The 144,179-nt window shown below is 36.5% G+C and overlaps 3 protein-coding genes and 1 non-coding gene across 4 annotated transcripts; 1 reads left to right on the forward strand and 3 right to left on the reverse strand.

Moving 5' to 3' along the window:
- Positions 1-8,756: 8,756 nt before the first annotated feature.
- On the forward strand, positions 8,757-8,829 carry TRNAM-CAU (transfer RNA methionine (anticodon CAU)). The gene has a single exon. It is a non-coding gene; the product is annotated as a tRNA-Met (tRNA).
- Positions 8,830-17,969: 9,140 nt separating this feature from the next.
- Positions 17,970-64,826, reverse strand: LOC114357641 (uncharacterized). The gene is made up of 3 exons (XM_028311358.1): positions 64,654-64,826; positions 22,637-22,702; positions 17,970-19,048 (listed from the first exon to the last, which is right to left on the reverse strand). Exons 2-3 carry the CDS (start codon positions 22,692-22,694, stop codon positions 18,885-18,887), a joined length of 222 nt encoding a protein of 73 aa, XP_028167159.1. The 5' UTR covers positions 22,695-22,702; positions 64,654-64,826; the 3' UTR covers positions 17,970-18,884.
- A 976-nt stretch (positions 64,827-65,802) lies between these two features.
- Positions 65,803-69,874, reverse strand: LOC114357639 (uncharacterized). Its single transcript, XM_028311355.1, has 3 exons — positions 69,728-69,874; positions 66,909-67,097; positions 65,803-66,354 (listed from the first exon to the last, which is right to left on the reverse strand). The coding sequence occupies exons 1-3, from the start codon at positions 69,768-69,770 to the stop codon at positions 66,224-66,226; spliced, it is 363 nt and encodes a 120-aa protein (XP_028167156.1). The 5' UTR covers positions 69,771-69,874; the 3' UTR covers positions 65,803-66,223.
- Positions 69,875-80,710: 10,836 nt separating this feature from the next.
- LOC114357640 (uncharacterized) lies at positions 80,711-87,552 on the reverse strand. Its single transcript, XM_028311356.1, has 3 exons — positions 87,412-87,552; positions 83,490-83,663; positions 80,711-82,571 (listed from the first exon to the last, which is right to left on the reverse strand). Exons 1-3 carry the CDS (start codon positions 87,488-87,490, stop codon positions 82,414-82,416), a joined length of 411 nt encoding a protein of 136 aa, XP_028167157.1. The 5' UTR covers positions 87,491-87,552; the 3' UTR covers positions 80,711-82,413.
- Positions 87,553-144,179: the final 56,627 nt, after the last annotated feature.

Raw genomic sequence — 144,179 nt, forward strand, 5'->3', positions numbered from 1 at the left:
ATCATTGAATCGTATTGGAAGCTATTTTAGGTAAACTGTTTCGAAATTCAAATAAGTTTTTGAAAGTTGTTACACGTTTACCTTTGTCATAGACTAAAATTGGATCCGATCTAACGATATGACTACGTGCCAGAGGTCCCGGGATCGATTGCCATTAGGTGCAATCTGCTTGGTTTGGTTGGTGGCGGGATTCGTTCTAAGTCTGCTACTANGCCTGGCTAGCTACTACAATCTTACCTAAGTCTGTCATCATAATGTTAAGATGTTTGTTGTGTTCCGGCATTTGAACTCTGACACCAGAGTGGTGAATACAGACAGCTGTTTAGAAAAGGGACATAATTTATCGTCTGAGTCGTAGTCGTAGTGGTCGGGACAAACTTGACCTGGTTGGGTTTATATCGGCGGTCAAGCTTTGATCCTGGCTACACAGGAGTTGCAGCGGTGGGAACGAGAGGTGGGAATAATCCTGTAAAGTCGTAGCGATTCGATGGTAGGACCCCATCGTTTAAATCTCGCTCGAGAACACCGAATTTACTCTTTTTGGTATCGCCATCTTTCGCACTCCGTCCCAGACTCACTACATACATACGAGTACATAAACACTCGTTCATACATACATATAAACATCCATAATCCAAGTTGTTTGCTAATAAAATTGCATCTTAGTGGGATACATAAATATAAGGGTGAAAATATGATATTTTTGATACGGGTACATTAATTGAAAAATAAAATATCAGTATCTGCGCAATTCATACCTAATTTTCAAGACATCAATTAATTATTAATAATTAACATTTGATTTATACCTAATATCCAGGGTTCATCTTCTGGGTCGAAGGTTTTATTTCTGATGTCTAACTGCATTAATTTAAAACATTGTACGCGTTTTGCCTGAATTAATATAAATATAATAAACGTTAAAATTTTCTTTCACCGTAAAAATCCAACGTGTAGGCGTAATATAAAATACTAGCGGCCGCCCGCAACTTCGTACGCGTGGATCCCGTTTTACCCCCTTAGGGGTGAAGTTTCGTAAAATCCTTTCTTAGCGAATGCCTACGTCATAACATCTACCTGCATGCCAAACAGCCCGATCCGTCCAGTGGTTATAGCTGCGCGTTGATATTATATCAGTCAGTCAGTCAGTCACCTTTGAGTTATAATATTTAATTTTAGACTTACGTAGTACCGCACTTCCCGTAAAATTTATAAAATACATACTAAGTAGAACCAGAGTAAATCTACATAATGAACGCTACAGGCCCCGTGAAATAAGACCACATCGATAAAAGTATGTCTGAAATAGATGTAGCAGCATTAAGGAGTTAGCCTCCGGCACTGCTTCTTTTTAAATGAGGAGGAAAATTTTAATTTCCTATCGCGTACCGGGGTAGGGATGGAATGAGCTGTGAGGGTGTCGATATCGATATTTTTGGTGGTTAAAATAAAAATTAGTAGTGTTTATTTTAGGTCTTCTTTTTGAGCATTAAAAATCTACTCCAGTACGACCCAAAATGGAATGGTTTTTATGTAGGACACACTTTTTAATTCAAGTTGTATTAGCTTTTTTTACCTATATACCTACTTAATTTTTTGCTTGATAATGACACTCGAATCATAATTATGTTACCGAGTTCTCATAAAATCATATATCATTTAGTTAGGTCCCTTGACTTACTATTTACCTATATCAATACTTTTTACATTTTTTTTATGCATGACAAGGCAGGTATTTGCACCTGATGTTAAGTGGGATGCAGTCTAGGATGGTACATAAATATCTGCCCTGTAAGTGCCTATTTACTCTCGCCTTGAAAAGGCCCGGATTATAGTGTTCAGAAAAGACAGCAGCGGGCAGCAAATTCCAGTCTAATACCTAAAGTACTAGTTTAACCAATATACTTGTGAGTCGATTCCTATCAATAGCAGCCCAAAGTAAATTCTTCAATTTTTATGAAAAGACAACTCACTTCCAATAATATTGGTTCTAAATTTTGTAAAACACCTGCTGATCGCTTAAAATAATTGTATTGTTAGATAGCCAATATAAAAGTATGCAAAATGCCATGCAACCATTATCATACTGATACCACCAGACTACGTGCAAGTCTTGTGAGTAAACATCAATTTGCCATCAATATAATTGAATAATGACAATGTGGAGCAAGTTTACTGACCAATCAAGAGATGATGTCATAGGCACACTGTCCACTTGGATTGATAGTCTAATAATATAGCTATCAGCTAGCTAGCTTCAGTCACTAGCTGTTGACGAATTTACCAAAATTTCTGCAGGTAGTTGTAAAACATTAGTTTATTCAGTAACGATTGAGGCAAAGCTTTTTTAATTTTGTTTAATTAAAATTAATTATGGCTAGGTGTACCTTAAATACTTTTCAACTCCTATTAAGTAATGCTACAGAGATTACTTTGTAACATTATTTTTCGTTACAATATTGAAATGGACACATAACGATGAAAATACTTACTATAATAATATTTTATTGGTTGCAACCTTGGCTAAGATTTTTCTAGCGTTCGCTCATTTTAGAAAAGATATTTTGAAAAAGTTTGTACTATTTTTCTTTGAGTATCTTTCCACGCCAGCAGAACCAATTTGGAACTCATATAGCCAACAATAGCTTAGCTAGTAAACACCATACCTAAAGAATCACGCCGTCGAACTCATAGATTGGAATCAAATTGATTGAACTGTATTGTGCACTTCAATTTGTGCATACATAAATTATTGTCGCATTTTTGTACTGTTGAATCATCGTCCATTGGGTTCCTTACATCACCCGCCAATTCGCAGTCATTGATGACATGTCACTATTTGGTTATTGGTGTAATAGTATCGGCTGTCGTTGGCCCCAATTTTCGGGGTTATTTTCATTCATGAAGCATCTTTCATATTTGTGAATTCTCTATTTTCATTGCTTATTCATCATCAATGTGGGTAGTCAACAATATATTGGTAATTAGAGGGTATAATTCAAAGTGCTGATGTGACCTATGCCCGTTTTCACCATCAATCACTAATTTTTAAGTGACCCTTTTGAAAACAAAATTCCTGTTGTGTTATATTTTTCTTTTATTTACGGTGAAAGTGAATACAATAAATTGTAAGAAGCAATATCGATATGTTATTTTAATTCTCACAATTACCTATTTGATACTTTCTTCTCTTGTTCACTTTCAGTATTTTATTCAAATATTTTTTGTTGTATTTTTTCATAGTATTTTAAAAACTATCGATAAAATCCAGTCACATCCCTACCTAACCTCCGTCGTTAAAAATATTGCTGTTTGAACGGCGAGTTCGCTTAGCGCTCTAATAAATTTGGAAAATTAAAGATTCATATCTGATTCACTTCACTAGCTGATACCCCGGCCTCCCTTGATAATTTTATGCGAAGAGACAAAGTTTAATATGCACCCAGATTGCAGATAACATTTAGGTATTTTTTATTTGGGCAAAAAATTACAGTTAATCAGTTAGAGACTTTGTGTCAACATAAGTACTTTTTTTTTATCCACAACGAGGAAGCTCTTTGCCTGTATCTCACTGTAAGTGACTTTAGGACTCCGATTAAGGATCTTATTATGGATTGCAATGTAATTTTTGACATAGGTAATGTCATTATGTCAGAGTTAAAGAGCCGCCATAGAATTTGGCCAACAGCTTAACGTGCCCTATGCAACACGGAAAACGCAGCGTGGGACATCCATCCATAAGATGGACCAAATACCTCATAAAGGTAGCAAGAAGGCGCTGGATGCAGGTCGCACCAATAATGCGATGTGGAAGTCATTGGGGGAGGCCTATGTTCAGCAGTGGACGTCGTGTGGCTGAAATGATGATGATGATGATTTAGTTCACCTGTAACTCCCCCGGGGCTGTGGGTGTCTATGAGTGGTAATCACTTACCATCAGGTGATCCGTTTGCAACCATAAAAAGAATCATTATGCATAATAAATATTTTATGTATTATATTGTGTACATACATTTTTGTAGCTTTTTAGCACCGCCGCCTACTCATTATCTCTGTTTTGCTCAAAGTCAGCTGGTAGAGAATGACTTAATGGCATTAAGCTCGCCTTTTTGTATGGAACATTGTTATGAGTGTGCAATAAAGTCTTTAAATAAAAATAAATAAATACTAGCTGTGCCCGCGACTTCGTACGCGTGAAAATAGTTTGAATAACATTTCCCGTTTTTGCAACATTTTACTTTACTGCTCTGCCCCTATTGGCTAGGGTGATGCCTTTCTAGATAAATGGGCTATCTAACAAAATATATATTTTCAAGTCTGATCAGTAGTTCAGCTTCAGCTATAATATTAGTATAGATTTATTATCCAATCAAACATAATAATTTACTGCTCATCCAAAAGCATCCCCGATAAAAATGGCCGCCGAATATAAAATTATCCGAACGAAAGAAAAATGCGCAACAATATAAATCATCAGCAAGATAAGCGAGAAAAATAATTATCCCTCTTGCTTTTTTGCTAATTAAAAATAAATATCGAATGAACCGGCGGGTTCGATTCCCGACTTGGGGGGAATTATCTTAAGGCGATGTTTTAAGCGATTTTTCATTGAGTTAACAAAGTTACAAGGGGACATTGGGATATAGAAGTAGGAATATAAGTAGCATCTACAGGGTGGAAACGTTAAGTGATCTCATTCGATTATTTCTAATCTATACAAGATATTGAAAAACTGGTTACTGATCCTGAAAGTGCTTCATGAGCTCTATCAAATGGCATTAAAAATAGGTTACAGAATAAACTGGATATTTTGCACGCCGCGACGTGCTTTTTTGATTTCCTGTAACTTTAAAAATTCAAATTTAAATTTAAATTTATTGTGAAACACAGGCACATAGGTTGTCAAATTATAAATGGGTGTAGATCAGCTGCGTTCCTTACCTTGAATGCATATGTTCAGGGTATATTTTATGAATAAAAACTATGTCTTTATAGAGACTTCTAAAATTGTCACCCAGTTATCTTGTCTTTTTGACGCCCGTATCACAAACAATACTATGAGGTCTCACAGTGCGCGTGGACGCACAGGTTGTCCAATCAGAGCTCTATTCGACGCTGTGCGTTCGATTTGCTGCTTCACTTAAGAAAGCTTCGTTTGGAATACGGGCGTACCTAATACCTTTAGGTAGATTTATAAATCAAAAGAAATACGTTGTACCTACTTATTTATAAAACATATGTTTCTATTTACTTACCTACAAAAAACACTCCACCCTTCCGCAACATTCACAAATCACGCTCTATTTCAAAAAATGTCCACACCTAGATTCGAACTATGCACTTGTCACATCACCAAAATTGGCACAACGTCACGCCGCTAATAGTCGCCGGCAGGGGGCGCTGTAATTAAAACGACAAAACAAAATGGCGGTCACTTCAGTAACAGTCAACATTCACACTATCCCAATGTGAGAATTAATTAAACTGTACCCTGCGATAGAGAGATATGGGTACTGGATGTGACAAACAAAATGATTATTCACTATGTATGTATAATATTCGTTCGTTCGTTCGTTTCAGCCAAATGACGTCACTTTCTGGACAAAGGCCCCCAAGGATTTCATCAACGACCGGTCTTGCGCTGCCTGCATCTAGCTTTCCGCGAAGTTCACCAGGTCATCGGTCCACCTGGCATGGGAGGCCTGCCCACATTATGTTTTCCGACCCGTGGTCACTATTCGATAACTTTTATGCCTAAGCTTATTTGCGACGAAGTGTATTATAAGCCCTCTGGACACGTGGTCCGACTGCTTTGTCCGATCAATCGGACCACGTGAACTTTTTTTTCCTGTTGGTTCGATTAATCGGACTACAAGGAATCGCAATTCCACTTCGTCCGACTAATCGGACTTGAAATAAATTAAGGGTGGTATGCAACAAAATCGATCCATGGAAACTATTTCTCGTGTCAATTTCATATTAACTACCAATGCGATGCTCTTTGGTCATAATAATAACAAGAGCTTCCTCGTGAACGGCTTGACATGGAAAGGTTCACTATTAAATGAATTTATAATAATCAATTTAAATCAATATTGATTTGAATAAATTAATACAAATATGTAAAGGTATAAATATTTTTAATTAAAGATTGTTTCATTCAATGTAAAACGACCTCCTTTTAGTTCAATTCAAAGTTCAACTGAATTGAACTTTCAGGAAAAAAAACCGTAAAGTCAACTTTCTTAAGTAATCTTTCAAGGAGGTTGAATTGAAATACACGGATTTTTTTTATAAACATTTCCTAAATGTTTATATTATTATAGATAAGTAGGTTATGTAGGTAGGTATTCATTTGTTTTCCAAATTTTCAATAGGGATGTTTCTTGGGTAAAAAGCAAGAGTTTTAGTTAGTCCGTCAGTTAGCTTATCAAATAATACTCGACACCTATTTTTCACTTTTTAAAACTAATGAAAATGTAAAGAGATAAAGCGTGCCAAAGTTCTAAAGAAAAGGCCCGTGACGTCAGTGAGTGCGTAAAAGTGCTGTACTTTGTGACGTCACGAGGAACTTCAACGCACTATAACTTTGAAATTATTTGTTTGATTGGCAATTAAATAATTCAAGTCCAATTTTTTTTTATAATAAAATTGACGGACGAAAAAATTTTTTTTTTGAAACTAGCCTAAAAATATTCAATAGATTTATTATAGTTGAATTTTTAGGAAAATATATTCCGTTTATTTCAAATTTCTAGAAAAATTATTGAAACTGGATTTTTTTTCCTGAAAGTTCAACTCAGTTAAACTTTGGTTTGAACTAAAAGGAATAGGTCTGTTATAGTTTTTCAATTAAGAAAATGCAATTAAATAGTGTTGAGTTAATGAAATAATAAATGTATCTTTCTTTCTTTCTTTCAAATAGGTTGGGCGGTTAAATGTCGGACCATGTAACCTTAAGAACAGAAAGTCTTGATAGTCCGACTCCTTAATCGAACCAACAGGAAAAAAAGTTCACGTGGTCCGATTAGTCGGACAAAGCAGTCGGACCACGTGTCCAGAGGGATTATAAGCGCCCTATCGGGCTAGGATACGGTAGGACTCTCCGGCTTCGAGGGAACCCTCTGTCCCCAGTTGTTTTTTATAGAGGTTTTCTCCTCGCGGCTGGTACGACAGGACCCCCGGCCCGCCGTAGCGGGTTACGGTCTGCTCTATGCCGCTGCTCAGTCAGCTCTGCTGATCAGAAAAGTACCGAGAGCGGCCCTCCAACGAATGGGCCCGGGCAAACGCCCCGCCAGCCCCCACCTGTGGGGGTTTTTAAAGATGTCCTTGAGGTAGTGAACGTCATTTGACTCCAACTGGCCACTTCCAGGGCAGCTAAACCCTCGGCCCGCGGCCGGTAGACACTGCGGGCCATAAATTGAGCTGCCCTGTCAATTGCACCGGCCGCCAATAGTTGCGGTCGGGGCAGACGCGCTTTTTGTTGCAACCGGCTTTTTCTGACGCCCGTGTGTTTGGTTAAACAAAATTGTATATTGAATTTATTTTACATGATTTTATTTTCTAAATCAGTATTATAATAGTTTTGTTGAAATTAATAGTTTTAACCTTTAACTATGGACGTGAAAAAATAATCACACTCCCATGGACGTCGGGTCTCACAGACCCCTATTTAAAATTCTTCTTATTTTCATATCTGAATTAATTTGAATTTATTAAAGAGTTGATATATATCTAATAACTATTAATAAAGGATTTAGTGGTAAATGTAATCAAATTTTAACCATCATTTAATTATTTTTTTGCTAATTTAAAAAAACTTAAACATTTTTCAGTGTTAATTGACTTGCCATCACATAAAGGCTCCTTGATTACAGTCGATTATTAATAAATGAAAGTAATATTTTTTTCCTTACTAATTAATAACCATGTAACATAAAAACATGAACAAAATTTCTGAAGGACATAAATTAAAAATTTTGACAAGGGTTAAAGTTACTAAAATTATACACAGTGGCCTAGAACACTAAAAACAAATTATCTCTACAGGCATGTGTTATCTTTCTTTGAGAGCTTTGATAGACAAAATGTACACCATTTAGAATCGGAATCTGCAGCAATGGTGAATTCTAAGACATCTAAACTCAAAAGAAGAATCTTCTACAAGTAATACCTTACTCCTGAAATGTTCTTTAGATAGTTGGGCTAATAATATAGCTGATGTACTCAGATACTTTCTGCCATTAAGTATTCTTAAACTAGAGCAATTTACTTAAGATTATAATAATATAATATTTAAAAAAAATAGTTGACAAGTCACATCCATACAAGTTTGTTTGTATGGAAATTATAGTCATCGGGTCTCCCAGGCCCGGACAAAATTTTGGATGGTTATTACTCACGTAATAAGTGCCGGAAAACGCGATTTTATGCCTCCTCGGTCCAAACACAGCTAAAACTGAAGCTACTGAGATGGTCGAGACCAGCACGTGGCGGGAAGGTGTTTAAACCGAGAAATCGGAAAGGGGGGTGGGCCTCTGAGACCCGACGTCCATAGTTAAAGGTTAATACTGGGTAGTACTATTTTAAGTGTCTGCGTAGAAAGCTATTTCAATTTCTATTAATATGAGTAATAAATAGGCACAGAAAAATATTCTCTCTTTTGTATTTTTATTTTTGCCACTGAAAATTTCCTGAATAATAGTTCAGGCAGTAGCAGAATTGTAGGAATTGGTAATTTCGGCTGGTTTCGCAACGCCTCGGTAGCGCAGTAGGCAGCGCGTAAGTCTCATAATCTTAAGGTCGTGAGTTCGATCCTCACCCGGGGCAAATTTTTTGCATTTCATTTTATTATTTAACTAGCTGACCCGGCGAACTTTGTTCCGCCTTAATGCCAATAAATAAGCAGACTTTTTTTTAATTTCGAACGGGATAAAAAGTATCCTATGTCCTTCTCCTGGCTCTAAACTACCTCCCTGACAATTTTCAGCTAAATCGGTTCAGCCGTTCTTGAGTTATAAGCGAAGTAACTAACACGACTTTCTTTTATATATATAGATTTTAATCTAACTTGATAATGTAATATTCTAAAGACACTGTTAACACTGAGGTTTAGCGTTGTGAAGCTTTTTTGTAAAACAAGAAAATTGTGTAACTAATTCGCTGTCAGTTTTAGTCGATTTTGTTTGTTTTATTTTAATTTTTAGTTGTGCATTAACTAAAAAAAATATAATTATCCCATGATGTAGGTAGATAGGTGGGTACTTCCTTTGTAAACTTTAGATTATGCTTATGCACATTTTTTGTCATAGGTGCTATTTGCACCTGTCACAACTACGGGACTATTCTCTCCGCTGCAACTCCTGTGTAGCCAGGATCTACAGCTTGACCGCCAATAACCCAACCAGTGAAGGTCAAGTTTGTCCTGGGGGAAAGTTAAACTGTCATTGGACCCGCAACGAAATTAAGCCTGTCACAACTGCCAACGATTGTGTTAACAGTGTTTACGTTTATACAACAACACAGACAAACAATCTAATATCTTTTTGCATGCATCCTTGAACCATCAAAACGTTCCCATAGTAGTGAGCGCCGAAATTGTTCTCAATCGAATTATTTTGCTCCAAATCAATTGATGACTCACTGTGCATGTCATGTTAATGGGTGTGAGAAAGAAACTAGATGTCGTGGCCTAGTTTTAGACTTTTTAACGATCAATAAATATTTTCTTCCTCAATTAATTTTAAAGTTTCGCGTTGCATTAGGTATTTGAAAAAGACAGAAACGGGAATTAGTTTTTGTCATTTGAGTGGTTTTTCAGACAAAATTGAAAGTACGTTCAAATAAAAGATGGAAATCACATAAAGCTAGATAGACATCAGTTATGGGTTTGTCCCTCGGTGGGGTCAGTGCATGATCATAAAATTTTTATCAACTAGCTTTGTTTCTTCAAAATCAGTCCAGTAATTTTTGCGTGAAAGAGTATTTTAACAAAGAGTAACAAACATGTTAACATCCAGACATTATTAGAAAGATGATCATTTCAGCCTAAGTTCACTGCTGGACATAAACTTCTTCCACAGAACGCCAAAATGCACGATTTTCCGCTTTATTCATCTATCGTCTACTTGGGGTTATCGGTTCAACAAGCCGATGGGTGTCCTACTACTACGTTTTCAGAGTCGTAGACCTGTTAACTATATTTCGTCGAGTCTCCAACATATTTGACGTTAAATAGTAATTCACCTTGTTCATACTATAAGTCGCCATTTTTTACCCGACTGCGCCTGAAGGAGGGTTTTCATAGAAAATGCTTGTTTTTCTATGAAATTAAAATTAATTTAACTAAGTAAGTACAGTAGAAAAAGTGCATGGCGGAAAATAGGAGCATATTCAGCTCACTTATCTACTGAAACATTTCCTAGTTCCATCAAAAATATGTTTCTCTATTGTAGAATCACAATTTTCAAGTTGCTTCAAATTCTCATTTTTGCCAAGCTTTACTACCATTGACCTAAAAGGTGACTGAACTGTCACCATCCACTTTGTTACACTTAAAACGACCGAACTGCATGACTTCATCCAATAACATATTGATACATTTAACCCACGCATCGATTCATTGAGAAAGCGTTCTATAGTATTGTCATCGCTAATATTAGACTGTCATAACTCGAGCAATGGGCTGCAATCAAACGGCTAATAATAGAAAATGCATGCGGTTGAAACGTGATTTCTTATTGATAGTATTGTTAAGGGACAACGGCCAGTGTGGCTTGAAAACGCTCGAGTATGGATCAGTCGAGATTCAAGAAAAATAATTGACACGTAGCGGTCAAGGGCCTGCGGCTGGTGAGGTCTGAAAACGCGCAGAATAGTTTCAAAACGCTTGAGCAAGGATCAATTCAGTTTCAATATTTAAAGAATGCATGCGGTTGAAACGTAATGTCTTATTGATAGTATTGTTAAGGGGCAGCGGCCAGTGCGGCTTGAAAACGCTTAAACATTTTTTTTTTTTGCATAGCTAGCTGTAGCTTGATAAAAAACAAGCTAGAGAACGTTCTTTCTGGTGTTTTCTTTTCTCTTAAGGATACTTCCGTCCAAAAGTCGTCCGTCAGGATAGGTTGAAATAATGATGATGAGTTTTGTTAGAGGAGGAACTTGTTAATCAAATTTTGTCAGGTTTTGTTTGATTTAGTAGTAGGTACATAAAATTTTGTAATTATTTCAATACTTGCAAAGTCTCATCATCATTATCTCAGCCATAGGACGTCCACTGCTGAACATAGGACTCCTCCAATGCTTTCCATGTTGCCCGGTTGGTAGCGACCTACGTCCAGCGCCTTCCTGCTACCTTTATGATGTCGTCGGTCCACCTTGTGGGTAGACGTCCCACGCTGCGTTTTCCGGCACGCGGCATCCACTCCAGAACCTTGCTGCCCTATCGGCCGTCAACTAGGTATGTGCCCTGCCCATTGCCGCTTCAGCTTGCAAAGTCGCAGTAAAAAATACTTATTATTTATTAATCAATAAAGTTACTTTGATACTTTTAAGATATGTAAACCTTGTCCCTTTTTCCGCTTCATAAAGTGTACCACTTTGATTTCCAATTTTTTCACTCTACGGCTAAACATGGAGTTTTGTCCTCTCAGTATACGCCGAGCAGTAAAGCAGTTAGTGCCTCATCTTGATTATCCAGGTTCTGATTTAGAACTGACTCCTGCCCTACTTTTAGTATTATTATACTTACTGTCATACTACTGCATATTATTGCCTAGAACTAATTCATTAACAAACTAATAAATGCACAAGTAAGTATACAAGGTGAGTTTGCAATCAGTGTCCAAAATAGGAGTAACCTGGATATCATTTATTACGTAATCAATTTAAAAGTAAGTAGGTATACAGGGTGAATTTGCAATCAGTGTCCAAATTTTTATCAGCGACTCAGAATCAGTAACTTTATCGATTTACGTAAAGAAAACAATTTTTTATCATTTTTAATTATTTTCAAGTTCGTATTCTTATAGTAATTAGAACTGTTCTAATATTAATTGAAGCAAAAAGAGTAGGTACTATCTCCTCAATTAACATAAATATTTTAAAGCGCCCCAACTCCAAAATTTATGACTATCTGAATTCTATCTACGGTCAATACTTTACCGTTATTGTCCAAGTTAGGTGGAGATAGCATTTTAATTTAAAATATCTTAAAAGTTATGGATTTATGATCGTCGGCAATTTTAATTACGAACTTTCGTGTTTTGAGAACGCAAAGTTTTTCAATGTTTATCGGAATTTATGTATTGCAATGATATTTATTGAGGAAAGAGGGGAGGTTTGGGAAGCAGATATAAAGTGCTGTTTTCTTGAGGATACCTTAGGTCGAAACAGATATACGTCTTTTAAATTGTTTGTTGTTTATAATGATCTCATGCCTGTTTTCACCATCAATCCCAAATTTTTAAGTGACCCCTATGAAAACAAAATTCCTGTTATGTGTTACCATAAGGGTCACTTAAAAATTAGGGTTTGATGGTGAAAATGGGCACAAATCCCGTAAAATTGTGACTACAAAATATCTAGTGACTACAGTGCATCAAAAAGTAAAATTTTTAGTTGCAGTTAAGTTTAAGATGTTCTGTTAACAATAGGTATTTAACTTGATGCATTGGCGTAAAAATATAGTTCAATAAGTAAATAAGGTCGAGCTAACTTGAAAGGCCCCTTAAGTTTTTGATTATTTTGAGGAAAATGTTTCAAGATTTATAATTTACCTTCCTGTACCTATGTTTAATGGTTCGAAGGCAATAAATGCATTATTTATTTATTCCACTGAATCTTTTATCAGCACCACATTACAAAAAATCGACTAAATTCAATTAGGTTTCTTAGTTTTCAGTCAATCAAAGAACGAATATATGAACTGACATACATTAAAAAATTAATGTGCTGGCGAACATAGAACTCCTTAGAAGAAGTAGGTCAAAAATAGTATTGTTTAATGATACTCATCGACTTTACAACCAAAAACATTATCGTTCAAACAAATGTTCTAAACAAGCCACTGACAAAAATCACCACGAAACTGCAAATTGGAAAGCCAATGTCAAAAGAGTCGGCCATTTTTTCCCTCTTAATTTCCTACTTCTAATTAATAAAAAAGGAAGCTCATCGCATTGAAAGATAACGGGAACCGAACCTACGACCCGGCTGAATAATTCCTTTATCGCCAGTTATAAATTAGGGAAAAAGTACGAGATGAGTTTGAAATTTTAAAAATTAATGATGGAGTGTGGAGATGATCTTTGTTTCCTTACAATTTTGTTAGAGCTTTAAGTGAAAAATCTTTCATATCAACTGATAAGCTAGTAAACAACTTATTTAAACTATGTAGGTACCTACTCATTTTCAAAACCAACATTTCCAAAAAGTATCAGTAGGTAGTCACATTTTTACAGATATCGTCATCTTTCATTAATTCATTACTTGAATAGACTTATAAAATTGATCTCAGTAAATACCTCGTATAATTAAATAATATGACAATTATATGCAAACCGCACGAATCCATTTTTTTTTAATTTGATTTGGGGCTTTTATCAACATAATATGTCAGCTCCATTTTGAATCCTTAATCCATAAAGTGTTTGCCATTAATTTATCATTTTCTTTAAAATTTTGATTACATTTCGGTAATTAATAAAATAATTGTCTTAAATCCCTTGAAATAATTAAGTAATTATATAAAAATATTTCGAAAGCGCCATCTATCGTTGTATTTATAGAATTTGAATAAAAAATCAATGATCTATAGCATAGTCAATAGCACGGATCATTTTAGTTCGTCACATTTCAAGTAGATGGCGCCATACTACGAGCAGTGACACCTAGTGGGTTTTGGAGGAACTACAATCCCAAATCAATAATTATTGTCATAACTGCACACAAGATGTCACTGCCTGCCATTAAGGAATACGTTTAATAGGTAGAAAAACTAAAAATTAGAAGATTTTCGATACAAACGAACTGCATACATACGAGAATACAACATAATATGAAATCTACGAAAATAGCAATCCTCAAATCTATGAGGTATGCTGTAGGCTGACAAAGTATATATGTATAAATTCCATCACAAAATTAAATTAGGATTTTTACAACTACTTATAGTGCAAAAATCAAGGACAAATAATCGAAATTATGTCATCTAGCCTATTCTATTAATAAAAGCTAGGTATTTAGAATGTCTTCAAATCATAATAGAATTTTTTCCAAAATTTTCTAGTCTTTTTGTACCTAATCTTACTTAATATTATAAATGCGAAAGTTTGTATGTCTGGATGTCATGATGTCTGGATGTTTGTTACTCTTTCACGCAAAAACTACTGAATGGATTTTGTTGAAACTTTACAGTATTATTTTTTGTAACCCAGACTATAATTTATGCCGATCTGTTTGTTTATAGCCCAGAATAACATATAGGCTATAATTTATGCCGATCTGTGACACTATTTTCACGCGGGCGAAGCCGTGGGCTGAAAGCTATTCTTTCATAAAATTACTCTACATAATCAATGCAATTTTGATAATAATATGACTCTCCGAAAGATAACAATAAGCCTATGGGGCTATCAAAGCTACTTAATCATGTAAATATAAGTAAGTAACCGTCTTGCTATCAACAGAATATCTACAAAAATTTTGCTATCAATAAATCATTATTCTTTCCTTATTGCTTACATCCTTTCAATATTTGGGCTATAGTATTAAACTCTTTAATTTGAACTGTATTATCAGACTTCCTAAATAAAACTCAATAACCAATGTAATATGACCATTTTACAGCGCTCTTCCATTCTTATCGCTTTGTGCCTTCATCATCATCATCATCATTTCAGCCACAGGACGGACTACTGAACTTAGGCCTCCCCCAATGACCTCCACATCGCACGGTTGGCAGCGGCCTGCATCCATCGCCTTCCTGCTACTTTTATCAGGTCGTCGTCGGTCCACCTTCTGGGTGGACGTCCCACGCTGCGTTTTTCGGTCCTTTGTGCCTTTCCTACTACTAATGCAAGTAAGAAAGATATCAAGTAGGTATACCTACTTACCTACACTATATCCATAAATTCCATAATACGCTACCACACAGTTTTTTTTATCATAATTACACCGTTTACGAACACAAATAGATAGATAGTACGATGTTACGTTTAACATGATGTAATAGATGGCAGCACTGTCGCACGAATGTTGAGTGTCAGAAAATATCGCCCGTATTCACAAACATTACTATGAGATCTCACAGTGCGCGTGGACGCACAGGGTGACACGCGAACCAATCACAGAGCTCTATTCAACGCTGTGCGCTCGATTTGCTGCTTCACTTAAGCAAGCATCGTTTGTGAATACGGGTATTTGTATGTCTATCCGTACTCTGATTTTAAAAAATCTAACACGTAAGCCCCAGAACAGACGGTTAAACGCAACTGCAACTTTGTGATGATTCTGATGAATGAAACTGAAACTGAAAGTTTCAAACTGGTCGCGTCATGTGTGGTCTCTCAACGGACGCTATGGCAGAAACTTAGATGCAACTCAAAAGTAACTAGCAGTTGCAGTTTCGTTGCAGTTGCGTTTCACCGTCTGTTCCGGACCTAAGGTGGTATGAAATTTGACACCAGAATTAGAATAAAGAATAAAATACCACATAATGTCTTCAATGATTTTATTCCTCTAAATAAATATAATACAAACAAATACATAAGACTATATATGTCACTAAAACGTGACATTACACAATATTCAGGCAGGTTTTCTTCTCACATAATAACTAGCCGATTTCATAATAATTTTACATAACGAAGGCCTGCATTATACCAGTAACAATGTCATTCCTTCAGTAATACTCCTAAATAACATTATAAATCAGGTTAGGATTCTTGGATGGCTCAATCATGGGGTGCAAGTGCGGTTTTGTTACTCAGTCGAAGAAGCACGTGATGTTGTGCCCTGCGTGCCCAAACAACTGCACGCAGGAAAATTATGAAAGCTGCTGACAACGCCACTCTTGTAGCGGAGTTTTGGGCTGACACTGTGTAGGTTTGTCGACAGGTCAAAAAGAAGAAGAATCTTCCCACATACAAATAGCCGTCATTACTTCATTCCATCCACCACACTGTCAGTACTCAGTACCCATTTAAATGACATTTCCCTAATATAGTCTGGTGCAAAAAAAAATGGACAACAAAGACATGACGTATTCCACTTTGAGCACCCGCTCAAATAGCACCTGCGTGAATAGCACCTGGTCTATTCCATTTAGAGCACCTATCGATATTTTGGGCTCCAAATGAATTAAATTTATCGAAGCGATTACGAAAGCTTTGTCCAATCAGCTCTATTCGTAAGCCTTCGTGGCTAAGATCGCGCCTTTTTTCGGCAATTACGTCACGACATAAATAAATTGTGATAACGATAATCTTATACTCGCGTCAGTGCCAAGCCCTCGGCGGTGCCTACGTCATAACGAACCATACTACGGCGATAAGAAGATCCGGATACGATACGTCTACGTGCAGTTTCAGTTTTGCGTATTCAACCTTCAGGCTAGTTTCCTACAAAAAAACTTTTAGTCCGTCAATTAGGTATTTATCAAAAAATATTCGACACGTAGGTATATTTTTATTTCGTCAATCAAACTAGTAATTACGAAGCTGTGTGGTGTGTCAAAGTTCCACGTGACGTCAACAAGTGCTATACATAAGGGTCTCTTCTTTTGAACTTAGCGCGCTTTATATTTCATTTTTATTAGTTTGAAAAATTGAAAAATACGTCTCTAGTATTTTTTGATAAGTTAACTGACGGACTAATTCAAACTTGCTTTTTACCCAGGAAACATCCCTAATCCCAGCCTTCAACTTCCAAAAGTTTCAAGTTCATAAGTGATGATAGTGTGAGAAAAAAACCATGCCATTTAAAATTATTATTATAATACTATTATTCTAATAATATTGTAATGAGAGAAGAGATGGTACAGATGACGACACAAGTACACATCAAGCTGCGATATCTGGCACCATTATTGTTGCATTATTATCGACTAGGTTTTTTTTTTATTTTAGCTTATTATTATAGTCTAGTCAAATCAGAGGGTTAGTAGTAGTTTCGCACGAAATTCGAAACATCCCCTTTTTAAATTCAATAATAATATTTTTTTATCATACTACTAGTTCTCGAAAGAGAACTATTATTCAATACATCCGGGTGGAACGCCTATTAAGAAAATATTATTTTTGAAAGGGGACGTTTCGCACGCTCGTGCGAAACTACTACTAACCCAAATCAGAAATGATAGAGCAGTTTTTTTTAGATTTTTTTGCGAAAAAAACGTGCTACATACGGCTGAACACTGTAGTACAGTCAAGTGAATGGTTAGTGTCACCCAAATTAGCCAAAAAGTTTGCAATACGTCTTTGTTAAAATTGGAATAAGGTTTTTTGGCCACTTCGGGTGTCACGTACTATTTGACGCTGACTGTACTTTATGTAATTAAATTAATAAATATTATTGGACATTTTTACACGAAGCCGCTAGTCCCAAACTTCCAAAGCTTGTACTATGGGTACTAGACAACGTATGTAACAGGTTCTATTTTTTTTAAATACTTCGGTATCGATCGTCTTATGTACTGTCGACTGCACTTTAAAATAATGATTCATTAAACTACTTTATTATTATAAATCACTCTAAGTTATTGTACTTACAAACTATAAATGAGTATTAACCTAAAATACACTTGATATAATGTATTATTATTACAATAATGTATTATTAGTAATTTAATTCAACTTTTATTACAGCCAGCATTTTCCAAGTCAATACTGTGTACAAAATTAATAAAATTATTGACATAAATAGGAAAAAAAGGAATTAAATTTATAAATGGTAACTTTTTTTGAAAATTTTACAAATATTATTTTACCTAAAATATTCGGATTTTCGAAACATGTACAACATGTAAGTTATTAAACTTTTAATACATTATTTTATTAGTTTATCAATGCGAAAGAAAACAAATAAAATTGAAAATACTACTGGAGCAAACTTATAATTTTTAAAATGAAAGAAAGATCTATTCTCCAAAAATTTCACAAGCAATTAGGTACGATGACGTGTAACTACATTTTATCTTATCAATATCATTGACATGCGGTCTGGAAAAAGGACAAACATGTATTATTAATAATCGATAAAAGAGGAATGCCTAATTTACTAAACAGTGTGGTTAATAAATTGCGTAGTACAAGAACCTTGAGCAGTCCAAACACAATAACAATGTCATGGAAAATAGGTACATGAAACCCATTTCACTTATAGATAACGTGTTTAGTTTATTTACTACACTTAAAATATTGCATCTTATTGGTGCAATAAATAAAATGATGAAAAAAAGTAGAGATGGACTGTTTTCGGGAACTTTACCCTAGATTGGGTCATTCCCGCATAGTGCCAGCCAATATTCCCAGCCCTTCTGAAAATATTGACAATACCTACTGCTCATCTATACAAAAGAGACTACATAGTTTAAAATCGAAACGGATTTCGTTCAATAGAGTAGGTAGTTTAGAGTCAAGACCGAATTTTAAAGATAAAATACCTACCTACCAACATTATCAATTTATCAATGGAATAATGTTGATGTAAATTACATTTTATCGACAATCACTAATTTAAAATTGAGTCGCCTAATAAATGTCATGTGCATAATGTAAATAGTATTTTTTGTTCAAAATAATTTCAGCAGGAACCCGTGTCAACGTCACCACGCAATCGTCGGCCATTTTGTTTTCCACCATCTTGCGTTTATATCCGCCATCTTGTCATGAGTATTTCCCGCCGTTTTGGCTGTTCTGCCGGCCCCAGGTGCTGGTGGAAGACTTGCCCGTAGGAAACGAGGGTGCTAGACCCGTAGGGGATACTGGTGGGGTCGGTGGCATGAGGTTTGTGGCGTGGTGGTATACTTTAGCTGACATGCTGGTGTCATCTGGAATAGAACAAAGATGCTCATTAAAATAGTGTTTAGACAAATCTATTTCAAGAAACCCACGACCTTTCGCTTGTCGGAGGACTGCTCTTCCATCTAAGCTACTTAGACACTGGATGAACCCGTCGAAATGTTCAAGTGTACAGTAGAATCCCGAATATCCGGATCAATTAAAACCAGGGGTATTCCGGATAATCGAAAATCCGGATAATCGATTTCAAAGTAAAATCGGACAATAATTAACTTTTTACTTCTAGAAAATGGTTCATTTACATCATTTAGACCATTGGGTGAACCAATTTCTATTAACAATGAACCAAGACGACGTCTGTACCGTGTTCGGTGGCAGCGCCGAGCCGTATCACAGGCGGCGCTGTGCCGCGATGCCGTATTGATGGTTCTAGACCCTAAATCGTTAATTAGAGCCATCAAGATTGAGTCCGGATAATCGGATATCGGGATAATCGAAGTCCGGATAATCGAGATTCTACTGTAATACGCTGTTACGCCTTAGTTTGTTTCATTAATGTTGGGTACAGGATATTGACCATCTCATGCGAGACTGCCCAATATTTAGCAGACTCCGACATGAGCACGAGATGGCATGTAACAATTTACGGATTGACCCTTATAAACCTCAAGAACCAAATCCCAACCAATAGTCACATTCATAGCCCTCATTAACTCAATAGTCCATCGACTCAAGGGGATCAACAAAACATAGTATGCAATTGTATTGTTTGATCTCTCGCATTTCACGTTTCGTAGCAGACTGTATCCATCAGCAGACTGCAATCAAACGCCCTTTGCGCTCAGATCTTCCAAAGTTCAATCAACAGTGAGCACATTATTAGGTAATTTAACCAAAAACGCAAAAAGTGCCAAAGACTACCTACCCTTAAACATCTAACAGAAATATTGTTGCAAATATTTGACTTGGGTTCATCCAGTGTCAAAGTAGCATTCTGATTGTGATTTGTTTGTTGTTTGATTTCCAATTTCATTAACCCCCTTACTAATAAAAAGTTACACAGTTGTTGATAACTGTTTTAAAATGACATTTCTATACTAAACGTCATTTTAAAACACTGATCAACAAGCGTGTAAGTTTTATTAGTAAGGGGGTAAATATCCTACATATTGTAATCTTTTATATTACCAAAGGTTGAACAGAAGAAGAAGTAAATACTATTATTGCATAGAGTTCATCACTACCTTTTGTGATGTAGTGGGCAACAAAGTTTTAAAAATAAATATCATGAGAATTCATCAAAAATCAATCAAGAGTAAATAATTTTGGAAACAGTCTTATTATAAACTAAACGACAAACATAGTAAGTTACAAATGTAACTTAAGATCTATATGTAACTACATACCACATCGTACGATTCAGTGGCACCATTGATAAAACTCCGAAGTACTTCTGATTATAATAATCACATGTGAAACTTAAATTACACGAAGCAAGCGACAATAATATTGACAGTACTGTAACTCTACATAAATAAAAAATAAAAAAACTCTACATTTTTGTTGTAAAAACACCTATAGTAAAAATAAATAATAATTAAATATCCTTGGACATTTTACACTACACGCCGCTAGCCCCAAACTAAGCAAAGCTTGTACTATGGGTACTATATAGGCAACGGATATAAACATACTGAAATACTTTTTTGTAAATACATACATATTATACATAAAAAACACCCAGACCCGTCACAGAAATTAATATTCATCATTTCAATTTCTGCTCGGCCGGGAATCGAACATCATAACATCAAATTCTCTGTTTTGTTCAAGGTCAGCTGGTAGATAATGACTTATGGCATTAAGCTCGCCTTTTTGTACGTAATCTAAAGATTTTCCAGTAAATCCTAAAATTTGACAAAATCAATGGTAAAAGTCAAAACTGTTCTACGATCTTCGTTATTTTCGAACTTTTACCATCATAGACTCAGTAAATCTTAGGCTGGGTTGCACCATCTTACTTTAACTTTGACAAACGTCAAAAATCTGTCAAAATCCATACAAAAAGCATCGGTTATCGTCAAAGTTACGGTCAAAGTTAGGTGGTGCAACTCAGCCTTAGAATACCTCACTGTAAATGTTAAAAATACGCGTGTCTTTACATGACAGTCCAGTTTACAGTCCTACATTTACTGGATTGCTATGGGAACAAGCCCTAAGATGCCACAGTGTTTATCTTGTACATGTCTATACTTGTCGAACGACACAGTTCTTTCAACCAATTACAATCAGCCAACAACTTAATGTGACGTTACAGACGACATTGGAATAAAGATACCAAAGTACTAAGCTTTATCGATGATACACCCACTGCATCATACGATATGGTCTGCGGTTGTTTTGATGCAGGGAAATTGCATAATGAACAAAAAACGGGCTGGAAGACGTAGCGTGGGCAGGCCTCCTACTAGGTGGACCGACGATCTGACGAGTTGCGGGCAGCGGCGCAGGACCGTGCATTGGCAATGCAATTTTCATTTGGCNTTTTCCCATAAATGAATTACCAATCTTATGCAATCCGAAGTACTTCTGATTATAATAATCACATGTGAAACTTAAATTACACGAAGCAAGCGACAATAATATTGACAGTACTGTAACTCTACATTTTTGTTGTAAAAAAACACCTATAGCAAACATCATAACATCAAATTCTTCGTTTTGCTCAAGATCAGCTTGTAGAGAATGACTTATGGCATTAAGCTCGCCTTTTTGTACGTAACATTCTTATGTGTGTGCAATAAAGTATTTAAATAAATAAATAACATTCTATAGTGTTAAACTTGAAATGATAAATCCGTTTAGGTGTTACTATAAAAGCCCATGCACCGGTCGATCTAAAAATTTTCCAGTAAATCCTAAGATTTACCAAATTCAATCGTAAAAGTCAAAATTGTTCTACGATCTTCGTTCATTTCTTACTTTTACCATCATAGACTCAGAAAATCTTAGGCTGGGTTGCACCATCTTACTTTAACTTTGACAAACGTCAAAAATCTGTCAAAATCCAAACAAAAAGCATCGCTTATCGTCAAAGTTAGGTGGTGCAACTCAGCCTTAGAATACCTCACTGCAAATGTTAAAAATACGCGTGCCTTTACATGACAGTCCAGTTTACAGTCCTACATTTACTGGATTGCCATGGAACAAGCCCTAAGATGCCACAGTGTTTATCTTGTACATGTATATACTTGTCGCACGACACAGTTCTTTCAACCAATTACAATCAGCCAACAACTTAATGTGACGTTACAGACGACATTGGAATAAAGATACCAAAGTACTAAGCTTTATCGATGATACACCCACTGCATCATACGATATGGTTTGCGGTTGTTTTGGTGCAGGAATATTGCATAATGAACAAAAGATGTACCTTGGTCTTAGGGCCTTATAAGGGCTAGACCTATAATCTAATCATCATCATCATCATCATTTCAGCCATAGGACGTCCACTGCTGAACATAGGCCTCCTACAATGATTTCCATGTTGATCGAATGGTAGCGGCATGCGTTCAGTATCATACCAAAAGAAAAATTAAGTTAAAAATACTAACTGTTAGAGAAAGAACGAGCGAAGTGATTTTTGCTGTTATAATCCTTATTGGACGGCATGGTGCTATCTGAAACAAACAAACACACAATATTAATTATGAATCGAACAAAATTGATTAATTAATAATATTAGGTTTTTTCCTTAAGGATTTCCTCATTTCTGACTCGATCACGCAGGGAATCTCTGAGCATAGCACGCTCCATTGCCCTTTGGGTGACCTTGAGCCTTCTTATGAGGCCCATAGTAAGCGACCACGTATCTATAATTATCATTACTGGCAACACACAGGTCAAAGACTTTTGTCTTGAGACACTGCGGTTTTTCGGACGTGAGTATGTCGCGAAGCTTCCCGAACACTGCCCAGTCGAGTTGGATTCGACGATTGACCTCTTTCTCGAAGTTGGACCTACCTAATTGGACCGAACGAACACCAAAGTGACCGACATACCCCACAGATTGACTAAAATTAAGTGGCAGTGGGTGGGACTCATAGCTCGTAGAGCTGATGGCCGCTGGGGCAGAAAAGTTCTAGAGTGGCGACCACGCGCCGAAAGACGTAGCGTGGGCAGGTCCCCACTAGGTGGACCGACGATCTGGTAAAGGTCGTGGGAAGTTCCTGGATAATAATATAGAAGGAATTGCCTTATTTCAGTCACCATAACCACAAAATACATAAGTACAGAGCTTAACTTAATTCCAAGCGTCCAAGCTCTTGTTTACTATGAAACTGCTTGTCAAAACGTGTCAAGTGACAAGCCCCGCCCGTCAACTTGACAGAAAAATCAAGTTATAGTTCCAAAATACTGAACTGTCCTATCCATGACATTGACAGCGGGGCGCCACCGTCAATACCGGATCGCTGGTTCCGATTTTTGCCATGTTGGAAACCATATAGTTGAACGATGGTAGCGCCCCCCTGTCTTTGAGTTTGGTGGGACAGTTCAGCGTGGGTCATCTAGAAAACTTAGTTACCTACTTATCTACTTAATACGTGTAAATCAGCCTTTAGTGCTACCACGCGTCGCTTAGTCATACAAATATTACGGGTACATCACACGTCGCTAAGTGATAACATAATTCTAAATTACATTATTGTCGGTCGACTTATTTTGAATACTACTTAATTAATGATTTTAGCTTGAGCTTGCTCATATTCTACTTTTTTTTTATGCATGACAAGGCAGGTATTTGACCACAATCGCACCTGATGTTAAGTGGGATGCAGTCTAGGATGGTACATATCTNGACAATAGACCTGAGTATTTCATGTGAATTTCAGCTTGATATGTTCACGCGTTCTTGAGATAAAGGGTCTTGACAGACGGACGGACAGACGGACAACAAAGTGATCCTATAAGGGTTCCGTTTTTCCTTTTGAGGTACGGAACCCTAAAAAGAAGCAACCGGGGGTTACATTGGTATTAAAGAATTAACTGAGTAACTGGTTTTGGGTTGAGTTCAGAATTACTTATGTAATTTTTAAGTTACTAAATTGTGTTTTGTAATCATACTCATACAGTGACAAGACTCAATCCAAAGCACGTGTGCATGTACAAGTTCATGTATATTTAACTGTATATTTTACTATATCGTTTAAACATAATGCCTTCCATTAAAAAGGCAGGGATTTACACAAGCACCGGTCCTTCACCAGATCGTCGCTCTACCATGGGAGTTTTGTTTTTATTTACAAAACTATAACATCATAGTATGTTTGCGATGTGGTAATCATTGGGGGAGGCCTATGTTCACGTCACGTCATGTGGCTGAAATGATGATTTACAAAACAAGTTCGGTATATTTTTTGAAGTAACCAGTCTGGCCAGCTTGGGAAGTGTATGACAAATCCTTAATTTGTTGGTTAGAAAGGGTGGGTCTCTTGCAGTGGAGATTTAATGCCTGAATGATGATGATGATTTTTAAGTATTTTTAAATCCGTTGTCTGGTCCCATAGTACAAGCTTTGCTTAGTTTGGGACTAGATGGTGCAGTATCAAAAAGTCCCTCATTGAATGAAGTCATATTTGGATTCGTGTGTCACACCTAGGAACTATTCGTATCTTGATATTCCATTACCATATATGGTGCTTCCGTTTTGTCGAGTGCATTATCGGGCTATCTCCACATTCTTCCCAAACCAATAGGATATTAATATTTTACGATAGCAAAGTCTCTAGCACTTGACTTTCGTTTATCATCAGAGAATCGACCTTGGGTGTTTACGAACTGCCGATAATACTGCGTTGTTTAGCACGCTTTGTTTTTCTATTGTAATTTTATTTAGGTTATCGTAAGATCCGGCAGATAACGGGACTATTCCCACCTCTCGTTCCCATAACTGCAACTCCTGTGTAGCCAGGATATACAGCTTGACCGCCATAGAAACCCAACCAATGAAGGTCAAGTTTGTCCCGGGGGAAAGTACATTAATTATAGTATCCGGCAGACAAGCAATCTCATTGGTAACGGGACTATTCCCACCTCTCGTTCACACCGCTGCAACTCATGTGTAGCCAGGATCTACACCATTTTATGGCGGTCAATCCCATAGGGAGTCTACTGACACAATAGACGTGTCGACACATCCAATTAGTGATGTGCTTTTTAAAACTGTCAAAACGAGACTCTCCCACAGATTTTGTATGGCAATACAAGTAAGTGACGTCACAATTTTTTCAACTCAATCTACTTGTTTCAATTACAATGCAACCAAAAATCTTAATTTACAGGCAAATTAAAATTAATTAAGTTTTTAAAACCATGTCTTATTAAAAAATCTTTGATTTCGAATTATTGGGGAATGGTCTCAAATAGTCTTTTTTGCCTTAAAATTGGTGTTCGGTGACATTAATTCATAGAACAATAAGGCTGGGTTGCACCACCTAACTTTGACCGTAACTATAACGACAACCGGTGTGTTTTGTATGGAATTTGACAGATTTCTGACTTTTGTCAAAGTTAAAGTAAGATGGTGTAACCCAGTCTGCGTGAGTTATTGTCCTAATGAATTTTGCAAACCTTTGCAAATCGACAGATACATATGAAAATAAATGAAACTAGACCTATTTTTATCGACAAAAAAGAGGTCAATTTTTTTTTGAGATTTTTTTTAAATTTTTTATAGATTTTTTTTTCTTCCAATAACTTATTGTAAAGAAAAGGTAATAACTTTTGAACTAAGCGGTATATCCTGATTTTAAAAGTTAAAAGTTTAAAAGTTATAACGTTTTCTTTATAATAAGTAATTGGAAGAAAAAAAAATTCTATATTTTTTTTTTTAAAAATCTCAAAAAATTTTTGACCTCTTTTTTGTCGATAAAAATAGGTTTAGTTTCATCTATTTTCATATGTATACTTTAACGTGACTCACACTGTATAAAACAATAAGTAGAAGTGTTTTCTTCGAAGATTACCATTGGAGCAGGCATTTACATGCCTATGCTATTTTATTTATTATCTTAAGTAATTGCAATAGGTGCGAATTTGTAACAAAAGTGTTATAGTCTGATATATTTTATCTTCGCATACATTAGGTATTTATACAGGGTGATTTTGTAATCAGTGTCCAAATTTTTAGGGTCGACTCAGAATCAGTAACTTGATCGAAGAGTACGTAAAGAAAACATTTTTATTTATTTTTACCTACAATTTTTCCCGTATCGTGCGGTTTATAAATGGACACACTTGGATAATTTGCTTGGTTCATAGAAAAATACGTACACACAGATAACTGCAAAGCTTGATAGACAAAATGGTGCGCGACAATAAGCCTATCTTAAAAAAAACTACGATATGAGCACCTGCGAATTAGATTTTCAGTTTTATTTTGCGAAAAATACCACGATTAAAAACAGAAAATAATAAAAAATTAAAAAAAGAAAAGAAAAAATTGCAAAGTCACCCTGTATGTATAAAATTATGATTTCACATTACTTACTAATATTCTTATATCGACTGCGGTGAGATCAGTGTTTTATCATAATATTGTCATCATCAATTATTATCAGAAAAATATCAGTGGTAGCTGTACAAAATGCAAAATAACAGTGATTAACTGGCTATAAAAGGATTAAATGATACGATACGAACTTTAAACAACTAAATAGGTCTAGCTCATAGGGATTGCAAAGTTATTTGGTCTAGTATTTAGTGATTTTTAGTTTTGATAATAGTACATAAAAAGAAAAATAAAATGGGTGCGTGACAGTTTATATAAGTTTATATGATATAAATTCATTTCAATAACGTTCATATTGTATAATAAACGTATGTTATAATAACACTTGATATAATTTTTTAACATATAATGTTTACTTCATATAATAAATCATTTCTAATAATGTCATTTCAGATACCAATCATAACGTATAAAGACATTTGGTATAAACCTTACTTAATCTAAGACTCATTTGATGTAATTTTGTTTAATATAAATAATATTTCATATATCCATTACATAAAATAAATATTATTTGTTATAACGACTATTTGGTATACTCTTTAATTGATATAATTTCTGATAGATATAACTTTTAGTGTTCTTCTTTAGCTTGACTTATAAATGACTTTAGTGACAAAAACGAATCGCCGTGAAACCGACTCCACGTAGTCTTGTCTGCCCTACCCCTAGAGTGTAATTTAGAAGCGCGTAGGCACGGAGGGGCGAGGCGGCCCGCGGGCTGAGGAGCAGGTGGCTGGAAGCGAGGCGCCGCGCCTGAGGCTGGCCGGCGAAGCCGGCCAGCAAGCCGAAGACGCGGTGTCGAGCGAAAGCCATCTGCGACGATTAGCACGCGAGGGACCGCCAGAGCCCCGCAGTGCCGGAGCCGTGACAGAAGTCTCAAGTTTTTAGTCAAATTTGCATGCTGCATGCCTGCATGCCTGCTTGCTTGCTTGCTTGCCTGCTTGCTTGCTTGCTTGCTTGCTTGCTTGCTTGCTTGCTTGCTTGCTTGCTAGGTTGCTTGCTTGCTCGCTTGCTTGCTTGCTCGTTTGCTAGCTTGCTTGTTTGCTTGCTTGCTTGCTGCATGCAATGCTTATTATAACAATTGAACTTTATATAAAATTATTGTTATATGATTTAAGTTTTATAGGAAAAGAATTTTATCTCATTTGATTGTTCGACATTTTATTTTTATATGATTTGAATGTTATTTGTTTTAAATAATATACATTGTAAGTTTTATAGAAAACATTCATTATATCAAACCATTTTATATCAGTTGTTAGTTATTTGTCTTAAAATTATTCGTTTTAAAATTATATTATTCGTTTATTATAGTAAATGATTATTATATTAAATGATTTTATATAATTTGATGTTATATCCTCTAAGTATTATATGATATGTAGTTATATCATACATTACACACCCAAATAAAATACGTATTTATGGAAAATAAAGTCACTTTTATTTATATTTTTCGGTATTAATTGTAATTTTTGGTAAGTACGTACTATTTGTACTAATAAAATTATGAAAATTTTAAATAATAAAGTTAGTAATCAGTCTGACTCTCACTTATCTAAGTATCTGAAAGTACTTAAGTAATAATACTATTAAACTCTTATTAATAATTTACACAGACTTAAATCAACAAAACAGTCTTTTAAATTTGTACTTATAAATTCAACTTCAGTTCTTTTTAAGAAATAATCTGACTCCTAAGAAACAATAAAACAAAAAGCATTTATTTTTTGCAGAGGAAAATGCAATGTAGTGTCGGGCACGTCTAGCGATCTGGCAAATGCGCGCGCGCTCGACTTTCCCAGTTCACGTTCGCGTATTTTCTGCTTTACCGGATCCGCCACCGGATCCGGCGCCGACTCACCGGATCCGGTAGGTCCAAAAACACACCGGATCCGCCGGATTACCGGATCCGCCGGATTACCGGATCCGCCGGACCGGATTGCAATCCCTACTAGCGCATAACTGAGTCAGTGCCTGAGGTATGGGAGCGGCACGGGAGGGTGTTTTTGAGACGGTCCAACGTCAGTGAGACTTGTATGCTTCATCTTCGTTCGTTCGTTCGTTTCAGCCAAATGACGTCCACTGCTGGACAAAGTCCTCCTCCAAGGTTTTCCACAATGAACGGTCCTGCGCTGCCCGCATCCAGGCTCTTCCCGCGACCTTTACCAGGTCGTCGGTCCACCTAGTAGGAGGCCTGCCCACGCTACGTCTTCCAGCCCGTCTATGCTCTATCTACCACGTCAAAATAAATGTCAATGTCATCCCTCGAATTTTTATGTGTAACTAGCGGCCGCCCGCTACTTCGTACGCGTGGATCCCGTTTTACCCCCCTTAGGGGTGGAGTTTCGTAAAATCCTTTCTTAGCGGATGCCTATGTAATAACATCTACCTGCATGCCATTTCAGCCCGATCCGTCCAGTGGTTTGGGCTGTGCGTTGATAGATCACTGTCAGTCAGTTAGTCAGTCACCTTTGAGTTTTGTATATTTAGATATTAGTAGGACATAGTTCCATAACATAAATTACTACCTATGTTTCTAGGAAGCTATACGTTATATAATGATACTAGCTTTCCGCCCGCGGCTTCGCCCGCGTGGAATTTTGTCTGTCACAGAAAAACTTTATCGCGCGCGTGCCTGTTTCAAAAACCGGGATAAAAACTATCCTATGTTCTTTCCCGGGACTCAAACTATCTCTATGCCAAATTTCATCAAAATCGGTTGCGAGGTTTAAGCGGGAAAGCGTAACAGACAGACAGACAGACAGACAGACAGACAGAGTTACTTTCGCATTTATAATATTAGTTGGGATTAGTTGGGATAGTACAAATCACTCATTACACATTTTAATTGTAATAAGTAGTACTTAATACAGATGAATAAGAGCCCACAGTGTTTACTTTAGTGTCATCTGTATTATAAAAGTGTTGTGATACTAAAGACAGTAATATCTGACATAAAACTCCCTCTTTGATAGGAAGTCAGCCATTAATAATATAGGAACACCATAGGCCATCATCACTACTGGCCATACCACAGTGTAAGCGTGTCAGTATGTATGCTTGAGCCAAATAACGTCCACTGCTGGACAAAGGCCTCCCCCAACAATTTCCATAAAATGTTAATTTGCTGACACTGGAAACTCTTGATAATTTTATTTATAATATAAATAAAATAATCAGTGAGTAACTTTAGTCATATGGCTACACTAACGCCCGGTATTCACAAACGATGCTTGCTTAAGTGAAGCAGCAAATCGAACGCACAGCGTTGAATAGAGCTCTGTGATTGGTTCGTGTGTCACCCTGTGCGTCCACGCGCGTGAGACTTCATAGTAATATTTGTAAATACGGGCGTGAATCTTCATATTTTATTCAATAAAATAATGTGTACGTATGCAGTCATTCTGCGTGGTTAGCAAGCAAATATCTACAGAATTTTCATTTAATTCTTCCATAATGAATATTGTTATTATGGCAAAATTGAAAACACTTTATAACCATACTGTATACGTATCAACTCGAGGTGGTCTTTGGTATGAAACCCCATACTGCAACGCACACTTATCCGCACCGTAACGTAAACGTTTCGCATCGCGGTTGACAGCGCGCGAAAGGCGATGACAGCTCGCGAAAGACGATACCTACGATGTTGATCCCTTTCAGAGTTGATAAGTCACTAAGATCGAAAAAATCAATAATATTTATTCAGTTTAGACCACAAGTGGCACTTATGAAGGGCAAAAAATGCACTAAGGGTATAAGTTATCCTAACTAAAAACTTATAAAACTCATTTATTTATGCAAGTAGGCTTTTAAAAAGCACTTTTACACGTACCAGTATGAACCCTACCACTGCTTCAGGACAATAAATGGGCCAGTGCTGAGAAGAAGCAGCGCAAGAAACTTTTTTTTATCCACAACGAGGAAGCTCTTGGCCTGTATCTCACCTGATGGTAAGTGACGATCAGGCCGAAGGTGGAAGCGAGCTTCACCCGGAATCCTCAACCACGGAGGAACTGGCTATCTTACCTCTAACTGCCGGAACACAACAATGCTGTTAACACAGTCACTATTGTCAGTTACACTGTGGCTTCCCCTGATCACCCCATTATAGAGATTCCAGATACTGTGGCTGATGTTATGTCAATAAAGTAGAGTTATTTGTCTTCATAATAGTGATAGCCTTATCGATTGAGTGTACTGTATAAGATTGCGAGGGTTCGTCTCTAGTTCACTGGTAGATAATGCCCTTTGATTAGAAAAGAATGGTTAAAGGAAAATAGTTAATCGGTAAAGTTTTTCGTATTATACAGGGTGGAATTTTGAAATGCCACCTGGAGCACGGTAATACTATCATACAGTATTGTAACTTCATATAAACGGACAAAACGTGAGCTTTCCTTCGAAATTCAAATCTCGGTATGCGCTCGACATGCAAATGTCGGGGGTGTCGCGAATGTGCCACAACACGGACTATGTGTTGTTTTTGAAACAGTAATCGCTCTTTTTTTAATAAAAATAATTACAAGTACCTATTTATACAGGGTGTTAGGTATTTACCTAACACCCTGTTAACATGGGCTAGTGTCGGCTTATAAACCTAAATAGGTAACATATTATGCATATAAATGATAATGGTGAAGTCAGTGATATCATCATTTTATTTTTCTTAATTTTCATACAAAATAAAATTAAAAATCAGATTTGTATGAAAATTAAAATTATTAAAAAGGATGATATCAATTTTCTGACTTACTATACCATTTATATGCACGTCATTTTAACATGGGCTAGTGTCGGCTTATAAACCCATTTACCTAACACCCTATACATAATCAAGCATTTTGTACGCCTCAGTCGAGGCGCATACATTTTACGGTCGCAAATTTATAAGATTTGTTACTAAATCTTAACACAAATACATTTTTTTAATTAAATCTGCTAATCACAAAACAACATGCATTTTATCCTATTTCATTCACAAAGTTATTTTGTTTGTCAAAATAAAAAAAAATTACAATCACAAAATACATTCACAAAACTAGATAGAAATTCTAAGTAGGCAGATGTAATGAAAATAGGGTCTGATGGTGGGCAGCCCTATCGCATGTTGTCATACCGTGACGTACCGCGCGGCTGTTGACATTTATTTCAAAAATATGGCCGAGTTGGAATACTGTATAGATAGTATTACCGTGCCTGGAGGGAAAGTACTCTTAATACTGTAGATAGAAAATTTTACTGAATGAAAACATTCCTTTATTTTTGAAAAGAAAGAGGGCTGCATTCAAAGATTTTCGAAATTTTTTCGAAAATAACTCCAAACCATACAATCTTCTTAATCTTCTCATGGTTTTCCTTTCATTTGATTTATCAAGTTTGTTAGAGAGATTTCAGATCGATGCAATAAAAATACAGGGTGTAATTTTTTACAAATTTTAGTTAGTTCGATTCCCGGGTGTGGCAAGCAAATTTTTAGAAATCTTTGAATGCAGTTCTATTACTTTTTCTAAATTAAGGAATGTTTCCTTTGAGTAAAATTTTCTATCTACCGTATTAGAAGGGCAAAAAATGCACTAAGGGTATAAGTTATCCTAACTAAAAACTTATAAAACTCATTTATTTATGCAAGTAGGCTTTTAAAAAGCACTTTTACACGTACCAGTATTAACCCTACCACTGCTTCAGGACAATAAATGGGCCAGTGCTGAGAAGAAGCAGCGCAAGAAACTTTTTTTTATCCACAACGAGGAAGCTCTTGGCCTGTATCTCACCTGATGGTAAGTGACGATCAGGCCGAAGGTGGAAGCGAGCTTCACCCGGAATCCTCAACCACGGAGGAACTGGCTATCTTACCTCTAACTGCCGGAACACAACAATGCTGTTAACACAGTCACTATTGTCAGTTACACTGTGGCTTCCCCTGATCACCCCATTATAGAGATTCCAGATACTGTGGCTGATGTTATGTCAATAAAGTAGAGTTATTTGTCTTCATAATAGTGATAGCCTTATCGATTGAGTGTACTGTATAAGATTGCGAGGGTTCGTCTCTAGTTCACTGGTAGATAATGCCCTTTGATTAGAAAAGAATGGTTAAAGGAAAATAGTTAATCGGTAAAGTTTTTCGTATTATACAGGGTGGAATTTTGAAATGCCACCTGGAGCACGGTAATACTATCATACAGTATTGTAACTTCATATAAACGGACAAAACGTGAGCTTTCCTTCGAAATTCAAATCTCGGTATGCGCTCGACATGCAAATGTCGGGGGTGTCGCGAATGTGCCACAACACGGACTATGTGTTGTTTTTGAAACAGTAATCGCTCTTTTTTTAATAAAAATAATTACAAGTACCTATTTATACAGGGTGTTAGGTATTTACCTAACACCCTGTTAACATGGGCTAGTGTCGGCTTATAAACCTAAATAGGTAACATATTATGCATATAAATGATAATGGTGAAGTCAGTGATATCATCATTTTATTTTTCTTAATTTTCATACAAAATAAAATTAAAAATCAGATTTGTATGAAAATTAAAATTATTAAAAAGGATGATATCAATTTTCTGACTTACTATACCATTTATATGCACGTCATTTTAACATGGGCTAGTGTCGGCTTATAAACCCATTTACCTAACACCCTATACATAATCAAGCATTTTGTACGCCTCAGTCGAGGCGCATACATTTTACGGTCGCAAATTTATAAGATTTGTTACTAAATCTTAACACAAATACATTTTTTTAATTAAATCTGCTAATCACAAAACAACATGCATTTTATCCTATTTCATTCACAAAGTTATTTTGTTTGTCAAAATAAAAAAAAATTACAATCACAAAATACATTCACAAAACTAGATAGAAATTCTAAGTAGGCAGATGTAATGAAAATAGGGTCTGATGGTGGGCAGCCCTATCGCATGTTGTCATACCGTGACGTACCGCGCGGCTGTTGACATTTATTTCAAAAATATGGCCGAGTTGGAATACTGTATAGATAGTATTACCGTGCCTGGAGGGAAAGTACTCTTAATACTGTAGATAGAAAATTTTACTGAATGAAAACATTCCTTTATTTTTGAAAAGAAAGAGGGCTGCATTCAAAGATTTTCGAAATTTTTTCGAAAATAACTCCAAACCATACAATCTTCTTAATCTTCTCATGGTTTTCCTTTCATTTGATTTATCAAGTTTGTTAGAGAGATTTCAGATCGATGCAATAAAAATACAGGGTGTAATTTTTTACAAATTTTAGTTAGTTCGATTCCCGGGTGTGGCAAGCAAATTTTTAGAAATCTTTGAATGCAGTTCTATTACTTTTTCTAAATTAAGGAATGTTTCCTTTGAGTAAAATTTTCTATCTACCGTATTAGGAATACTTTCCCTCCAGGTGGCATTACAAAATTCCACCCTGTATGTATATTATTAATTGTTTATCTCCAAAATGGCTGAAGTTTTTAAGTAAACTCTTGTGTCAAATATGATACTCCACGGAGTTGAATTTAAAATTTTCATGATACGGTAGCAAAGAAAACGTGTCTTGTATCGTGAAAGCGTCACCTTGAAGTCAGATTAGACACATTTTATTAAATCCGTAATATTTATAAATACAAAAGTAATCCTGTCTGTCCTTTCACGCTAAAAACTACTGAACCGATTTTGATGACCTTGATATTGACTTTGAAAAAGGACAAACCTAGGCCTAATTTCTATTGCAAATAAAGAAAAAGTAGAGGATGAAATAAAAGATGGAATTTGTATCAATCAATATTGGCAACGAAGACAGGTATAAGTATTATTATAATACTTTTGGTATTCACAAATAGAGACTTTCCGTGAAAGAATAACAACGACGCGAGCGAAGCCGAGTTGAATAGCTAGTTCAATTACACTGAAATAACTAAACCGGTAAATCCCCGATATTACCAGATAAGATATTTGAAAGCACACTACATCAGTTTCATTAATTTCTACAGGTTGGATCGATGTATATTTTAAAACATCCTACTAATTTTATAAATGCGAAAGTTTGGATGTCGGGATGGATGTTTGTTACTCTTTCACGCAAAAACTACTGAACGGATTTTAATGAAACTTCACAGTATTATTATTTATAACCCAGAATAACATAGGCATTTTTTTTGGCACTGTTCTTATTACTGTCCCTTAATATCATAGGCTATAATTTAACAGAAGCCGCAGGCAAAAGCTAGTATTTAAATAAACAACCGACTGCCTTACTTTATTCGTGGTATCAATATTAGTAAAGATGTAATTAATTAATTATATTTCTTATATGCGAAAATGGCACCGTCCATTTGATTGATTGCGGTTTTACGAACATCCCGTGAGTAGCGTCCAGCAAAAAACCGATCCATTCGAATTTGTAATTCGAATATTGTGGGATCCTGCATTACTAGATTGCGTACTGGAAAACGCAGCATGAGATGTCCACCCGCAAGGTGGACCGACGACATCATAAAGGCGGCCAACCGTCCCGCATTCTGCGGGACCGTCCCGTAATGACAGTTGCAATTCCGAATTGCAATATTTAATAAAATAGTCCCGCAAATCGTCCGAGGCGTCCCGTATGTCCCGCATTCCTCGTTTCCCATCGTTTTGCTCGCATAAAAGTGTTCCACATCAAAATACAAATGAGACGCGGCGCGCCGTTGCTGCCGCAGTATATGATCAAGCGTGTGTGTGTGTACGGCTGTTATTAAATGTTAATTCGGTAGTAGTGTTGTTTGTTTCTAATTTAAGTACACCATTAACAANCCGCAAGAAACTTTTTTTTATCCACAACGAGGAAGCTCTTGGCCTGTATCTCACCTGATGGTAAGTGACGATCAGGCCAAAGGAGGAAGTGAGCTTCACCCGGAATCCTCAACCACGGAGGAACTGGCTATCTTACCTCTAACTGCCGGAACACAACAATGCTGTTAACTCAGTCACTATTGTCAGTTACACTGTGGCTTCCCCTGAATACCCCTATTATAGAGATTCCAGATACTGTGGCTGATGTTATGTCAATAAAGTAGAGTTATTTGTCTTCATAATAGTGATAGCCTTATAGATTGAGTGTACTGTATAAGATTGCGAGGGTTCGTCTATAGTTCACTGGTAGATAATGCCCTTTGATTAGAAAAGAATAAATAAAGAAAAATAATGAATCGGTAAAGTTTTTCGTATTATACAGGGTGGAATTTTGTAATGCCACCTGGAGGGAAAGTACTCTTAATACCTACTGTAGATAGAAAATTTTACTGAATGAATACATTCCTTTTTGAAAAGAAAGAGAGCTGCATTCAAAGATTTTCTAAAATTTTTCAAAAATTCACCAATTAAAATAATTTGAGATATCATGGTTTTCCTTTCATTTGATTTATCAAGTTTGTTAAAGAGATTTCAGATCGATGCAATAAAAATACAGGGTGTAATTTTTAACAAATTTTAGTTAGTTCGATTCCCGGGTGTGGCAAGCAAATTTTTGCACATCTTTGAATGCAGTTCTCTTTCTGTTAAAAAATAAAGGAATGTTTTCTTTGAGTAAAATTTTCTATCTACAATATTAAGAGTATAATCCCTCCAGGTGGCATTACAAAATTCCACCCTGTAGATTGTTTATCTCCAAAATGCCTGAAGTTTTTAAGTAAACTCTTGTGTCAAATATGATACTCCAATTTTCATGATACCTACGTTAATAAGCAAACCTCGTGTCTTGTATCGTGAAAGCGTCACCTTGAAGTCTGATTAAGCACAATTTATTAAATCCGTAATATTTATAAGTACAAAAGTAGTCCTGTCTGTCTGTTTCCTTTTCACGCTAAAAACTACTGCATCGATTTCAATGACTTAATACTGACTTTGATACTGACAGACTAATTTCTATTGCGAAATAAAATTTTTAAAGGGAAAATAGAGGATGAAATATATGATGTAATTTGAAATTGTATCAATAAATATTGGCAACGAAGACTTATTATAATACTTTTGGTATTCACAAATAGAGACTTTCCGTGAAAGAATTACAACGACGCGAGCGAAGCCGAGTTGAATAGCTAGTTCAATTACACTGAAATAACTAAATCGGTAAATCCCCGATATTACCAGATAAGATATTTGAAACCACACTACATCAGTTTCATTAATTTCTACAGGTTGGAACGATGTATATTTTAAAACATCTACTAATTTTATAAATGCGAAAGTTTGGATGTCTGGATGGATGTTTGTTACTCTTTCACGCAATAACTACTGAACGGATTTTAATTAAACTTTACAGTATTATTCTTTGTAACCCAGTAGGCCTAAGATGCGCGCTGTGATAACTTTTATCGACGTCAATTTATATGGGCAAAATCGATAAAATGGCGTGATAACCGCCTATCACGGCGCGCATCTTAGGCCTACAGAATAACATAGGCATTTTTTGGGATTGTTCTTATTACTGTCCCTTAATATCATAGGCTATAATTTATGACGATCTGCGACAAACTAAATTACACACGGGTGAAGCCGCAGGCAAAAACCTGTAGTATTTAAATAAAACAACCGACTGCGACTACTTTATTCGTGGTATCAATATTAGTAAAAAACCGATCCATTCGAATTTGTAATTCGAATATTGTGGGATCCTGCATTACTGGATTGCGTAGTGGAAAACGCAGCAACATGAGACGTCCACCCACAAGGTGGACCGACGACATCATAAAGGTAGCAGGAACGCGCTGGACGCAGGCCGCTACCAATCGATCAAGATGTGGGGGAGGCCTATGTTCGGCAGTGGACGTCCTATGGCTGAAATGTTATTGATGATTAACTGGATTGCTGTGGGAATGAGCCCTGAGTCCTAAACTCTATACCAGCTTAAACAGTTGTAGTAAGCGACATTATACTACAAAAGTTTTGTGCTGTATACAGGTTATTTACTTCCCTTGTAAAATTAAGCATTCTTTCGGCTGAACCGTTACATTATGGCGATACACAGATATGTTGTATTGATGGCTGTGCCCGAACTTGTTAAAATTAAGCCTTAAAATGTAGACGACAAGACTCAAATTCGAGTGAGACAAATAGTAATAAAGTTGGCTTCGATATCATCACAGAGTGTTATCATATTTTGGCGTATCCCTACAAAATGCTACAACGGCATTATTGTCTCATAGAAGAACGAATCTTATTCCAACGGTGAAGGGTAGGTTTTGGCTCGATCTTAATTGAGGGTTGCCACGTTAAATATTTCTACTGAGTTGAGTCAGAACAGATTTATTTCATCGCAAAAGAAAAAGGCAAAGGGGGTTATTTGTAGAATTGATTACCGCTTTTGATGCCTTTAGTCGGTGACTGAAAGCATAGATCAATTACTCGCATAGACGTTACAAAAATAAAGTGAGTTGAAAACACGTCGTTGGACATTTACACTGCGTCTCTGGTCTAAACTAAGCAAAGCTTGTACTATGGTCAACCTTGAGGCACAAATTGAATTCCTTGACTGTCCTTAGGTAAGTACCTCATAAAGGTAGCAGGAAGGCGCTGGACATAGGCCGCTACCAACCGCGCGATGTGGAAATCATTGGGGGAGGCCTATTTTCAGTGAACGACCTGTAGCTGAAATGCTGATGATGATGACTTAGGTAAATTACTCTCTTTACAATAAATGCGCCATTTGGCGTTGTGATCAGCCGGGCTAGGATGCGTGCCGTGATAAAATCTTATCGATGATTTTAGACGACAAATGTATGGGCTTATCGATTTTGCTGATAAAATAGCATGAAAAACTAGGCCTACTTGTGATTGTCGCTGGAAGAACCTGGATGCAGGCAACGCAGGACCGGTCGTTATGAAAATCTTTTAGAAAGGCCGGAAAACGCAGCGTGAGACGTCCACCTACTAGGTGGACCGACGACATCGTAAAGGTAGCAGGCAAGCGCTGGACACAGGCCGCTACCAATCGATCAACGTGGAAAACATTAGGGGAGGCCTATCTTCAGCAGTGGACGTTCTATGGCTGAAATGATGATGATGATGAACGAATGAATGCGCCTTTCGGCTTCTATAATTTTAAAGTGGTCTGCGTCTCGAAAGGCTCAGCGATCGGTCATAATTGAATTTCCAAGGGATGACTATGCTTTGATTTTTCGTTTGAAGGATTAGTGGCTGTACACAAAGGGATAACAGGTGATGTACTTGGAGCTAATCGATTTCGGAGAATAAAAATGGGTGGATTTTTACGATGTTTGTGGGTGGTATTATCAGTTTAAGTCTCTCATTGCCGAAGTTAAGAGGAAACATCAAGGAGCAGAGAAATGAAAAATAGGTAGGATGTATTTACTACTTTTCTTAAAAAATAAAAAAGGACTTGAGCTGTGTTTCTATGTTTTCATTTTTTATATAATCTAGTCAAATTTTGTTTTATGGATGTTTGAATTCTGCGGAAAATCCAGCCAATTTTTATTTTTTTTTAACGTTTATATCTTTTTTAAAGCCAAAGACACGATGACCCAAACTTCATGATACACCAATATTCTAACCTAGCATATGACAAACTTTCAGATTTTATAAAATGACTTAGGTCTGGGGTTCACTAGCTCTTAATCTAATTGATGACTCGATTGGTCACGCCATTGACGCGTGATTTTGATAAGAACAGAAAGTATCTTATCATTACCGTGGGGATTAGTCTTTGTCCTTAGACCCATTGGGGTTATGTGGACTCCTTTTCATTGCCTCTTTAGAGTTTTTATTTAAATTAAAATGGACTCACACTCTTCCCAGGATTATAGTAAAAGGAGATAGAAATAAAAATAATAAAATCTATAATAAGTATTAATTGCATGTCAATATATTTATACAGGTTATTTATTATTAGTAATACTCAATGAACATCAGGCCTCCCTAAATCAGTTTGTCCAGCATGAGGGGAGTCCTCAATTTGAGTCTTCCTTCCTTTCTTGGTGTCATTGACTTGACCCACTTCTAGCTTGATGCACGCCAGGTCGCTGGATTGAACTATTTTTTTTATTCCAGCCCAATCTCAAATTCTAGAGTTGATTATAATATCATTAAAGGTGCGTCCAGTTAAAGGAAAAAAAATATTTAAAAAATAATCCACTTGGCCCGTGGACCAAGCTAAATATGGACCAAGTAACTGGAACTCCTCAATTTGCCTCTTGTATTTGCACTGGAGACTACGAGTAAATGACTACAATTATTTCTTACTGTAGTTTGAAAAAATACAAAATACCTATTTTAAATTAAAAACATCAGGTTTTTTAACCGATTTCAACAAAAGGAGGAGGCTCTCATTAATATTATACAAAAGAAAATAAAATGACTCGATTGGAACCCTTGCAAGGACGTTTGTTTACTTCGATACAACCAACACAACCAACGCCGTGACGTCATATCGCGCACGGGCACTAAGCGTGTAGAGTGGACCGCAACAGGCAACCGTTTCTGTTGAAAAATAACATATATGCTTATACTCGTATTATAATGAGGAAAATTTTGATTGTTTGAAACTACAGGACCGATTTGTAAAATTCTTTCAATATTTGAATCCAAAGTAATTTCTGCAGAATATAGGCCTTAAAATATTAAAAGTCAGTCAAAAAGCTTCGTACTGTTTATTAAATGAATTACGTATTTCCTCCGCCATTTTCCGCAGTTTGTAATATCTATCATTTCTCAAAATAAAAAAACAAATTACTATCACCCTAATTTTCATTTAACTATGACAATACATTAATGACAATACCTTGAAGCCAAAAGCATTATTAACATTGGTTAAGCAAAGAAACGGGACTATTCTCACGTCTCGTTCCCACCGCTGCAACTCCTGTGTAGCCAGGATCTACAGCTTGACCGCCAATAAAAACCCAACCAGTGAAGGTCAAGTTTGTCCCAGGGGAAAGCATACTGTCATTGGCCCGCAATGAAATTAATCAGAAAACATAAATATACAGGATGTCCCAAAAACAATGGATAAACCCTGTAACCAACCATCGATAGGCCTCGCCATAGTCTCCCTAACGTCCAATTTTGACCCCAGTAAAAATATCACCGTTTTCAAGATTTTTAAGTTTTTGTGCATTTTTAGAAAATTGCCAGAAAATAGCAGGGTTCAAGTGGAGGCTACGTACCGGAAAGCGCATTGTAGGACGTCCACCTACAAAGTGGACCGACGACCTCATAGAGGTAAGCAGGGGGTACCTACAGGCCTAATTATGTTCAGCAGTGGACGTCCTAAGGCCGAAATGATGATGATGATGATGATAAAATGTTGCTTTATTTAAATTCCTATGGTAAAAATTATCCATTTGTATTTAATGCCACTATGCAGTCCTAGTTTAACTATTACGAGAAAAACTCATTTTTGCAGTTTTCATACTAGTTGCTATTCAAGGCCATAACATAAAAATAATACAGAATACATAGGCTTGTGATACCTTTTTATAATCTCAATTAACCAAGGAGGTTTTTAAGGTAATGGGCACGATGGTCTTCCTACATTTTTTTTACACGATGGCTGATCAAAAGTGCAAGACAATGAATACATTTTTCCTACTTTTCTGCAATTTCTTAAAATTTTCATACTTTTTAACTAGTTTGTTGAACTCTTTTCTTTTGATAGCCCAACTATCCCTTGTGATAAGGAAAAAAACTATATTGAAAAGTATCCTCATTTGTAGAAATGGCATGAGAAAAAGTAATAGCAGGAGGCAATTTTCTAAAAATGCACAAAAACTTAAAAATCTCGAAAACGGTGACATTTTTATTGGCGTCAAAATTTGACGTTAGGAAGACCATGGCGAGGCCTATCGATGGTTACAGGATTATCNCGCTCACCAGTTGGTGCCACTGTCTTCGCTACTAGCAAGTGACAGAACCTTACTCTACAGTGGCGCTAACTGGTGAGCGCTAAAACAATAGCCCTCATTGTAATAAGGTTGTTGGTTAAACTTTTTGGCCACTTTGGGTGTCTCGAACTATTATTTTGACGCTGGCTGTACAAACTGTACATAGTTGACACATCTAGGTATTTGAATTGAGCAGTTCACAGCAAAACTCAAACCATCTTACTTTAACTTTAACAAACGACAAAAGTCTGACAAATTCCACACAAAAAGCACCGGTTATGATTATAGTCAAGGTTAAAATAAGGTGTAACTTAGCCTTATATCAGAATATGACATTGATTGATGTGATTGTTTTATGTCAACAGAGTTGTCAAATTCGTCAAAATTGGAAGAGTCGATTTTGACAGCTTTTTTAATACATAGGGCACGTAGAGTCATGAAGCCTGTTGAATTTGTCAGAGGCTCGTTTTTTAAATTTTTAATAGCAAAGTATCTCAGTATTGATACAAATATGCGAGTTGGAGGTCAAATGGTTACAAAAAAGTCTCCTGATTTGAATATTAATGCAGGTTTTACAACGTTTTTGATATGAAGTTTAAAGCGATTTTCCTTAAGCTTTGATCGTCCCAAATAAAGTCAAACAACTGCATCCTGGCATTTTAATAACATTTGTTCGTTTGACCGGTTTGCAGGATCTATTATGTTTTGATAAATACAAGGTATAATAAAAGTCTAGACAGTTTGAGGTAAGTTGTTTTTAAATTTTTTCTTGGATTTTTTTTATCGTTTAGGTATTTAATTATTTAAAACTTATACGTACTAAAAATAGAGTATTAAGACACTAAAGCCTATAACGGACAAAACAAACTCAAGTTTTTCATTGTTTTTGGACCTTAAGTTCAAAATATGGTGGGAACTATATTCCACTGCCATATAAAGGGTTAACTTGTTCCGAGTTATTTTTTATTCCTTTACTAGCTAAGTATATTTATACCGATCTTATAGATTCTTTTTTAATTGATAATTTCAATGTCAGTTCAAAAACTATCTTTTAACCCTTCAGGCGCTGGTATGCTTCGAGACCCAATAGAAATCCATAATTACCAAGGTCTCATGTGACTGCTTAGGGTTCCACGAGATACCAAGAAGAAAAAAACGCATTAAGAACTTCCTCTATTTTATCAAAGTCGGTTAATAACGCTGTAGTTCGTGCAAAGAGAATGATAACGATTACACATGACGTCACACGATACATCGCTGTCTGTAGTGTACAAAATTAGGTATACTAATAGATTAAGTGCTTGACTCAGTCCGTGCCTGAGGTGTGAGAGCGGTATGGGAGGGTGTTTTTGAGACGTCAAATGTCAGTCAGGATTAGCAAGCTGAATTGGCAATGTGCAGGGCATATAGTACGCAGAACTGACGGCCGATGGGGCAGCAAGGTTCTGGAGTGGAGGCCACGTAACGGAAAACGCAGTGTGCGACGTCCACCCACAAGGTAGACCGACGACCTGATAAAGGTAACAGGAAGGCGCTGGATGCAGGCCGCTACCAATCGTGCGATGTGGAAGTCACTGGGGGAGGCCTATGTTCAGCAGTGGACGTCCTGTGGCTGAAATGATGATGATGATGAAACGTCAGTGAGACTTCAGATTACGCTTCAGATTTGTATGTTCTGTCACGTTATAATTATGTCAATCTCACCCCTCCCGTGTCGCTCACCTCAGTACGGCTAGCACGAAAAACTTTCGAGTTCGAATCGTTTGCGTATTCGAATCGCCATCAAAAGATTTAGTACGAAAACTACAACAGCGCTCTTGTGAACGTGTCGTAAAGTGAACTTAGTATGAGAAATAGTTGCACAAAACTTATTTATATTTTGAGAATCAAAATTGTCACATTATCGTTTAATTCGAAGGTTGAGTATAGAATTTTGTCGAATACGCAAACGATTCGAAGACGAAAGTTGTTCATGCTAGAGGTACAGGCACGGACTGTGTTAAGCACAGAACTATAGTTAACTTTCTGATGTTTTATTTTTCATTGCTGTCATTACACAATAATTCAAAAGGAAATAGTAAGTTTTCAGTAAAAAATCTACTTTTCTAGTACCATAGACGACAAAAAATAAACAACTAGCGGACGTGGATCCCGTTTTACTCCCTTAGGGATAAAATTTTGCAAAATGCTTTCTTAGAGAGCACTTACGTTCTAAAAGGAACCCCCATGCAAAATTTGAGACTCCTAGCACTTCTAGTTTCTGCGATTTCGTGATGAGTGAGTCAGTCAATCAGTGACGTTTTGCTTTTATAGATATTTTTTACTGAAATAAAATATTCTTATTCTTATTCTTATATATCTAATTGAACTAAAAAAAAGTAAACAGCAGAAAACAAACTACTAACGAGTCTTCTTGACAGTCAATTACTTATTTATACCTCCAAATGAGTTTGCCAACAAACTGTCGAATCTTGACGGTGGCATAACATTGATAACGTTATCAGTGAGATAACGCGGCACGCTGCGGCCTAGCAAACCTTGAGTCGGTTCGATAGTAAATAAATATTACTATCTACTTTACTTGTTTATAGTACAGCAACATTATTGTTACTAAATAGTTTCCAATAGCTTGCTATCATCTGTATGAACAAGCTACATTCTGGCACCTTTGACAACACTGAAATGTTCCAGATTTGACATTGACAGCAGGGCGCTACTATCAATACTCGGTTATTACTAAACTATTAGCCGCCCGTGACTTCGTACGCGTGAATCCCGTTTTACCCCCTTAGTGGTGGAGTTTCGTAAAATCCTTTCTTAGCGGATGCCTGTGTATAACATCTACCTGCATGCCAATTTAATTTCAGCCCGATCCGTCCAGTGGTTTGGGCTGTGCGTTGATAGAACACTATGTCAGTCAGTCACCTTTGAGTTATACAATATTTAGATAAGTTCAGATTTTTGCCATGTTGAACAATACTGAATTGTCCCATATGACCTTTTACAAAAGGGCGCTATGTATTTACTGGGATATACTCGTAAGTTCAAATTTTTGTCACTCGACGTTTCAGAAACTTTAGGCTTGATTTCCTTTTAGGCTGACATCGGTGACCGACGTCAGCGGCGCGCACGACTACACACTAGTTCTATGTAATCATCTGCCGCTGACGACGGCGTTGCAGTGCGGTGCTTCATAGAACATTGTGTTTATTCGTACGCTCTACCGATGTACGTGACCGACGTCAGCGTAGGAGGAAATCAAGCCTTAAACTTTATTAGTTGCGGTTTTAAAACAAAAGACAGGCTTTCTTTTTATGTGCTACCTATACCTACCCAAATCGATCTAACTGCGATCCTCGCTGGAATGCGACTCTCACTCGCAATCAGCTCTTCAAATCATGACATTACAGGGCAGATATGTACCATCCTAGACTGCATCCCACTTAACACCAGGTGCGATTGTGGTCAAATACCTGCCGTGTTATGCATAAAAAAACATTGCTGAATGGACCAACCACAATCAACCATGAGGAACTGGCTATTTTACCTTCAACTCCAGGAACACAAAAATCTTAACATTTTTGTTACTGGTGGTAGCTAACCTCACAGACTTACTTGACCGTAACTATAACGATAACCGGTGTTTTTTTGTATGGAGTTTGACAGATTTTTGACGTTTGTCAAAGTTTTAATAAGATGGTGATGGCCTTAGAACAGGCCTTACCACTAACCGAGCAGAAAATGTTGCTTCCACTGGGAATCGAACCCAAGACCTCTGAAGCAGGTTGTCTTACCACCAACCAAATAGGCATTTGCATTAAACTTTGCACAGAGTTATGTAATCTATGACCTGGAATCGAACGGAACGAAACCCAAAGAAACGAACGGTAAAATAGTGAGTCAACAAGAGAAAGTGTTGCACGTCATTGGAATTCCAGCTAAAATTCTTGATTCGAATGTTGTACAGTCAGAGTCCAATAGTTCGAATCGTGACACCCGAAGTACTAGCCAAAAGTTCGCAACACGTCTTTGTTATGGATTGTGTTGTCAACGTTTAGGCTGAGTTACACTATCTTGTTATAACTGTGACTATAACGGATGTTTTTGTACGGAGTTTGACAGACTTTTGACGTTAGTTAATGTTAAAGTAAGATGGTGCAACCCCGCCTTAGGGTGACACGAAGTATTTGACGCTGTACAGGCGATGGCATGTCTGTGAAAAAATGTATATTTTTCAACTGCCTTTTAATTGCTGTACTACTATATTGAAACAGAAGAAGATCGTATTATGTTTTTCTTTTTGGTTAGGATCAGATGATTCGAAACACAAATTGCTGTTAAAAAAACAATTGCGAAACGTTTTTATCTTGATTGTTCATTTAATTACATAGCATTTGTTTTTATTAATCGACTTCAACAAAAGGGGTTCTTAATTCGATTGAACTTTTTTTACTTTTCTTTTTATGCCAAATACCTACTTACTTGAATGTTGTAATAGTAAAGTTTGACGTATTTTTAGGATCTGCCAAAGCTATATGATGCAAGAGTAGATTAATATATGCGCTTCGTCTACACTGAGACAAAAGTCATGTCATCTGATGTCATTNGGATTATCTACTGTTTTTGGGACACCCTGTATAGGGTGTCCCAAAAAAATAAAAATCATAAGTCCCAAAAAATAATAAGTTAAAATAAAAATCTAGCCAAGTGGCTAGATTTTTATTTTAACTTAAAAATACAAGTCTACAGACGTTGAAATTCTAAATTCAAATTCTTTATTGTTTCATTCATTCGTTCATCATTGCAATAGTGCCAAAATTTAGTTTTCTAAACCGCCGTTGATGCATCAAACTTTACACGTTGAACATAGTTTAACGTAATCATACATCAACGGCACAGTTAGTTAGCGTTTGGTTAAGGTACAGTATCGGTGCTGCAGCGGGAAGTTAGTCTGTATACTACAGTTTAATATGGACAAGCCACTATTCTGTTAGGTTCAGATGGTCTAAACAAAATGCACATTATAATCGCAAACCAGTCGAAAAGTGGTCTAAAAGCCGTTTTTTGTATGGAGTTTGGATTCGATTTTCGATTCAATCAAAAAGTGCATTTGTCTAGGGAGGCTGCTGGTACACTTGCGCGAAAGTCACTAGCGCGAGAGAGATTTGCGCTTGTGTATTCGCGCAAATGTCTTTCGCGCTAATATCTTTCACGCTTCTGTCTTTTCGCGCTAACGTCCGTTCGCGTTCAAGTCTTTTCGCGCTTGATGTCTTCGCGCTAGTGTCTTTTGAGTCTAGTGTCACTGAGCGGGTGCCTTTTTGTCAGAGGGGCACAAGCAGTTAATTGTCCACTTGTATATTTCTCTCTGTTTGTATCTATGTCTTGCCTGCTTGTATACCTACCTTTCTTTCAAATAAAAACTTTTTTCTTTTCTATTCTTTCGCGCAAGTTTCCCGATACATTTTTTTAGCCACAACAGAGAAGCTTCTGGCCTCTCACCTGATGGAAAGTGATGACCAGGCCGAAGGTGGAAGCGAGCTTCTCCCGGAATTCTCAACCACAGAGGAACTGGCTATCTTACTTCCAACTAAAAACACACCAATATCTTATTCTTAATATTTGTGTTATGGAGACAGACTTAGGTAAGATGGTAGTAACTGGTCAGGTCCAAAGCAAGTAGAACATTTTAACCCCACATTATTTTTATTTCTTCATTTGGGCATCAAAATCCCAGATAGATTTTATGATACATGGTAAAAACTATCGTTTGTTTTTCTCTGGGCTCCAAACAATCTTCATGCAAAATTTCATCTAAATAAGTTCAGTAATTTTTTAAGCGTGAAAATGCAACGGACAGAATTCTCAAATATTTTTTGAGTTTTTCTTTGTCTAGTTTGTATTTACTAGCCTCCTGTAAAATTGTGTTTTGCAAGATAACTCGTTATTGTAGAAAAAGGCGGTATTACTAATAATGACTCAATTTATTTAGTTTTGACGTAATTTTATAACCAGTTTTATTTGGATTCATAATCAGATACTAAATGAAACCAGTAAAGTGGAAAGAATCCAAAATACTTAGTAAGCAATCAAAATAATTATGTCTATTATTGTTTATACAGGGTGAGTGGTACCAAGCAATTTTTTCAGAATATCTTACTGTGTATTAGTCTGTTTGTTTTTTGAGAGAGTAGGTACTTATACATATAGGCCAGCTACATAGTTTTTTCTCTCGCTCTCGTAAAATGGAACAACATGCCCGGAAATGGAGAGCTGGAATTGTGGCTGATAGTGCCTAAGTTATAAAATTTACAGTCTGAGTTTAAATTACTGTGCAGGAGACTGGTACCGGCTGAAAACCAGCGCTGCATGGACCTAGTGCCGTACAGCTTACGCTGAGCCGGATGCCCTTGTCACCTTATTTTTAATAGTTAAGCTGTGTTAAAGTTGTATTTTTTTTTGTTATGGTGACAATAAAGGTTTATTTATTTATATTTATTTATTTAAAAAAAATCTGAAATTATCATTAGAAAATAAACAGAACTAAAAAAAATATGTACGTCTGATTTGACCACCATGTATGTATATTATCAACTTTATCTATAATAGAATTATCCAAAATAATGATAACTTATTAGTAGTATTATCATTTTAAGTAGGTAGTACCTAATAATATTGCTGTGCCTTATTATAAATGTCTCGGGAACCAAACTTTAGTTTTTAGGGATCTAGTTAATGCAAGAAGTCGTATGAACACACGTGTGTTTGAAATTCGAATTACGAATTCGTCACTGCAAACGGGATGTTCTTGTGAACTTTAATACATAATAAGCGGCCGCCAGCGACTCCGTACGCGTGGACCCCGTCTTAGTGAACACCTACGTTCTAAAAGGACCCCCATGCAAAATTTGAGACTCCTAGTACTTGTAGTTTCTGATATTTCGTGATGAGTGAGTGAGTCAGTCAGTGACAGTGACCTTTCGATTTTATAGATATTAATATGTAGATTAAAACACTTTATATTACTTACTAAACTTGATCCTGTGCAAAACAGTTCCTGTAAAAAACGGGAACAACTAAAATAGATAGACACTTGGCGTTTCGGTTTAGTTGAAATGGAACGCGAAAGTTTAAAATCTTATAAAACGGGAACAAGTCAATTTTAGGGTGGCATATCCACATTACGTCCCTCGTCTATTGTTCGCTGCACGCGCATCTATTTATTTATGTATTTACTTCTCATCGGCTAGCGCCATTTTGCTTATCGCAACGTGTATGAGATGAAATGTGTTTGTTTGTTGTGTGAATGGAGCTGTGTTCAGATATTGTGTGAGTGACTTAGTTTTTAGGACATAGTCATAGCTATCTCATCATAGCTATCTCTAAGCTATTGTGTAGTGACACACATTTGATATCATAAGGCCCATTTTGGATTAACTATGATCTTTGGTAACATAAACGTGACATAATGCTTTATTCATCTATTTCTGCAATTTATTACACCGATTTTGTCGCGACAAGGAAAAATTTCCGTACCTACTTTTAAGCGACTTGCTGAAAAATTATTGGCAGGTAGCTCATAGTCTATGATAGGTCCTATTGTCCGTGGTGTATTTATCTTTTCTAGGTTATTAAATGTTTGTTTGTCATCTGTCATCCGCTTTGCACTGGGGGGATGTCGAACCTTAACTTCGAACTCCTCCTATGTTCTTCTGATTAATTTCTTTGCGGATCCAATGACAGTTTAACTTTCCCCGGGACAAACTTGACCTTCACTGGTTGGGTTTTTATTAGCGGTCAAGCTGTAAATCCTGGCTACACAGGAGTTGCAGCGGTGGGAACGAGAGGTGGGAATAGTCACTACAAGGAGGTTTTAAGTTATTATTTTGCTCTTGTTTTTCGTGTCACTAAATAAAAAAAATCTTTCTTTTATTATCTATATAAATAAAAATGAATTGATGTTCGTTAGTCTGATTAAAATTTGAGAACGGTTGGGCCGATTGAGCTGATTTTGGTTTTAAAATGTTTGTCGTAGTCCAGGGTAGGTCTAAACGGTGAGCAAATAAGGAAAAATTGCGATGGCTTATTTATTGCCGTAACGAAAAACGAAATGTAATTTTTGAGTTACCAAAACTTGCTTAATCTAAGAATAAAGTATCGCGGTCCAATAAGGATAAATTATATTAATTTGATAACACCAACCTATATTCCATTTTTATCGCAGACATAAGTTATGACGTCACTAGTTCACGAACTCTATACATACTTATAATATCTATGTAGCTGTTTATTGATTTCAAATAGATATTATCATAGAATTTTAAAGAAAATTAAAAATAAACCAGGTTTTTTGAGCTACAATAAAATATTTTTTAAGGAATGCATGTTTTGGAATAAAGGTCATAGCACACTACTCGGAAGGGGCATCACCGCCTTTACGTTACGGTGCGGATAAGTGTGCCTTGCGGTACGGAGTTTCATACAAAAAATACTGACCGCCTCGAGTTGATGCGGTTACGATCCGTTTCCGAGTTGATAACTGTGCTTCGCTTCGTCTTTTATTAGTTGATGGTGTCGATTCAACCTCTTATTTTCTCCAGAAATAAATCTCCAAAATCAAAAATCTAAATCAAAATTATCTTTATTTGTGCAGACTAATTAAGTTAGTACTTACAAAGCGTCAAATTCTCTTAAGGAGCCTATACATGTGAATTCTTTTTTTCCCTACCAGCGCTTCGAGACAAACATTTGGCAAGTGCTGAAAAGAAACGCCGCAAGCCGCAACAAGCTCAGTCACCAATTCTATAATGCCGTACGATTTATTTAAAAAGCGTATTTATCCCAACATTTGTCCCATTCAGAATTCTTAATCTAATGCTATAACTAAAAGAGGATTGTTAAGATGCTTAATCCCTCCATTTTCGTCCCCTTCATTAGGCTGGCGAAAAAAATAATTTAATTTACCGATTGGCCCGGCCCCAGGACAATCGCTAATTACCCCCCAATTCAACCCCCTGATGTAAGCCATACAAATTATCAAGAATGTTTTCTAATTTGCTAGAGGAGGCGAAAAAAATTCACCAAATGAACTTATTTAGAGCTCTTTGGATTTAATAAAGATTTTTCACTGGTTCCAGCGTTCGACTCTAAGATTTTTAGGGTTCGGTCGGTGTTGACGATAAACGACTAAATACTCATTTTCAATACAAACTTAAGTGACTGCCCATAGAATCAAACATTTGTCTCAGTAAATTCAATTTTATTCTTCTTAGTCGCTAAACTCTTGCCAGAGTGGTCGTCACACCCGGTCCTATGGCAAGCCTCACGATCCGACGCCATTCCTCCCGCACTGCACTAATCAGAAAATCCATAAAAAATCGATTCCAAACCAAATTCAATCAGTTAATTCATAAAAATTGAATTTCAATTATTTTATTTTTATTTTAAACCTTTTTTAGGACACTTAAATACGTCCCCCAATATAGCTTGCCCTACCACCACTTTGGGACAACATAGGTATCGGCTAGTGCTGAGAAGTGGCGAAAGTATATTTAATTTATATTTGTTGTTGTTCATAGATAGGTTAAAACTTAAACCACGTTCAAGATAAAACAACAACCCATGCAATTTAAAACTGTACTAATAATAAAAAACTGAAGAATTAAAACGCGCTAGAATCTCAGGAACTACTGGACTGATTTAAAAAAATCTTTTACTGTTGAATATATACGTGATCCTTGAGTGCTATAGGCTATAATGTACCACAGGCGAAGCCGGGGCGGACCGTTAGCGTTAAATATACCGATCGATTTGAACAATAATAACTAAATTCTAATTATTACTAGACATGCGTGCACATACGAGTAAATTGGCGATGAATCACCATGTTTGAAGAGCAAATTATTATTTGTTATGATGCCTACTAATCTATTTCATTTTTCCTTAAAGACCAATTTCAGCTTAACTTGATAAGGTCGGGTTGTTAAACAGGATTAAAACTTTTATATGTACCTACTAGCTTTTATATGTACCTTATCTTCTATACTTATAATAAATCTGTAGAGAGGTCAATTCTGTACATGAAATATATTTTCAAAATAACTATCAGGGGGTGATTAGTGATCGATACTGATGCCAAAAATGCAATCAGTAAAATTTTTGTCTGTCTGTCTGTCTGTCTGTCTGTCTGTTGTGTTCCTTATAGAAACAAAAACTACTTGACGGATTTTTACGAAACTTGGTAGAATTATTCTTCATACTCTTGGGCAGGTTATAGTATACTTAGGAATTCCCACGGGAACGGGAATTAGCGGGAAAAACCTTTTGTATGAAAAATCTAAACCGCTTAAGTTAGACGCTTGAAATTTGGCATGCAGGTATCTTAGAAAACTTAAAGCTTAGTTACAACAGGATATTGCAAAATTCCCCCGGGAACGGGAGTTAGCGGGAAAAACATTTGTATGAAAAAATCTAAACCGCGTAAGATAGATGAAGGGGGTAAAACGGGATCTACGCGTACGAAGTCGCAGGCGGCCGCTAGTAAACAATAATACTGTAGTTTCATCAAATTCCGTTCACTAGTATTTGCGTGAAAGAGTAACAAACATCCAGACATCCAAACTTTCGCATTTATAATATTAGTATATTAGTAGGATATGTAGAGTCGTCTAGCTAAGCATGTCAGTCCAATAACGACACCAACGGGCTGTTGTAACTTTTTAGCCAGATTTTTAAAGATTTCCTCAAGGTACGGAACCCTTCCTTCGTATAATGCTCGCTCTTGCCCCATGTTTCTTATTTAGAGCCCCGTTTTTTCCTCAGCGACTAATCCGCGCGATATTTTGCCCTGGATTGAATTAGCGACAAACGTACCTCGTTGTAGATCTAAATAAGCATTTTATGTTTAAGATATACAGGGTGGAAACGATAAGTAATCTCATTAAATTATGTCTAAACTATACTAGATATCCAAAAACTAGTTATTGATCCTGAAAGTGCTTCACGAGCTCTATCAAACGATATCAACAATATGTTACAGAATAAATTGGATCTATCCTAAATGTCTGGGACCTGGAAAGAAATAATGATCATTAAGAAAATAAATAGTAATAGTAATACGTAATAGTTTCTTCAGTTACTCCGTGACCATGGCGCTTGCAACAGTGCCGAAATATCGGAAACTCAAAATTAAGGTACATGGTAGCAATCCCGTCAGTAATAATAACTATAGTAATACGTATGTATAACAGTACAATTTTTTCTTAGTTCGTCACTAAATAGTAGTATAATGTCAAAGAAAAAGAAGTAAATTATTTATCCATCCATTCAAATTTCGAGTACGTGCAAAACGATTTTCCGTTTTATTGCCATTATAGGTTTTGAATAAAATCTGCGTTTCATTGATAAAACGTGATTTTCAAGCAAAATAACTTCCAACCAGTAATTAGAAGGTGACACGTTCAAACGTGTTGGTATTCGCAATAATTCTCTATTATTCACTTCCACTTAGTTTTAGTAAGCAATTTTTGAAACGAAATACTTTTTCATACTTTCACGACATTTACGTCCGTATTTACAAACATTATTATGAGGTCACACAGAGCGCGTGGACGCACAGGGTGAGACATGAACCTATCACAGAGCTCTATTCAACGCTGTGCATTCGATTTGCTGCTTCACTCAAGCAATCATTGTTTGTGAATACGGGCGTTATTCACGTTTTTATGTACCTGGATTTAAGCCGACAAACACAATATTGTGGTAAAGGATTTGTACACTTTTATCTAGTGCCATTTTTATCAGTTTTACCTGAAGATTTAGGCTTTCCGCACACTAGGCAGCCAGTCTAACATGACGGGGTGTACGGGAACCCGCGCACTAGGAATCCGTGTATGAACACGGCTTGGCTGCCACACCCAGGCTGACTAGTGTGCGGGGTCGCTAACTGATAAAGAATACCTTAAAGCTTGCCTTAAATTATATCAATTCCTAATGGCGTTAAAGAAAAATCTTTCGCAACACAGTATAGATTGGGGTATAAACAATAAAAAATACAATTAAACTGATACCAAGAGAACTAAATTGCCTTCATTTATACTTATCTAAGATTTAACGTTGCAAAATGCACCCTAACACAAAAACATTAATCCTGATTAACAAAAAGAAACCAAAAGAAACACAAAGGGCCAAATATTAAATTGCCCGATATTTCATACCGATACTAATTTCGCTATCTTAACCCCTTCGTCGACCGCGGCACGACAGGAAATATTACAAGAAAAAAATGGGCCCAAGAAACCCGTCCTCCTAATTGACATTCTTTACGAGCGTCAGTCTTGGCTAGGGATATTTTTTAATTAGATATATTTTATGAGTTTTTTTCGAAAGGGGAATAAAGGGTTAACATTTGTTTGAGGGGGTGGGTGGGGGGTCAATATTAGCCTGCCCGGGTAATCAGGCGGGGAAAAAATGGTCGATTAGTCCCATTTTGGACGTTAATTTAGGATCATTGGTGCAAAGGTGTGCGACAGACCCGGGGAGGGTCTCTTTGAAATTCGTAGAGGGTTTAAGATTTGGAAGGGTTGGGTACGTGAGTATTAATTATTTTTTGCATTTTATACTATCGTGTCGCGTAAAACTCGTGAAATGTAGCTTTGCTTGTACAAGTTGGTTGGAGTCTTGTATAAATATCTACCTTTGCAAAGAAAATTGATTACATTGAAATAGCTACCACCATCTTACCTAAGTCTGTCGCTATAACAACAATATTAACAGCATTGTTGTGTTCCGGCAGTTAGCAAGTTTCTCCGTGGTTGAGGATTCCGGGTGAAGCTCGCTTCCACCTTCGGTCTGATCGTCACTTACCATCAGGTGAGATACAGGCCAAGAGCTTCCTCGTTCTGGATAAAAAAAACTACTCACACAATAACTATCTAGGTTCATTAAAGGTTAAATTAAGATTGGGAGTTTGTTTATAGGAATTATTTCAATTACTGAGTTGATTATGAAAATTATTTTACAAGTAGAAACCTACATTACACTTGAGTGGTATAAGTATTAAGTATGCTCTATCTTTCTGACTGTAACTTGATGTTCATGTATGTTACAAGTCCAAATTTTTCATTTTTTAGACCATAATACAGGGTGATAAAGTTCAAAATATGGTGGGAAATATATTCCCACTGCCGTACAAAGGGTTAAAACGTTAATCACACGCAACCGAAACATCTTAATGATTAATACGGATATCCCTCGAATAATTACTGCACATTGGCAATGACCCACATAAGGGCTTAACTGATTCATCGGAATTAATTTGTTTCTTAGAATCTTGCAGTTTGCATTGTTGGTTAGATTGGATTGGACCCTTTTTGTGGTCACGCATTTTCAACGAAATCCTACCTAAAGTCTTGAAACATGCGATAAGGTGTTTTACATTACATACCTAAGTACATGAAAATTACAGGTTTTTAACTTACGTTATAAACCTGTAATTTTAATGTATTTAGATATAAATGTGTCCCAAAATTATGCACGTCACACTGACGCTAGAAGTGGGGCCCAAGACGCATCGAAAAAGCCTATAATGTCCATAGAAAAGTTTCATTAGATTTGATTGAATTGTGACCAATTTAATTGACTTTTTTAGAATGGAGCTAATGGGATTCTTGATGCGCCTTAGGCCTATTTATTTACCTCAGTTGTCAGTGTGATGTGCTAATTTTAGGACGCCCTGTATCTATTACAATTTAGTCATAGCAAAATATGTACAGTTAGTTATATTTTAGGGTAGCAAATGTCTTTGACATAATTTTTTGAATGCCCAAAACATACAATTAGATATATTTTCAGAGAGACCAGATAATTGATTGTGAATTGCAAAAAAATAATTATTGTTGTTAATCTAAATTAGGTAACATAGTTCCCACATTAGTTTTTGTCATCAAAATTTTAATTGCGTTGCATTATAACATCTATGCAACAACTTAAATAATGATTATGAACGAATTAACCGAAGGTCGTTAAGATAAATAATGAGTTAACTCGTTAGTTAAATAGGTCTGTCAATATCCTAGACCTAGCTCAATAAATAACAGATTAAATATAAAACCACACCCACTGATCAATATTAATAATTATTAAATAATAACACATATTATCGTCTACACTAATTTTAGATTTTAAACATTCCATATCAACTGAAATAGAAAGACATGGGTTTAGGAATGAGTTACATTATGTACTCACGGCTTGACGTTTACACCAATACAAAAGAGGAAAGATTTGATGTTTGGTTGTATTGAATAGCTTCCGAAACTGACGTCTTGAAAAAATATTTTTCCATTAGAATTCTAATACGAAGTTGGCAGCTAGTAATGAATAAAGTAACAGTAACGAATAATACTGTAAATTACTCACTTATCTATTATATTAATACACTCTACGTATGTACAGGAGCACATTGTACTGTATATTTTGTGGCAAATCAGCACTTGTTACCGGTGCATAAGATGAAAAAGAATTAACTTGATGCCTTTCGTATTGTATGTAAATAGATACGTACAGTCGACAGAACTTCAGACTAATCAATTTTGTTGCAAACTCAACCCTATGACCACTAAATAAGACCCAGTTAGACGTGCTGGCGTCTATACCATCATATTCGCACGGTAGTTCACAAGTAGGACATACTGATAAGCGCCCACGCTTCACAGCTGTTTTTGTTGAGCATAATGAACTTTATTCTATAGACAGTAAGGAGTATGAATGAAATCCAGTCAACGGTGACAATAGCCGTCATAGTGACATAGAAACGTGTTAGAATAACGGGTTTTTTGCGAAGTCTGATGACCTGAGTCAATAATTTTGGTTTGAGACAAAGATTTATATCATACAGCTTTTGTCTGCAACTTCACCGACTTTCATTTAGGTTTTTCACAGAAAGACTTCCAAAAAGCAGGATAAAAACTAGCCTATCTTTTTCCCTTGGTTTTAAACAAACTCTATACTAAATTTCGTCGAAATCGATCCATTGTTTTATGCGTGAAAAGGTGTGTTACGGTGCATAGAACTTTACCACACGATTCGATGTTGTGAATCAACAAATTGATTATAACTGACTGTTACTGTAAAATTAATTCCGTTATCTTTTTGCATGATAACACATGTCAACAGAGAACTCAGTTTATTCCGGTGTTTTCTACGAAGCACTGTATTGACTACAGGTAAACTTCGAAAGTCTGACTCTGACGCATGTATTGGGGCCAAAGGTATACAACCACCTGCCTAAAGTAGTGAAAGATGCGGTATCACTTCATTCTTTCAAATCTCAATTGAAAAAGTGGTTAATAGAATAGAATAGAATAGAAAACTTTTTATTTGCAAGAAAGGTATACAAGCAGGCAAGACAAAGACTGAAGACTGAAGAAAGAACTGCTTGTGCCCCTCTGACAAAAAGGCACCCGCTCAGCGTACATCAAGACCGCCAGGGCTTGTCTTGAAACTGATTTTCAGCGGGGGCCCTCTGTTGTCACGGCGTACCCCTGCTAATCCCTGTTAATCGAACAGGCTTTCTATCAAATTGACGAACTGTTTAAAATTTAGTTGACACTGAGGTATACTCACAATTTATTTCACATCAATTCTATTAATATTTTAATATATTTTATTTGACATGATCATTTGTATTTATTCTGCAATTGACTATTATTAATAATCTGTATTGACAATTTCACAATTTGACATGGTAATGACTATTATAAATAATTTTCTTATTCTTATTCTCTGTATTTACTATAATAATATTTATGTTTGTCTCGAAGCACTGGTAGGGCCCAAAAGTTAAGGAGACATGTAAAGAGCCCCTTTAAATTTTTTATTTATTGACGTTTAATTTTTGGTCAAAATTCAAAAGACTTCTATTTCTCTTTGTTATTTTTTTTGTTTTCTTTAATACATTACACTATCTGTATTACAGTTACTGAAAATGTTTACAGTAGTCTTTCAGTTCTCACCACTGTTCGTAATTTAACAATAATATGACAGTTATGAAACTCATTTATCCTTGCAAGTAGGTTTTTAAAAGGCACCTTTACATGTCCCAGTATTAACCCTACCACTGCTTCGGGACAATAAGTGCTGAGAAGAAGCAGCGCAAGAAACTCAGTCAGTATATGTCAAAATAGAATACCATCTACTTATTACATGTTTAGTATAACCTACATAATACCTTCATCATCACTATCGCTGGAATGCTTAGGAGCTTAAAAAAGTCATGAACCCATTGTGCGTCATAATTTGCTAATAACCAGCAAAAAATCGAGTTTAGTTATTCGTTTTACTTTCATAGAATTTCGAAAGGGACACGATGATCTGTCTCGGATGGCCAGTAATGGCCACTGGCCATGACTCAGTCGCTATGTCGCTTTCTACCTGGCGAGGTGAATCACCATCACCGGTCCTTTGTTTAGAATTAAGAGTACATTATGTGGTTTTACCTGAATTTGTGGTTTTTAAAAGTGTTTTACTTGTAGTGTCTTGTATGTCAAGTCTTTAATAAATCTTTTAATCCTTCAAGCTCCGCGAATCTAGACACAATAGATAATCAATTGTTATGACATTAATTAATGCCGTCTGGGACTCAATCAGTTAAAGAAAGATCAAGATAATAATCACTGATTATTAAAAAAGCCACGCATTTTGACCCAGTAATAGATATACATTTTATTTTTTATTTGAAATCTTACCTTCTCTTTCCGATTTAAAATACATGATTCGATTACTTCTTCATTGGTCTCTAATTGACCTTTTTCAAAGAATATCAGTGTCTTTTCGTTTCCAAATTGCATAAAACATTTGTTACATAACATTATGTACATTTTTTCCTGTTTTTTATATCACACCTTTGTTTTATTAAGAGACACATCACCAGTCATTGACCTACGTCAATGTACTCTCAAAATTTCGTAATATTGAGTCAATCATCAATGTTTCCTGTACTAGTAGGGAATTTAGTGCAAGAACCCCTCCACTTTGGTATAGAAGGCTTATTTTTGCAACAGTGGTTCTTTGGGTGCTCCTGAGTGGATTTCCGTCGGTAGACATCGGGAGCCCCCCCTGTGGTAGCAGGGGGAGGGGGGGCAAGTTTCCTTCCGCCACGCTTCACTTTAAGGCCCATATCTTCAAAACTATGGGTATTAGGGCAAGTGTGGTATCATTTTCGGATAATTAAAGGATGGCGAATTCATTTCTAGAACAAACTTTTTGCCTTTTCTTACAAAAAAATAGAAATATTGAGTAAAATTCACAAAAACCAAAAAGTATTTTTTTAAATAACCGTCGTTTACTTTTAAACCACTGGAGATAATCTAATAAAAAAAATATGACCTGAAAGCTACATTTATCAGGATTATAAAAATATAACATTGTATGGTACTTTTTTCGCAAAAAGTGGGTGAAAAAAATTTTTTCTTCAGGACACAGCGGTCGAATTTTGTTGCGCATNTGCTCACCAGTTGGTGCCACTGTCTTCGCTACTAGCAAGTGACAGAACCTTACTCTACAGTGGCGCTAACTGGTGAGCGCTAAAACGATAGCCCTCATTGTAATAAGGTTGTTGGTTAAACTTTTTGGCCACTTTGGGTGTCTCGAACTATTATTTTGACGCTGGCTGTACATAGATGACACATCTAGGTTGAATTGAGCAGTTCACAGCAAAACTCAAACCATCTTACTTTAACTTTAACAAACGACAAAAGTCTGTCAAATTCCACACAAAAAGCACCGGTTACGATTATAGTCAAGGTTAAAATAAGGTGCAATTTAGCCTCAGAATATGACATTGATTGATGTGATTGTTTTATGTCAACAGAGTTGTCAAATTCGTAAAAATTTGAAGCATCGATTTTGACAGCTTTTTTAATACATAGGGCACGTAGAGTCATGAAGCCTGTTGAATTTGTCAGAGGCTCGTTTTTTAAATTTTTAATAGCAAAGTATCTCAGTATTGATACAAATATGCGAGTTGGAAGTCAACAGGTTACAAAAAGGTCTCCTGATTTGAATATTAAATGCAGGTTTTACAACGTTTTTGATATGAAGTTTAAAGCGATTTTCCTTAAGCTTTGATCGTCCCAAATAAAGTCAAATAACTGCATCCTGGCATTTTAATAACATTTTAATCGTTTGACCAGTTCGCAGGATACATTATGTTTTGATAAATACAAGGTCATCTAGTATAATAAAAGTCTAGACAGTTTGAGGTAAGTTGTTTTTTAATTTTTTCTTGAATTTTTTTTATCTATTCGGCATTTAATTATTTAAAACTTATACGTACTAAAAATAGAGTATTAAGACACTTAAGCACAACTTAAGCCTGTAACGGACAAAACAAACTTAAATTTTTCATTGTTTTTGGATCTTAATTAATTTCAAAATATGGTGGGAACTATATTCCACTGCCATACAAATGGTTAACTTGCTCGCAGTTATTTTTCTTTCCTTTACTAGCTAAGTATATTTATACCGATCTTATAGATTCTTTTTTAATTGATAATTTCAATGTCATTTCAAAAACTACCTTTTAACCCTTCAGGCGCTGGTATGCTTCGAGACAATAGAAATCCATAGTTACCGCGGTCTCATGTGACTGCTTAGGGTTCCACGAGATACCAAGAAGAAAAAAACGCATTAAGAACTTCCTCTATTTTATCGAAGTCGGTTAATAACGCTGTAGTTCGTGCAAAGAGCATGATAACGATTACACATGACGTCACACGATACATCGCTGTCTGTAATGTACAAAATTAGGTACACTTATAGATTAAGTGCTTGACTCAGTCCGTGCCTGAGGTGTGAGAGCGGCATGGAGGGTGTTTTGAGACGTCAGTCAGGCTTAGCAAGCTGAATTTGCAATGTGCAGGGCATATAGTACGCAGAACTGACGGCCGATGGGGCAGCAAGTTTCTGGAGTGGAGGCCACGTAACGGAAAACGCAGTGTGCGACGTCCACCCACAAGATGGACCGCGACCTGATAAAGGTAACAGGAAGGCGCTGGATGCAAGCCGCTACCAATCGTGCGATGTGGAAGTCACTGGGGGAGGCCTATGTTCAGCAGTGGACGTCCTGTGGCTGAAATAATGATGATGATGAAACGTCAGTGAGACTTCAGAATACGCTTCAGAAAGAAAGAAAGAAAGAAAGATACATTTATTACAATGGACATCACACAAATACAGGCAATTACATAGACATGACAGTGGCACATAATAATGGAAGAAGAAAAAATAAAAACAAGAGTAAACTGAGCAGTACCCATTGACCAACAAGATGCCCACTGCAACGGGACCCCACTCAGCATATGCCGTGGCCCACGGTGACGAAGGACACGGCGCTGGTTTTCAGTGTGCCCCATATTTTGCTTTTCCATAGGGTGCTTCAGATTTGTATGTTCTGTCACGTCATAATTATGTCAATCTCACCCCTCCCGTGTGGCACACCTGAGGCACGGACTAAGTTAAGCACTAGAACTACAGTTAACTTTCTGATATTTTACTTTTTATTGCTGTCATTACACAATAATTCAAAAGGAAATAGTAAGCTTTCAGTCAAAAATCAACTTTTCTAGTACCACAGACGACAAAAAATAAACAACTAGCGGACGTGGATCCCGTTTTACTCCCTTAGGGGTAAAATTTTGCAAAATCCCGTCTTAGTGAGCACTTACGTTCTAAAAGAAACCCCATGCAAAAGAGCCTCCTAGCACTTGTAGTTTCTGAGATTTCGTTATGAGTGAGTCAGTCAATCAGTGACGTTTTGCTTTTATAGATATATCTAATTGAACTAAAAAATAAAGTAAACAGCAGAAAACAAACTACTAACGAGTCTTCTTGACAGTCAATTACTTATTTATACCTCCGAATGAGTTTGCCAACAAACTGTCGAATCTTGGCGGTGGCATAACATTGATAACGTTATCAGTGAGATAACGCGGCACGCTGCGGCCTAGCAAAGCTTGAGTCGGTTCGATAGTAAATAAATATTACTATCTACTCGACTTGTTTATAGTACAGTAGCATTGTTGTTACTAAATAGTTTCCAATAGCTTGATGCTGCCTTTCCCGAAGACTATAATCCGGGCCTTTTCAAGGCGAGAGTGAAAAGACACTTACAAGGCAGAATAATGTACCATCCTAGACTGCATCCCACTTAACATCAGGTGCGATTGTGGTCAAATACCTGCCTTGTTATGCATAAAAAAATATGTGCTATCATTTGTATGAACAAGCTACATTCTGGCACCTTTGACAACACTGACCTGTCCCATGTGACATTTTACAGGAGGGTTCCACTATCAATACTCGGTTATTACTTATTAGTTACGATTTTTGCCATGTCGGACAATACTGAATTGTCCCATATGACATTCTACAGGAGGGGCCTACTGGCGCTACTATCAATACTGGGTTATTACTTCTGTTGTCAGCTAACCCAAATCGAGTCGATCTTGAGTCTCACTCGCATTCACCTCTAGAAATCATGACTTTGCTGAATGGACCCACCACAAACAACCATGAGGAACTGGCTATTTTACCTTCAACTCCAGGAACACAAAAATCTTAACATTTTTGTTATTGGTGGTAGCTAACCTCACAGACTTAGGCTGAGTTGCACCACCTAACTTTGACCGTAACTATAACGATAACCGGTGTTTTTTGTATGGAGTTTGACAGATTTTTGACGTTTGTCAAAGTTTCAATAAGATGGTGATGGCCTTAGAACAGGCCTTACCACTAACCGAACCGAGCAGAAAATTTTGCCTGCACTGGGAATCGAACCCAAGACCTCTGAAGCAGGTTGTCTTACCATCAACCAAATAGGAATTTGCATTAAACTTTGCACAGAGTTATGTAATCTATGACCTGGAATCGAACGGAACGAAACCCAAAGAAACGAACGGTAAAATAGTGAGTCAACAAGAGAAAGTGTTGCACGTCATTGGAATTCCAGCTAAAATTCTTGATTCGAATGTTGTACAGTCATCATCCAATAGTTCGTGACACCCGAAGTACTAGCCAAAAGTTCGCAACACGTCTTTGTTATGGATTGTGTTGTCAACTTGTAGGCTGAGTTGCACCATCTTATTATAACTGTCACTATAACCGGTAAAACTCATAAAAAACTCGTGAAACTCATCGTGTTTTTGTATGGAGTTTGACAGACTTTTAACGTTAGTTAATGTTAAAGTAAGATGGTGCAACCCAGCCTTAGGGTGACATGAAGTATTTGACGCTGTACAGGCTATGGCATGTCTGTAAAAATGTACATTTTATTTTTCAACTGCCTTTTATTTAATTATTATTACTGACGGGATTGCTACCATGCATGTACCATGTAACAGAATCCCGCCAGTAATAGTAATTATGTTAGTGACCATGAAAGTTTAAAACAATATTATTGCCTTTTATTTGCTGTACTGTATTGAAACAAAAGAAGATCGTCTTATGTTTATCTTTTTGGTTAGGATCAGATGATTCGAAACACAAATTGCTGTTAAAAAAACAATTGCGAAACGTTTTTATCTTGATTGTTCATTTAATTACATAGCATTTGTTTCTATTAATCGACTTCAACAAAAGGGGTTCTTAATTCGATTGAACTTTTTTTACTTTTCTTTTTATGCCAAATCTTACTTGAATGTTGTAATAGTAAAGTTTGACGTATTTCAGGATCTACCAAAACTATATGATGCAAGATTAGAATAATACATGCGCTTCGTCTACATTGAGGCAAAAGTCATGTCATCCAATGTCATTCTTTCATACGTTTTCAATAGTGTTTGACTTTTTCAATGGGAAAAACTAACTAGCTTGAAGGCCCTTACTTGCACTTTAATATTTATCTAAGATTTATTCTAAGTATTTAAAGGGTTCAATACACTGATTTCGTGCTTCAGAGGGGGCAATAAGTCGTCGGTCCATATCAAACACTCATAGTGCTCATAAAATCTCTTGAATTTCTTCTGAGCACCAGCCCATTTTTTTATGCATAACAAGGCAGGTATTTGACCGCAATCTCACCTGTGGGATGCAGTCTAGGATGGTACATTATTGATGGTATTATTATATTTGTTCCGAAGTGGTGGTATATTTGGGACGTGTTTAACCGCCCTGGAAAGGGCCTGCTCCACTGCTGGACAAAGGCCTCCTCCAAGGTTTTCCACAATGCACGGTCCTGCGCTGCCCGCATCCAGGCTCTTCCCGCGACTTTTACCAGATCGTCGGTCCACCTAGTAGGAGGCCTGCCCACGAGGCGGGAGACATCCCATATCATGGTCCTATTCCCACTTCTCGTTCCCACCACTGCAACTCCTGTGTAGCCAGGATCTACAGCTTCTCTTCTCTGAACGATAGTCAGTTATCTATTTAATTTTATAAATGGCGGTTAACAAAATGAAGTTCATTCTTAAGTATAAACTTAGAACGCGACATAAGAAAGGTGTCCGATTTATTTATCTACTTTATCGGTCTCTACCTGTTTCTGTCACTCACACCAATGTCCAAGAGCGAGTGAAAAGGATAGATATTGAATATTATATCATTTCACATAATACAATACAATTACGATTATTTATCTTATCAATATAAGGGTATTATAGAAACGACTTATAACTGACCATTTAACAATTTTATTCAACATTTAAATTAAATTAAATAAATAATCTAGTACCTACAAAAGTGACTCTACATGAAGTAAATCCTTATGTCACATGTGTTTAGATTTTGAATTAAATGTCATAGATTTCCTATGATATTTATCTAATAAAAAATATCGTTGTTTTATCTTTTTTACGAAGATAATATGTTATCAATATCTTTCTTTATCATTGTAAATTATCTCTAATCAATTTATAAATACACATGCAAAAATCCCCTGTTTGTAATACTGAACTCATATTCGTTGTAAATTAATAGCTTTTTAATCAAATTAAAGTGAAAATTGTTTCTTACTTCAAAACAAAGGTAGAGTCATTAACAGCTGGACTGACTGACGTAGTAACAAAGGATTATAGTTTAGTGTTATTGAGTACATTTTCGTATAAATTCAGTTACCAGGTCAAATTTTAGTCTCTGGACACAGGATTGAAATCTCTCCTGCAGCGAATAAAATTAAAAATAAAACTTACAGTTATGATCCAAAGAGTACCAATCCAAATTCACTTCTGTGTAAAAACTTAATTTTCAAATCACTAACACGCACTGGCCACTAGAACGCGATTAAAAAGTTATTTATTTATTTTCAAGTTTAGAAGCGCGTGCGCAAGCGGCTGGTAACTGAAGCACTGGCCACTATCCGCCATTTGGCAAACCATTGACAGTTGCTTGCCACTATGTAGCGGTACCTGTAACCGCGGCGTTGTTATCTTCAACCTTACCGCTATGTCATTAAGGTCACACTTCCCGCTTCGAGATACCGATAGTACTTTGTCAAACTAAGTTAATGTCAATGTAATGAGGTCAGTGACGTCCTTTTTCGATGATAACTAGAAGATTGTGTGCAAGAGAGAGGTGCCTAAATTCAATTAAGACAGAGTAAGAGAGGAAATATTTAAAGAAATGCGTTGTCTGTTGTTTGGATTTTTAGGAAACAAAGCAAATGTCTGAGCGTCCCAGGTTATAGGGCTGTGGTGCAAATGTAGACTTTTGGCGGATGGCATAAGGTCGATAATATTTTCGATGTCAAAGTATTCGCGCAGTACATTCTTCTGAGAATAGTGGGGGTCTGAAAATGAAGGTCGGAGAAATTATACATATAACATTAGGTCGTAAAATAATTTGTGTTGAAATTGTTGGCAATTATTTGGTATAAGTTTAAAACCGTGATTTAAAGATATAAAATAAAAGTCAATGTTATATTAGTGATATGATAATTTTATTACCTTTAAAACATGATTAAGTAACAATGTTATAAGCATTTACATTAGCTACATTAATATTTGTATAATTTTTTTGTGATTTATCGTTAACATTTTTATTGTTTTTTTGGTTAAATAAAACTATGTAATTGACATTAAATAAAGCAAAGATATTATATTTCGGCAGATCTCACTCATCCCAACAGTGGGATGGCTTCACCACGCGGTTTCAGCGCGACTGGTAAAGTGGCCGACAAAAACTCCAATAAATTATAGTTTAATCCATATACATAGTTATAATATTTTAATTTTATTTCACTTAAACATAGTCAGTCAACCAACGCCACTCTTGTAGCAGAGTTTCGGGCGGACACTGTAGGTTTGTTGTCGACACGACAAGAAGAAGATTTTAGCCAGTTGCATAAAAATGCAAAAAAATGTTGTAAAAACTGCATGTACCTAACTATTGTATTGAATTTCTGAGTCCATTAAAAACGATTGTTTTCTTTTAGTCCACCGAATGTACTTTAATGTCTATCAGCTGTCCATTTCTTCTTTGTGATTTGTATTTTAAAATGCTTTTCATCTTTATGAAGAAATGCGACGACATTTTTTTATAAGTTAATATTATAATGTTTGTCTATTATATTTGAGAATTTTTGCTAGTTGCACTGACGACTGTACATCAGCTATTTTTCGGGTTAAATATGCTGATAGTCGTGAGCGGTTTTCTCAGCTTCACTGGGCAAAGGTGAGCATATCAGCTAAGCAATGTAGCATTTCAATATTATGTTGTAACTTTCAACTTTTCAACAAATCTTGCAACTGGCTATGTGAACATTTAGCTCAAGTGCTTGTGGAAACCAAAGCAACCTAGCATCAAATTCCTGAACACGTGTTTAAATCTAAACTTTTTTGGGGCCGCATCGCTGAAACTGGCGAAGCTGTTTTGGCTGGACTCTCGCGTGAAACCTGAAAGAAAGTGTCATCATCATCATCAGATCATATAAGGGACCAATTTGGAAAGGGATCAACACCGTATCGCCTTTTGCGCGCGGTCAACCTCGAAGCAAAAGCGTTTACGTTGCAGTGCATCCGCACTTATCCAAGTGTGCGTTGCAGTATGGAGTTTCACACAAAGAATACTGACCGCCTCGAGTTGATACGGTTACGTACGATCCCTTTCCAGGTTGATAAATGTGCTTCGTCCTTCAGTCTCCACTGCAGGAGGATGACAGTGAGAGAACGAACAATGACCTGCCATAGGGTTTTGAGTCGGTCTACGTTAAACCCGCGATAATTACCTACCTAATTTCTTTCAGTGACTGGGCCCCACCTTCAATGTTTTTATCAATAAATTAAACACCAAATCAACAAAATCTACTCTAGATTCTTGAAGTGGGCCCAGTTGCTGGAAGAAAAAATATTTAAAAATTCAGTCCAGTGACTTGGCCCGTGGACCAAGCTAAGAGTGGGCCAAGTCACTGGAAGACTTGCGATAATTACCAATGGAAGAGTGTACAGACCTGTCTCTGCTGGTTTTTTCTCCCGGGAGCGCTTTATAAAGCAAAACCCCTCGTGACCCGTCATGTGCATGGCATGGCCTGGAGGGCGGTGAGGTTGCGGTCTCACCGGCCGTCCTGGAGGCGCCGGTTCATCTCTCGGCGGTAGCAGATTGCTTGCTTCTTGATAGACGTTAGCCCAATTGACAGGACCTAAAGACAGAAGAGTTTTATCAGTTTTTTCGGAAATTATGATTATTATTTTATATTAGGTAATCACGCCAACAAAACGGTAAAATAAAATTTTGAAAAAAAAAATTTTGGGTAGCTCCCCTACATGTAAAGTGGGGATGATTTTTTTTTCATCTTCTACTCCATCATGTGGGGTATCGTTAGATAGGTCTTTATATGCTCTAAAAACTTAACTGTGGCTTGAAAAATCTGGAAAAATTCGTAATAATACTGCTTTTCATGAACTTTCAAGGAAAACTATAACGGCTAAATATGAAAAGTGACTTTAGATGAAGTAATTGCTTGCTTCTGAAATATAGTTATTGTGGTAACGACGGACAACTACGGAACCCTATACTACGCGTGGCACGACACGCACTTGGCCAATTTTTCTTTCTGATTTGAGCATTTCAAAAATAAAAAATTCGTGATCGCTCAGCGATAGAATTTTACTTTAAAATTATGAAGAATGAATTGATGATTGGTATTTTTTTATTTTGCAGTATATTAGTGTTTGGAGTCGTAAATTACAAAAAATAGATTATTCATACTGCTCAAATGATCAAACTGTATTCAAATCAAATCAAAAATAATAATATTTATTCACCAATTTGTACTATAACATAAGTAACAAATGTGTACCTTATATCAGGTAGTAGGTATCACTAAAATTAAATCATAAATTAAAATCATAAATAAAATTATTATTATGTAGTTGTAGGTTCATACCCGTAAATTATTTTGGATTGATTCATATTAACTACTAGTAAACTACTACTCATAATCTAAATACATAACTCAAAGGTGACTGACTGACTGACTGACTGACTGACATGGTGATCTATCAACGCACAGCCCAAACCACTGGACGGATCGGGCTGAAATTGGCATGCAGGTAGATGTTATGACGTAGGTATCTGCTAAGAAAGGATTTTACGAAACTCCACCCCTAAAGGGGTAAAACGGGATCCACGCGTACGAAGTCGCGGGCGGCCGCTAGTAAATCATAAATTCCATCAGGCCAATAGCTTTTTATTTTATTGATTCTGTTTTTTGAAAACTTCTATGCTTGTGTAAAACTCATCCATAAATATGCTAGCTGAGTAGTTTAGAATGAATAAAGAAAATGCAGTAAAATAAAAGCTTCTTCGTTGATGATTAAAAATGTTCACAATATTCACAGAGTAATCCTAAACTTAACGCTAACAAGAGATAGATAGATAAATAAATAAATAAATAAATAAATATCCTTGGACATTTTACACTACGCTTCTAGTCCCAAACTAAGCAAAGCTTGTACTATGGGTACCAGACAACGGATATAAACATACTTAAATACTTTTTTTTTGTAAATACATACTTATTATACATAGTAACACCCAGACCCATCACAGAAATTAAAATTTCAATATCTGCCCGGCCGGGAATCGAACCCGGGACCTCTCGGCATAGTAGATAGAATAGTTATTGACACAAAACATTTAAATAGGTACAAGAAGAGATTTAGTTTTACTTTTAGTTAACACTTCATCAACGTTTACGATAGTGGACCGTACACAATAAACTAACAGTGCAATTATTAATACATATAAAACTCTGAATAAGTTATTTATCGCAATATGATTATTATTATGTCATATCTACATATATTATATATTACACTGGACCGTAAAGATAAAGGGTTAGAAAATCTTCTATATTTTCAAAAGTAACTAACTGTATCAAACAAAGAATACTAAAAATAACTATGCACTGCATTTATTTGAAATGTATTAAAAATAAAACAATAAGAATTTTATTGAAAATAAAGGGCTTGGAGTAATTAGTCCTTATTTCACAAACCTAGATCAGGTAACTTTGACAATGTTTAAGATTTCCTAACCCACCCTTTTTCTGTGCGGTCCAGTGTACTACTGGATGGATGGATAGTAATAATAAATTGATTCGTATACTGATAATTTTATTCATTATTTAATTTCATTTAGTCATATTAGATACTCATGTTGATAACCCATTAAATAAATCTAAATCAACTGTTATTGTCACTTTAATGCACCATAACCTCAAAATGTTGACTAATTGAAACAAATTGGAACGTACCTACTAAACTAATAATAAATACACCATTATTATAATAATTCTAGACATGTAAAAATGTATGTTTCATTCATTTTCACGGTGCAAAACATAATGGAATATTGAAAATTTTCACTTATGCTCTCAACAAAGACAAATAACCTAACCTACAATTATTTGCACTATGTAAGTAATTTATGAATGTCTGCCTGTACTAACATATCATGGGGGCTTAGGACTGTCGTTCTAGCTTTTATTTTATTTTATTTATATTTGGGAAACGTACGGTAACAATATAATTTAAATTAGGTGCAGTAAAATAACATAAACCAATCAATTGGAAACACACAGTTGGGCATTCCAATTGAATTGTTGTGAAAAATATAAAGTTACATAAATTATAAGTTTTAGATCGTTTAGCTATTGATGTGATACCTAACTAAAATGGTAAAAAGTGTCGTTCCTAGAAATGACAGTCGACAATTCGAAGCCCTAACAAAAGCTCTCAAATAAATTAAAAATAAATTAAAACTCACTGCTTTCCACGTCAGGGGTCACCCCTGTTCTTCTTGCCGACATTTTCTTCTCTTCTTCCAAATTTTCTCTCCATTTAAAGAAACACACTAATCTTTTGTTATGTACGCGCGCCGTACTACTGGTGAAACAGAGTTGCGATTTAAAATGGCGAGGCTCTTATCAGCTCCGGCTCTTTATACTCTGTGTTATCATTCTATACAGGGTGTTTGTTCATTCATTCGTTCATTCGTTCGTTCAGATCCAGATCCTTCATAAGATCGACGGTCCACCTAGTCACTAGGTCCTTGTGGGAGATCTGCCCAGACATCTTGGGAGATCTGACAAGAACTTTTCTGCCCCAGCGGCCATCAGTTCTCCAAGCTGATGTACCCCGCCCACTGCCACTTGAGTTAAGGAAATAAATAATTAACACAAATTAAATGAAATATTGTCTTTGTCTTTCATCCTTCACACCCTGTATTTTGCATGATGCAATCACCATCTGCCTCTAGCTCCATAAATGGTAACAAAATCGTGACGTAGAGCGGTGCGTGCTAGCGTAAGACACACCCCTTTTTAACTTTTTAAGCAATTTTCTTTGTTTTAGATTGATCTAACTGTGGATCGAACCCTATCAATGATTTATCGCTAAATTTAAATCCTAAAGGTTACATATAGTGGGTTTTTTTTTTATTATCTCCAGCTTAGCCACAAATTTTCTTATATTTATTTGTTCTTACGAACTAATGGTACACACATTGGATTGCAGACTTGTTAGGACATGATAATATAGTGGAGAGCTCCTTAATTAATTATTTTAGTAACGTCTCAATTTTATGTAGTAGATACTGGGGTATATTCGCACAAGGACAATTTCTAAATATGAGCTATTTCTAAAAAACATTTAAATAGCCTTCGAAAACCATGTCACAAAAGTTTGATTGGAATAGATAATCTCTTTAATTTTAAAGAAACCAGTGATAATGAATAATAGACCAATTGTACGTCACAATCGCCATTGCTTGCGTGTTTTTTGTGTCATCAATTCTTTTTGTTCTTCTTCTATGGAGCTACCAATGAAGTTCATTCACACTGTAAATTTGCTCCGCCAGGTGGCGTATCATCTATCCATCCGATGCATTAATTTTGTAGATATGCTGGATTTCTAGATTTAATCCTAATCCAAATGCGTCCGTCAACTGTCAAATTTCAATATATTTTGGTCAAAATATCTACGGTTTTTAAAATGTTTTTACATTTTCATGAATTTTTAAATAATATCAAAGTGTGTGGACGCAGGCCGCTACCAACAGCATTGAGGGAGGCCTATGTTCAGCAGTAGACGTTCTATGGCTGAGATGATGATGTTGATGATGATCAAAGTGTAAATGCATCGAAAATAAAATGAAAACTGATTGAAATCAGTTGGACGGATTTGGAGTACGATTTATTAAAGAAAACCGGCAATAGTTGGACAACACTGAAGGTGTCCCCGAATCCCAGATATGACATTGTCAGGAGAGCGCTACTGTCAATACTGAGTTATTTGTTCCGATTTTCACCACGTTGGACAACACAAATGATATGAAATGATATTTACAGAAGAGCGCTACTATCAATACTGGGTGACTACTCATAGTTCCATTTTTTGCCTATTGCCTTTTCAGAATCGATTCACTTTACATTAATGTCGAACAAATTAGTTTTTCTTATTGACTTCTACCTAAATGCCACTACATTTGGGTACAGTGTTTTAATCATGGTGATCATTCCTCATATCATATCATTACAAGTGGCAATGGGCGGGGCACATAGCTCGAAGAGCGGATGGCCGCTGGGGCAGGAAAGTTCTTGAGTGGCGACCAGGAGCCGGAAGACGTAGCGTGGACCGACGATCTGGTGTGGGTCGCGGGTGGTGCCTGGATGCGAGCGGCGCAGGACCGGTCTTTGTGGAAATCCTTGGGGGAGGCCTTTGTCCAGCAGTGGACATCTTTCGGCTGAAACGAACGAACGAACGATCATTACTCGAAAATTGATTGGAGTGTCTCTGTAAGTAATTATAACTTAATATTTGTATGGTTATTCTTCTTCTTTGCTTGGCCCATATTTGGGGTTGGCCCTCCGTATCATGCATGCGTCTCCACGGGTCGGTCCTGGGTCATCTCACTGTTGACCTGGGCCTCTTTATGGTCCTTATTTACTACGGACATCCATGTGATTCGGGGTCTTCGGGTCCTCGGGGTTTAGTTTGGATGTCTAGCACTATTCTGATCATTTATATTTGTATGGTTATTATATAAATTTAATCATACAACAAACCTACTTGATGGTAGTGTCCCAGTGTAATCGTAACCACAGAATACATAATAGTAGCAACAGAAATTGCACTCCTTTGTGTAGGATCAGATGCCGACATTTTAACGGTAATAATAATAATGCAAAATATCCAACGCACATGGTGTATTCGAAATCGCACCTCACTACTACGCTCACAAGAGCGCAATTTTTTTGTGTTCAGAATTGATTTACCTCACAGCTCAAGCGTCAGGGCTGTATAAGCAAAGTAAAATAAATAAAAACTTAATTTTAAGAAGCAATTATTGTATTTACGATTGGTAAACTTTAATCTAGTGGTGTTTGTATAATCGTACCATCTCTAAAGTACCTATTAATAAACTTCAGTGTTGCGATAATTCGAAATTGGACAAACAGTTTTAAAAGGTGTAGTGTCGGAAAATAGACACGGTGAAATAATCGAACTTCCACGGGATAGGCAAGTAATATTTTCAGGTATTATAGATAATTATATCATGCATCAATATAAAGTAAGTCTAGCTGCCATTTTTCTAGGACAACAGAGAAAAAAATGTTTTCTGAAAATCATAAATTATTAAATAATTCCTAAATTACTGCAGCAATAACCATTTATTTTTACATAAAGGTAGACGTTATAGTGATAGGTAAATTTATTTACAAAATTCTGACTTAATGTAATTTTTTTAGAAAATATGCTTCTAAAACAGTTTTTTTTATAAAATCACAAAATCGAATATTTCTTCGAAACTAAACAAATACAACTACTAGTTCCTTCATCAATTGTATACATAATAGTAATATCTAACGATTGAATTAATAAAACAGGGATGTCCGCTTCTAAGGCATAATAAAAGACTGTGCGCTGTAGGTAATTATCTCGGTCGGCATAGGCGAGTGACGGAGGCCTGTCGTAACTAAAGATTGTAGTGTGTAACTGTAAGAAAGCACAGGACTTAATTGATAATATCATTGTAATAAAAACAGAAATATGTTTCATATAATTTAATAATTATTTATAACCACACCCTTACAATTTTACAAAAATGTTACTAGCTATTTTTTTCATATAGAAATTATACCTACTGTTACTTAAATAAAAACCTACTACTTAATAAATGTAAAACTTCTTACGTATAATTCGATGGCACGCAAAAGCACAAAAAGCTATGATCTGTTTGTTTATTTTGGTCCAGTCAATATCGACACAACGGCAACCATCGCAAACGTACGATTATTTTATATTTTATGTTGTTAGATTCCTTAAGAGAAGTTTGCACCCAAGTTTGCAACCCTAAAAACCATGTGATTCTACTAAGATGCGCGAAAAACTGGGAATTTTTCCCACTTTTTTCGCTTTTTGCTAACTTTGCATTTTTCCATTAAAATCAATCTTCTTCAGTGGTTTATAGTTGGGGACCACCCATAAGATTAGTAGAGCTGGACTTATTATTGAAATTTGTAATGACCGTTTTTGTGCCAAATAAATAGAAAAAGAATGTTACAATTTTAATAGATTTATTGGGGTCCTAACTCCTAAAATAACTTTGTTCAAAATTTAATTATGAGAATTGGAGCAAAAAGTGAAAATGATGCCAAAATTTCCCAGCACCATGGGAGAAATACAGGGATGTAAACTTCTCTCAAGGTGCCAACAACATTAAAAAAATATTTATACTCGTACATGCGCTTTTGCGATGATCGATGTCGATGTTGACTGGACTATTTTGTTGTCTTTAGATTATACTACAGGGTGGAATTTTGTAATACCTACCACCTGAAGGGAAAGTACTCTTGATACATAGCAAATTTTAATCAAAGAAAATACTCCTTTATTTTTTAAAAGAAATAGAACTGCATTCAAAGATTTCCAAAAATTTGCTTGCTACACCCGGGAATCGAACCCACTAAAGTATGTAAAAAATTACACACTATATTTTTATAGCATCGATCGTTAGGGTTAAGTATAAGGATGAAATCTCTCAAACAAACTTGATAAATCAAATGAAAGGAAAACCATGAAATCTTAAATTATTGTAATTATTTACAGAAAATTGTCTGGTATGGTGGTAAATTTTCGAAAATGTTTCGAAAATCTTTAAATGTAATTCTCTTTCTTTTTTAAAAAAAAGGAATGTTTTCTTTGAGTAAAATTTTCTCCCTACAGTATTAAGGGTACTTTCCCTCCAGGTGGCATTACAAAATTCCACCCTGTATAACAAAAATAGGATTTTAAAATCCTATTCTGATATTAAGATTAAGTAGTTTATACAAGTATTTTCATTTTCAGCTCGAAAGACACTAATTTGGTATTTGTAAATGTTATACGAGTAATATTCGTTTTAGTTAGATTATTTCTTAAAAAAGAAAATTTTGCACTCGCCTTACAATTATAGGCTTAATTATCACAATAAATGCTTCATATAAAAACCTATTCAGTCCGTGATTTGCATGTTACATTAATAATTTTCCAATAACTTTTTTATACATTAAAGAAAAAGCTTTTTTTACATCAATTTAAATCGTTTTAGCACCAAAAAATACCAATCGTTTATAAGATATGAATAGGTACAGTGACTAACTAAAATAAGCTCAGAAATTAAGTTAAGTATTTTATTATTACAGTCAACAACAGCACATCAGTCTATGTTACAGTCTGTTAAAATCACAATCTGTTAAAATCACATTTGACTGCAACAACAGTCAAAAATGGTTTTGACTAACGAACTTCTTTAATAAAAATACTTTAAAAATAACAACATTACACAATACAAACTAGTATTTTTCACTAATCATAATTTTGTATGAATTTCGACTGATTTTTAAAATTGTAAATAAGATGAATTCACTGTTGACTGATTTTTGCAGATTTTTGACTAACGCCTTTGGTCTAAACCACTTTTAACGGGAATATCAGTCAGAAGTGTTTTTGACCGATTTTGTGGGGTTTGACTCTGACATATACATTTTATTGTTTAATAACAAGTACAATTACATAAGATGTATAGTGTTTTCAACCGACTTCAAAAAAAGGAGGAGGTTCTCAATTCGACCCGTATGTTTTTTTTTTCTATGTTTGTTACGGATAACTCCGCCAATTATGAACCGATTTGAACAAATATTTTTTCAGCGTATAGGTAATACCTCAAGGGTGGTATACCATGATTGATACTTTTGGAGTCGGTGCAGGCAAACTTTACATGTTTTATAATCTTGGCACCGACTCCAGAAGTATTAATCATGGTATACCTACATAAATATTAATAATTCATCCTAATAAATAAGTAGGTAATTAGTAATTATTTTTCTACTTTTTAGTGTAGGTTTTTTGGAGTCGGTTTTATTTTTTTAAATGAAATTTTACTTATGCTTGGTATGCTGTCGTCTATACAATAACCACATAATTACGTTTTTACAGAATATTGGCGTGGAACTGTAGAGGTGAGTTTTTCGTCATCTCGCACGATCGTGCGACCACTGCGTGCGTTTGTAATGTATCCAGTCATAAAATCTTAAACGTTATGTAGCTGACTGTACATAGTCACCTCAGATTTTCATACTCTATGTACAGTCAGCTACATAACGTTTAAGATTTATACAGGGTGGAATTTTGTAATGCCACCTGGAGGGAAAGTACTCTTAACACTGCAGTACACGCGCCCCTTTTTTTACACGAATACACGCGCGGCCTACTCTGGTAAGCCAATTTAAAATCACTGTAACTTAGTTTATAAGCAAATTATGAATAGAATTACTATGTAAATGATAAAAGTGTTTATTATAGTTATTTTATAATCAAAGTTTCTTTATATTACTATTTGGGATCAAACATTATAAACAGATTTAAAAGTTGTAAATTTTTTGGACAAAAATTGCACTCTGAGACCAATGTTAACAAAAACAATTTGACTGAAAAAATATGATTAGTTTTTTATCTGTCATAGTATTCATGACTTTCTACTGCCTGGTACACGGTGTAAATCCATTTGTTACAAGTCTTTCATATTTTTTTTGTCGAGTGATTTCGGGCTTTTAAGTAGACCCGTAGTTTTGACGGCCAATTTTAGAAAAGTGCGCAGACTCTAGCGACCCAAGCTTTACTGGCTTACTTACAAATTTAGTAAACGAGGCTTTCCTGGAATGCCAGCTCTCTGGCGCAAGTTTTCAAAAAGTTATAGCGTAAAATGTTACCCTGGTCTACTATAGTAGTCCGCGCGTGTACTCTAGTGTTAATACTGTAGATAGAAAAATTTTCTCAAAGAAAACATTCCTTCATTTTTGAAAAGAAAGAGAACTGCTTTCAAAGATTTCCGAATTTTTTTCAACAATTCACCACCATAGCATACAATTTTCTGTAAACAATTAAAATAATTTGAGATTTCATGGTTTTCCATTCATTTAATTTATTAAGTTTGTTAGAGAGATTTCATCTTTATACTTAACCCTAACGATCGATGCAATAAAAATACAGGATGTAATTTTTAACAGATTTTTGTTGGTTCGATTCCCGGGTGTGGCAAGCATATTTTTGGAAATCTTTGAATGCAGTTCTATTTCTTTTCAAAAATAAAGGAAAGTTTTCTTTGAGTAAAATTTTCTGTCTACATTATTAAGAGTACTTTCCCTCCAGGTGGCATTTCAAAATTCCACCCTGTATATAAATAAAAATAAATTATTGATGTTCGTTAGTCTGATTAAAACTCCAGAACGGCTGGGCCGATTGAGCTGATTTTGGTTTTAAAATGTTTGTCGTAGTCCAGGGTAGGTCTAAACAGTGAGCAAATTGGGAACGTGCACGACATTAGCGCCATCTGCCAACGAAACTTTAAGGGGCATATGTCAAAAAATAAATAACAACAGCTTTCTTATTTTTATTGATTAGGGTAAATAAAATATACTTTAAAAGACAATAAGTGGTAAGTTGAATGGGATTTGATAAAAACTGTTTATGGAGAAATGGACGTCATTATAAAAACTGGTTTTGAGTGTGTAAAACACACAATAAGTTTCTAACCCCAAACTCAGCTAAAAGGGAAAAAATTGGTGCTAGCAGAGCATGTGAGGAATGTAGAAGAGCTGAGAACTAATGGCAATAGTTATTTATTGAGCCACCATCANCCCTTTTGGAAAGTGGATGTCAAGAGTTCCTTAAGGCTTTCCTCAGAGCTGGTTAGCTGGTCGTGATGTCCTTGCGTTTGTATAGAATCTTGCGTAGTAAGAGATGACGATAAACCTCCGAAACATATTTGCTCTATTTTTTATTTATTTATTTATTTAATTTTCTTTGTCTTGCACTTTCTACTTTCTTAACTAACTTTTTGTCTACACCTTAACACTCTGGATGCCTTGGTTTTATTTGTTTTTGTTAAAATATTTTATTTGTTTTTAAATCCTCCTCACCGCGGCGCTTATAAATCTTGATTTTTTTAAATAATTTTTCTTACAACCCTCCAAGCATGGTGAAGATACACAAGTTTTTTTTACACAGTTAGGCTCTGGTAGGATTTATAGCTTTTCCCAAAATATAATACACTCCCGAATGATAAGATTAGAGGTTTCAATAACATTTAATTAACTTCGCAAAATATTTTAAAAACTACTGCAAAAACTTGACGATTAACAGTAAATTTGTGCCTATTATTTGATAAATTTACGTCCCCGACTAAGAAAATACTTTTTTATTGCTTCTTAATTACACAGCCATCTTCTAAATGTCAAACAATAGGTGTTTATCACGAGATTAATTGAGAACAAATGACAAATACCGCGAATACGCACCGCTACTGCCGCGCAACATGTTTCGATGCAAGTCGGCACGGGTTATCGTACTCCAAATAAGGTAAAAATTTATTTCCGAGTGTTTTAGAGGCAAACAAACAAAACTAAGACCTATGCGTTACAAATTTAAAACTTTGAAAAATAAGGGACACCCTAATACAGGGTGTTCGTTCATTCGTTCGTTCAGATCCAGATCCAGATCCTTCATAAGATCGACGGTCCACCTAGTCACTAGGTCCTTGTGGGAGATCTGCCCAGACCTCTTGAGAGATCTGACAAGAACTTTTCTGCCATCAACTCTACAATTTGTAACCCGCCCACTGCCACTTGTGTTAAGGAAATAAATAATTAACACAAATTAAATGAAATATTGTCTTTGTCTTTCATCCTTCACACCCTGTATTTTGCATGATGCAATCACCATCTGCCTCTAGCTCCATAAATGGTAACAAAATCGTGACGTAGAGCGGTGCGTGCTAGCGTAAGACACACCCCTTTTTAACTTTTTAAGCAATTTTCTTTGTTTTAGATCGATCTAACTGTGGATCGAACCCTATCAATGATTTATCGCTAAATTTAAACTTTTCCTAAAGGATTTTAATTATGTTTATAACATATAGTGTGGAAATTAAGGGAAAACACTTGCAGACTTGTTAGGACATGACATGTAGTGGAAAGCTCCTTAATTATTTTAGTAACGTCTCAATTTTATGTAGTAGATACTGGGGTATATTCGCACAAGGACAATTTCTAAATGTGAGCTATTTCTAAAAAACATTTAAATAGCCTTCGAAAACCATGTTACAAAAGTTTGATTGGAATAGATAATCTCTTTAATTTTAAAGAAACCAGTGATAATGAATAATAGACCAATTGTACGTCACAATCGCCATTGCTTGCGTGTTTTTTTGTGTCATCAATTCTTAGTTCTTCTTCTATGGAGCTACTAATGGAGTGCATTCACACTGTAAATTTGCTCCGCCAGGTGGCGTATCATCTATCCATCCGATGCATTCATTTTGTAGATATATTTTATGCTGGATTTTTACTAATCCAAATCCGTCCGTTAACTGTCAAACAGTATGTTTTTAGTCAAAATATCTACGGTTTTTATTGTTTTAAAATTTTCATGAATTTTTAAAAATGAAATCTGATTGAAATCGGTTGGACAGATTTCGAGTAGGATTTATTAGAGAAAACCAGCAATAGTTGGACAACACCGGAATCCCAGATATGACATTGTCAGGAGGGCGCTACTATCAATACTGAGTTATTAGTTCCGATTTTTACCACGTTGGACAACACAGTACCTCTAGCATGAACAACTTTCGTCTTCGAATCGTTTGCGTATTCGACAAAATTCGATACTCAACCGAATTAAACAATAACGTGAAGACCCCGGTCTTCCTCGTCCTCGGGGTTTAGTTTTGATGTCTAGCACTGTTCTGGTCGTTTATATTTGTATGGTTACTGTACAGGGTGGAAACGATAAGTGATCTCACTCGATTGTTTCTAAACTGTTTAAGATATCCAAAAACTGGTTACTGATCCTGAAAGTGCTCTACGAGCTCTATCCAACGGTACTAATAATAGGTTACCAAATAAACTAGATCTATCCGAAAATTCAATGTTTCCGGCTTCCATACATTTAGTAAAACCACAATATTAAAAACTATACAAGATATCCAAAAACTGGTTACTGATCCTGAAAGTGCTTCACAAGCTCTATCCAACTGGTACCGTTGTAATAGGTTACAAAATAAATTGGATCTATCCGAAAATTCAATGTTTCCAGCTTCCATACATCTACTGCCACAGTCATGGCACTCATGTCTTGATAATATTATAGCATAGCAAGTAAAGCCTAAAACCAATGTTTTCCATGAATAACTTTTAAATAAGAATGCAATTTGGAGTTCAATTTAAGTGTTTATTATTGAATAAAAAAATTTACACTTCTAATATTGTGTAGCTGGCATACATTTAGTATGGAGCCTAAAAAACATTGAATTTTCGGATAGATCCAGTTAATTCTGCAACCTATTACTGATACCATTTGAAAGAGCTCGTGAAACACTTTCAGGATCAATAACCAGTGTTTCGATATCTTGTATAGTTTATAAATAATCGAGTGAGATCACTTATCGTTTCCACCCTGTATAATCATTCAAACCTACTTGATGGTAGTGTCCTAGTGTAATCGTAACTAAAGATTGTAGTGTGTAACTATAAGAAAGCACATCCACCATGATTTAATTGATATCATTGTAATAAAAACAAAAATATGTTTAATATAATGTATTTATTCACACCCTTACATTTATGAAAATGTAATTAGCTATTTTTTCCTTGGCCTATACATAGTTATTGGCATATTGGATTGTTAATAAGTATTTACTACATTGGACTGCGTATTGCTCAGAAAAAATATTTGCCTCTTTTAGGCTTGTTTATTTTCATTTTAGGCAAATTGGCCAATAACTATATTATATGTATTGGCTAATTACTATAGCGATCACTACTTTTACCTAAATAAAAACCTACTACTTAATAAATGTAAAACTTCTTACGTATAATTCGATGGCACGAGAAAGTATAAAAAGATTATGATCTGTATGTTTATTTTGGTCCAGTCAATATCGGCACAACGGCAAACATCGCAAATGTACGATTATTTTATATTTTATGTTGTTAGATTCCTTAAGAGAAGTTTGCAACCCTAAACCATGTACTTCTACCAAGGTGCGCGAAAAACTGGGAATTTTTTTCCACTTTTTTTCTCACAAAATGCTCTCATTCAAAATCAAAAATATTTTATTCAATTTAGACCAATAGTGGCACTTATGAACGTCAAAATATAATAAATTAAATAAAGGTAGCCCTTATGGGGCACTTTACATGTCTCCTTATCTTTTGGGCACTACCAGCGCTTCGAAATAAACATGGCAAGTGCTGAGAAGAAACGCCGGAACAAACTCACAAACAATGCAATTTCCCGGTAAAATCAATCTTCTTCAGGGGTTTATAGTTTGGTCCCCATAAGATTTGTAGAGCTGGACTTATATGTTACAATTTTAATGGATTTTATTGGGTCCTGACTCCTGAATCACTTTGTCCAAAATTTAACTATGATAATTAGAGCAAAAAATGCCAAAATTTCCCAGCAACATGTGAGAAATACAGGGATGTAAACTTCGCTCAAGGTGCTTAACAACATTTAAAAAATATTTATACTCGTACATGCGCTTTTGCGATGATCGATGTCGATGTTGACTGGACTATTTTGTTGTCTTAAGATTATAATTATGACAAAAAATAGGATTTTAAAATCCTATTCTGATATTAAGATTAAGTAGTTCATAAAAGTATTTTGATTTTCAGCTGAAAGACACTAATAAAATTTGGTATTTGTAAAATTGTTAGGTATACGCTATATACGAGTAATATTCGTTTTAGTTATACATTATTTCTTAAAAAGAAAATTTTGCACTCGCCTTACAATTATAGGCTTAATTATCACAATAAATGCTTCATATAAAAACCTGTTCAGTCCGTGATTTGCATGTTACATTAATAATTTTCCAATAACTTCTTTATACATTAATGAAAAAGCCTTTTTTACATCAATTTAAATCGTTTTAGCACCAAAAAATACCAATCGTTTATAAGATATGAATAGGCACAGTGACTAACTAAAATAAGCTTAGAAATTAAGTTAAGTATTATATTATTACAGTCAACAACAGCACATCAGTCTATGTTACAGTCTGTTAAAATCACCTTTGACTGCAACAACAGTCAAAAATGGTTTTGACTAACGAACTTCTTTAATAAAAATACTTTAAAAATAACAACATTATCTACACAATACAAACTAGTATTTTTCACTTATCATAATTTTGTATGAATTTCGACTGATTTTTAAAATTGTAAATAAGGTTAATTCACTGTTGACTGATTTTTGCAGATTTTTGACTAACGCCTTTGGTCTAAACCACTTTTAACGGGAAATAACAGTCAGAAGTGTTTTTGACCGATTTTGTGGGGTTTGACTGTAACATAATACATTATTTTTATTGCTTAATAACAAGTACAATTAGGTACATAAGATGTCTTAGTGTTTTGATTGGTATGCTGTCGTCTATACAATAACCACATACGTTTTTACAGAATATTGGCGTGGAACTGTAGAGGTGAGTTTTTCGTCATCTCGCACGATCGTGCGTTTGTAATGCATCCAGTCATAAAATCTTAAACGTTATGTAGCTGACTGTACATAGTCACCTCAGATTTTTATACTTGTGCTAGTTCACTGAAAAAACTGGTTTGGTTACGGTTTACACAAAAAAGTGACTTGCTAACTGGAGGTTACTACTACTTTAGGTTATGGGGAAAAAATCTTGCGTAAATTAAATATACTACATATTTTGTACTGAGCTAAACTTGGTTTCCTTATAGGTTAACATTCAGTTCGGAAGTCACTATTTTGTGTAAGCAGCAACCAAACACTTTTATCATTGTTGACAAAAATATTAGCTTAAATTGGTTCTAAGTCGCATGATCGTGCGATGTCGAATAACTCGTAGAGGTATATAGGAATCTTAACTAAAACTTATTATTTATCTTTCGTGCATTTCTTGTTGGAGGCTTTCTTTTTGTCGTCATCATCATCCCCCAGCAGCCACCTGGCTAGGAAGCCTGATGATCCGTGGCTCGATGACGGTTCAACCAGATTCGACCCGGCGAATGACCCTGTGAAGCTTGACCCTGACCCTGGAATGAAAATGTACAAGTTACAAAAAGTTAAACAGGTCATGTGCCTACATTATTATATTTTTATTTTAAAGTTTCGCAAGTTGTTCTTATCGACGTATAACTATTTATGACATTAAAATAAAAGAAAAAAAAACGTAAAACCTGTCGTTACATGGAGATGAATATACCCCAACAGACCTCAACTGGACCTGGTCCAGGACCTGACCTTTCTATTGGTATTCTAGAGCGCCTACTACGTACGACTACTATAGGTAGTGCAGTATCTTTAGGGAAGCGCTATATTTTACACCCTGTGAACTTAGGATGTGTTTGCCCAGGTGTAAGCTGCGGTTGCGCATCAAAGATCCGCAGTCCGTGAGAATGTGTAGTGGCGTTTCATCTTCTTGTTTTGGACAATCCCATAACGGGACTATTCCCACCTCTCGTTCCCACCGCTGCAACTCCTGTGTAGCCAGGATCTACAGCTTGACCGCCAATAAAAACCCAACCAGTGAAGGTCAAGTTTGTCCCGGGGGAAAGTTAAACTGTCATTGGATTCGCAACGAAATTAATCAGAAGAACATAGGAGTTCGAAGTTAAGATTCGACTTCCCTTCATTGCAAAGCCGATGACAGGTGACAAACAAAGGTTTAGTAACCTTTAAGAAAAGATTATGCTTCACGGACAATAAACATAAATTTTGGGGACCTATCTTATGAGCAATTAGCTTTCTGCCAATAATATTTTTCACATAACCCCCAATCAATGCGAGCGGCGCAGGACCAATCTTCGTGGAAATCCTTGGGGGAGGCCTTTGTCCAACTGTAGACGTCTTTCGGCTGAAACGAACGAACGAACCCCCAACCACATAGTGGACAAGTGCCTGTTTAAGCCGCAATGTCCAGTTTCAAACTGGGATGCGTATTTTAAACCTACCTCTTGGTATAAGATCCCAAAGGAATCCAGTAATTCGAGAGGTGGTACTCGGTTCCGGCTCAACTGGCTCTGCCGGCTCAGCAGGGACGATCGGCTGAGTTGGAGGACCCACTTCATCGTCTGGTGGAAGAAGATTACTTGCACCTTGAAACACCGTGGCAGGTAACGCTGGGCCTGGAACAGTACAGGATAAATCATGAGAAAAATAACTAGGTACTGATCAAAAATAACCACTAAATATCAGATAAATAAATACTGCGTAAAATGACCTAAAAAGATAAAAACAAGACAAGTTAGTATTCACAAATGCGGAGGCATCAATGACTAATTCTTTTGTTGGTGATATGACAATACATACATACATACTGTATACATACATACATACATAGACGTCCTGTGGCTGAAATTATAATGATGATGATGAATTAATTTCCTTGTCATTCCTCTTTTAACAAATAAGTAGAACATTCTACAAATAATCGAAGCAAAGCCGCGGACAAGAGCTATAGTAAGTATAGCTTTATTTGCCTACGTGCAAAGTACAACGCCTTATTCATAGAATGAAAACTGAAATTGTGTATCCGAGCTTATTATAAACTAGCGGCCGCCCGCGATTTCGTACGTGTTGATCCCGTTTTACCCCCTTAGGGGTTGAATTTTGCAAAATCCCGTCTTAGTGAGCACCTACGTTCTAAAAGGAACCCCATGCAAAATCTGAGACTCCTAGAACTTGTAGTTTCTGAGATTTCGTGATAAGTGAGTCAGTCAATCAGTGACCTTTCGCTTATATAGGTGTATAGGTGCTTGTTTAGATAGCATACTTTATCCATATCTATAAAGATATGGATAAAGTATGCTATCTAAACAAGCACCTNACTTGCACCTTGAAACACCGTGGCAGGTAACGCTGGGCCTGGAACAGTACAGGATAAATCATGTGAAAAATAACTAGGTACTGATCAAAAATAACCACTAAATATCAGATAAATAAATACTGCGTAAAATGACTTAAAGACAAGACAAGTTGTATTCACAAATGCGGAGGCATCAATGACAAATTTTTTTGTTGATGATATCAGAAATTAGTCCGATCAAGGAAGTTTTTGTAACCCGAATAATTCATCTGCCTATGAAACTTGGCACATGATGAAAACAGGTAATACAGATTATACAAATCCAACAACTTTTACTATGGGAAGTTTGGTTATTTTTACCAAAACATGATACGTTCCTATTACTACCCCGTAAGGTTGACATTGACATTAAAAAATAAAAATCAGCAGAGCAATTTTTATCATACATACACACGCACACGCACACGCACACGCACACGCACCTTTTTTATCTTATTTGTTTTAAAAATTAAAGCAACATTATTACGTTTTGCTTATTAAGACAATTTAATCAGATCTCAATTTAATTAATTAGTTGTCAGTATCATCATTGATAAACTCATAGAGGTCATCGAAACATTCACTCGTCTATAAACAGTGTTGTTACAGTAAGACAGAATCCGTACTAATATTATAAATGCGAAAGTAACTCTGTCTGTCTGTCTGTCTGTTTCGCTTTCACGCCGAAACCACTGTACCGATTTTGATTTGTTATGGATAGATATAGTTTGAGTCCTGGGAAAGGACATAGGATAGCTTTTATCCTAGTTTTTTAAACAGGGACGCGCGCGATAAAGTTTTTCTGTGACAGACAAAATTCCACGTTTCCGAAACCGCGGGCGGAAAGCTAGTATGAAATAAATATTGAACCATGCCTAAACCAATAAATAATATTAAACCAAGTTTATATACCTAGTTACTATGTAAAAATTGCAATATAAACCAAGTAAAGTTACGAACAATGGCATAATAATCTAAACATTGTAATTATGTAGGAGGTAATTAATTAAAATAAACAAGGAAACACCCTTACTATTATGAGTAATATTTATTTATTATACTATTGAAATGCTATTTCGTTTCGTAGCTTCAATACCTAGCCACAGATTATTCATAAGTAGACCTCACAGTGTACTTCTTCTTGTCGTGTCAACAAACCTATATAGTGTCAGCCCAAAACTCCCCTACAAGAGTGGCGTTGTCAGTGGCATTCATTAAATCTTCCTGCGTGCAGTTGTTTGGAAACGCAGGGCATGACATCTTGACGTGCTAGTACCTTATGGTAGAAGTAATTTTTTTAAGAAATTAATTGAAAGATTTTCTATTAATATAATGGTGTAGCTTGCAATCTTTTTTTTTATATCCTTGGACATTTTACACTGCGCCACTAGTCCCAAACTAAGCAATGCTTGTACTATGGGTACTAGACAACGGATATGAACATACTTAAACCTAAATATCCATTTGCAACTAAACAGGAAATATGTATTAAAATTAATGTGAATACATAACATAAAGGTCACCTTAATTTCGAACTCCTCCTATGTTCTTCTGATTAATTTCGTTGCGGGTCCAATGACAGTTTAACTTTCCCCCGGGACAAACTTGACCTTCATTGGTTGGGTTTTTGTGGCGGTCAAGCTGTAGATCCTGGCTACACAGGAGTTGCAGTGGTGGGAACGAGAGGTGGGAATAGTATTTTATAACATAAAGGTCACTGAAACACAAGTCAGTGAATTCATTTTGTTTCTGTATGCAATTTATCAATATTATGTTTTGAAATTGGTTAAAAACTGGAATTCCCGTGTCTGCATTTATCAAAATGGGTTTCCCGTTCATCGTTCCAGACAGTGATACTAGTTATCATGTCTTAATATACATCACATTATAACATAGTGGACTAAGAGATAAGTGAACGCCAGACCTACGTAAGCCTAACTTTTATGGTAGCTTTTATAGTAATATAAATTTTTTATTCTGGGTTATAAAGAAGTTTTTGCGTGAAAGAGTAACCAAACATGTATTGTTTAAATCCAGACTTCAAAACATCTTTGTTAACAAACTTTAGCATTTATAATATTACTAGCTTTCCGCCCGCGGCTTCGCCCGCGTGGAATTTTGTCTGCCACAGAAAAATTTTATCGCGCGCGTCCCTGTTTCAAAATCCTCCAAAAAACAGTTTCCTTTCCCGGGACTCAAACTATCTCTGTGCCAAATTTCATCAAAATCGGTTCAGTGGATTAGGCGTGAAAGTAAGACAGACAGACAGAGTTACTTTCGCATTTATGATATTAGTTTAGAAGTATAGATAGTATAGATATTATTATGTACTGATTAGTAGGACTTACGTTATACCATAGAAGCTGAATATTTATCTTACATGCATGTACAGTGTGCTACTATCTATACTTATATTATTGTTGGCTTGTTTGAGCTCGCTAATCTGGTCTGGTCCGATTTGAAAAAATATTCTTGTATTAAATAGCTCATTTATCGAGGAAGGCTTTAAGCTAATAACCTCACCCTAAACCCAATATTGGCAGAGCAGTAAAGAATAATGTTGCAAAACTGGAAATATTATTCAAACTATTTTCACACGCACGAAGTCGCCGGCACAGCTAATATAATATTTAGGCGCTATAATTGATGTTGTTTTCTCATCAGCAATATAGTTTTGACCGTTCCAACCCCTTGCCAGACAAACATTTTAGGGTAAGCTGCCAAAGCCACGATGACCCAAACTAACATCCATATTCACAAACGATGCTTGCTTAAGTGAAGCAGCAAATCGAACACATAGCGTTGAATAGAGCTCTGTGATTGGTTCGTGTGTGACCCTGTGCGTCCATGAGCACTGTGAGACATCATAGTAATGTTTGTGAACACGGGCGTAAATGATGGTCCGACGTTCTTACCTAATTTGGGAGCATGCGCTGACAAACTTTCAGCTTTTATAAATTTATTCACTGGCTCTTAGTCTATAATCATACTATCCACATGATGTACACAAAAACGAAATCAATACATACTGCTGCACTGTTGAGTGTGTGTTTTATTTGCGTCCACCCATGATAGAAATAAAATTGAAATTAGTAAAGACACACGCATTTTTAACGTAGTACACTCACTGAAATCCTCAATCGACTAAACTCGCTTGAGCGTTACAATAAATGAAGTTATATTTAGTTATCAAGCTCTTATCAATTCGCGCTTTATAAGGCCATGTACAGTTCACGTCAATATAATTTCGCATTATTATAATAATAATTCAATTACAGGAAATAATAATTCTAAATCACTATACATATTAATAACTGGCAATAACTTAATATGCCTACTCTAAAAAAACGTGGTTCGATAGAAGCGTTAATTTTTGCAATAATTTTCGTCTACTGTAAAAAATGCCATCCTGCTCTTTTTCCTAGAAATAGCATAATCGCTTTCTATCTTATTTATACGATTCCGTAAACGTTCTCCTATGACCGATTCGTCAATGAACTTTTCGCCGACCAGGACGATTCATTTATTTCCATTTCCCCAGCAGAATCTTTCAACTACGGGCCTTTTGGCGACATAACTTTTCATCTACCTCACTTTCGACGTCAAGCCTTTCCAGCTACAGAATAGTTCACCGACACGACGATAAACCTATAGCTCTTTCAACTACAGAACTTTCATGGAATTTTACCCATCCTGACTGGTTTGGATAACATTTTGTATAGAGATAATTTGAGATCGAATGAATAAAATTCTTTGATTTTCAAATTATCGGTTTTTTAAGCTTATTACAATACAGGAGAGGAAATTCGGTATCAACGTCAGTCGGACATGTTTGTTTGCAAAGTAAACAATATAATTTGACGTGGAGTGTACTTGTTTATCTGCTGCTAGCGCTAGCTTGCAACGCACAGCCCAAACTACTGGACGGATCGGGCTGAAATTTGGAGTACAGGTAGATTTTATGACGCAGGCATCCGCTAAGAAAGAAAACAAATTTTATTCATACACAGCAATAAATTAATGTAAATAGAGTGTACTTCACCGGTTTTATCTATTTAATAGTCTATCATGGATTATCGTGTGATATCACCAGACAAAATATTGTTTAATAACAACAAAATATATTATCACTATGTACGAATAAGTGTCGTGCGTTTAAAGACCGATCCTACGCCGCCCGCATCCAGGTACCTACCGCGACCTTCACCAGATCGTCGGTCCACCAGTGGGAGGCCTGCCCACGCTACGTCTTCCAGCTCGTGGTCGCCACTCGAGAACTTTTCTCCCCCATAGGATTTCTGATTTCTCGGCCTATTTTTTTTCTCGAGTTTCGGGAATTCTCGAGGCCAAAGTCTCGAGTTTTCTCGGGTCTCGAGTCGTTTAATTAAAACTGTTGAAATCGGTTGAAATTTAATAAAAACACAGGTTTTTTAATCTAATATACCTACTTTTAGTAGTATATCCGTTAAGCTAGCACCCATAACACAAGCATTAAGTTGCTTACTTTGGGGCTAGCTGGCGCTGTGTGAAATTGTCCAAAAGATTTATTTATTATTATTTATTTATTACTTTTATTGCACATGTTAGAATTTAGTACCACTTATTTTGGTAAGGAAAGAAACAAAAAATAAAATCTTCTTTCATAATTAATATTAATTAATAATCATAACTTAGTTATTAACTAAAGGAAGAAAAGTCATAAAGTCGCGTGTACTTTAAGGATAAATATCAATAATAATTAACTTTTTAAAAAAATAAAACCGACTTCAAATGCGTGAACACAAAAAAAAACTAAAAATTAAAAATATTGCGTATAAAAAAGTTCATCCCCAATTTTCCACCCTTGGGGGTGAAATATTTTCTTCAAATTCGCATGAAACCACCCTTTTGATAATACCTATTCAACAAAAAAATTATCGTTCAAATTGATTTATAATCGGCGGAGATATTGCGTATAAAAAAGTTCATCCCCAATTTTCCACCCTTGGGGGTTGTTTTTTCTATTATTAAATTTAAATGGGACCACCCTTGAGGTATTACCTATACGCCGAAAAAAGATTTGTTCAAATCGGTTCATAATTGGCGGAGTTATCGCGTAACAAACATAGAAAAAGAAACATACGGGTCGAATTGAGAACCTCCTCCTTTTTTGAAGTCGGTTGAAAATCTGGAGCTACAATTGAATCACTTGTTTTCCAAAGAACACAAGTCCAAATAGCAAAATTACAATAAATAGTTTTTTTATAAACAAAAAACTTTTTAATACATTTTTAAATTTCTTAAAGATACAGACATGAATAAACTTTACGAGGAGGCACGAGTACCTAGCCTAACAGACAGTAATTAGGTAACAACTTTTTCTACCTCCCGGTACGGAAATAAACAAATACTTTTTATTAATCGGATTTTATTCCGGAGGTTTTAGAATTTCTTACTACTTTCGCAAATCATTACAAATGAAGAAAGGAATTTACGATGTGGTACCCTCAATGTACAATTAGATTTCGGGCGATACCACTTTTGGGCGTTCTACTTTTCAGTCTTTAAATCAATCAGAGTTAAACATATATGTAGGTACATAATAAATATCTACATACTCGTTGGTGAATATTATTACTTAGTTTCGATTGAGATCATTACTTGCAAAAGGAAAGACTAAGCCAGTCTAAAAGCAACGTGAACCTATGAATAATAATTAAAAACTTCATTTTTGTCTAAGAAAATAGGCTTTCAAGAATATTAAAGGTTCAACATCGAATCTCGAGAATTCTCGAGCTCCGGTAATTTTTTTTCTCGTCTCGAATGAAGCCTTTCTCGAGTTTTCTCGAGTTCGAGAAAGCTCGAGCAGAAACCCTACTCCCCCAACGGTCATCGTCTCTGAGCTATATGCCCTTGCATATTAAAGCACTTTTACATGGTATATGTACTATCCTAGACTGCATTTCACTTAACACCAGGTGCGATTGCGGTCAAATACCTGCCTTGTTTTGCATAAAAAAATTACTTCCGACCTAAAAATGACATTGATTGACAATATCTTGTAGATTTCCTGTTATTGGTAAAAGCGGATGTAGATACCTGATTATCATAACTAGAATACTATCTACGATGAGCAATCAATTACTGCAGGAGACAATTTATATCCCATCAAAAACAATACTTGTCAAAAAAACCAAGTCTCGCAACTCAGTTGTTCTACGGTAAAAAGTTGTGAGATCCGTTGACTTGGCCATCGCACTAAATAATTTAATTTACACGTGTTTTCATGCGATGGCCAAGTCAATATATTTATGTAAAACGTTAAAGATTTCCTGGCCTGGACTTGGTATTACATGGATCTCACAACTTTTTACCGTAGAACAACTGAGTTGCGAGACTTGGTTTTTTTGACAAGTATTGTTTTTGATGGGATCTCATTTCTTTTTGTATTTTGTAGACAGCAGTTATGTATCTAGAAAACTGGACCGAAATTTAAAAATTTTACTCGACATGGCGGTTGCACTACCGTGCCCCCAAATATTTTAGTTTTTCCTTGATTCATACACCAAACACTACTTATATTCCAAATTTTAAGCTTCTAGGTCTGCTAGAAGTGCCTTAGAGTTTTGATGATCGGTGAGTCAGTGAGTCAGTGAGTCAGTGAGTGAGTGAGTGACAAAATTAAGTAACTTTGACCCGTTATAATTCTTAAACTACTGGTTCAAATTGAATGAAATTTTAAATATACCGTGTCTTTACAATGCCTGCATAGCTAATGAAAATTCAGCCTTCTAGTTTTATCCACAACGAAGTTACAGGCGGTCGAAAATGGCCTGAATTGCTTCGAGAAAAGGATGGTACGGCCGTGCCGCTTTTTTGCTCGACTTGGTGGGGGCACTGCCGTGCCCCCAGATAAACATACTTCCACCCGTATTCACAAACTATGCTTGCTTAAGTGAAGCAGGAAATCGAACGCACAACGTTTAGAGCTGTGCTGTTGTACCTACCTAGGCCGCGAGGAGAAAACCTCTATAAAAAACAACTGGAGGAGGGGATTGGGGGTTCCCTCGAAGCCAGAGAGCCTCTAGCCTGAGGGGAACCGCGGATGACTGTCCAACTAGGGCAATAACTCGCGGCTCCGTTTCTTTGGGCTCTGGTGGAAACCGTCGGGTTTTAGTGGGAAGGCCTCGCCTTTAGTGTAAGCGGGGAGAGTCCCACATAACCCACTGGCCGTCCCCATCGACCAGTGGGTATGCGCAAAGCATTTCCCGACGTAAAAAAAATGGTTCGTGTGTGACACTGTACGTCCACGCGCACTGTGAGACCTCAAAGTAATGTCTGTGCATATGGGCGCCAGACACTTTACACCACTTTGTTTCATCCACGAAGACGCGCCCCACCACTTTTTGGTCGTGTGCACTCAAGGATATTATCCAATTGCAACGCTGTTATCACACACACACACTACAATAATGACGCTCGGATTGCTCGGATCAAACTCCCCGCACTCCGCGCTTCCCTCGACCAAAAAGTGGTGGGGCGCGTCTTCGTAGATGAAACAATTTATACCAGAGCGGCGATATGATGTCACGGCTTCCAGGTGCGCTTGACTCTTACTTAACTCGATCGGGTTATAGCTGTATCAAAATTCATATAAATCGGTTTCGGGTGAAATTGTAACAGTGCGACAGATATTTTAATAAACTACGACTATATTATAAGTAACCTAATCTAATCTATCGTACATTTATGTATTCATAATATAGGTACATATTATAATAATACACACATGGATAAAATGCATAAGCGATAATAATATCGCAACTACACAGACTGTGTGTCTATAAAGAAACGATAAGACGAAAATTTTATCACGCTTATCACAAATATCTATATCCTTAATCCTTATCAATAACGGCATATTTATACGCAATTTTGTATACCCATTTTTATAAGATGCACCATACAAGAATGCGTGGTGAATTCAGAGAACTGCTCCTGAATCAATAATGTTACCTACTACTGCTATTTCTATTTATTTAAATCAACCGGCAGACAGTGGTGACTGCTTTTGTTGCGGCGCTTCTTCTCAGCACTTGCCAAATGTTGGTCTCGAACAGTGGTAGGGTAAAAAGATTATGATGAGACATGTAGATTGTAGAGGCTCCTTAAGAGCAAAATATTTGTCGATTTATTAGTAATATTTCTTAGTCTTTATAAAAGGAAGAAAGACTTTTGTTCGTGCATACGAATATTTGCATTGTGTGGGAATCGAACCCGCAATATTTGGCCGTACGGTATTGGAACTACTAGGTCGAGCGACTACTAAAAAATAGTTTCCGAGGTTTTTAGCCAAACAATGCATATTCCTCTTTACGGCTTAAATTAGAACAAAGCATGTAATTTATGGATTATTTATTAAAATTGTCACAACACAAGTTTAAATATTAACATCTAAATATATAAAAACCATAGAATTATCACTTCACGGGATTTATTGCTACAGATAATTCTATAGTAAAAAATGCAACATAATAGTTTAAAATATCCCAACTAATATTATAAATGCGAAAGTAACTCTGTCTGTCTGTCTGTCTGTTACGCTTTCCCGCTTAAACCTCGCAACCGATTTTGATGAAATTTGGCATAGAGATAGTTTGAGTCCCGGGAAAGAACATAGGATAGTTTTTATCCCGGTTTTTGAAACAGGGACGCGCGCGATAAAGTTTTTCTGTGACAGACAAAATTCCACGCGGGCGAAGCCGCGGGCGGAAAGCTAGTTAGTGCTATAAATTTGTTGATACAAGACACAAAATCAAACACAAAAAATATAAAAACCAATAAAAAATATGCATTAATAGGTACATAGAAATTTAATAAATATTACTAGTAAATAAACATCATCATCATCTCAGCCAAAGGGCGTCATGTTTTTCCAGGACCGGTCCTGCGCTGCCCGCATCCAGGTGCTTCCCGCGACCTTCACCAGATCGTCGGTCCACCGAGTGGGAGGCCTGTCCAGTCCACATAGCGTTCTCCTAAATAAGTAACTACTAATTTTAAAATTAATAATGAGGACAAAATGGCGCAGTGTATAAAATGTCCACCAAGGATATCTACTTATTTAATGGGCTAAAGTATGAAATTGCCGATTATTTCTTCAATATTCATTAGTTCATAATAATTGTGTCCATTATTCTTTTTTTTTTCACTTTATTTCAAGTACTTATAATGACGTAGATATACAATTATTATGTTTGAAAACAGCTCGTCCTAAGTGGTGTCCGTTTCCAACAAAAAAACAAATTTATCCTGTAGCTTAATGTTGACATAATCAACTCATAAGATTTCATAAAATTTATGGATGGAAAAACTGAAATTCTTGTTAAATCCTCCATACAAAACGGCAATTTCATAATTTATTTGTCTTTAAATAAGTAACGTCTTTAAAGTTTAACCGCCTCTGTGGTCTAGTGGTAAGACCACCTGTTTCAGACGCAGAGGTCCCGGGTTCGATTCCCAGTGGGGGCAGATTTTTCTGTTCGGTTTGGTTGGTGGTAGGGCTTGTTCTAAGTCCGCCTGGCTAGCTACCACCATCTTATCTAAGTCTGTCGCCATAACAACAATGTTAACAGCATTGTTGTGTTCCGGCAGTTGGAGGTAAGATAGCCAGTTCCTCTGTGATTGAGGATTCCGGGTGAAGCTCGCTTCCACCTTCGGCCTGATCATCACTTACNAAATAATGGTGTAGCTTGCAATCTTTTTTTTATATCCTTGGACAGTTTACACTGGGCCACTAGTCCCAAACTAAGCAATGCTTGTACTATGGGTACTAGACAACGGATATGAACATACTTAAACATAAATATCCATTTGCAATTAAACAGGAAATATTTATTAAAATTAATGTGAATACATAACATAAAGGTCACTGAAACACAAGTCAGTGAATTCATTTTGTTTCTGTATGCAATTTATCAATATTATGTTTTGAAATTGGTTAAAAACTGGAATTTCCGTGTCTGCATTTATCAAAAATGGTTTTCCCGTTCATCGTTCCAGACAGTGATACTAGTTATCATGTCTTATTATACATCACATTATAACATAGTGGACTAAGAGATAGTGAACGCCAGACCTACGTAAGCCTAACTTTAATGGTAGCTTTTATAGTAATTATAAATTTTTCATTCTGGGTTATAAAGAAGTTTTTGCGTGAAAGAGTAACCAAACATGTATTGTTTAAATCCAGACTTCAAAACATACTTGTTAACAAACTTTCGCATTTATAATATTACTAGTTTTCCGCCCGCGGCTTCGCCCGCGTGGAATTTTGTCTGCCAGAGAAAAAATTTATCGCGCGCGTCCCTGTTTCAAAATTCTCCAAAAAACAGTTTCCTTTCCCGGGACTCAAACTATCTCTGTGCCAAATTTCATCAAAATCGGTTCAGTGGTTTAGGCGTGAAAGCAAGACAGACAGACAGAGTTACTTTCGCACATAGAAGCTGAATATTTATCTTACATGCATTTACAGTGTGCTGCTATCTATACTTATATTATTGTTGGCTTGTTTGAGCTCTCTAATCTGGTCTGGTCCGAATTGAAAAATATTCTTGTATTAAATAGCTCATTTATCGAGGAAAGCTTTAAGCTAATAACCTCACCCTAAACCCAATATTGGCAGAGCAGTAAAGACTAATGTTGCAAAAACGGGAAATATTATTCAAACTATTTTCACGCGCACGAAGTCGCCGGCGCAACTAGTATAATATTTAGGCGCTATAATTGATGTTGTTTTCTCATCAGCAAGATAGTTTTGACCGTTCCAACCCCTTGCCAGACAAAAATTTAGGGTAAGCTGCCAAAGCCACGATGACCCAAACTAACATCCATATTCACAAACGATGCTTGCTTAAGTGAAGCAGCAAATCGAACACATAGCGTTGAATAGAGCTCTGTGATTGGTCCGTGTGTCACCCTTTGCGTCCATGCGCACTGTAGGACCTCATAGTAATGTTTGTGAACACGGGCGTAAATGATGGTCCGACGTTCTTACCTAATTTGGGAGCATGCGCTGACAAACTTTCAGCTTTTATAAAATTCACTGGCTCTTAGTCTATAATCATACTATCCACATGATGTACACAAAAACGAAATCAATACATACTGCTGCACTGTTGAGTGTGTGTTTTATTTGCGTCCACCCATGATAGAAATAAAATTGAAATTAGTAAAGACACACGCATTTTTAACGTATTAAACTCACTGAAATCCTCAGTCGACTAAATTCGCTTGAGCGTTACAATAAATGAAGTTATATTTAGTTATCGAACTCTTATCAATTCGCGCTTTATAAGGCCATGTACAGTTCACGTCAATATAATTTCGCATTATTATAATAATAATTCAATTACAGGAAATAATAATTCTAAATCAATATACATATAATAACTGGCAATAACTTAATATGCCTACTCTAAAATAAACGTGGATATATAGTAAGCGTTAATTTTTGCAATAATTTTTATCTACTGTAAGATGCCATCCTGTTCTTTTTCCTAGTAATAGCGTAATAAATTTTGTAGTAATATTTAATAACTACTAATATTTTAAATGTAAGAGTTTGTGAGTATGGAGTTTTATCCATAATACTGACTGATTTAGATGACATTTTGTATAGAGATAATTTGAGATCCAGTGAAAAATAGGATAGTATTTATCCCGGTTTTTGAAAGGGGCACACGCGCGTGATTAATACTATGAAATACCAAAATTCATTCGGACAAAAGCTATGCTAATAGTTCCATAAAGAATAGAATTATTTGATTTTCAAATTATCGGTATTTTTCAGCTTATTACAATATAATAGGAGAGGAAATTCGTGTCAACGTCAGTCGGACATGTTTGTTTGCATAATATTATAATTATATTTTGATGAAGAGTGTACTTTTTTATCTGCTGCTAGCGCTAGCTTGCTGCTGACTTCGCTTATGTCACTGTCATAACGGGACATTCCCACTTTCCGTTTCCACCTCTGCGATTCCTGTGCAGCCAGGTTCGGGAATCGAACACAAGCAGTCATTAAGAAGTCACTGTAGAGTAAGGTCACTGTCACTTTGCGAAGACAGTGGTGCCAAATGGTCAGCGCTGAAGCGGTAGGAGAACTATCGCTTTTGCCCTCACCAGGATGGCGCCACCGTAGAGTAGGGTCATATCAGTCGCCAGCAATACCAACTATCTACTAAAATATATAACTCAAAGGTGACTGACAGACAGGGATCTATCAACGCACAGCCCAAACCATGGACGGATCGGGCTGAAATTTCGCGTACAGGTAGATTTTAAGACGTAGGCATCCGCTAAGAAAGGAATTTACGAAACTCCACCCCTAAGGTAGTAAAACGGGATCCACGCGTACGAAGTCCCATTGAGATGCTTCGTAAAGCTCTCAAAATGCTTTATACTATCCATAGAGTTTATACATTCGTTGTGGATAAAAAAAAATAGCAAGCCTTCTTCAATAAATGGAATAAACAACAGATTTTTTTAAATAAACGTTTAGTATAAATTTTATTCATACACAGCAATAAATAAATGTAAATAGAGTGTACTTCACCAGTTTTATCTATTTAATAGTCTATCATGGATTACCGTGTGATATCACCAGACAAAATCTTGTTTAATAACAACAAAATAAGTATATTATCATCACTCACTATGTAGGTACGAGTACCTAAGTGTAGTTCGTATCAGCCGAATGACGTCCACTGCTGGACAAAGGCCTCCCCCAAGGATTTCCACTAAGAGTCCTGCGCCGCCCACATCCAGGTACCTCCAGCTACCTTCACCAGATCGTCGGTCCACCTGTGGGAGGCCTGCCCAGGCTACGTCTTCCGGCTCGTGGTTGCTACTCGAGAACTTTTCTGCCCCAACGGCCATCGTCTCTACGAGCTATATGCCCTTACAAATTAAAGCACTTACAGGGCATATACAGGCTGTCCCAAAAAGTAGTGTCAAGCAAACCCAGAGGCAGAGCATCACTAGGGCTATCCAAATCATCCTCATGTATGTTCCGCGATTTTTTATAGTTTTCGAGTTATGATTGTTTTAAATTTCTGTGCTTTGTCACTTTTTTGGTCACTGTGACGCGAATAGTCAAGTTACGTGCCTGATTTTTTTATTATTATTACATGAATACTAGGCCTAGCTAAGTATTTACATCCATAACACGAAAACTATCAAAAGACACGGTTATTTGGGTAGCCCTTGTGACGATCTAACTCTGGGCTTCGGCTTGACACTAATTTATGGGACAGCCTGTATGTACCATCCTAGACTGCATCTCACTTAACACCAGGTGCGATTGCGGTCAAATACATGCCTTGTTTTGCATAAAATAATTACTTCCGATCTAAAACTTACATTGATTGACAATATCTTGTAGATTTCCTGTTATTGGTAAAAGCGGATGTGCCTGAATATCATAACTAGATTACTATCTACGATGAGCAATCGACTACTGCAGGAGACTATGGATAATATAAACATACTTCCACCCGTATTCACAAACGATGCTTGCTTAAGTGAAGCAGGAAATCGAACGCACAACGTTTAGAGCTGTCCTGTTGTACCAGGGCCGCGAGGAGAAAACCTCTATAAAAAACAACTGGAGGAGGGGATTGGGGGTTCCCTCGAAGCCAAAGAGGATCGCTCGTGAGCGAGCCTCTAGCCTGAGGGGAGCCGCGGATGACTGTCCAACTAGGGCAATAACTCGCGGCTCCGTTTCTTTGGGCTCTGGTGGAAACCGTCGGGTTTTAGTGGGAAGGCCTCGCCCTTAGTGGGTAGGCGGGGAGAGTCCCACATAACCCACTGGCCGTCCCCATCGACCAGTGGGTATGCGCAAAGCATTTCCCGACGTAAAAAAAATGGTTCGTGTGTGACACTGTACGTCCACGCGCACTGAGAGACCTCATAGTAATGTCTGTGCATATGGGCCCCAGACACTTTACACCACTTCGTTTCATCCACGAAGACGCGCCCCACCACTTTTTGGTCGTGTGCACTCAAGGATATTATCCAATTGCAACGCTGTTATCACACACACACTACAATAATGACGCTCGGATTGCTCGGATCAAACTCCCCGCACTCCGCGCTTCCCTCGACCAAAAAGTGGTGGGGCGCGTCTTCGTAGATGAAACAATTTATACCAGAGCAGCGATGTGATGTCACGGCTGCCAGGTGTGCTTGACTCTTACTTAACTCGATCGGGTTATAGCTGTATCAAAATTCATATAAATCGGTTTCGGGTGAAAGTGTAACAGTGCGACAGATATTTTAATAATCTACGACTATAAGTCATCATCATCATCATCATCATCATGTCAGCCATAGGACGTCCACTGCTGAACATAGGCCTCCCCTAATGCTTTCCACGTTGATCGATTGGTAGCGGCCTGCGTCCAGCGCTTCCCTGCTACCTTTACGATGTCGTCGGTCCACCTTGTAGGTGGACGTCCCACGCTGCGCTTTCCGGTACGCGGCCTCCATTCCAGAACCTTGCTGCCCCATCGGCCGTCAGTTCTGCGCACTATGTGCCCTGCCCATTGCCACTTCAGCTTGCTAATCCATCGGGCTATGTCAGCGACTTTAGTTCATTTACGGATTTCCTCATTTCTGATTCGATCTCGCAAAGAAACACACAAGCATAGCCCGCTCCATAGCACGCTGTGCAACTTTGAGCTTCTGTATAAGGCCTATAGTGAGAGGCCACGTTTCCGACTATAAGTAACCTAATCTAATCTATCATACATTTATGTATTCATAATATAGGTACATATAATAATACACACATAGATAAAATGCATAAGCGATAATAATATCGCAACCACACAGACTGTGTGTCTATAAAGAAACGATAAGACGAAAATTTTATCACGCTTATCACAAATATCCATATCCTGAATCCTTATCAATAACGGCAAGTACGCAATTTTTTTTCCCCATTTTTATAAGATGCACATACAAGAATGCGTGGTAAATTCAGAGAACTGCTTCTGCTGAATCAATATTTTTTATGCATAACAAGGCAGGTATTTGACCACAATCGCACCTGATGTTAAGTGGGATGCAGTCTAGGATGGTAAATATCTGCCCTGTAAGTGCCTATTCACTCTCGCCTTGAAAAGGCCCGGATTATAGTTTTCGGGAAAGACAGATGTTGCTTGATGACCTACTGCTATTTCTATTTATTTAAATCAACCGGCAGACAGTGGTGACTGAGTTTGTTGCGGCGCTTCTTCTCAGCACTTGCCAAATGTTGGTCTCGAACAGTGGTAGGGTAAAAAGATTATGAGACATGCAGAGGCTCCTTAACAGCAAAATATTTGTCGATTTGTAAGTAATATTTCTTAGTCTTTATAAAAGGAAGAAAGACTTTTGTTCGTGCATACGAATATTTGCATTGTGTGGGAATCGAACCCGCAATATTTGGCCGTACGGTATTGGAACTACAAGGTCGAGCGACTACTAAAAAATAGTTTCCGAGATTTTTAGCCAAACAATGCATATTCCTCTTTACGGCTTAAAATAAACCAAAGCTTGTAAATTGATGATTTATTAAAATTGTTACAACACAAGTTTAAATATTAACATCTAAACATATAAAAACCAATAAAAAATGTGCATTAATAGGTACATAGAAATGTAATAAATATTACTAGTAAATCAACATCATCATCATCATCATCTCAGCCAAAGGGCGTCATGTATTTCCAGGACCGGTCCTGCGCTGCCCGCATCCAGGTGCTTCCCGCGACCTTCACCAGATCGTCGGTCCACCGAGTGGGAGGCCTGTCCAGTCCACATAGCGTTCTCCTAAATAAGTAACTACTAATAATAATAACAAACTAATTTTAAAATTAATAATGAGGACAAAATGGCGCAGTGTATTTAAAATGTCCACTAAGGAAATCTACTTATTTAATGGGCTAAAGTATGAAAGTATTCTCGCTAAATCCTCCATACAAAACGGCAATTTCATTATTAATTTATTTGTCTTTAAATTAGTAACAGAAGGTCAGAAATAACAAAATATGATAACCTATCCAGCCATTAACAATAGCATGCAAATATCAAAAGAAATCTTAATGTTACATTCATTTTAATATTACTTATTTTAATCACAACATAGTTACTTTAATTACAACAGTCCAACAGTGTTGCATTGCTTTCTATAGTCTGGTCTGTAAGCACGTAGAATTTTGTCCAATGAGTGACCCCAAGCTACCCATCCTTATCGCTCGCGCGTAATTATGTTGCTGTCGCGCTCGCACACTCACTGTAGCTTGGGGTCATTGGACAAAATTCTACGTGCTCACAGACCGGGCTTTACGCATATCTTAAATTGTTATCTTCTTCGGTTTTCTTTTTCTCCTTCTTTGGATGCTTAGTGGAGGCAAGTGTTTGAGGTTCCCAGATGACGTCTGAAGGCGGCTTGGGAGGAGAAGTTGTATCTGGAGGTAGCAGGTTCGATGCTGGCTGGAACACCGATGCCTCAATATTGGTTTCTGAAAATGAATAAAACAAAATTGTTAACATAATTCCTGNAAATTCTGTCCAAATCTTTTATCCCGTTCCCGTTTTACCCCCTTAGGGGTGGAGTTTCGTAATATCTTTTCTATTAGTATAGATTTAGTTCACAATTTTACGTTGACAGAAACGTAGGGTAGAGATCTCGTTTGGGGGTACTGTACTATTTTAGCAACTTAAGGTTGAAATGAATATAAAAAATACTGTAAAATTCAAAACTATTTTATAAATTATACTTAAAATTAACACTGTAATTTCATAATGCTTTACGAAAGTCAAAAACAACTAAGTTTAATTAATTTTAACTTTAAAATAAAACAAACTTACTAGGTATCAGTTTTCTTGTGGGTAATCCGTTAGGGCTAGGCTCCTCCATATTGCTAAAACTTTTATAAATCCTACACAAAAATCACGATTTCTAAGATATCCGTCGGTTCTTTTTCGAGTGCTAACTAACTTCAAGTGACAGAGGTTTATATAGTCGCATTATCGGCCGACGGGCTCTACGCATAATTGTGTAACCCGTCAAATTAATATTTTTTACCCGGTATTTTTTATGCTGGAATATTTAAATACATATCTAGCATATCTGGCTACAGTAGTACAAGCTCTGCTTAGTTATTAAATAGTTATTGCAGTTTATTTAATTAATATGAAAAACCTAAGTTAGATAACTTTGGGAATCATATTTTTATTTCAAGCTAGTAAACACAGTTATATTAGATTAAAAACATCTATTCCTGTTCCTTTATCTGCCTGTTCACATTTTTAGGGTTCCGTACCTCAAAAGGAAAAAACGGAACCCTTATAGGATCACTTTGTTGTCCGTCTGTCTGTCTGTCAAGACCCTTTATCTTAAGAACGCGTGGACGTATCAAGCTGAAATTCACATGAAGTACTCAGGTCTATTGTCCCTTTAAGCTGTGAAAATATCAAACTTCTAAGCCAAGCCAATCATCTTTTTTTGATTGGCTTGGCTTTTACAGCCGATTATGTCGATATTTTCATCAAATTTTCGACACTCGCAAAGGAATCAAAACCTACAGGATACTTCCCGTAAACTCAGAATCTTGAAATTTGGCATGAAGCATTGTCATATAATGCAAATATAGGAAAAATTATAAAATATAATAAAAATACTTTAATAAAAATGAAACTTACTACCTTATTTCTCACGAACGAATAAAGGTATCAAATTGAAATTTATACCAAATACCTAGGTCTATTGTCCCTTTAAGCAGTGAAAAAATCAAACTTCTAAGTTAACGCAATCAAAAGATACAGCAGTTTATACCGACACCTTAGACGAATTTCCGTCACACGCTAGGGAATCAAAACCTGCAAGGTACTTCCCGTGAACTCAGAATCTTGAAATTCGGCACGAATTCTACTCGCAACGGAATCAAAACTTAAAGACTACTACGATATCTAGTAAGTAATTTGATTTAATACGTCATAAATTATAAACCGCTACGTTTGTACGGCGGAACCCTCGGTGTGCGAGTCCGACTCGCACTTGGCCGGTTTTTTTTTACTTGGCCTTGTTGGTTTATAAAAAAAGGACTTGTATACTTATACAGTTTAACGAAAGGCCCGTGTAGATGTTTCCCATTCGTATTTAGTCACTGTGAAAAATACCAGGTCTGTACAGTCATTTGACCTTGGTCGGCGTTAGAGGAAAATCTAACCAATTAATGGTAATTAAGATTTTTATTTACAGGTTAATGTAATAATTACTCGCAGCTATTGTCGGTCTTCCCCGAGTATTGTGATTTAGTCATTAATTAAGGAGATAGGTTCACTCTTGCTCTGGGTATTCCATAGTCATAGTAGACTAAGAGCTAGTGAACGTCAGGCCTACGTCATTTTATAAAAGCTGAAAGTTTTTCAGTATATGCTCAAAATATAGGTTAGAATGTTGGTGAATCATGAAGTTTGGGTCATCGCGGCTTTGGCAGCTTCCCTCAAAAGATTGTCTGGCATGGAGTATGAACTGTCAAAACTATCTGGCTGATGTGGATACAACTTCGAATCATTGCCCAAATATTATACATAAAAATCAGATATTAGACAAAGAATAAAAGGCACTTGTATTGTCATGTTAAATCACACGTTACTAAATATTACATGACAAGTAACGCACATCACTAGGCGTAGGACTTCCTCGGTGTTATCATTTATACGTTCTAGGAAATATATCAGTTCAAACTATACACACTTCAGGGATTCCCTGAATTTCAGGTGATAATCGCGATCAGATTAGTCGGTGCCGGTAAATTTTTAACATTTCTTGGTACTGAGCAGGCTGACACCAACTTCGCATCTTGTTCTACACGTAAAAATCAAATAATAGTAATAATATGACTTACAAATTTAAAAATATCTAAGCTGATAGCCAAAAATCGGGAAATTATCATAAAAACAATTAAGTTCAAATTAAGATTTAAGATAGGGTGTTTCATAATCAAATTAGTCAGAAACGATGTAAACTAGACGCTCCTAACGGGAATAGCTCGACTTAACCTGTAATCCTGTATATTTGCCTAATAAATAAATAACGTAATTATTTTCTAGTTTTTAGTGCAGGTTTTTTGGAGTCGGTTTTAATATTTTTTTACTAATTCTTATTTTTTTAGCAAAAATATTATCTGTTATGACAACAAATAATTAATTGCCATGACACCTACAGCTCAGTGTGCGAGTTGGCATTGAACGTTGTCGCTAGCGAGTTAGTCAAAAAAACTATGAAGATTTTAGTTCTTGAAAGTATCCGCTAGGGACGCTGTAGAATCCGGCATACATTTCATTTATAACTACAATGTAATTTCTTTATTTTTATAGACTACTAGCTTTCCGCCCGCGGCTTCGCCCGCGTGGAATTTTGTCTGTCACAGAAAAACTTTATCGCGCGCGTCCCTGTTTCAAAAACCGGGATAAAAACTATCCTATGTTCTTTTCCGGGACTCAAACTATCTCTATGCCAAATTTCATCAAAATCGGTTGCGAGGTTTAAGCGGGAAAGCGTAACAGACAGACAGACAGACAGACAGACAGAGTTACTTTCGCATTTATAATATTAGTTGGGATAAAGGGTGGAAACGATAAGTGATCTCATTAGATTATTTCTAAACTATACAAGATATCGAAAAACTGGTTATTGATCCTGAAAGTGCTTTACGAGCTCTATCCAACGGTACCAATATTAGGTTACAGAATTAACTGGATCTATCTGAAAATTAAATGTTTTCAGCCTCCATACTAAATGTATGCCAATCAAACAATATTAGAAGTAATATTTTTTTTTATTTAATAATAAACACTTAAAATGAACTCGTAAATTGCATTCTTATTTAAAATTATTCTTAGAAAACATTGGTTTTAGGGTTTACTTGCTATAATATTAACAAGACATGAGTGCCATGGCTGTGGCTGTACTAAATGTACACTGAAAAAAATGTTTGGTTACTGCTTACACAACAAAAGTGACCACCGAACACTTTGGTTATGAGGAACAAAATGTTGTGTAAATTAAACAAATAATTCTGTAGTGAGCTACACTTAGTTCGGTGGTCACTTTTGTTGTATAAGCAGTAACCAAACATTTTTTTCAGTGTATGAAAGCTGGAAACATTGAATTTTCGGATGGATTCAGTTTATTTTGTAACCTATTGTTGGTACTGTTGGATAGAGCTCGAGAAGCACTTTCTGGATCAGTAACCAGTTTTTAATATCTTGTATAGTTTTTAATATTAAATGATTTTACTAAAAGTATGGAAGCTGGAAACATCGAATTTTTGGATAGATACAGTTTATTCTGTAACCTATTATTGGTACTGTTTGAAAGAGCTTGTAAAGCACTTTCAGAATCAGTAATCAGTTTTTCGATATCTTGTATAGTTTAGAAATAATCGAGTGAGATTACTTAACGTTTCCACCCTGTATAAATAGTTACTTACAAATCGTCAAATATTTTAATCTTAATTAATTAGCCTCTACATGTCTCATAATATTTTTTTCCCTACCAGCGCTTCGAGGCCAACATTTGATAACGCCGCAACAAACTCAGTCACCACTGTCTGCCAATAAGTAAGTCGCTAGCAAAGAATTTGATGTAAACTCGCACTGAACCTATGTTTGTTAAACTCATTCGTTGAAGTTAAAATAACAAGTCACTCCTTTTCTTACTTTCACCCTCACCTCTGAATAAAGTAAGGAGTGATTACCCTCTCACCCTTTTCGCTCGTTTTTTAATTCTAATCGGGTGTAAAATTGAGAGGCTACGTGACGATTTTATATTGGAGGGTGGTGAAATAGATGGACCTCGTTATTTGATGACAAAATGTTAGTTTTTGCTTAAAAATAAAAAACGCTTTTGGTAGCGATTTCTTATTTACAGGCATTTCAGCTTAAAATATTTTAAGCAAAAGCTGTAGGTTTATTTTCCTTTTAAAATAACATAATTACAAAATTACCACGTACTGGAAAACGCTGCGTGGGACATCCACCCACAACGTGGACCGACGACCTCATAAAGGTAGCAGGAAGGCGCTGGATGCAGGCCGCTAGCCGTTACCAACCGAGCGATGTGGAAATCATTGGGGGAGGCCTGTTCAGCAGTTTTAACTATCAGTATTTGGTAATTTCGTAGCAGTAGTTCCTGTTTAACTCATAAAGCACTGAGTTGCGACTCTGATTAAAAAATAAGTAGAGAAAAAAAAAGTTCGATAAATCACAAATAAATAATGAGACATGTAAAGGCATATACAAATGCACGGTCATTTGACGATTTGTAAGAATTACTGATTTAATTAGTTTTATACAAATAAATATATTTTTGATTGGTTGCTCAACATTTTCGTGTTCTTACTGAAACAAGTGTACAACTCTCGATTTTAAAATTCGACAACACTCGGAAAAAATAAGATTCCCCTCCTGACGCCAGTGGCAAGCAAAGTTTGCTCAACATTAGCACCTCAAAGCTGTCCGATAGAACAATTTGGCCAATGATTGGTGCAAACCCATATTTGCATTTCACCCTCGGTAAAAGTTTGCTAAAAGAAAGAAAAAGATGAAGTTTTTTATTCAAAAAACGGTACTTGAAGTGATTTGGACCACTTTTTGTGGTACACAATAATTAATCACAATTTAGACACAAGCAGTTGATATTGCTTAGGGATTCTATAAGTGACACAGCCACATAATATTACAATTCGAAACTGTCCACCTTCAATGATATTTATTTGCCGAAACGAAATGTAAGGTAATTTCTATAGGAATGAAATAGACATCATCTAATAAGCATAATTTAAATATGAAGCAAACTAAAGCCAATCGTACTTTTGGAACGACTTACGTATGATTATTTTCTATAATTTTTAATGTTTTGTAGCCGCCGGTAAGGACAGACGACGTCACGTGAGGTATCACTGTGGCATACGTGGTTTTAATTGTAAGTATTTTACAACAAAGTTTAAACTGATGTATTGTTGACTGCCTTTTTAAATATTTTTTTCANAATTCTGTCCAAATCTTTTATTCCGTACTAGCGGCCGCCCGCGACTTCGTACTCGTGGATCCCGTTTTACCCCCTTAGGGGTGGAGTTTCGTAAAATCCTTTCTATTAGTATAGATTGAGTTCACAATTTTACGTTGACAGAAACGTAGGGTACAGATCCCGTTTGGGGGTGTATTTTGGCAACTTTAGGTTGAAATGAATATAAAAAATACTGTAAAATTCAAAACTATTTTCTAAATTATAAAATTAATTCTGTAATTTCATAATGCTTTACGAAAGTCAAAAAGAACTAAGTTTAATTAATTTTAACTTTAAAATAAAACAAACTTACTAGGTATCAGTTTTCTTGTGGGTAATCCGTTAGGGCTAGGCTCCTCCATAGTATTGTTATAACTTCTATAATCCTATACTAAAATCACGAATTCTAAGACATCCGTCGGTTCTTTTTCGAGTGCTAACTAACTTCAAGTGACAGAGGTTTATATACATAGTCGCATTATCGGCCGACGGGCTCTACGCATAATTGTGTAACCCGTCAAATTAATATTTTTTATCCGGTAATTTTCTTATACGGGAATATTTAAATACATATCTAGCATATCTAGCTACAGTAGTACAAGCTCTGCTTAGTTATTAAATAGTTATTGCAGTTTATTTAATTAATATGAAAAACCTAAGTTAGATAACTTTGGTAATCATAATTTTATTTCAAGCTAGTAAACACAATTATTTTAGATTAAAAAAATCTATTCCTGTTCCTTTATCTGCCTGTTCACATTTTTTTTTTCTTACTTGGCCTTGTTGGTTTATAAAAAAAAGGACTTGTATACTTATACAGTTTAACGAAAGACCCGTGTAGATGTTTCCCATTCGTATTTAGTCACTGTGAAAAATACCAGGTCTGTACAGTCATTTGACCTTGGTCGGCGTTAGAGGAAAATCTAACCAATTATTGGTAATTAAGATTTTTATTTACAGGTTATTGTAATAATTACTCGCAGCTATTGTCGGTCTTCCCCGAGTATTGTGATTTAGTCATTAATTAAGGAGATAGGTTCACTCTTGCTCTGGGTATTCCATAGTAGACTAAGAACTAGTGAACCTCAGACCTACGTCATTTTATAAAAGCTGAAAGTTTTTCAGTATAATATGCTCCCAATATAGGTTAGAATGTAGGTGAATCATGAAGTTTGGGTCATCGTGGCTTTGGCAGCTTCCCTCAAAAGATTGTCTGGCAAGGAGTATGAACTGTCAAAAATATCTGGCTGATGTGGGTACAACTTCGAATCATTGCCCAAATACACTCGGCATCAAATAAATCGCACCTCCCGCAACAAGCACTTTTCAAAAGTATGCATCCTCACTTCCCACCAACATTGGTACCATTTGAAAGCCTAGTTCTAAGCTTAATTTCACTAAAGGAAAGGCTTTTACCCCAAAAATGTATCTTTAGAAGGATCCAGAGTCACTTCTTCAAAAAATAGGTATTTACGCTTGAGCCAACTTTTATGGCTATAAAACTGTTAAGTTGGGATTAATCGCTATCCATCTGTTAAAGAGGACACGTGAGGTCATTATTTGGTTTTATAACCATAAAAATTGGTCTAATTGATCCCACAGGTGAGCCCAAAGTGAGGTCATTTTTCAAGTCACATTTATGGTATATGTTAATCATTTATTAAGAAATTAAATGTGTTTTTCTTTAAGGATATTTATTGGGCTTTCAAATAACACCAATATTGTTGGGGCACCATGATTATGTCAGAAGAAAATCTTTAAAGTTCGTGTCGCGGAAGGTGCGATTTATTTGACGTTGAGTATATTATACATAAAAATCAGATATTAGACAAAGAATTAAAGGCACGTGTATCGTCATGTTAAATCACACGTTCCTAAATATTACATGACAAGTAACGCACATCACTATCCGTAGGACTTCCTCGGTGTTATCATTTATTCGTTCTAGGAAATATATCAGTTCAAACTATACACACTTCAGGGATTCCCTGAATTTCAGGTGATAATCGCGATCAGATTAATCGGTGCCAGTAAATTTTTAACATTTCTTGGTACTGAGCAGGCTGACACCAACTTCGCATCTTGTTCTACACGTAAAAATCAAATAATAGTAATAATAAGACTTACAAATTTAAAAGTATCTAAGCTGATAGCCAAAAATCGGGAAATTATCATAAAAAACAATTAAGTTCAAATTAAGTTCAAAGTAAGATTTAAGATAGTGTGTTTCATAATCAAATTAGTCAGAAACGATGTAAACTAGACGCTCCTAACGGGAATAGGTCGACTTAACCTGTAACCCTGTATATTTGCCTAATAAATAAATAACGTAATTATTTTCTGGTTTTTAGTGCAGGTTTTTTGGAGTCGGTTTTAATATTTTTTTACTAATTCTTATTTTTTTAGCAAAAATGTTATCTTTTATGACAACAAATAATCAGTTGCCATGACAACTACAGCTCAGCGTGTGCGAGTTGGCATTGAACGTCGTCGCTAGCGAGTGAGTCAAAAAATCTATGAAGGTTTTAGTTCTTCAAAGTATCCGCTAGGGACGCTGTAGAATCCATCATACATTTACAATGTAATTTCTTTATTTGTATAGACTATTTAAAAAGTACTTACAAATAGTCAAATATTTTGCTCTTAAGGAGCCTCTACATATCCCTTAATCTTTTTGCCCTACCAGCGCTTCGAGACCAACATTTGGTAAGTGCTGAGAAGAAAACGCCGCAACAAACTTAGTCACCACTGTCTGCCAATAAGTCGCTAGCAAAGAATTTGATGTAAACTCGCACTAAGCCCCCTGAACCTATGTTTGTTAAACTCATTCGTTGAAGTTAAAATAACAAGTCACTCCTCTTCTTACTTTCACCCTCACCTCTGAATAAAGTAAGGAGTGATTACCCTCTCACCCTTTTCGCTCGTTTTTTAATTCTAATCGGGTGTAAAATTGAGAGGCTACGTGACGATTTTATATTGGAGGGTGGTGAAATAGATGGACCTCGTTATTTGATGACAAAATGTTAGTTTTTGCTCAAAGAAATACGCTTTTGGTAGCGATTTCTTAGTTATGTAGACATTTCAACTTAAAATATTTTTTAAGCAAAAGCTGTAGGTTTATTTTCCTTTTAAAATAAAATAATTACAAAATTACCACGTACCAGAAAACGCTGCGTGGGACGTCCACCCAGAACGTGGACCGACGACCTCATAAAGCTCATAATGGTAGCAGGAAGGCGCTGGATTCAGGCCGCTACCAACCGAGCGATGTGGAAATCATTGGGGGAGGCCTGTTCAGCAGTTTTAACTATTAGTATTTGGTAATTTCGCAGCAGTAGTTACCTGTTTAACTCATGAAGTACTAAGTTGCGACTTAGATTAAAAAATAAGTAGAGAAAAAAAAAATTCGATAAATCACAAAAAAATAATGAGACATGTAAAGGCACCGTGCATTTGACGATTTGTAAGAATTACTAATTTAATTAGTTTAATACAAATAAATATATTTTTGATTGGTTGCTCAACATTTTCGTGTTCTTACTGAAACAAGTGTACAATTCTCGATTTTAAAATTCGACAACACTCGGAAAAAATAAGATTCCCCTCCCGATGCCGGTGGCAAGCAAAGTTTGCTTAACATTAGCACCTCAAAGCTGTCCGATAGAACAATTTGGCCAATGATTGGTGCAAACCCATATTTGCATCTCACCCTCGGAAAAAGTTTGCTAAAAGAAAGAAAAAGATGAGGTTTTTTATTTAAAAAACGGTACTTGAAGTGATTTGGACCACTTTTTGTGGTACACAATAATGAATTTGATTAATCAATACAATATTCAAAATTTAGAAATAAGCAGTTGCTTAGGGATTCCATAAGTGTTGAGACTGTTCACCTTCAATGATATTTATTTGCCGAAACGAAATGTAAGCTAATTTCTATAGGAATGAAATAGACATCATCTAATAAGCATAGTTTAAATATGAAGCAAACTAAAGCCAAACGTACTTTTGGAACGGCTTACGTATGATTATTTTCTATAATTTTTAATGTTGATAAGTAGCCGCCGGTAAGGACAGACGACGATACGTGAGGTATCACTATGGCATACGTGGTTATAATTGTAAGTATTTTACAACAAAGTTTAAAGTTATGCACTGTTGACTACCTTTTTAAATGGCAAATCATTGATTTTAGTCATACCACGTGCAATTTAGGCGCTGCAGCCGGATTCCTATAAATCTGAAATATTACTATCGTCTTTAGCCTGTGCTTCAACTTTCTTACAAACTTAAGTGATAGCCCTTTGAAGGAGTTTCCAACTTGTCTCAAAGGGTGTGCTGTACAGTCCACATACCTTGCGCATAATATAATATGTGGACATACATTGTCCGGCAAACTTAGGACGAAGTTCGCGGCTTCCGCTCGGACTGCGCGATTATGACGCCGAGTGCGGGAGGGAAACTTCGCCCGGAGCCATTGTTTGGGCCAACGTTTATGCGGAATTCCGATATAAGTGACTGCAACTTGAGGTGTGAAATTGGGCGGAAAATTATATTTAAGACAATAGTATATTGTTGGATACGAATTCTGATAAGAAATTGTTCGCTCTTATTTTTCTTTTGTAAGTACATATTGTTTATTGTTCTTTATACATTTATTTAGGTAAGGTTATATTTATAATGAATACAATTATCTTCATAAAAATAAAAAATTATGAGTTATGTCATTTTATCACCATTTTCCGAGGTTAATAAATAAACATCTTTAATAATTAATAAAAAAAAAAATTAATTCACTGTTAATAAATCCACACTAAAACTTAACTGTTGTAACTTAATAACTGTTATAACGAGAAATATCTTACAATCAAGTTTTATTTTGACTTTAAACAAAACTTTACCGTAATTTTTTTTTATAAAATCATGAAATGATATTATAAAGCCAACAAAAACACTGAAAGCGTGAAACGTACTAAGCCAAAAAGCATTGATATTATAAACAATACCGTGCCGTAGGCTTAGTGCATCGAGACATCAAGTCGGAGTGCGACATAAAGCAGAACGAGATCGGAGGCCGTAAAATCGAAGCACACGCGTAATTTTGCAGTTTCTTACTTAGCGGGTTTTACGTCGTTCAAATGAGTTTTGGGAGTAACAACAAGTTTAATAAAATACACATAGACTACTAAGATATGATATTTTGTTAAATGTATTATTTGCCCTATCCAAAGCTACTAACACCCGTATTCACAAACATTACTATGAGGTCTCATAGTGTGGACGCACAGGGGCCCAAAAACCTTCATAATATTTCATAGACAATACCTGCGCCCCGATTACGGTAACTTTTATAACGTCTACAATCCAGACGCGTTTCTGATTCTGCGATACGATTGGTCAAAACAGCTGACGTACGCTGTTGAACGACCAATCGTATCGCAGAATCGAGAAGCGTGTCTGGATTGTTGACGTTAAAAATTACCGTAATCGGGGCTCTGAGTGGCGGAGTGACACACACGAATCAGTCACAGAGCTCTATTCAACGCTGTGGGTTCGACGTCGCATAATTATCGTTGTTGCTTCACTTAATCAAGCATCGTTTGTGAACACATTTAACTCTCTTAAATGGCCTAATATAGTTTCATTATCAAACCTAATTCTTTATCACTATCAAACAAGTACGACACCAGTTTACGGGGTAATACCTATGGGTTTTCCAAGGAGCCCCAGCCCCATAAACCACTAAGTGAATCCCACCATAGAGAAGTCGTAACTTCGATCCATTTTGGTGCGCTATAAAAAAGACATCTTCGATTTTATTGACTTACAAAATTGGAGGGATTACACGTACAATTCACATAATAAAACGTGTATATGGTAGACTATTTATAGGGGAAATTTAGGTATTTTAGGCGAAAATAGCCCAACGGTGAAGGTGTCTGACTAGCAGTCTCGAGATCCGAGGAACGCTGCTTCGAACCCCGTCTGCTTGACTGGTATTGAACCAACTCGTAATCCTACTGTGTGGATGTCATGATGTCTGGATGTTTGTTACTCTTTCACACAAAAACTACTGAACGAATTCTGATGAAACTTTACACTATTATTATTTATAACTCAAAATAACATATAGGCTATAATTTATGACAATCTGTGACAAACTAAATTTCACGCGGGTGAAGCCGCGGGCAAAAGCTAGTACAAGCATTATTTGTAAAATTTTATACCTCTTAGTTACATAGAGGTGAAAACTATAGGCTTTGACCAACTGCATTGTATCTATGCAATTTATGTATTTGTAAGCTGTTATTCTTCTTCTTCTTCTTCGTCGCTACACTCTTGCCAGAGTGGTAAGCTGTTATAAAACAAAATAAAAATAAAACAAAATAATATTCAGCTTAGCACTATTGGCTGAAGGGACATGTTTGTGAAATTAAAAACGTAGTATAAACTATCGGCTGACTAAAAACTCTAGTAGAGTGTCAAAGGCGGTGTGACAGTTGGGAAGCTTAAATATTTTCCAATCAACCCAGGGTGAAAACAAATATTTTAACCATACAGTAATTTAAATGACTGTATAGTTATTAGAGAGTACAGTTTTCCAATCCGGAGGTCGTTGGTTCGATTCCCAAAGCTTCGTTTCGTCACATTACGACATTAACCAGACAGATGCCATGGCCATCTCTCTGTCCTGACAGGAGGTAACGAAAGGGAAATAAAATCGTCCAAATAAACTAGAATAATGTAAGAAGCCGCCACCATAAACGGCGGGTGGACAATTTGCGAACAATACCACACCTGGGGGGAAGTTATGTCCCATAAAGGAGACATGCCGGGATTGACCGCGGTTTACTGCTACAAAATAGGCATAGTAAAATTTTTACGTCTCCTTCCTACGTTTGGTAACTTATAGCTTCTAAGTGCTTAATGAATGGGAAAATCGGGGATGAATTATTCAATAAGGGTGGTTGGGGTAGTCGGGTAAATATTTGTGTTATTAAAAGTTGTTCTGATTTTGATTTCTAAGTTACGAGCATTTTTTGAATTCGATCTGTATTTAATCTGGGGGCACGGCAGTGCCCCCACCAAGTCGAGCAAAAAAGCGGCACGGCCGTACCATCCTTTTCTCGAAGCAATTCAGGCCATTTTCGACCCCCTGTATTATCGTTGTGGATAAAACTAGAAGACTGAATTTTCAGTATCCATGCAGGCATTGTAAAGACACGGTATATTTCAAATTTCATTCAATTTGAACCAGTAGTAGTTTAAGAATTATAACGGGTCAAAGTTTCTTAATTTTGTCACTCACTGACTGACTGACTGACTGACTGAATGACTCACCGATCATCAAAATTCTAAGGCACTTCTAGCAGACCTAGAAGCTTCAAATTTGGAATATAAGTAGTGTTTGGTGTATGAATCAAGGAAAAACTAAAATATTTGGGGGCACGGTAGTGCAACCGCCAAGTCGAGTAAAATTTTTCAATTTCGGTCCAGTTTTCTAGATACATAACTGCTGTCTACAAAATACAAAAAGAAATGAAATCCCATCAAAAACAATACTTGTCAAAAAAACCAAGTCTCACAACTCAGTTGTTCTACGGTAAAAAGTTGTGAGATCCATGTAATACCAAGTCCAGGCCAGGAAATCTTTAACGTTTTACATAAATATATTGACTTGGCCATCGCATGAAAACACGTGTAATTTAAATTAATTTAGTGCGATGGCCAAGTCAATAAATTTATGTAAAACGTTAAAGATTTCCTGGCCTGGACTTGGTATTACATGGATCTCACAACTTTTTACCGTAGAACAACTGAGTTGCGAGACTTGGTTTTTTTGACAAGTATTGTTTTTGATGGGATGTGTATGTCCATAGTCTACTTAATTTAAAGAAAATAGTCCATAAGGGGTTGATTTGAGATAACATACCTATAATATTAGTCTAATGCCCGTTTTCACCATTAATCCCTAATTTTTAAGTGACCCCTATGACAACAAAATTCCTGTTATTTGTTAGGGATTGATGGTGAAAACGGGCATGAATCAGTGATTCAAAAACAAGTCATCGAGGTTTAAAAACAAAAAATAACGAATAATAAAGGTTTTTACAGTGACCAAAACAAACACTGGCATGTTATGCAGTACCAAAAAGTATTGTTTTGCAACAATAACATACCTTGCCAGATGTGGCACAGGGCACTATCGAGTCGTTAATGGTACAAACAAAAATATATCTAAAACTAATATTTAATAGACAAAGGAATAACTAAAATGTCTTCTCAGTGGCCAGTATCATCCTCAACATCCAGTGAGTTCTAAAATGGCGACATACTATGTTCCATATCTGGCTCATACAAACATACATACTCGAAACTTAGTAAAGGGCCCGATATATCACCCGGACCCAAATCCTTCATGCATGAGACATGCAGATAAGTCAAAAATACATTTCACCTCCATAAAACATCATTCAAATCTCTAGTACAGTACCTCTAGCACGAAATTTCGTCATCTGAACGTTCGCGTTTTAACGTTATTACTACAACATTGAACGGTGAAACAAAATTAAATAATATCTTGCCTTCCAATTCAACGATAACGCGACGATCTCGATTGTCAAAATTGGGTTTGTGCTACCATTTCTCATAATAAGTTCACTTTACGTGTTCATTATTCGATCTCTATACAAAAACAAATGTCACAATTATTCGTTCTATGTTTTTTTTAATTTTCGTTACGACAGTTAAGGGACGCTATTATTTAAGTTTTCAAATCTCTGAATGCCGATTCGAATACGCAAATGATTCGAAGACGATTTTTCGTGCTAGAGGTACAGATGAAGAACGCTCCGGGCGGGTTCCATCAAACACACATTTGGTTGTGACGGATGCGGTCACGTGACATTGATTTGCTACTTTTGCGGATGGGGTTATGCTGTAAGAAGCCAGGAAACTAAAAAGATTTAGACTGGGTTGAACCTGCTTACTTTAACTTTGACAAACGTCAAAAATCTGTCAAACTCCATACAAAAAGCACCGGTTATCGTCATCATCATCTCAGCCATAGGACGTCCACTGCTGAACATAGGCCTCCCCCAATGCACTGCTGCCCGGTTAGTTACTGCCTGCGTCCAGCGCCTTTCTGCTACTTTTATGATGTTGTCGGCCCACCTTGTGGGTGGACGTCCCACGCTGCGTTTTCCGGTACAAGATTTTTTTAGGAAATAATAAACATCCATTTTTGAGTATTTTTTGTAAAAAAATATGCTACAGTTGGTTCCCTCTTGCGTACCCCTATCCAAACCTAATACAGATAAATGTAGTCGGGAGGAGGGATTTTTGATGCGTGAGGGCTCACAACTATTTATATTGAATTTGTTATTTTTGCCTGGAATTTATTATTTCGCGTTTGCTACTCGATTTCGCATATCCATCTCGAGGTATTTCTTTATGTTTCTCCCTTTTCGACTCGACTTACGGCCGTGGATTGAGGCCAATAATTTTGAATGGTCAAATTTTGGTTGAGTAGGGATCTTGAAAGTAATTTGTTTTCAGTTAGATTCATTTCGATAGTTTAAAATTAATGGAAAGTCATATTATGTTTGGAGTGAAGACAGTCCTGTGTCTAACGACCGTATTCACAAACGATACTTGCTTAAGTGAAGCAGCAAATTGAACGCACAGTGTTGAAAAGACCTCTGTGATTGGTCCGTGTGTGACCGTGTGCAGTGTGCGTCCACGCGCACTGAGACCTCATTGTAATTTTTGAATACTACTACTCTACAGCAGTGGTTCTTAACCTTTAAGTTTTGAGGGACCAATTTACCAAATTTCTGTCTTGTCAGGGACTAACTCATAATCATAATCGGTCAAAAGTAAACCAGTTTGACTGCAAAAATCAGTTAAAAGTGGTTTTGACCAAGGTGTGCACGTGCACTTCGTGGACCACTTAGAATGCCTCCAGGGACCACCAGTGGTCCGCGGACCACCGGTTAAGAACCACTGCTCTACAGAATAATAAATTTATGTAATTAATGTTTAAATAATGTAATTAGTTATCATTGTGATCAATAATATGAAATGTAATTTCAAAAAAAGAGTTACAAGGGATATCCAAGCAACACGATAAATACTTAAGTATTAATCATATGGCTTCTNTATGGCTTCTTTAGAATAAAAGAAATACTTCGAAGCATTGTTTTGACGTCATCGACTAGTCCTAGACTCGTTTCCACAGGCCGTGCATTTAATTAGCTTTCCTACATTTCTCCGAAGAAAATTGAACATAAAAGAAGCGAGATGACCATCCTGTTCTGCCCATTCCGCTCACGTCCGCAGAGATTCTCTCCGCTTCCCTCCGCTATCCTTCAAACCGCCGGAATTCGTCACTTTTATACCTTTATATTTACCTAGGCACGCGTAAGAGCCGATACATAGAGCTATGAAAACCTCAGAGCGCGCATTTTAAAAAAAAATACACGTTCGTCTATATTTTAGAAACAAATGAAGTATTTCATCATTATCATCACCATTTCAGCCACAACACCTCCGTTTTTATTCAATAAATAAATAAACGGACAAACAGACGGACAAAAACAAATACGTGGCTTCTATTCCAGAATGTTGCTGCCCCATGCAGTCAGTTCTTCATGCTATGTGCCGTGCCCATAAATTGATCTAATCTCCATATTAAAAAACCAAACAATTTCTTCTTATTTTTCAATGGAATTTTGTTCCTCTTAACCTAAAACCCTACCTTTCCATCGGAACCTCTTGAATTACAGTTTTTCCCAGTTGTGACACATAAAGTATTTAGTATCCTGTTTTTGGTACTTCCCAATTTAAAAGGCGTCCACTTGGAACACTTGATCGATTTTTCGATAAGATAACGGTTCTCAAACTTAACGTCACCGATCGTTGACATTAAGTTTGACATTAGATTTTGACGACATCAATGTCAAGGGAATCCCATGTACAGTTCTTTCCCACGGTAGAAAATATGTGTCACTCATTTCCGTAGTTTGAATAAGGCGTCAACAGAAATATGACTTTTCTTTCACCAATATCATTTCAGACTATGGCAAGTTAGCAACACTGACAAAGACGTAAGTCTTTCCCAAAGAGCACCATAAATCACTATCTACCGACGAGCCAACTTTCTTCGAGACTTTGGTCTTCGGTGCATCAAGTGGGTAGGGCTATTTAAACAAAGCTTTTTACAAGCTTTTGTCGTCAAATAATCTGTGTTCCTATTAAACATACTATTTAGTTCACCAATCTGTGTAGAAAGGTATAGGATTGTCCACAACCAACGGGTGAGTAATAAAATGTGCTATTAAAGGAATGCATTGCTGACTCATGTCAGTCGCATGATAATACAAAATTGGCATCGGTGAGTAGTAAATAAAACTTTCACTTGTTCTAATTAAAACTAAAGCATTTCGTTTGTCACAGGGCTCTTGTGCTTTTTTGACGCAGCACAAGTTTATCTATGATAATTGATAGCTCTTGGGATTCGAACCATCGCTCGGCCTTCGGCCTCGCCTTTCTGTTTGTCACTGAGCTCTAGTCCTTTTTTGACGCATTATAAATTAATCTATGGCGACTCTCGGGCTTTGAACTATGGCTCTGCCTTCGGCCTCGCCTTTTTCTACGTGAACTAAGCCCCCCTGCATACAATTTATATGGAGAATTTAGTTCCATTACGAAAACGGCGGACAGCTTGGTGGCTATCTTGGATTTGAGCAAACTTTCTTGCAACTAACTAAAAATAAAAGGCGTCAGTAACGCTACCTAACATGGCCCTGTCGAGTTATGTACTTTAACTTCATTGCTATGAAGAGGCGGAAAATTAAATCCTTTTTATTTTAGGGCAAAGTCTTCCCCTAGAACTCATAACTAACCCGGATTTTTTAAAACACCTCTTTTTGACATCAAAAAAATTTGTACACAAAGTAACCCGCAATATTTTTAAACACTTTTTGACACCAAAAAATATTAACTGGTCAATTCTATTTGACTGTAAGTCTATCCGAAATAAGAGATACGACAGCACGTAGTAGGCATTCGCAAGGGCACGCTGTATGCTTTATGGTCGGATTGTGGGCACTTTACGAGCGAAGCCGCGGGGCGCGACTAGCGGCCTAATGAAGTCTCATGTGCATTCGGCGAAGTGTGGAAAAAGAACGTGCAAGCATTTAAATATTAATAGCATTGTATGATAGGAATGTGGACAGGCCACTAGGTGTACCGACGATCTGATTAAGGTCGTGGGAAGTACCAGGATGTGGGCAGCAGGATCGATTGCTATGGAAGTCATTTGTCCAGCAGTGAACGTCATTAGGCGTAAAATGTTTAAACATTTACGTATGTCGAATAACCATTTATTTATTTATTTATATTAACCGGCAGACTGGTGACTGAGTTTGTTGCGGCGCTTCTTCTCAGCACTTGCCAAATGTTGGTCTCGAAGCGCTGGTAGGGTAAAAAGATTATGAGACATGTAGAGGCTCCTTAAGAGCAAAATATTTGACGATTTGTAAGTATTATTTATTAGTCTAAACAAATAAAGTTTTGACTTTTGACTTTGACTTTGACTCTCTCATAATAGTAATCGATTACGAATACTGTCTGTACATAACTAGGAATTGTTTCTCAAATGGGAATTAAAATAAAGATAACACAATTAATCATTTTCAGGGCGAAAATTACAGATTTTCTTACAAAGACCCTTTTGAATCGGTTTATTTATTTATATTAGGAAGACCAGGGTTAACATAATTACTTATTTTCGTTCGTTTCAGCCAAATGACGTCCATTGCTGGACAAAGGCCTCCCCCAAGGTTTTCCACAATGATTATGAACGGTCCTGCGCTGCCCGCATCCAGGCTCTTCCCGTGACCGTTACCAGATCTATTTTATCTTTATCTATGTTAGATTACTTATTTTACATTGATTGAAATTATCTAAATACACATTTTAGATTTGAACGAAGAAGACTTGTTCAAAGCACGCGAGGGATGGTAAGTACCAGCTGTCTTACAAATCACCCCATACAATCAAACCAATACAAAATCCTCAAGGAAACTCAATACAAAAATCCAAATCAAATCACCTTGAAGCTTTTGCACGACGAATTTAATTTAGATAACATCGTCCAAAATAACAAACGGGGCAACCAATTCCATATCACTTAGGGCAACTCTTATAGGGAGCATCCATTTCCATACATGCGTAGGGCAGAGAGAACAGACAGCTCAATTCGTATGAAAATAGATATTTAATATTGCTAATGCATAAAGATAATGTTCTTGTATCTAAAGCCAAAATATGCCTATAGTTCAATTTATTTTAATGGTATACACTATTACAGTACTATCGTATATTATACGTTCGTACACGTAACGCTGTTGTATGAATATACATATTTAATTATTTACTTAAGATTGTTAATGAAGAAAATCTACTTAAAATTTTTAACTAATTAATTGTTCTACATTTTATACAAGCGTGTGCATTTTAGTTTAAAATGACAATATCTGATACAAAAGTTCTACTAACCGACTTCACTCAATTTGTTTGGATTTTTCAATACCAATCTCTATAGGACAGTAATACTCGTAGTTCACCTATTTCACTGTGCTGTATGAGCACCGCTGCGGCACAGTCTCACTATTTGCATAGAGGAACTTAGCGAATCCTAAAAGAATAATTGACACTGTGGGAAACTGACATGATAGATGTCAGAAGACTGGCTGTTATTTTTACACTACGTCCACATGTCTTGCCTCAGGCCCGCGACACTCGGCAGCGATCCGCCCAAATTGAGACCAAATGCCACAAATTACGTTTGATTTTATTTCACAATTTCTTTCCGATTGTATCGACTTAGACTGACGTATGTGGGGCGATGATCAAGCAGAAAGATGTCCAATGTATGGGGGGAAAGGTGGAGTTTTGAGTGTTCGTGGAGTTCGCAGGAATTTTCTTGGGATTCTTGAAAACATAGGGATGAATTTGTTAGATAAACATGTGTTTAAGATATCAATAAAATTTCTCTCTCGCCACTATTGTAGCAGAGTTTTGGGCTGACACTGTGTAGGTTTGTTGGCGACACGACAACAAGATGATTAAGAAGGGAAATTCAAATACAAAAGCTCAAAATACAATATTATCGGGTAGCAAAACGTACTTAACTCTTTTTGAAAGCTTTATTGGTGACTAGCGGCCGCCCGCGACTTCGTACGCGTGGATCCAGTTTCATACGTCATAACATCTACCTGCATGCCTGGACTGTGCGTTGATAGATCACTATGTCAGTCAGTCAGTCAGTCAGTCACCTTTGAGTTTTATATATTTAGATTTTATTCCGCTTAGTACCAGCATAGACTTGATTATTGCCTGTTTTCTTCTGATTGGTTTTATTGCGTTTCCCATAGCGTTTTAGGGACGTACTCAGGAGATGCAAAGCCATGAATTAGAATTTGAAGCCCGTACAGATAATCATATTTTAACCAATTTTGAACGTTTAGAATTTGAATTTAATATGCAAAGTTACTTGATAAATACTGACGATTTTAGAGGGAAAAAAAATAATTATGTTTTTTTTTAATGCATAACAAGGCAGTTATTTGACCACAATTGACCCTGATGCTATGGGCTTATCGTGGTACTATATCTCATCCTCCTACTTATACAAACTCAAATCGATTTAAAACTTGGACAATCTTCAGTGTTTTTACCCGAATTTTCTTCCCTTACCCAAACATCAGTCTAATGTTCGATCCATGGTGTCAGACCTCGAGGGCCTTAACGACGTGTTGCCAATGTGCAGATAAACGGGTGCGATTGTACCCTAATGGTGCTGGTTAACTTGTGTATGGTAATGGATGCTACATGTTTGGTGGTAGGGTGAAAATAATGGGGTTTTTGAGCAGTTTACATTCGAGAAGATATCAATCTAGGTAGATTTTTGGACAGAAGGAAGCTCTTGGCCTGCATGGAAAGTGATGGTCAGGCCGAAGGTGGAAGGGAGCTTAACCTGGAATCCTGAACATTGAACTGAATATGCTACAACCAACTGCCGGAACACACCAATATTTTCATTATTGTTATGGACACACTTAAGAAGTGGTAGCTAGCCAGCTAGCGGACTTAGAACAAGCCTTAACCGACGAAACCGAGAAGAAAATTGTTCACCTTTGAAAAATACTAAAATAACATTGTAGTCTGAAAAAGTAATTAATGCCCGTTTTCACCATCAATCCCTAATTTTTAAGTGACCCCTATGGTAACACATAACAGGAATTTTGTTTTTATAGAGGCCACTTAAAAATTAGGGATTGATGATGAAAACGGCCACATGAAATTTTTCTACTAAAATAAACTTTGATAGATCTTCTTCTCTACATATCACAGTTACTAGTTAATCAACGAACAGGCATGCACAGTTAGACAATCCGCGCTCGTATTCCAGGAAATAACTAAATGTTACTCAGATAACTATGGAATAAATTCCAGCGAAAGCTCGCGTCTCGTAAAAGCAAGTTTCCTCAGCGGAAGTAACCCGAGTTCGAAATTCAAATTCGAAAAATACGCTCCTTTCCGCTTCCGGCGTTTGATTTCTCCCGTGATACGACGTTTCCTCTAGTGCAATATTTGTGATCGCAACTCGCGTTTAGGTCAGTGCATTTGCTACACTCCTTTAAAAACAACCAAAAAAGTTTTTATATCGATTTAATTTAATGTAACACTAATCTTTATTTAATCACTTAAATATAATTTCTGGAAAATAAATGAGGAGGTGGTGTGCTTTCAATGTGCACAATGCACATAAGTATAGGTACATACACGTTCCAATATTTCACCCTTTCGACTCGGGATATTATTTTATCGAGCAGTGCTGAAAATTAATATTTTCAGGGGCAACAGAAACTCTCGACTAATGTAAATGGGTAGTGATTACTCATAATTAGCTCTTATGCGTATCAGAAATGTGTAAATATAAAAATACAGTAATAAAATCGCATAACCACCCGCTGAAAACATTTTCAGTCACTTAGTTGGCTGACTGGGATAATTATACTGATCGAGTGTCCTTTTTGTGCGTCTTAAATTATTATTGCTATGTTTCCGTTTTGTGTCAATTAAAAAATATTCTATCCTACTTATCTATATCCTTGAAGAATTTGACACATGACACAACCGTGGCATGGCTTGGCGTCACTAATATGAGTATTAGAATAAAATATGACATCAGAATGGCATCAAATCTTTTGTCTTTCACGGAAATGCTCACAAGGACGCAGCCTGGCACCATTTGCCTACACACGCCTTTAACAACGAGACATTGGGTTTGAAAATTGCAAAATTATATCCTTCATAAATCTGTGCTCCGAGCATACTTTGTTGGAGGAGGGAGATGGGAATATACGATAAGATGAGGGTAGAAAGAGAGAGGCTGCTCAGTTTGATCGGTGAATATTATGTAAGTTGCAATCTACGAGTATTACATTTAACACTGCAGTATAGAATTGAAGCTTGTTACTTGGAACGTTATTTTATTGTAAGTACTTGTTTAAATCGTTTTATCTTTAAAGTCAAAGATTAACACATACCTTGTCCTCATTGTCCACTGTCCGTTCGATTCTTCAACCAAAAGACGTCCACTGCTGGGCAAATTCTGCTCCCAAGGATTTTCACAATGACTGGTAGTGCGCTGCCTGCATCCAGGTACTTCCCGCGGCCTTCACCAGATCGTCTGTCCACCTAGTGGGAGACCTGGTCACACTACGTCACCGGCCCGTGGTCGCCACTCAGGAACTTTTCCGCACCAACAGCCATCAGCTCTAAGAGCTATGATGACCTTTTTATATTATCCACTGTACCTTATTATATTTCGATGGATATAGCTGATTTCTGAGAAACATTGCTCTAGAATTTAAAAAGGCGATCTACCTACGTACCAAAGTAAAATTCTTAACTTCTTGTCGTTTAGACAACAAACCTACACAGTGTCAGCCCAAAACTCCGCCACAAAAATTGCGTAGTCAGATGTATTCATTAAATCTTCCTGCGTGCAGTTGTTTGAGCACACACGACATCATATGCAAAATTGGTAACTTGTTTTAATAATTCAACAAGTTTAAAGTCACAAGACTCAGTAATCAAAACCAAAAATATTCTCAAAAGCAAGCTAACTAATATTATTAAGAAAGAAAAGAAATATTCTCAATATGAGATATCCATAAAAATACAATATCCAACACCGTCTTCACAAAGTGTCTACATTTCAATATCCACCCCACGTATTAAATGTTGCATGCATTAAAATTTATACTCCCTCAATCTATTGATATCTCAATTTTATTGGGAGCCTGTGAGATGTACCATTTTTTTCTGTAATCGTTTCCGTGCCTTATGGTTTGTGAATTTTTATTTTTTACCCCATAATTTTGTGGGTGGCACAATGTTGCTTTGATATTGGGGTACGAAATTGGATATTGAAGATCGTTTGCAAACGATTAGGCTTTTTATTTATTGTGATACAACGAAGGGAAATCAATATCTTGTAGGTAGGTATAATACGAATTGTTATTGCGCTTTTTGCATATAACAGTAGCTAGGAGTAAAAATTATCTAAATCTGGTGTGACGTCAATGTAGTAAAACCGAAAAACTACATTTAAAACCTTTACTACATAATATAACGGTACTATAAGTTCGTTTCAGCCAAATGACGTCTACTGGACAAAGGCCTCCCCCAAGGATTTCCATAACGAACGGTCCTACGCTGCCCGCATCCAAGTACTTCCCGCGAACTTTACCAGATCGTCGGTCCATCTAGTAGAGGACCTGCCCACGCTACGTCTTCCAGCCCGTGGTCGCGAGCTTTTCTGCCCTAGCGGCCATTAGCTCTACGAGTTAACAAGTACCTACAACTAAATGATGGCGCTGTGTGAAATTGTCCAAAGATATTTATTCATGAAAAAAAAATACAAGCTGGGTTGCACCACCCAACTTTGACAGTAAATATGACGATAACCGGTGCTTTTTGTGTGGAGTTTAACAGATTTTTGACCTTTGTCAAGTTAAAGTAAGATGGTGCAACTCAGCCTTAATTTATTATCTCAACTTATGTAGCTTTAAGGGTAAACTTCTGACGCGTACGTCTCTACAAATACTAACGCCCGTATTCACAAACGATGCTTGCTTAAGTGAAGCAGCAAATCGAACGCACAGCGTTGAATAGAGCTCTGTGATTGGTTCGGAAAACTCAGCGTGAGACGTCCACCCACAAGGTGGACTGAAAACATCATAAAGGTAGCAGGAAGGCGCTGGACGCAGGCCGCTACCAACCGGGCAACATGGAAAGCATTGGGGGAGGCCTATGATCAGCAGTGGACGTCCTATGGCTGAGATGATGATGATTTTGATGATGATTGGTTCGTGTGTCACCCTGTGCGTCAACCGCACTGTGAGACCTCATAGTAATGTTTGTGAATACGGGCGTAAGTATATGATTAAATAAAAAAGAAAAACATCTAATAATACAAATTGCTCAATTCAAATCCTTCTTAACATGTGATTTTATTGCTATATCTATGGAGGATCGGTAGTATTCGCTGGATTGAGCCAATTTGGCTTCAACAATCGCTTCGTCGTTTTTTATTCGATACACATCTGTGGGGGATGAAGATTGGATGTTCTTTTGAACGCGAATCGGCGTCTAGTTATTTGCGAATGTTTTTTGTGTTTTTATTTTCAGTTAATGGCATCATAGTTAAATACGAAATTCAAAATTTTTCCTATCCTCGGTTAGCTTACAGTGCCAAATTATTTAGTAAATTAAAATAATATGTACTAAAAGACGTATAAAAATATTAATACTTCAATATCCTAATTAAACTAAAATAAGGTCGACGTCCACCGCACACAAAACGTCTTTCGGCTGAAATGAACGAACGAACGAAGATTTTTTAATTGGTATCTTTCGAGGAGTCGAACCCTGGACTGCTGAACCGAGAGGTTTTCACTCACTTACCACCACTGACCGGTAATAAAGATCACGTAGGTCCAATCCGCTTAGAACATTTTCATTGTTATATAAAAGCCTTAGATCCTAGTTATTGACCAAATTGAATCTTAGGGTGGGTCGCACCATCTTACTTTAACTGTGACAAACGTCAAAAATCTGGCAAACTCCATACAAAATACACCGGTTATTGTAATAGTTACCGTTAAAGTTAAGTAGTGCAACTCAGCCTTAATGAAGAGATTCAATTTTGTCCATAACTAGGATCTTTTTTATCTTTAAATACCGACTGTGTTCCTAACTTTTACTCGATGACAAATTGACACTTATAATACATATCTCCATCTAACCTTTTCTATAGCAATAAGTAAATCGGTTTATATCCGTCGCGTACAGTCGCGCCCGCGAATTCGTCATCTAATACCGCGTCGTATAAAAACGCGATAAATCACTAGTACTTATCCCGCCGAACGCCGCCCGCCGCCCGCCTGTCGATACAACGCGTGACAAATTCAACACTCGAGTGCGCGACGTTGTTTTATTGTCAGATTAATTCTAGTGTGGTCTATAACATCCGAAGGGGTTTCTTAGCAAAAAAAAAACAACAAGAAAATAAGAAAGTGAAGGCACCTAAAAACGTAACTTCAGTAAAACGATTAGTTTTATTTTGTAACTCATCAGTATACAGTATTAAGACCAGCAAAAATGTTGGTTAACCCATTTTTTCATCGCACATTAGGTAACAAGAAGTTAGCTACTGAAAGGTAACTTAACAATTTTTGTTTAAATTTTTTTACTAATTGTTTTTCGACATGAATATCGTACGTAACTAATAAGAAAAAAAGTAGGTACTACTTTTTGAGATGAATCGTATAACTTGTACCACATTTTTTCCTTCGTATCGAAGTTTAAACTTCTTTTTCCGAGTAATGTATTCCGGATGTGATCGGTTGGATTTACATCCATTTAGTAATGTTTGGATGCGCCAATGCAAACAAATATTCGCTGAATCTATTTGGTGCAAACTGCTCGTAACCCAACTTTAATTCAGTTTAGTTTAATACAAATAATTCTCTTAATTCTTTTTTTCAGCAAAATGACGTTCATGCTGAACATTTCTCTTTAATTATTAAAATATTTTTTATTTGATACTGACAAATGGCAGGTTATTTTTAAATAATAAAAACAGTCCAACTGTATTCCGCGAATAAAAAATATTATGTCAAAGATGCCTTTCTAAATACAATTAGATAGGTAAGTGCTATAAATAGATTTGAATACGTAAAGTAAATAAATATTGTATTGTTTTGTTCCCCAGTCGATGAAGCACCTGATGTCGTGCCCTTAGTGCCCGAGCAACTGCACTCTTGTGGTGGAGTTTTGGGCTGACACTGTGTAGGTTTGTACTTTGTTGTCGACACGAGAAAAACGAGGATTTTATTTTCTTTTTTTTTTAAACTGCCACATCACTGAATTCGTACATCGCTCGCACGCTCTAGGATGATATACTACGCACCGCGGCTTTGCTCATTGAGAATGGATGAAATATCGGGCCGACTGTACTCTGATCCGGTGATAAATATGTGCGAATGTACCGGTCTTAGCGGCCCGGGTGGAGAATTTTAAAATGGTTCTGCTTTTTAGGGTTATTGGCATGTTGATGGTTTGAAGGAGTAGGTATTTTTGGAGCTTTTTAAAGAAATAGATACGTTGAAGTTTGAAGTCACGATAGCCGAACGGTGAAGGGATCGGACTGGCCGACTCGTGACCCGGCGAACGCGGGTTCGAACCCCGTCGCCGCTCGACTAAATTGTGGTGAGCCCACTCGTGACACAAGTATATTTAATTTTAGCTTAGTACGAGAGGCTACTAATTATCTTTAAAGAAATGTCACTATCTACACCTTCTATGCAGGTCATAATAGCTAATGAGGTCGCAAGCCTGGTGTTAGACCCTGCCTTTATCTTTTGACATAGCTAAAATGTTATCTCATTCAATTTACAAAAAAAAATCAAGCTGGTCATTAACTGCCCAAAATTGCATAATTAAAAGCATAAAAAACAAAACATAACAAATAATTCCGCCTTAAAAGCGTGGTCAAAGCCTTCTCGGTCATTATGGCGGCCAAACAAACTGTGACACTGTCATAAAACCTCTCACAAAGGAAGCCTTCGAATTTTGCAATTTAGAGATCCTTGCGAGGATAGAAAACCCAAAAAGTTGGCTTCTATAACTAAAACATAACGAGATACCCTATTAAATACTATTGGTTTTTTTTTTATCCACAACGAGGAAGCTCTTGGCCTGTATCTCACCTGATGGTAAGTGACGATCAGGTCGAAGGTGGAAGCGAGCTTCACCCGGAATCCTCAACCACGGAGGAGCTGGCTATCTTACCTCTAACTGCCGGAACACAACAATGCTGTTAACATTGTTGTTATGGTGTGATTTAAAATGAAATGGACTTTTAACTATAACTTTATGATCGTGTTTTTTCCTTGTTACAGATCTATTCAGACCATCATTGTCAAGAAAAGGTAAGCTTTTAACGTTTTTTGATCATACTTGTTAAATGTCTTACTAAAAAGTTAAGTAATCATTATTTTACAATTTTTTTCATCGCACAGTCAAAATAAGCAATAGCAGTATCAAAACTTATTGATGAAATCAATAAAAATATTTTAGAAATTATGTCCTTTACCTTAGTTACTTAATTAATAGCTTACTATGAATGTGATTATATTGTTGTGTAGTATTTTAATTAGACGGAACCCCAAGACATTATCTGTCCCTCACACTTGACTGTATTTTTACGGTAGATGGGATTCTGGTACTCCAGAGTTTTTAATATAAACCGCATAATAAATAGGTTAACATTCGCCTTATGAAGGGAAAACCTATTAACGAGAGGCAAATGTATCAGGGGGGATATTCTGGACGAACTAGAGTTGAATGTTATGTTTACGAGTACTTTAGACTATAGTGGTGGTAGAAAATTGTGAGTGAATACTTTGTCCACTTTTATTTGCTTCAATAATAAAAAAAATCACTTCAAGGATCTTTCAAATAAGTCGTTTTGAGCTGGACATTAGTGACCCGTTTGCATGATACGAAAAATGTAGGTATGACAAGTGTGTTGGAACAAAAATGACAATTTTCTACCAACAGTACCTACGTTCGCTTCTCTCTAAATAATAAATGATAACTTAGATCAAGCCAAACTAAATGAAGTAATGAGGAAATGATTTCCTGATTACAAAATTCTCTGAATTACAAAAACAATTGCTGACTCAAATAATTTTCTCCAACGAACGTTCAACGATAAAAATTTTCGCACACGACAAATATAGCACAATACAAGAATACTCTCCCAAATATTGCGTAAACAGCCAAGATCTCCGCGACAAAATAAAATATCTATTACTATTAAGGGTAATGATCACCGTCTTAAACATGACTTAATATCAGTTGGGAAAAAAATTAGCCTCATCAAAATGACGCCGCTGTTTTTTTCTGCGGAATTTATGATTTCGCATACATTAAGGGGCCTACGTAGTGAGGTCTCTGTGTACAGTCTACACAGCCATAGGGACTGTGTGTTTTAAGATATCACAGGTTTAGTTTAACATCTGCATTTCTAATCTAATCTAAGTGCCTTGTCGTGGATATGGTTTTTATTTTGCTCAAAAGACAATTAGATTTAAGTTTAGAATTTTTTATTTATGTATGGGACAAGAATTTAAATTGCTTTTCTTTTGCAAATGTACAGATGACAGCACATCACAGATACACATTTTCATTGCAAAATCGCCTCTAACACTAAGGACATAAAAAGTTATCGTGATTAGCTTGACGTGCCATCTTCTGTACTCATGATTCATGATTAGGTATAGAAAATAATGTGTGTTGTTCATGCACATTTTTTAATCTAATCCGGGCAGTAGTTCTGTATGTAATCCCCCAATTGCGCTATTAGGTTTTATGAGTTAAAATTTTAAACCAGATGTAGTGTTTTGAATTCACTTAAGTGTCTACTAGTTGTATTTTTTTGATAACTTCTGTTTACGTAGGACCCTTAATTTTCGCAGGCGACATTCCGCGTAATCGACAAAATGGGAATAGCGAATGAGTTTGGTGATAAGCGCTTTTGTGATGTATCGGGGGCTGACGTGTTTTGTTGATTTATTGTGCCATCTCGTTTTGTTGTTACAAATAAGGGTAATTTTTTACGTAAGAAATAACACTGATTGTGTGATTATTCCTCATCAGTTGTTACAAATTAGTTGACTAAAAAAATAAGAAGAAGTTAGTTAACGAACCTAGACTATTCCCACCTCTTGTTCCCACCGCTGCAACTCCTGTGTAGCCAGGATCTACAGCTTGACCGCCATCAAAACCAACCAATGTAAGTCAAGTTTGTCCCGAGGGAAAGTTAAACTGTTAGTGGACGAACTTAGTGTCAGACTAAAGCCGCTGCACCTAGACTAGAATTGACATTTATAATTTGCTTTTTAAAGCACAGATAAGTCAACTAGCACAAGCGATCTACATTTTAGCTGTATTAAATGTGAATAGGATACAGTGTATAATAACTTCAAAATGGGCCTATACTAGGTACTACTATTATTTATTCTGTGCTTAAACTACATAATTCATTTTCAAAGTAAATCACCTGCTTTATTCATCCAGCCATCGCCAGTGTTCTTCTTGGCTATGGTCGTCAGTCCATCGAGCGAAGCGTGGCCTGGTTTTCATGATTAATTGGTAAGTAGAGTTTTTAAAATAACTCAATAATATTAAAAACAAATTAGTACATAGGACTACTGGATGCGGGCGGTGCACGACCGGTCGTTTGTAATCCATAGGGGAGGCCTTTGTCCAGCAGTGGACGTCATTCAGCTGAAACGAACGAACGAACATAGAACATAGGTACTGATTTTCTATCAGACGAAACATTGTTTTTGCAATATCACATCTATTACGACTATCTAAAATTCCACATACATACACCTTGACATGCCATCATCTGTAGGTACTTACATCGGAAAATGAGAAATGATTCCTGAAATAACATTCAAACGAAACTGAACGTCGGGGTGTATCAAATGGAAAAAATAATGACATAAGGGCGACCGCTAACGATGCTAGTTCTCGAACAGCCGTTTGTCATCCGTCCGCGGGGCACCTACCTACATGCTTCAATAGTGTAATTTGGACGGTCTGCAAAAAAGGTTTGAGAGAATTTGAACGAATACTTACTAAGAACGGACTATGAGTAGGTACTTTTAGGTCAAATATTATTATTTTATTTTGCATATTATTCTTTGTTGCGTGTTTTTTTTTCTGAAAAGTAGAACATTTATTTTCTACACCTCCTTTGGTAACGTAAAAGGCGATTAAGGGGCATATACGAATATTAGTCTGGCGAGCATATAGGGTGTACATACGCCAATTTCTCCATTTTGGTACCTTTAGTTCTAAATTAGAGAGCCGTGTTCCTGCAGTGGAGATTAAATGACCTGACAATGTTGATTTATTATTATTTGCTTGTTACATGATTGACGCAAGTAGAAAAACAATTTTGTAGCACATGAGCAGCTTAGCGATTTTTATTGATTTATAAATTTTCTCACAATCTTTTTATGTAGTTCCGTAGTTAAAACACCATCTACAAGATTTTTTGTACTTAATGATACTTAAACAATATGAAGCGGAACATGCTTGGAGTTTCCCTGCGTGATCGAATCAGAAATGAGGAGATCCGCAGGAGAACCAAAGTGACCGACATAACTCGCAGAATTGCTAAAATCAAGTGGCAGTGGTCGGGGCACATAGCTCGTAGAGACGATGGCCGTTGGGGCAGAAAAGTTCTCGAGTGGTGACCACGGGCTGGAAGACGTAGCGTGGGCAGGCCTCCTACTAGGTGGACCGACGATCTGGTAAAGGTCGCGGGAAGAGCCTGGATGCGGGCAGCGCAGGACCGTTCATTGTGGAAAACCTTGGAGGAGGCCTTTGTCCAGCAGTGGACGTCATTTGGCTGAGACGAACGAACGAATGAACGAACTTAAACAATAATGGAATATTGACCTGCTGACCGTACAAGCGTGGAAAAAGTAGCAAAAGTTTGATCATTATCGAGAGCCACCGTCTTAATCGACGGGAAAACATCTCTGTTTATGCCGAGCGTACACGCTCCTCTACTAATGGAGCCTAACAGAATAAAAACAAAATCGTGTTATTAAATAGCCACTTTTTTATAGCCAGCTAGGACTAGCAAGCTGACGTGGCAATGGGCAGGGCACATAGTACGCAGAACTGACGGCTGATGGGGAAGCAAGGGTCTGGAGTGGAGGCCACATATCGGAAAACGCAGCGTGAGACGTCCACCCACAAGGTAGACCGACGACCTCATAAAGATTTTAAACTTTCGCGTTTTACTTCAACTAAAAAAGTAAGCCGCAAGTCTGCTTGCGACCACGGCTGCAGCATCGCAGCCGAAACGTCAAGCCGTGAGTAGGTACATAATGTAACTCATTAATAAACGTCGCGTTAAGACCCGTTTCTTACTATTTTAGTTGACCTCATAAAGGTAAGAGGATGTAGGCCGCTACCAACCGTTCAATATTGAGATCATTGGCCTATGTTTAGCAGTGGACGTCCTATGGTTGAAATGATGTTGATGATGATGAGCCAGTTTTTATTTTTGACATTGACGCCAGCCTTGGCGTTAAAAAATCATCAGTCTGGTGGTTAAATTCTCGTTTCAGCCATGATCAGGCCTCCCAATAATTTGCAGACCCATTCGGTATAATGAAATAGAGAAGAACATGCATGGCTTTTAAAAGTTAATAAATCTATATTAGTAAATAGCTATTATACTTAGTATAGCCAATGAAATTCCACGTTTGCAGTACCAAGATATTTAAAATCAGATCAATATTTACGAAATAATGGCCAATAAACAAAAGGGGGATCAAGTGTCCCCAGTTTCCCCTATAATATGAATCTGAAGAGTTTGTTTTTTCTTTACTTGAACGCACTAATCTCAAGAACTACTAGTCCGATTTGAAAATAATATTTGTGTTGGATAGCCCATTTATCGAGGAAGGCTTTAGGCTACATAACATCACCTTACAGCCAATAGAGGCGGAGCAGTAAAGAAAAATGATGAAAAAACGGGGATATTATTCGAATTATTTTCACGCGTACGAAGTCAAATGTTATAAAAGCTACTTCTCTCATAGTAGGGGCCTCAATAAAAGCTTTAGCTACTAAATAATTTATAGGGCGAACTTTGCTATTGTTTTTCGTTATAATTGGTACCAAAGACAAGGAGCTCGCTTAGGAAACTTTTTGGAGATCAGAAACAAACATGTATCATCTCTATGGTGCGGTAGCTTTATAAAAGCTTTCCATGGTCGTTAATGTTTTGATGTTTTTAGTTCATTGGAAAATAGTTATCCGTCGTTTATTTAAATTGTTCATTTAGATCATCATTCATCATCTGAAATGATCAGCCATAGGACGTCCACTGCTGAACATAGGCCTCCCCCAATGCTTTCCATGTTGATCGATTGGTAGCGGCCTGCGTCCAGCGCTTCCCTGCTACCTTTACGATGTCGTCTGTCCACCTTGTAGGTGGACGTTCATTTAGATGCTTATTTTTAATGAACAGACTAGCTTACCAGGCGAACTTCGTACCGCCTTTATTCATCAGAAATCATTAATAATAATAATAATAATAAATAAATTTATTTCAACAACAAAGTGTGACTTACAGAATAGTCGTATACTTGTAAAGTAAGTAGGTAGTTATACAAAAAAGAAACTATAAATCTAAAATGCAATTTAAGNCATAACTCGCAGAATTGCTAAAATCAAGTGGCAGTGGGCGGGACACATAGCTCGTAGAGACGATGGCCGTTGGGGCAGAAAAGTTCTCGAGTGGCGACCACGGGCTGGAAGACGTAGCGTGGGCAGGCCTCCTACTAGGTGGAACGACGATCTGGTAAAGGTCGCGGGAAGAGCCTGGATGCGGGCAGCGCAGGACCGTGCATTGTGGAAAACCTTGGAGGAGGCCTTTGTCCAGCAGTGGACGTCATTTGGCTGAGACGAACGAACGAATGAACGAACTTAAACAATAATGGAATATTGACCTGCTGACCGTACAAGCGTGGAAAATGTAGCAAAAGTTTGATCATTATCGAGAGCCACCGTCTTAATCGACGGGAAAACATCTCTGTTTATGCCGACCGTACACGCTCCTCTACTAATGGAGCCTAACAGAATAAAAACAAAATCGCGTTATTTTCATTCCATAGAAAATAGCCACTTTTTTATAGCCAGCCAGGATTAGCAAGCTGAAGTGATGGGCAGGGCACATAGTACGCAGAACTGACGGCCGATGGGGCAGCAAGGGTCGAGCGGAGACCATGAACTAGAAAACGCAGCGGGACCTCATAAAGGTAGCAGAAAGGCGCTGGATGCAGGCCGCTACCAAGCGGTCATTAATTGAAATCATTGGCCTATGTTAAGCAGTGGACGTCCTGTGGTTGAAATGATGTTGATGATGATGAGCCAGTTTTTATTTTTGACATTGACTTCAGCCTTAGCGTTCAAAAATCATCAGTCTGGTGATTAAATCGTTTAAGCCATGACGTCCACTGACGAAGGCCTCACAATAATTTCCAGATCTATCCGGTATCATGAAATAGGGAGCATGCATGGCCTTTAAAAGTTAATAAATCTATATTAGGTACTTCTTCTTCTTTACGTGTCGACAACAAATCTACACAGTGTCAGCCCAAAACTCCGCCACAAGAGTGGCGTTGTCAGTAGCACTCATCAAATCCTCCTGAGTGCAGTTGCTTGGGCACTTAGGGCACACTATATTAGGTACTAATAGTTCTATTTCTTTTCAAAAATAAAGGAATGTTTTCTTTGAGTAAAATTTTCTATCTACAGTATTAAGAGTACTTTCCCTTCAGGTGGCATTACAAAATTCCATCCTGTATAATATGGTAGTACGAATCTGAAGAGTTTATTTTTTCTTTGCTTGAACGCGCTAATCTCAAGAACTATTAGTCCGATTTGTAAAATTATTTGAGTTGGATAGTCCATTTATCAAGGAAGGCTTTTAGGCTACATAACATCACCCTACAGCTAATAGGGGCGGAGCAGTAAAGAAAAATGTTGCAAAAACGGGGATAATATTCGAATTATTTTCACGCGTACGAAGTCAAATGTTATAAAAGCTACTTCTCTCATAGTAGGGGCCTCAATAAAAGCTTTAGCTACTAAATAATTTATAGGGCGAACTTTGCTATTGTTTTTCGTTATAATTGGTACCAAAGACAAGGAGCTCGCTTAGGAAACTTTTTGGAGATCAGAGACAAACATGTATCATCTATGGTGCGGTGCTTTATAAAAGCTTTCCATGGTCGTTAAGAGCGTTGTAGCAAAAAGTTGGCGTTCGAATTTTAGGTTTTTATTGCTTGACGTCGCGTAGTGAGTGCGCAAACTGCATTTATCTGTACAATTTTATCGGAAGAAATAAAATATATTGCGCAGTAGTTACGCATGACATAAAGTGGTTGCTAACTAAATCGTCAATGTACAACGTGTTTGAATTTTTATCACCACTAATTTCGATATCGCAGTAAATGTCACGGCACTGAATTCGTTCGTAAAAATGTTTAGTTTTTTTTATTTATAAGCAAAATACAAATGGTTTTGCAATACTTACATGTGGTAAATGACTTCATTGTTCCTGTAGTTCTTCGTTTCACTTATGTTATTGCACGTTACGACGCATTATCCAAGAATATCGGAGAACATTTCCTCAGTGCGACTGAATCGCGACTAACCTGGCGTCGCGGGCGATGTTCGTTTCTGGGCATATCGCGGAGACACGCGCCACGCCCCCGTTTCACATCTATTCCCTTCTATGATCTGAGGTTGCATGCATTAAAATTTATACTCCCTCAATCTATTGATATCTCAATTTTATTGGGAGCTTGTGAGATGTACCATTTTTATGCGTTCTGTAATACAAACCCATCAAAAACAATACTTGTCAAAAACCAAGTCTCACTACTCAGTTGTTCTACGGTAAAAAGTTGTGAGATCCATGTAATACCAAGTCCAGTACAGGAAATCATTAACGTTTTACATAAATATATTGACTTGGCCATCGCATGAAAACACGTGTAAATTAAATTATTTAGTGCGAAATGAAACGAAATTTTGCATGCCTGTGTAAAATTTCAGCTCAATGAGAAAACGGGAAGTAAGTAAATTTTAAGTTGCAAGATTTTACAACTCCAGATGTCAAAGAAAATAAAAGCTTGTAGATAGCTTTACAAAGAAAATAAAGATTTATGAAGAAAATAAAAAGTACTGTCTACGATACATTTGTTAGGCCGTGTTGCACCGTCTTACTTTAACATTGACATCAAAATTTTGGATGTCAAAAATCTGTCTAACATAAAACACCGGCTATTGTCAGTTAGGGTCAAAGTTATGTGGTGCATCTCAGCCTTAGTGTATTTTAATTAAATTTAATACAAATAAGGATGACGAAAAATCGATAAGTGATCTCACTCGAATATTTCTTATAGTAGGTAGGTATACAAGATGTCGAACAAATGGTTACTTACTGAAAAAGTGCTTCATGGGACCTAGCAAACGGCATCAATAATATGTTTAAGAACGAACTGAATCTATTCAAAAAACCTATATTTCCAGCTTTCATACATTTAATACAGTTACAAACAAACACGAAATCAATGGTTTCTGAGAATTCTGAGTGCCTTATCCTTTCTACAATATCTCTTGATGATATTGTAGAAAGTTAAACCTAAAATCATGTTTTCCGTAAATAATTTAAATAAGAATGCAATTTACGAGTTTGTTGTTTGATTATTATATATTACTCAATTAAAATTTTAAATTTAAAAAATTAACACTTCTAATATGGTAGGTAGTATGGCTGGCGGCATAGATTTAGTATGAAATTCGAAAACATTGAATTTTCGCATAGATCCAGTTTATTCTTTGACCTATTTATTGTTATTGTTTTAAAGAGCTCATGAAGCACTTACAGCAACAGTAAACAGTTTCTCGATATCTTGTATCATTAAAAATCAAGTGAAATCACTTATCGTTTCCACCCTGTACCTATACTTTTAAAAATAAACTCATTTTATACGTTCATTTGTATAAGTATCTACAATACAAATACCTAACCAACTTAGTTGACGTTTTATAAAACTATTTGTCTAAGTGTCATCGAGCGACCGCTGGTGGATTTGCCATTTACCTGACCTACCCCTTTATTACTAAACGTTTAATATCAGATGAATAGTTACGCACCAATTTCTTTCATTCAGTCGTCAGTAATTGAACTTTCGGAAAAACATGACGAAGCGTTGTGTGACCATACAGACGCTATTCAACTTTTATTAGTAAGGAAGAGTATATTTTATGTTGGTAGAAACACAATAGCATAGACTAATGTTTTGACACCCTGTTAAAATTTTTATTAGTCATTTATTTTTTCCTGACCAAACAGATACCATAATAATATCTTTTATCTATTCTACCCATATTCTGTAAGTAAAATAATAAAAAGTTTGAAAAGAAAGAAATTACAAGTCCGATTTACCTAAACAAATAAATTAAAAATACTTGCGGATCAAAAGTACTCAATCATACTACAATTTACGAAAAAATCACGCGTGACGCATATACGTCAGTGGGCAGTCAACTGACATAGACCCGGCGTCTACGAGTGCCAAAGCACGACTGATTTATGCCATTTGATGCACCCGATTTTATAGTATTTTCAAATTAATTTTTCATTTGAAGATTGAAGATAGATATTTTTTCTTTTTCACACAATAATAGTACTATGTTTCTTCTTAAGTATAAAGTAGTTTATGTTGCCAAATGACTTTTAGATTATGAGATGTGACCTGTTTTCTTGCAGTAATTTTCTCGAATTTTGACTATCTTAGACATGATAAAAATGCATTTTAATGAATTAAACATCAAAATTTTCTCAATACACTTTCTTCTTCAGGGTATGCTTATTCTAATGAATACATTCTATCTTCTTACTTAGAAATAAATTTGTTGTAATATTAGTTCAAAGTTGTGCCTTCGCGAGTTACCTGGAAATCGGGCTTTCGAAATTCGCTGTTTTCGTAGGCAAAAATCCAATTTGAACGAAATTTTGTCAATAGACATTCCGTAAAAACGTATGATAATTACGATGATATAAGTCAAAAGAAGCTATAACAATAAATTATATGACTAAAATCATTTCGAAATCTGCCAAATTCTCGATTTCTGCATGAAAAATGTGACAACGCTCTTAAAGTTTTGATATTGTTTTAGTTTATTGGAAAATAATTATCCATCGTTTATTTATATCGTTCATTTAGATCATCATTCATCATCATCATTTCAGCCATAGGACGTCCACTGCTGTACATAGGCCTCCCCCAATGCTTTCCATGTTGATCGATTGGTAGCGGCCTGCGTCCAGCGCTTCCCTGCTACCTTTACGATGTCGTCTGTCCACCTTGTAGGTGGACGTTCATTTAGATGCTTATTTTTAATGTACAGACTAGCTTACCAGGCGAACTTCATCAGATTCCTATGTCCATCAGAAATCATTAGGATTTTAATGGTGAAAACCTTTTTTAATCGGTCCAGTAGTTTCGGAGCCTTATAAGATGAGTATTGTTTACGGTACTACGTTATTGGTATATTAATTACAACTAGAACTTATTTGACTTTTCTTCTTAGAGACACACCACACGATGCTAAGTAAAAGCTCAGAAATGAAAATTACATAATTAAATGACACAAAAAAATAGTTCGAATTTCCACCCTCTGGTTGTAACCACACATTAACGGGTTAACCCCAGCTTAACCGCGTACGCAAATAGGCGAATCAATTTAACCCCTCACAGGTGTGTCGCTGTCAATTTTAATAAACGACCGCACCTGCAACGATTATGTTTGATGGGGTTGACTTTCAACCCTTTTTTTAAATGTGGAACTTTGTAGAAGTCTTCAATTAAGTTACAGGTTTAATAATACGGTCAAAAAAGTTTTTTTTTATAAGTTAAGAAGGAATAAAACCTTCATACTATGCAGTGGAGTCTAAATGAATGACCTAAAATTAATTAGGGTTTTTGAAGAACTATTTATACACATGGTAACGTGAATCAATTTAATTAATTTCATTTCATTCATTCAACATCAATCAATCATTTCTTTATTTTGCGTAATTACAGGTACATAACGTATTTCTTATTTCACAAAGTTCCAGTTTATTTTAGTAATTAATTTAAAAAAATATATTATATTTATATAGGTGCCAACAAAAAACAATACAAAGCAGTCTAGTCATAGCTAGCTCATTTTGAAAGCATAACACAGTGACACTACCACTGGTATTTTGCGGACACCATGGGAGAAGTGTGGACTATTTATCAGATTCACTTTTTAATTCTTCGTTCTTCCGTTTCAGCTAAATGATATCCCTGCTGGACAAAGGACTCCCCCAAGGATTTTCATAACGACCGGTCTTGCGCTGCCCGCATCCAGGCTCTTCCTGCGACCTTCACCATATCGTTGGTCCACCTAGTGGGAGGCCTGCCCACGCTACGTCTTCCAGCCCGTGATCGCCACCCGAGAACTTTTCTGCCCCAACGGCCATCGTCTCTACGAGCTATGTGCCCCGCCCACTGCCAATTGATTTTTGCAATTCTGCGAGCTATGTCGATGACTTTGGTTCTCCTCCTTTTAAAACTAAGTAAAGTACCAAATAATAATATGAAGATGAATAAAATCCATAATAACTAAATTGACCATCCTAAAAGCAGAGTTAGTTCACAGACATGACGTTGATCCCAAAGCGACCAAAACATCATTAGCAACAGCCCATTATCTGCCCTAGTTTGAATACTTCGAATAACTATCTACATATACCCAAATCTGAATAACTATCTATATTCAACCCTGAATAGGTTGAAACAACAAAACACCAATTTCCGCGGGACCGTTTGCACCAATCGGTCGCATTATCAGCTGTTAACCCTTACGATGAAGCAATTACCCATCGCGGCCACGCATAATGGGTTAAGTCAGTGGCACTCAAAGTTTTGTCACCAGTGTGCTTACAATGAGTTTCTCGCTAGCGTTTGCGTAAAAAATGACATAAAATAAGAAAGCTACAGACAGAGTATTGACGTAAATTGCAATAATGTTGATGAAAAATGACGCCCACTTTTGCACAAAAATATGTGTGCTGCTGTGTAAGATGCAGTTTTATAATTTCAGTACTAGCTAAGCAATGTTTTATTAAACTAGGTGTAATAAGGCATTAAATCTAATTTAGCTGCCTGCTCCTGAAATATTGCTCTTCAAATGTTTCGTCGCTGATTTAATCCAGAATATTTAATAACGGTTTTTTTTCTCTATTTTTCTCCTTTTTATTTTGATAAATGCTCTTAAAAACCGTGCTCTATGATTTTTTTTGTCCTTTTTACAAAATAAGATTTTTTTTAAACTGATGTTACTCTTCAAAACTATTATCCCTATGCTCATCAGTTTGAGAACCAATGTATTTTGTTAACTATTGACTAAAGCACGCGATAGGTCGCATTTGATATCATTTGTTGTGATCCTGGTGGAGTTAATGGTTATAGATTAACGACTTTTAATGGAATAAGTGATGGTTTGTGCGGGAAAAGGGTTAACAGTGATTTGGGAATCGGTATTATTAGAAGTTAGAACTGAATGATAAGTATGATTATTACTTGTTAAGGCACAAGAAAAAACTTTAACTCTGTAACGTTTTTCTTTGAATTTTCCCATCCAAAAAAAAGTTGTTATTAGATGAAACAACTTTTATTTAATAGACCCTAGATTATACCTATCTACAAATCAGTCTATATACAAGTTTAACCTATAAACGACAAAAACTGAAAGCCCTTGTAGGTACTGACTGAGTTTTTTTCGTCACTTCTATTTAACATAAGTAAGCCACATGTTGGTAGAGCAAGTTATATTTCTAAAGTAATAAAGGTCCTGGTCCTACATAAGTAGGTACTAATAAAAAAATGCATTTGGCTCTGTACTGTCTTCTTATCTTTTGGATCCTAACAGTCTAGAAAAACTTATGACATGTACTGAAAAGAAACGCCGAACGAACAAATCTATATTTAGGTATAAACTCGAAAGGTCACTGATTGACTGACTGATTCACTCACTCTTCATGAAATCACAGAAACTACAAGTGCTAGAAGTCTAAAATTTTGCATGGGGGTTCCTTTTAGAACGTAAGTGTTAACTAAAAATTCTACGAAACTCCACCCCTAAGGGGGTAAAACGGGATACACGCGTGCAGAGTCGCGGGCAGCCGCTAGTAATACTTATAACCTGCCTGTACGCTACCGGCACAAAAAATGTACCTGCCTGTAAGAATTTTGGACTTGTCAAACTTTACATAGTTCACCGTAATGTGGGAGTGTGAAACGGAACGCAAGGGAGTGAGTGAGACGGAATGAATGAGTGAGGAAGTAAGAACGACGGGATTTAAACAGAAGACGATTAGTATGAAGACGGTTCTAAGACNGGGTGTACGTCTTGCTCGCTCAGTGACTTTGACGAGAATGATTAGGATTCTAATAGTAAAAACTTTTTTCTTTAACCGCCTCTGTGGTCTAGTGGCAAGACCACCTGCTTCAGACGCAGAGGAAGTTCGATTCCCAGTGGGGGCAGATTTTTCTGTTCGGTTTGGTTGGTGGTTGGTCATGTTCTAAAGTCCGTCTGGCTAGCTACCACCATCTTACCTAAGTCTGTTGCCATAACAACAATGTTAACAGCATTGTTGTGTTCCGGCAGTTAAGGGTAAGATAACCAGTTCCTCTGTAGTTGAGGATTCCGGGTGAAGCTCGCTTCCACCTTCGGCCTATACAGGCCAAGAGCTTCCTCGTTGAAGATAAAAAAAAAATTGTTTTCTAATCGGTCCCGTTGTTTCGAAGCCTATTCAATATTTTTCCTTTATAATATTAGTATTGTTTACGGTACTACGTTATTGTTAGTTATAACTAGAACCTTTTTATTTTATTTGAAGAGAAGGGAACTTATTTGACTTTACTACTTAGAAGCCCGTATTCACAAACGATGCTTGCTTAAGTGAAGCAGCAAATCGAAAGCTCAGCGTTGAATAGAGCTCTGTGATTGGTTCGTGTGTCACCCTGTGCATCCACACGCACTGTGAGACCTCATAGTAATGGTTGTGAATATGGGCGAGAGATACACCACACGATGCTAGTATATTTATTATTTGGTTTGGTTTTTGGGCCTTCATTTGCGCCCGCTCGACCAGGTTTGATCTATTGTGGCAGCCCTTGTGTTTAGAGTTCACTGCTTAGTCCCGTTGAGTCTATAAATTTTCAGATTCTTTGGAGCGTGATATCTGCTATCTCATCCGGGACCCGGGTGCATGATGTGTCGCCCGAGATGGATACTTCTTTTGCTCATAAGCGGGCCGCATGAGCGAAGACCATGCATGGCCGTTTCTTCTTCTGTATGGCAGAATCTACATGCTAGTATAAGCTTACAAATGAAAATTCCACAATGGACAACACGCATAAGTTGTAATATTAAGTTAAATTAGGACTTAATTTAAAGTTTAGATCACACACATTACACTAGTTTTTATTTCACCTCAATCCATCCAGTATTACCGAAGATAGAGCCTCGAGAAGTTTACGGACATTTTAAAATTTTCAAAAATTTCCAATATTCGCGCGTGACGTCACAACATGATTTTGCAGCCCCCGCACGTTAACCCATTTACCACTTATTGTCTTTTTCCAACTAAAATAAAATTTTACCTAACTGACAACTGTTGTTAGTTGTCATCGTTCAATCACATTTCAAACTAGGCGCTAAAAAAGTAACCATTATTATGCCACCTATTGCCAATTTTGTGCACTATGAAGCCATTTTTACATTTATGCACTTAAATATAAATTTTCTGGAAAAATAACCAAGTTTGTGTCTCTGTGCTCAATAACGAGTAAATAGTCCAGTTATTTGTTAATTTTACTTGGAAAGTCTTCCGGAATTTTTGAAAATTGGTGAATAAATAGATTTCGCTATGTTCTTTCCGAATTTTGTGACCTCGTTTATAGCCGCGCGCGCGCCCGCCTTATTGAAAAAAATCCGCCTTAAAAAGGTTTTTGACAACTACTTTTTTCATTTTATAATTTTTGGAACTAAGAAGCTTTGATAAATGTGATAAATTTCATGTAATGTAAGTTAAATAGATTTAGAGTTGTGAAACAGTCAAATTAAAGTACCTACTAAATTGCGAGTTATTTTTTCTTTGACAGGACACGCTGCCGGGTGTCCTAAATATGCTGAAGTATAAAAAAATTCGCGTTGCTGAAGTATACATTTTTTTTTCTTGTTTGTTTCTACATTACATAATTGTACCCTACTAATATTATAAATGCGAAAGTTTGGATGTCTGGAAGTTTAAAATAAAGTAAAGTAATGTTTATTTCTCACCAACATAACAGGTAATATTATGATAACAAACAATCAGAAAAAACAAAAAGTAAGAATGTTGGTGGGTTGATACCTGAACTAGGAAGATTCCTGTGTCTCAGGTTTGTTACTCTTTCACGCAAAAAGTACTCAACGGATATTGTTGAAACTGTACAATATTATTGTTTTGTTTGTAACCCAGATTAACATATAGGCTATAATTTATGCCGATCTGTGACACTAAATTTCACGCAGGTGAAGCCGCAGGCAAAAGCTAGTCGTGAAATAAATAGGAAAGTTTAAGGTTCTGAAACGTGGTCGCTTACTATGGGCCTCATAAGAAGGCTCAAGGTCACCCAAAGGGTGATGGAGCAGGCTATGCTCGGGGTTTCCCTGCGTGATCGAATTAGAAATGAGGAGATCCGCAGGAGAACCAAAGTGACCGACATAGCACGCAGAATTGCTAAAATCAAGTGGCAGTGGGCGGGACACATAGCTGTAGAGACAGACAGAGTTGGGGCAGAAAATTTCTTGAGTGGCGACCACGGGCTGGAAGACGTAGCGTGGGCAGGCGCTTTATCGGGGGTTTCAGGTGTACCTCACAAATTGGTGCAGAGGAATCGTGAAAATGTTATGACCATGTAAATAAAATTGAAAAAGATTTCATCAAGTAAGATGTAAGATAGAATAATTGAAATGGGAGAAGAGCAATTTATAATAAATACCTCTTTATCTTGATCATCTATTGAAGAAAAGTGGAATCCTTGGAATCGTTTTCTAGTTCTGAATGAAGTGATTAGTTATAAATAAGTATGATACATAATAAAATTAGTTACATAAAGTAATATACGATTTACTTATTTTTCAAGACATTTTCTTATTATTATTTCTGACGGGATTGCTACCATGTACCTTAGTTTTGAGTTTCCAATATTTCGGCACTGTTGCAAGCGCCATGGTCACGGAGTAACTGAAGAAATTAAAACCAGACATCGTTCAGATGTGCATTCAAAAGTCCTGAGATTTAAAAAAATCCCACGTTTTGTTTAAACAGTAAGCGAAAAAAAAGTGACTTGAAAAAAGAAT

Source organism: Ostrinia furnacalis, unplaced genomic scaffold, assembly GCF_004193835.3.
Source record: "Ostrinia furnacalis isolate ACB-3 unplaced genomic scaffold, ASM419383v2 OfSCF3304, whole genome shotgun sequence".
NCBI classification, from domain to species: Eukaryota; Metazoa; Arthropoda; class Insecta; order Lepidoptera; family Crambidae; genus Ostrinia; species Ostrinia furnacalis.

What these genes read in the sequence shown, in the direction of transcription:
- LOC114357641 (XM_028311358.1), bottom strand. Translation starts at nt 22,694, where the DNA reads ATGCCGTCCAATAAGGATTATAACAGCAAAAATCACTTCGCTCGTTCT. An exon ending in CGCTCGTTCTTTCTCTAACA is followed by an intron (nt 19,049 to 22,636) that starts GTTAGTATTTTT and finishes GTTCTATTCCAG; the next exon opens with ATGACACCAGCATGTCAGCT.
- LOC114357640 (XM_028311356.1), bottom strand. Translation starts at nt 87,490, where the DNA reads ATGCGTGTGTCTTTACTAATTTCAATTTTATTTCTATCATGGGTGGAC. An exon ending in ACACACTCAACAGTGCAGCA is followed by an intron (nt 83,664 to 87,411) that starts GTATGTATTGAT and finishes GTACTGTTCCAG; the next exon opens with GCCCAGCGTTACCTGCCACG. An exon ending in TTGGGATCTTATACCAAGAG is followed by an intron (nt 82,572 to 83,489) that starts GTAGGTTTAAAA and finishes TTTTCATTCCAG; the next exon opens with GGTCAGGGTCAAGCTTCACA.
- LOC114357639 (XM_028311355.1), bottom strand. Translation starts at nt 69,770, where the DNA reads ATGTCGGCAAGAAGAACAGGGGTGACCCCTGACGTGGAAAGCA. An exon ending in GACCCCTGACGTGGAAAGCA is followed by an intron (nt 67,098 to 69,727) that starts GTGAGTTTTAAT and finishes TTCTGTCTTTAG; the next exon opens with GTCCTGTCAATTGGGCTAAC. An exon ending in GAAAAAACCAGCAGAGACAG is followed by an intron (nt 66,355 to 66,908) that starts GTCTGTACACTC and finishes ACTTTCTTTCAG; the next exon opens with GTTTCACGCGAGAGTCCAGC.